The sequence below is a fragment of the Trachurus trachurus genome (assembly GCF_905171665.1).
Source record: "Trachurus trachurus genome assembly, chromosome: 19".
Classification (NCBI taxonomy): Eukaryota; Metazoa; Chordata; class Actinopteri; order Carangiformes; family Carangidae; genus Trachurus; species Trachurus trachurus.
In genome coordinates, this window is record NC_139913.1 from 9,303,979 (window position 1) to 9,428,204 (window position 124,226).

General features: G+C 41.2%; 8 protein-coding genes and 1 long non-coding RNA gene across 16 annotated transcripts; 5 read left to right on the forward strand and 4 right to left on the reverse strand.

Annotated features, from left to right (window-relative positions):
- Positions 1 to 320: 320 nt before the first annotated feature.
- LOC311002367 lies at positions 321 to 1,261 on the reverse strand. The gene is made up of 3 exons (XR_014596240.1): positions 1,204 to 1,261; positions 921 to 1,049; positions 321 to 828 (listed from the first exon to the last, which is right to left on the reverse strand). It is a non-coding gene; the product is annotated as an uncharacterized lncRNA (long non-coding RNA).
- Positions 1,262 to 4,863: 3,602 nt separating this feature from the next.
- On the reverse strand, positions 4,864 to 15,384 carry sncgb (synuclein, gamma b (breast cancer-specific protein 1); the record flags this gene model as incomplete). The annotated part of the gene is made up of 6 exons (XM_083994848.1): positions 4,864 to 4,944; positions 6,851 to 6,892; positions 8,269 to 8,286; positions 9,163 to 9,290; positions 11,301 to 11,338; positions 15,260 to 15,384. 6 exons carry the CDS (start codon positions 15,382 to 15,384, stop codon positions 4,864 to 4,866), a joined length of 432 nt encoding a protein of 143 aa, XP_083850974.1.
- Positions 15,385 to 19,094: 3,710 nt separating this feature from the next.
- On the reverse strand, positions 19,095 to 33,572 carry ldb3b (LIM domain binding 3b). Of its 8 annotated transcripts, none has more exons than XM_083994930.1 (9): positions 33,291 to 33,572; positions 29,570 to 29,721; positions 29,044 to 29,119; positions 24,980 to 25,002; positions 23,529 to 23,708; positions 22,098 to 22,121; positions 20,810 to 20,976; positions 20,607 to 20,643; positions 19,095 to 19,234 (listed from the first exon to the last, which is right to left on the reverse strand). In XM_083994930.1, the coding sequence occupies exons 1-9, from the start codon at positions 33,384 to 33,386 to the stop codon at positions 19,138 to 19,140; spliced, it is 852 nt and encodes a 283-aa protein (XP_083851056.1). In that variant the 5' UTR covers positions 33,387 to 33,572; the 3' UTR covers positions 19,095 to 19,137. The 8 variants fall into 8 exon arrangements, with proteins under 8 accessions (XP_083851056.1, XP_083851055.1, XP_083851054.1 ...); XM_083994929.1 differs by having other exon boundaries at positions 20,810 to 20,979; XM_083994928.1 differs by having other exon boundaries at positions 23,529 to 23,726.
- A 5,621-nt stretch (positions 33,573 to 39,193) lies between these two features.
- Positions 39,194 to 64,097, reverse strand: LOC311002351 (melanopsin-A-like; the record flags this gene model as incomplete). Its single annotated transcript, XM_083993702.1, has 11 exons — positions 39,194 to 39,394; positions 41,583 to 41,654; positions 45,382 to 45,573; positions 45,714 to 45,885; positions 48,296 to 48,403; positions 49,486 to 49,647; positions 51,049 to 51,220; positions 53,339 to 53,542; positions 57,609 to 57,742; positions 58,018 to 58,154; positions 63,975 to 64,097. 11 exons carry the CDS (start codon positions 64,095 to 64,097, stop codon positions 39,194 to 39,196), a joined length of 1,677 nt encoding a protein of 558 aa, XP_083849828.1.
- Positions 64,098 to 74,424: 10,327 nt separating this feature from the next.
- LOC311003164 (GTPase IMAP family member 9-like) lies at positions 74,425 to 77,923 on the forward strand (the record flags this gene model as incomplete). Its single annotated transcript, XM_083994849.1, has 3 exons — positions 74,425 to 74,449; positions 74,545 to 75,231; positions 77,904 to 77,923. The coding sequence occupies 3 exons, from the start codon at positions 74,425 to 74,427 to the stop codon at positions 77,921 to 77,923; spliced, it is 732 nt and encodes a 243-aa protein (XP_083850975.1).
- Positions 77,924 to 86,645: 8,722 nt separating this feature from the next.
- On the forward strand, positions 86,646 to 89,179 carry LOC311003165 (GTPase IMAP family member 7-like; the record flags this gene model as incomplete). The annotated part of the gene is made up of 5 exons (XM_083994850.1): positions 86,646 to 86,670; positions 86,779 to 87,456; positions 88,066 to 88,818; positions 88,919 to 89,029; positions 89,121 to 89,179. The coding sequence occupies 5 exons, from the start codon at positions 86,646 to 86,648 to the stop codon at positions 89,177 to 89,179; spliced, it is 1,626 nt and encodes a 541-aa protein (XP_083850976.1).
- A 2,406-nt stretch (positions 89,180 to 91,585) lies between these two features.
- Positions 91,586 to 94,047, forward strand: LOC311003166 (GTPase IMAP family member 8-like; the record flags this gene model as incomplete). The annotated part of the gene is made up of 5 exons (XM_083994851.1): positions 91,586 to 91,610; positions 91,700 to 92,386; positions 92,768 to 93,520; positions 93,632 to 93,799; positions 93,884 to 94,047. The coding sequence occupies 5 exons, from the start codon at positions 91,586 to 91,588 to the stop codon at positions 94,045 to 94,047; spliced, it is 1,797 nt and encodes a 598-aa protein (XP_083850977.1).
- A 1,795-nt stretch (positions 94,048 to 95,842) lies between these two features.
- LOC311003167 (GTPase IMAP family member 8-like) lies at positions 95,843 to 103,920 on the forward strand (the record flags this gene model as incomplete). Its single annotated transcript, XM_083994852.1, has 9 exons — positions 95,843 to 95,867; positions 95,982 to 96,665; positions 97,596 to 98,285; positions 98,593 to 98,796; positions 98,908 to 99,069; positions 101,563 to 102,249; positions 102,636 to 103,388; positions 103,500 to 103,667; positions 103,757 to 103,920. 9 exons carry the CDS (start codon positions 95,843 to 95,845, stop codon positions 103,918 to 103,920), a joined length of 3,537 nt encoding a protein of 1,178 aa, XP_083850978.1.
- A 1,437-nt stretch (positions 103,921 to 105,357) lies between these two features.
- On the forward strand, positions 105,358 to 116,050 carry LOC311003169 (GTPase IMAP family member 8-like; the record flags this gene model as incomplete). Its single annotated transcript, XM_083994854.1, has 5 exons — positions 105,358 to 105,382; positions 110,149 to 110,835; positions 112,362 to 113,102; positions 113,845 to 114,057; positions 116,013 to 116,050. The coding sequence occupies 5 exons, from the start codon at positions 105,358 to 105,360 to the stop codon at positions 116,048 to 116,050; spliced, it is 1,704 nt and encodes a 567-aa protein (XP_083850980.1).
- Positions 116,051 to 124,226: the final 8,176 nt, after the last annotated feature.

Sequence of the window (124,226 nt, forward strand, 5' to 3'; positions counted from 1 at the left end):
ATTCCTGACATACAATGATCAGAAAAGCTTTGATTCAAAATTACTGTCTATTTAACTTAAGAAACACACAACACAGGCTTTACCCCCCCCCCCCCCCCCCCCCCCCCTTTTGTGTATTATTTGGGCTTTTTCACCTTTAATGGAAAGCACAGTTGAAAGAGGGACAGGAAATGGGGAGGCAAAAGGGGGGGGGGGGGGGGGGGGGGTGACATGCAGGAAAGGGCTGCTCGATGCAGGATTTGAACAGGGGCTGCGAGGACTGTGGCCTTAACACACGGGGTGGCTGCTCTACCAACTGAGATAAACACCGCCCCTCGACTTTCATTTTTGTTACATTTCTTTACGGGAGGGACCTTTTGTCTTTTTGTCCCTAGCCTTATCAGGCCGTTGCTCTGTATCAGATTCATCAGATTCTGTTAGGGTCAGTTGTTCTGCTCCTGCTGTTATAGCTTCCAACTGGCAACCTGTTTTGTTTTTTGAACGCACCATGGCGCAAAGTTCTCCAAACTCTTTCGAAAACTCAGCTAGCTTGTCTTCTGAACCCTCTACCACAATTTTTCCATTTGAGTATAAGGCTACATAGCCTCTGGAACCAGAGAGTCTAAGATTGATGACAGAAAATTGATCTTCTTCAGTCTCCGCATATTTTTCCATTATTGCTTCTTTCCATTCCTCAGGTTTAGATTTAGTGTACAGAATGAGGTTGGATTTCTTTGTAAACTTTTCCAAATAGAGTTTATCGGGGTGACTCTCCAGTTGGTCATCTTTATATTTTTTCTTTTTTGTAGGTCCATAACCAGCAGGGTATTTCAGTTCTTCAGCATGAATCTATGGAAAAACCACAACTACAATTTATTGTACTTGAATGCTAGTTGATAAAATAAATAAATACTGCAACATATCCAGAAGTTGCTGCTTACCTTCTTTTCTCGTTCTTTTCCTTCCTCCTCTTCCTCTTTCATTTCTTCTTTCTTATCGTCTTCTTGTTTCTCTTTCTTTTCTTGTGGTTTTGCTTTCTTTGCGTCCATACTCTGGTTTTATAGATGCTTCTTAAAAGCACAAGAAAAACCTCAGGTCAGGATTATAATAGCTGTAAACAGAACAAAGATTAGCCTAACATGAACATGTCAAGTCTAATCTCCTATTTTTTATCGTGAGTTAACTCTGTTTTTAGTATTGTATCGTAAATAGATGAATTCTTACCAAATCTGTGGCAATTCAGGCAATGTGCAAAGTCCGTGTCGGCCGATGTGAATCGTCTGTCCAAGGCAGAAGACTGCTAAAATGTCTGCTGTAGTTTCTTTCTAATACCCCTTTCCCACTGGCCAAAAAACCCGTTTAAACCCGCTAACAATCGGCTTTTGGTGGCAGTGGGAAAGGCGCACCGAGCCGCGTTGACCCGCGTCGACGCGGGTCAAACGACTCGGCAAGCGACGCGGGTTAAAATCGCCTTTAATCGGCTCGGCTCCGAACGGCTTGCAGTGGGAACGCCAGACCCGCGTCAACCCGCTAATTTACGTGATGACACTGAACGTTACGTGACGCTACGTCATCGCGCCGGTCGCGTCTCATATCACGTACCAAAACAAAGCTCTGCTCCGCTCTGCTCTCATCCGAGACTGGGATCAAAACATCAGAGAACACTGACCAAAAACGATAGAAAAAAAGAAAAGAAAAGAAGCGACAGTCTGTTTAACTGACGTGTTGTGCCGCGGACGTCCGTCATCCGGCCGCAGCAGACTCTCTGTCCTCCGCGGTCCTGGTGCTCCAGGTCAGCCAGCCAGAGAGTCTGCCTCGGCGGACGGACACTCCGCGGCGGGCGGCTGTGGCATGACTGTGTGTGTCTCTTGCACCGCGGATGAGAGCGGGGCGACTGGTTTATGCTCTGTCTGATCCCTCAGCGGGGGGTCAGACTCGGCTCATTTTGGTCAATGGGAAAGGGGCCAAATGCCGATTGTTAGCGGGTCGACCCGCGTTTAAAAAACCCGCGTCGACCCGCTAATTTTAGTGGGAAAACGGCTTTATGTTGCAGGAAAGCTTAGAGAGGAAGTTTGACAAACAGGGCGGACCCATCCCCATCGTGCCAACCGCTGACTTCCTAGTCTTGCTCGCTTGCCAGACCCTCCTCCAGAGATGACTTCCAGACCCAAGTTGCTGTGAGTAACATCCACTGACTCACAGATCAATGCTCATCATGAAAGTATTCATACAGTAGAATTTTATGCGTATCAAGTCTGCACTCGTACACACTCAGGAAAAGGCAAGACACTCACACCCTGAAATCCAACACTGTTTTCTACCACATTAATTAAAGGGATATTTCGGATCTTTTGACATGAAGCTGTACTGTATGACATCCTTAATAGCAGTTACTGTACGTGCATCAACAGCCATTTTAGCATTTAAAAGCCAGACTGGATATGTGTTGCAGATATCTGTAATTCAGTTTTGCAGAGTCAAAAAGAACATTTCAATATTTCAGATATCCACGACTACGTTCTTCCTAGGACAAATGACGTCACTTTTGCCATTCATGTGTATGGGGTTTGTCATTACAGATATCCATTACGTGAATTACGGATATCTGTAACTGAATTACGACTAGTCCTAATTCCAGTTCAAGATATCTTTGATTCACCTCAATTTAAGATATCTGCACGTCCCTTTTCAGATATCTTAAATTAAGTTAAGACTAGTCAAAATGACGTTGTAGATATCTGTAATTCACATAGTGGATATCTGCAACTGAATTGTAGATATCTGTAATGACAAACCCCATACACATGAATGGCAAAAGTGACGTCATTTGTCCTAGGAAGGATGTAATTGCGGATATCTGAAATGTTCTTTTTGACGAGGCAAAACTGAATTACAGATATCCTGAATGAAAAATCCAACTATTACTACTACTACTACTACTACTACTAATTATGACAAGTCAGAAAGATGATGTTGATATCTACAATGTTAATTCTGTATAGTCAAACTTAGCTTTTAAATGTTAAATCCACTTGCCATAGTAATCTTCCCAGCACTGCTGTATAGGTGCATGTGGAGATTTTACTGTATTATGCAGATGAGCTTTCAACAGTGCGACAATAATATTCTGGTTTATCAAAACCATGTATTTTCAGTCAGGCGAAGTTCACATGACAACAAAGGTACTCAAATAAGTTCTTGACACTGGAGCTGGATTTCAACAAAACCTTTTTAATTTCACTGGTACTGTTTATAAAATCAGCGAGTCTGCTTTGATGCCAACTTAAACATGGTGTGTGATCTGTGTTTGTGTATTTGAGGTGGGGTGTGTCTGTGTGTGTTGTTTTGAGTGTGCGGTGTTGTGCCTATGTGTGTGTATGTGTGTGAGATAGAGAGCGTGTGTTTGCACAAGTGTCATGTAGTGTATGGTCTGTGTGTGTGTGTATGTGTATGTGAATGTCAGATTGCTTGATAAGGCAACATGCAGTCATCAGTTTCCATTGGCCTCAAAGTAAAAACACACAAACCTGCTCCAGACACAAACACACACACACACACTTTGCTGGCTGAACCCTATGTTAACACACACACATATGATATATACACACACACATACGGTGCATACAGACACACACACTGACGCCGGGCAGACGAGCACTGAGAGGTGTCTTGACATTGAGTGACAGGAGGAGGAGGGAATCGTCTGATTGGTCGAGACAGCTGGCGAGCGGGAGCTTCAGAGCAGCCGGGGTTCAGACTAAATTGGTGTGAAATAAAAACTCTACCCTATAAACAACTACACATCCCAGAATTCAAGCTGTACACAGAACTACACATAAAGCTGATCTACGATGAAACCCAAAACTTTGTTCTCTCTTAGTGGACGGATTCTCACTGAACGATTGTTTCTTGGTCGGAGACTTGGGTCAGAGAATTAATACTCTAATTATTTAAGTTTGACTGGCTGGCGGACGTATTCCTGTCCCTCGATGGCCACACAAACCAGCTTCACCAAGACCAAATATCAAGTTTATCACTGTGAGCTGCTCATTTCCCTTCTTAAGCTCTTTTCAACCCCTTAAATCCGAATTTCCCCCTTTAATTTCCCCTTAAGTAGCTTAAAAATTCAACTTGCTTACTTATTCAAACATTAAATTACTGATGCTATTCAATGTTTACTCTGAGGGGGTAAGCCAAGAGAGTATTAGAAATATATATATAAAGATTGTGTGAATGGAAACTTTGGGATCTCCACTCAAATTTGTAATAAATATCTGTAGTTTCAGGATTTGCAATAACCATCCGTAAGGATGACATTGCAGAAACCTGTCATTACAATGTAACTCAGTATAACTCTGCATCATAAATACACTTAATGTCAATCAGTGTAATATAACAACCATATTTGCACCTATAAAGGTTGATTTGCATGTTTTAAGTTTGAAGAAGTTTGCTCTAACACGCTGGTTAATTCACATTATTTTGGGCTCAATTGTGAATTATAAGAGATATAAATCAGGGATTTCCACTTTGGCAAATCAAATCTGGTTGTTATGTTCTTCCTACACGTTTTAACTTTGCTTTTTTTTTGGCCACAAATGTTTAACATCACAGATAAGATTTGATACGAAATCACAACTGCTCTTGTTTTCATGCATCACGTCTGAGAACAATGAGAACTTGTGTATTGCTTCTCGGTTTATGACACTGTTATTAACCCTGTTTTTCTAAATGCCGTGGCGAAAAACACACACACACACACACACTAAGCCATACAAAGCTACACAGGGCGGCTGCTACTCTACATAGTTTTCAACACGGGACAAGTCATTCTACACGTCTGTTCATGCAGTCTACTGTGGCTCTAACTAACTACTGCACACGTCACAGAATGAGATCTGCCATCGATGCACGATTCCCTGCACAGGCCTCTGGAGATTTATTTTTACGTTTGTACGCCAGCAGCTACACATGCACACACCTATAAGCAAACATGGACACACAGGCACACAAACAGCAGCTCACACACCCTCTCACACCCTGCCCCACACAACACGCCCACGTCCACAGTGACTTATTGTTGTGGAGGCTTCTTTTTTTTTTTAAGCAAAAATCTCACTTCTTGCAGTTATCATTCGTTTGCCCCAGTGTGTGCGTCTGTGCTGGCGTTTACAGTTATGTACTGTATGTGTGTGTTTCATGCATGTGCCTAATGGAGGTGTGTCTCTTTTTGTTTGTGTGTATGTGTGTGTTTGTGCGTGAGGTTTCCTTATCGGTTGGTAGGCATAGGGGGGCAGTAACAACATCAGGGTCATATCAGGACGACACTAACACACGGGTGAGGTGGGGGGGGCGGTGGAGGAGAGAAGCTACAGGCTGCAGAAAATCAGAGAGGGGAGGACAAAGAGGGGGTGTAGACTGTGACAGAGGGCTGCTGGGGCTGGGAGGTGGGAGGTGGGGGTGTGGGGTGGGCGGGGTGGGGGGTAACAGGGGAGAGAGGCAGAGGAGGGGGTGTTTTATAGGGGGCTGAGGTGCGGCATCCGGAAGAGTCTGTTTTAGTTGATTTTGGTTCCGTAAAGTCACAAAAAAATATGTTGAACATCTGGAGTCTGCGAGGCGAGGGGAGCTTGGGGGGGGGGTCGGGGGCTGCTGGAGAGGACGGCAGGGGGTAGGAGGGTGGTCCTGAAGACGACTAATACCCCTGCAAAGAAGGAAAAGATAGAGAGATCTGTCAGGGGCGGACAAAGTATTTAGATTCTTCTTTTTATTATCATTAGATTAATATGCATATAAGTAGCTTACTGGCTCCTTATTAGTAATTATTAAGCACGTATTAACATCTTATTCTACATAGACTTTTATTCTACATCTATTACACCATGAATTAATATTTTTCCTGTTATTAACTCCTAATTATCGCTTATTCATTGTAAATTAATGCATTATACTAATTCAGAATGATACTACTGCCCCTGTACAAGGCCCCAATAACCCACTGGTTATTCACATCATTATTCAGGGACAATTAATTTACAATGAATAAGCGATAATTAGGAGTTAATATCAGGAAAAATCTTAATTCATGGTGTAATAGAGGTAGAATAAGTCTATGTAGAATAAGGTGTTAATACGTGCTTAATAATTACTAATAAAGAGCTAGTAAGCTACTTATATGCATATTAATAAGCACCTAGTTAATGGTGAATATGTGTTCCATTACTTTTTACTTTTCTCTCTGTGCTGATTCATCCAGGGTTTGACACTAGAAAGCTGTTTTCACACTCATCTGCTGGGGAGCAGACAGTTTCTCTGTGCTCATGTTAAAGCACTGAACAGGAACAGTGCAAGCAGGATTTTTGTGAAGCCAATTATAACATAACCAGTAGGCAACTTACATAAGCGTGATATGCAAATGTGAGACTTCCAGTGCAGATAAACTGAGCGCGGACACGTCCAACACATTTACATATTCATAGAGCGTGTATTTTTCAATGAAGGAGAAAGAGTAAAAAAAAAAAAGAAAATCTGAATATTAATCCTTACTTCTTGAAAGAAAAATCATATCAAACACAAACTGTAATTGGGAAATTCTTCAGTCATGTCATTTATGCGGCAGTTGACTGCATTTACATTGTGAGTTCATTATCAATCAGCGAAATAATCAGTAAGTTTATGAAGGAATAAACAGAAGGAAGTCTTCTGAAGAAGAAACACAGATAAAATACCTGAGTCCTATAGGATCACACTCACATGTAGGCGCAGTAACATTCCTAAACACTAAAATGTCATTTATAATTCGATGTGCGTGAGCAGCTGCCTCTAAATAATCCTGCTTGGTTTTAATCCCAGCAGCTCTGACTCGTTCGCTCACCTCTCCTCCTTCGCCTCCCTGCTCCATTCCTCCATATTCTCCCTGTGCGAGGAAACAGGAGTGCATTAGAAACAGAAGAGGAGAAAAGAGGTGGAGAAGATGACTTTTCTGAGGAAGATGAAAGGATGAGGTTATGAGAGGGCGGGCGGAGGGGCCATAAGCACCAACGGCCACCTACGACGGTATCTTAGCTTTCGTTTGCTCTCCACTTCTGATAAAATAAAGCAGTTAAGACTACAAGAGGCCATGCTGCACGGCTCACTGAGTTTCTCTTATTATCATGCTTAAGACGCTTCCCCGGGGGGCTCAGTTAGTTGATTAGAGTTTTTACAGCATATAAGGGTGAAATAAAAACCTCCAGCTGCCGGGCTCCTGGTGCGCAGGCCTCGTTCAGCCTGAGCAGTGCATGAGGCTCTTTTGCTGCATGCCATGAATACTGAATATATTCTCATTCTGGAGATGTGCACTGGAGCTTGTGTGTCACTTATCGCTACATGGTTAGAAATGAGAATTTTTTTAGTATTTATTATTGCCTAAACCACAAGAATGAGCGAGCGCCTGGGTAGGTCAGAAGTAAAAGCTTGTTTTTATGCTTTTATCCTTTTTATTTTATCCACTAAACATATTTTTAATCCAATTCAACACTGCAGAAATCTGCCTATTTTAACTTATGAAGCATCACAGCAGCTTCTGTTTCTCCTTTCCCCTCCTGATGCTCACTCAGTCCTTTGTGGGCTATTAGCTACTATACACCGCATCGCCAGTTTATCGAGTAAACCTGTGCAATGTCATGTAATCCAGTGCAAGACTCCTGCAGTAAATCGCACCTCCCAAACTATGATGACACTCCACAGAAAGCCAGATTTAAAGGAGATATATGCCGCCCCTTTTTCCATAAATTAAAATAGTTCCCAGGTGTCTTAAAGACATGTCTGTGACATGCTTCGATCAAAATACCTCAAGGATCAAACATCACAGCTCTTATTATCAGCTTAAAACAGCCCTGTTCAGAACGGCTGGTTTCAGTGCCTGTCCCTTTAAATGCAAATGAGCCACTGCTCTACCCGTTGCAGTACTCATAGGGGTGGTATTACATCGTTGAATGAACAGCTTGTAAAACCACATGGATTTCAACCTCAGGAGCCTGAAAATTACAGATTTTTTTTGTCAATTCTCACATTTTCGGGGCCGGAAGGCAAGAAAAACACCCAAATATATGTTAAAGAGCCTTCAAGATGTGATATTTCCATAATATGTCCCCTTTAATGCAGGTTTGTTGCATGTGATCGCACAGGTGTACCTAATAAACTGATAACAATGTGCACTAAGCATGCAGGGTATCTCCTCTTTGTTTCTCCTTCACCCTTCCCCACCCCAGGTTGACCTATGACCCCCACACTGCTCTGTCCCATAGGCACCTCGTATACTGGCTCCTCCTATCAGGAAAAACACAGATGAGACACAAAACAGCGTAAAACAAGGAAAAGTGAGAAGAACAGCAACACGGAGCGACAACACAACACAGAAGCATCACCACAATATTTCAACAAAGGAAGCACACAGACACAGAGAGACGTGCATGAAAGACACAAATGTTAGATGTTCTCTCATCTAACATTTGATAACAGAGTTCAGATTATAAAAGCAGAAGCCATAATTTTAAATACATTTGACAAACCACCATATCACGACAATAAAACATCAATTATCTTGATTATCCAGATGAAGTCCTGGCAAAAATTGAACACAGCAGCTCATAAAATACAAATACACCTAACCCATTTTTTTTGGTTCTGCTTATGTTGGTCATTTAAATCAATTATTTTCATCTAATCATTTAAATTCAATCTAAATTATGTTTAATATCAATTAATATCATTGTGCACTGAATATATTTGTGTTTTCTACTATTCATTAGATGGAAAAAATGCTATTTCAACATGTCACTTTTTATATTTTTATATTTTTATTTTATATTAAACAATGAATTAACTGTAATATATAGTAGTCTATATATAATTAGTAGAAAACTGGTCATCTTTGATCTATTAAGAATAAATAAAGTAGAAAAATGGGATTGTGTGTCAGCATTGACATCTAGTGGCTGATCTCAAACCAGCTGTATTCAACAATTTAGACTTTTCTTAAATCCCTAAAACAGGATCTCTTTATCTTTTTGTTTTTCATTTTGTATATGTGTGTGTCTGTGTGTGTGTGTGTGTGTGTGTGTGTGTGTGTGTGTGTGTGTGTTTGCCCTGCCTGGAGGATCCATTATAATGACCCAGTGTTGTCATGGTTACTAACTAACTGACCTGGTTGATCAACCCGGTCGACGCGGCCACGTTCTCGACGCCCTCGACGCCCGCCTGTGACACCTCGTTGGCTCCGGCAGCCGCTGTGTCTCCCACGATGTTGGCCTGGTCCACGGTCCTGTTGGCCACTAGGGGGCAGAACGGAGGAGGGTTAGTGCCAAGGGGGCAGTTGTCGGTCTGAGAAGTGAAGCTCACTTCCGCGTTAAAAAAACTGCATTCCCCTCGGATGCCACTGGGGGCTGGTGCCAGAAAGCAGCATGTCTCCATAGACCCCCATGTTAAAGCAGAAGTAAGCGATCCGGTCGTTCTTGTCAGCTGATGGAGTTAGTAGCCCCCGCCCTCGTCATGGATCTCTTGGTCCTCGTCCCCAAGGGGGTGGATCGGACTACACGCAGGCGTAGCTCACAGTCGGCCATATGAGGACGGGCAACTGTCTCTGACTCTGGCTGCAGTTACAGTGCAGTAGATAGGTGATCCAGTCATCTGCACTAAAAAAACGATTCATAACTCTGTGAAAAATTAATCAGTATGTAGCTATTACTTTAACTATTGGCATAATGTCACTATAATGTTACTTTTACAAAAAAAAAAAACATTATTAAAATTATCCGTGATTCTAAATATGCTGCATCATAACTGCATAAACGTTCATAAAAATCAAACCGTTTTGAAATCGGACAAAAACTGAGCAAGTTATGGTCATTATAGCAGAACATGCACCATAGGCTCAATGCTCTGAGGGAGAGAGTTGCCCGTCCCAAGATGGCCGCTGTACTGGCTACGCTTTGTCATTGGGAAACAGCTGCGGATGAGTCATCTAGTCTTCTTATATATATCTATGCTCGTCCCTACGTCACCACATTCACGCGCATCTCTTGGCTGCACACACAGCCCTTCATGCCGTTCTCTCTCCTCATTGGATAAAGCTTGTAGGATACAAGGAAGTGTACAAGAAGTTTTCTCCGCGGCTTACTGCAGAGCAGAGTGACTGACAGACCCGTGTTTCGGACCAAACACTCTATAGAAGTGATCGCTGTCGGAAGATATAACTATTTAAGACTTATATTAACACAAATATTCCGCTTACTTCTGCTTTAAAATCGCAGATTTTACATCCTCAATAAACATGATCAAAGCCTGGTACCATTGCGTTTTTTGGTCTCAACCGATAGTTTCTACCCCCGCACACACTCTGAGGGGGGTGAATTTTTTTTTTTAAAACTCTACCGTTTTACTATTATTAGGTTTAAAATTCTGGCCAATTAGGGCACGGAAACGTTGATGACAGGTCCGGAGACAGCTGCTTCGAGGCCAGTGGGCGGGTTCTCGGCCGGCCAATCCAACATGGCGCTGTTCAGGCCGCCCTATTTGAGTCACAAAAACGACTCGCCAAAACCAATGGGTGACGTCACGGATGCTACGTCCATATTTTTCTCTAGTCTATGGTTAGTGCACATAAACACACACACACACACACACACACACACACACACACACACACTGAGGGTCTGTTGGTCCAAAGAGGGACCTCGGTGCTTGGTGGGTTAGTTTGTGACCATCATGGTGAAAACAACAAACAGTGGTGTGGTGCGAACAGGAAATACAAAATGTCTTGGAAAAGCCACAAGCTTTGAATCATATAAGACTAAAAAAAGACAAATATAATATATCATAAAACAAAAATACATACATGAATACATGGGCTATAATTCTCATATTCTTCCTTCTTGGTGCAAACTCTCATTACTGCCCCCCTGAGGCTGGAGGTCAGACTCACACAGGTAATTACATTTAATGAGGGCTGCAGTTCTAATAGGTGTTAAATTACAGTAATAGCCCAAAGAGCCACATGGGGCAACAAAGAGCCACCACACCTGAACACAACCTTCTGCTAATGATCAATTTAAGCTTTGTAGCAGAAGCTTTATGTTTTAATTAGAGGAAAAGCCTCAGTAGTGATGATTAACTGGTTGTTTGATGACGTCCACAGACTGTGGATTTAAACTCTGGTTTAGGAAACTACATCTCAACCTGTGAGATGTAGAAAAAAACATCTGTACTTCCTCTCTAATGTTTGCACTGGGTGGTTCACTGTTTGAGACACAAATGAAGCAACATACTTGCACATTTTTTCTTACCTGTGTTTACTGATGACACAACTCCCTCCTTTGTCTTACTGCCTGTGGATCAGAGAGAGTAAAATGTCACAATCACATTCACATACAGTACAATGACTTATTGTTTTATTATTGCCCCTCTTTTGATTGATTTACATTTTTTGTTAATATTGTGTATATTGAGTTATATTCATTAGTAAACGAAACTGTGGCCATTATGACTAAATGATGATGTCATTTATTTTATAATATAATACATTTAACACTGAATATCCCTTCTACATCATTAGATTGAAATGGTGTGATGTTGCTTACTGTGTCAACTGTTTTCACCTCTTTATTTTACATTTACTTTCAACACATTTTTATGTTATTACCGAAACTGAGACTACAAAGAGACATTTCATTTCTTCTCCTCTGTTTGCTCTAGGCTCTGACACAACCCTCTCATCTATCACTCTGTCTAAAAATACACAAAACCCACTTCCACTCAGTGTGGCTGATGCTCTTCTCTTCTGTTTGAGTAACAATAAAAAGACTTGGTCTAGAAAATTGTTGAATTTTCTATTATTTTTTTCTCCCTTTCCAGCCTTTAGAGCCCAGTTAAGATGTTCCTTGAAGCTGAGTCGACGTGACAACCTTGTATTATTATTGGGAATATCTCTGTGTGTGTGTGTGTTTCCCTCTCTGCTCACCAGCCTTGAGCTCACTATACTATGATCCCGAGCAGATTAAAGCGTTATTATATAATCTGCCAGAGAGAGGGGCAGCGGGAGAGAAATATCTGCTCTGAAAGATGAAAGGGAATAATGACAGGAAGCTAGAAACTAAGGGGGAAGGGAAGGAGGAATATAGGATAAATCAGAAGTGTTACACACGCGAATACACACACGAATACACTAACACACACAGTTCTCTCTTTGTAGTTTTTGTGCACATGCAGATGCTGCCATTTACTGTATCCTGCATCCACCCGTCCTCTCTCTGTCTCCTGCTTCCCTCCATCTCTCTGCACGCTCCCTGTGGTACATGAGCCACGTGCCTGAGTACTGAGCAGTACTGCAGCACAGCCCAACACACACACACACTCTCTCTCACACACACACACACACACACACACACACACACACACACTGCAATGACACAGCTTCTTTCTCGCAGTCAACAGAGGGAGCCCTGTGAGCATGTGCATGTAAAAGCCTGTGGCGATCTGTCTGTCGCCATCATCATACAGAATAAACTATCAACTATGAACTTCATGTCCCTTTGTTGTTGTTTTTTCTCATGCAAATGATCAAATATGTATAAAAAAAAAAATCAGCTGCAGCAGAGTGTGATGCACTGGACACCGCAGAGCGAACAACAAGAACAAGAAAGCAATTGATGGAATAATCCTGATAATAAATGATAATCCTGATCAAAAGCTTGCTGCAATAAATGAAGATGGCACGGATTAAAGTGTGTGAAGGCTTTTTCCTATAATGAAATAATGCATCAAATGTGGCTTTAGTTGGAGGATGCGTCCTGATGAGATGAAAGCTGTGGATGTCTCATGTTTAATGAAAAATCTTATCAGCCTCGATTTTGTTTTATGTCTCTGCAGCAACGTGAAATTGATGTGCTATATGCACAGGGACAGATAAAAAAAAAAGGGGGGAAGCTGTGACAAGATGATGAATGCAACAAATTAAATGAATAAAAACTGAAAAGCAAATAACATGAAAAAAGAAATAACTGCTGATAGATCTTTTCTACTGATACTGTAGCATCTCTTTGGCAAAATGACTATATATTTGAATTTCAGTGCAGAAGATTTAACACCTAGAGCCTTTTTTTCTGTAAATTACTGATGATTTCTTAAATGAATTAAATTAAAATTAGATTTTCTGGGAGTTTTATAGGTCTAAGGTTCAGTTTCCATTAAAACAAAAAGATAAATCCATAAATCCATATAAAACTATGGATTAAAATAAGAGAATCATGTTCTAAAAAAAGCCAACGCTCATGTTTGGAGCTATTTTGTGGCAGCTTGAGCTCAGAGGTTTTTTTCTTTTCTTTTTTTCTTTAATGACGTCCTGCTGTCGGTCCACGTCTGTCCTGTGCATGCGTGCATCCATGTCGTCCGTGTGTGTGTGTGTGTGTGTGTAGCGTTCAGACCTTGATACTGTCACATGCTGACGTTTGCACTCTGCTGCAGGCGGATACAGTGGTTTTATCGGAGCCATCGACCCTCCTCACTTCACCGATCACATCCCCTTTTCTGCTCCCCTACTCCTATGATCTACCTCCACCCATCCATCCATCCCTCCATCCCCTCATTCACCCCCCCTCTCCCTCTTTCTCTCTCTTCTCTTCCCTCCATCCTCTCCTCCTCTTCCTCCTCCTCTCCTCCTTCTACCTGAGCCCAGTCACCGTCCTGAGCTCACTGGGACATCCAGGTTTCATTTTTCTACTGAGTCTCATTCGCTCCCCCCTCCTCCACCTCCTCCCCTATCATCCTCTACTCCCCCACCCCCCTCACCCTCACCCACAGACACACCACCACCACCACCACCACCACCACCACCACCCCCATCACGACATGTCACCTGTCTCTCTCTCTCTCTTTCCGTCCCTCCATCTGTTCAACCCGGAGCCACGAGACCAGAGGCTCAAAGCCTTTTCTGACATAACACCCCTCCCTTACTCTCTCTCTCTCTCTCTCGCCATCTTTTCTCTCTCTGTCTTTTCCCTTGCATCTCTCCATCCTATCCTTCCATCTTTTCTTGGGATGGGTGGGTGGGTTGAGGTGGGAGGTGGTGGTATTTGGGGAGTAGGAGGAGGAGGAGGAGGAGGAGGAGGAAGAAGGGGACTGGGGGATTTGTTGTAAGAGCTGTGAGGCAGGAAGCTGGTTAGTCATCAAAGCAGCAGGAAAATCCAGTGGACACGGGAAGGGGGGGTGAGGGTGAGGGTGGGGTGGGGGGTGGGGGGGCAGTTGCTGCAGTGCTCAAGTGATCCTTTTCCCTGTCTAACGCCCCCCCCCCCCCCACCCCCCCTCCCTCCCTACACCCCACCTCCCTCCATCGCTTGTTCCAGCTCGTGTCATTGACACTTTTTTCTGTCCATCCTCATCATCCTCATGAGGCTGTTGCCGTGTGACAGTCGGTCAAAGTGCTGAGGAGACAGAGACTGCAGACGACAAACCACGACAGCGTACAACACGTCCACTCCGCTGACTCCTCACCCACCCACCCACCTCCTTACTTTTACAACCCCTCCCCTCCCCTCCTCCCTCCCCTCCCTCCCCTCCCTGCCCCTTCAGACGGCCTAAAAAGCCTAACACTGGGGGTAACCTTGAGATGTGACGCAGTTGCTGCTCAAGCTAATGCAAAAAAGTGCAGCGAACTACAGCAGCAGCTGCACGGCATCCGAGCATCTGATGCATCTTTAAAAAGTATAAATTCACATTTTTTTGTCATTAAATATATCAAAATTTTCATCTTTTATTGTGAATTTATTCATTTCTTTTTGAACACACACTGAATGTACCTCTGAAGTACGTATGGCAGCCTGATGGTGAATGTAGGTCAACTATATCATGAAAATTTAAAAAGGCAGATAAGCAGAGTCCCCGGGGACTTTGTTGCTGTATTTAGTTCATCACTGGATGTCCCTGACTCTCTTCCAGACCCCCACCCTCTGCCCTGCACCAGTCCTGCAGCAGTATCCTGCCAGCCCTCACGCCATCCCCTCCTTTCTTTCTTTTTCCCTTCTTCTTCTCCTTCTCCCCCCTTCCTCCTCCTCCTCCTCCTCCCTCTGTTCTGCTCCCCCCTTCTCCAAAAAATGTCCCAGACATGGACACCCAAGGGACCCCACCTCAAACAGCGCAAATACACGTGATGCAACCACCAGACACACACCTCAGAATAAATGCATCTCCCCCCCCACAAGACAAGACTTACCAACTCTTTCACCACCAGAGAGACGTGTGTGTGTGTTACATACCTACATACATCACCCCCTCCTTGGTCTTGGCTGCTGCCTCCTCCATGCCGGCTTTGGTCTTCTCCGCGGCGGCCACCACTCCCTCCTTGGCCATGGAGAACCCCTTCATCAGTACATCCATCTTTAGGCGACGAGACGGCTGGGCTCCCCTGCTCCAAACGGGCCTGGCTGGCTGGCTGGCTGGCTGGTGCTTACAGTGAGTGTGCAGAGGAGATGATGTGAGATGTCAGAGCGAGCGTGTGTCCGTGTGAGTATGCGTGTGTAGTGTAGTGTGTGTAAATGTGTGTGTGTGTGTGTGTGTGTATGGATGTATGTGTGTCAGTGTTGGTGTGTGTGTGTGTGCGCCGGTGGCTCCTCCTCCCTTCGGTGCTACAACAGAGGGGCTGAGAGAGGACCGCACAGCAGGGCTACAGCACGCAGACTGAGAGAGAGTGAGAGAGAGAGAGAGAGGCAGGCAGAGAGGCAGAGAGGCAGAGAGGCAGGGAGGGAGGGAACGAAGGACCGGTACGCACGAGATGGAGAGAAGAAGAGGAGGAGAGAACGGCCGGATGCTGCAGCATTTTCAAGTCGTGCTGCAACCCCGCCCCTCAGCCATCCCTCCACTCTCATCCATCTCTCTCCTGATGATTCTCACTCACTCACGCTCAGCGCAGCCTCCGGTTTGCTGTTTGCATATTTTTTTGATTGGCACGTTGCTCTGGACACACCTTTCTGGATGCTGAGCTTGTGAGAACTGTTACATAACCTGCAGAGCTTCAGCAGAGGAAAGTGATGAGGATTTTTCTTCTTCTTTCACATCATTTCAGGGCTAATCTGTAACTGCATCACAGAGGAAAATGTGATTCATTCATATCTTAATAACCATGTATTTACCCAGTATATCAGTGGCCTGCTGTTTGTTTTATTCCATTCATATAGTTGCTTCTTTTTTTTTCACAGGTAATATCAGTAACAGGTCACTCACACTGGATTAATGCAGAAAAAAATGAGAATTTCTCACTGTGTGAGAAGAGGAAATGCTTTGTCATCTCCACCTGAATGAGTCACAACTGCTACCCCCTCCTCTTCCTCTTCCTCCTCCTCGTCCCGTTTCTGCCAAACATGCCGACTCAGCAGCATGACAATTCTGTGGATACTTTTAATATGTCCACAGCTCCATTCAATCAAAAGGGAGCGTGCAGACCGACATAATCATAGACATAAAAAATCAGCAGCTGCATATATTGTATGTATATATACACACACACACATATATACTGTATATATAAATCTATATATAACCATAATTGATTAAATAAATGTGAGATGCAGAGATTTATCTGGAACACAGTGATGGATGAAATGCTGTGTTACTGTTGCACAGAGCAGGACGTCTTGTCTTTTGGGTGTCTGGATGTTCAGAGTCATACTGCCCTCTGGTGATCACAGGAAATTTAACATCATGACGCAGCATTATAACTGCGCTGTGCAATATGAGCTGAAAAAAATTCTCACTGGAAGAGTTTTTATGAAGGTTTTTTGAAGACAGGTTATCAATCTTCATCAGGAAACTGCAAGTCATGAGTGCCTTCTGTTTAAACTGCAAAGGTGCAAAGGTATTGAATGTCTTTCATTTCATTCTGTTTCAATTATGTTTTTGTCAGTGCATCCAGTGAAGTGTGTAGGTGTCAGGTATCAACAGGAGATAAATATTGAGGCAGTGAAGTTGTACTAACGTCTCAAATCCTCATTTTTTATGACCTAAAGCTGCACTAATCCCTGTTTTCTATTGTACAAACAATTGGTGGGATCACAGTGTGCAGTGTGACAGGGGTTAGTGGTGTAGAGACAAGCCCACAGAGAATTATCACTCCACTCTACTGCTCCCTTTATTTTTTTCAAAAGCATTTTTAGCATCCTTCAGTTCATTCATTTAGTTTTTACATCACTGATTTGGTCTTGCAGCTTTCATGAGCATCGCGTCCAGCTGCAGGAGCACACAGCTGTTTTCAGCCAAAAACCATAAGGACTCCAGAGGTGGTGGAGACCAAAAACAGAGCTAAAAGGAAAGTGAATATCGCTGAAGACATAACAAATCAAATTGAATGTTTCCCTGTTTTTGCCTCATGTGTAGCCTACAATCTAATATTTAATTTTAGATGACATGACTGTGGTGGATTTCAGTCACTCCCTGTTCTCACATATTGGTTGTGATCATATTGCTGCTTATGTCTGATTGTAAACAGTTTGTGAAACCCGATTTCCCTGATAATGAAAGGTGTCCCTCAAGGTTTAATTGTAGGTACCATCACGTTCACAGTTTATATCGTTGCGTTATAGTTCACTGACCTGGAAAAGGGTTAAATTCAGCAGGAGCTTTGTCCCCTCTGCTATAACAGAGCTAAACAGATCAGTGAGTCACTAAATGTGTGTTTTGTTTATTGTTATATGTAGCCTAGGTGATGTTTTCATAATGTGTGTATGTGTATGTTGTATCTTGAGGATGTTTGTTTGTACAGGTTGGTGAAAACAAGTTTCATGCAAAGAACAAATAAATCTGAATCTGAATATCGTCATATTGTATTTTTTGCCTTTGTTATATAACAGGAACATCCGTTTCTATGCAGACGACACAATTTCATATTGTTGGGCTGATTCTGTTGATCCAGGGTTGAAAGAGTTTCTCTTCATACTTTAGTATCTGGATCAACTTCAGTTCAAGTTCATGTTGACTACCCTATAACCCTATTCATTACAGGTGATATACTTACAATATTATTACTATACTTGTAGACATGAATGTTTATGCTTATCAAACGTCCTCGTCAAAACAGACTCATTGTGAAAAACCTACAGCCCACTTCAAACGTTAATGTCTTGATAACATTTTGACGATTTTATTTTTGATTATGTCCCTGAGAAAATAAATAATTTGATTGATTATGATGAAATAAACCTTTAAAGATTAAATGTTCAATCCTTTGCTTCGTGTGTGCTGTGTCATATTTTCGTTGAACAGGAACAATAAAGCAGCAACAATAATAATATCCAGCTCCTGCCACAACAACTGTGTCACTGTCCGTGGTGCCACCAGCTAATATACAATCATATCATGCTGTCAAAAGCTATTAGATGTTCCTAATGATAGACAATCTGATTTGCAAAGTCAAAACAGCCCATCTGGTTTCCCAGTGGCACTGGCAGTGACAGGAAATGCGACTCAGTTATTGAGGAATGTGTCTATCACTCATGACACTGCATCACGCCTCCAGGTTTGATTCTCCCGAGATAGACATATGTGGGTTTGCAACAGTTCACTCAGCTCTATAGTTTTAACAAAACATTTATTCACAATGATATCAGTACATATTTGAGTGCCTTCTTACAAACATGCTGATGGAGTTAAAATCCCTACGTTTTGTGTATGCGGTTTATGTACGGGGGAGGAGGGTAAGGGGCGGGGGGGGGAACATAAAAGAAACATCAGTTCTGCATTTTCACTTGAATACTTATTATTTTTTGTACAATTTCCCTTCCACGTAAGAGAGACAGAACCCGGACAAACAGGAAACAAAGAAAGAAAGAAAAACCCAAATGCGACATCAGGTTTTTAGCAGTGGACAGATACATTTGACAGGTAATACTGAGCTTATGAACACAGAGCATCCTCACACTAACAGTTAGTATCTCACCTTCTACTAATCTAGAGTCTACAACACTGTCTCACATCGCTGAGGAGTTCCTCCTTTTTTTTCCTCCCTCCATAATTTATCCCCACTTCCTGTTAACTCCTGTGCTTTTTGTCCATGTCCTCCTTTTAATGTCGTCCTCCTCCTCCTCTCTGTCTCTCTCTTTCTTTCTCTCTCTCGCTCTCTCTCTTCCCTCCTGTTCCTCTTTACTCCTGGATGTTGAGGATCTGTGCCGACAGTCCGTGGTGCCAATTCTTCAGCTTGGCAAAGCGAGGCCCTTTCACCTCTGACTCAAACTTCTCTCTGATGGTGCAGAAGGAAGGACACGGCTCTTACATCAGGTAATTAATTAATCCCATTTGTAAGAGAATAGCTCAGCAATTTTGTTTGTGTCGCTACACTTATTTGCTTTTGTGCTGAACAACTCAATAAGAAGATTGATACCACTCTCATGTCATGTCTGTGAACGGCTCACTTTGGCTTCGTCTCAAGGAAACGAAATAAACCAACAACCAAGACATGTTAATTAGGAATGCCTGAGTAATTGAGCCTGTTTGGTTCTCAGGTATTTGCATTTGAGTCACAGCGGGAGGCATCAGTTTCTCTAAAAAATAATTAACTGGGGATGTTTGAGGAACTCGTGGAAGATGGAAAACAATTATCCAAAATACCACAATGACTCTAATGTAATGCTAATATTTGAGAGGCGTGAACTGAGGCCCATTTGTTTCTATTCCATGTACTAAATTAATTAATTTAAAACGATAAACATTTGGGGGAATGGGAAACATTGTGCATGAGGTTCATCATCAAGGATGCAATTACAAACACATGCTGAAGCTTAATGAGCATTTGTGGATCTGTTGGTTTGAAACAAGGAACAAACATTGGTTTAATAATCTGATGTTTTGTCGATCAATCACTCCACTTTTTTACTTTATGGACTTAATTGCTTTAAAGTCACCTGATGCTCTTGTCATAATCACTACAGCTACTAACGGTCTTTATCACTTGGACTCGACTCTCTTAGATCACTAGATGTCACTTAAAGGGACAACAAGGAGTTTCTATTTGGTTATAAAAAAGTCTCACGTTAATGTGGATGAATCTACGCTACCCACACTTGTTAATGGGCCCATTTTCGATAAATATATCGTTTTGTGTCTATCGTTATTTTGTTATTATTAGTGGTGGCGGAAATGCTGGTCGAGCCGACCAGCGTTTCTTTACTTTCAGTTTCGTGGCGAGTCATGAGAATAACGCAGCCGAATCGCCGTTTATGGTCGGAACTACGACGGTATGTGATCGTCTTCGAACCTCTGACTTTAATTCTTGATGAATGAAAACATGAGTCTGTCTTGCGCCGGTCAAAGAATTTCACGGTGCGCGCGGAGGCTCATAAATGTAGTGTGAAAACGCTTCGCTTTTCCAAAACTCCTCGTTGTCCCTTTAACAATAAAACGTAACAATGGATCGTGAGACGCTGCCTCCACAAATGACTTTTGATCAATGTATAAACTTGAGTGGTATCAATTTTTTCATCTCACAAAGAGCAAATGAACATATATCCCAAAATGCTGCAACAAGAAAAAATGTTCAATTATGGAAAAAAACAAAGGTGCATGCAGAGCTGAGCTGCTGCTGCCTGAGGAGTCTGCAACAAACCCCTCCTTACCTCGACCTCTGCAGGGCTTCCTCATCTGGGTCTTGCACTGTATGAGGAGGGAGACACTTGTTAAGGACTCACTAATGAGATGATAACGGAGTGTGAGCAAGAAGTGAGGCTTGGCAGAGATGAGCATCAAGAAGGTCAAGAGAGAAAGTAGGGAAAGCCAAATGAGACAGCCAAAAAAAAGAGAGTAGTCATTGTGTACTGACTGTATTCGGTGCCAGTGATGTGGGCCAGAGTCCTGAAGCTCTTGGACTGCAGGTTGGCAGCGCGACGAGCCCACTCAGACATGTCCTGGTTTCCTCCTGGCCTGATCACTGCCTGGTACACGGGGGATGCACAGTCGACCACAGGGTCCTTGACGGGCAGTACGCTGCTGCTGAAGGGAGAGGAGGTCTGAGTGAAGGAGGACTGTCCACAACCACAGAGGCTGAACCACTCTTGTCTTAAGGGCTACTGTATGTTTGGTGTTTATATATGTTATGTGTCTCAAATTAAAAAGTTAATAACATACAGCGTGGGTTAAGAAATATAAATATAAATCATTACCACTAAACTTAACAATCGCAGGTCAAATCAACTTTTAAAAAATGCATTTTCTTTCCGAGTGGGTTAAAAACAATGGAAAAATGGTGGGAAATGATAAGAAATACATAGTTCTGCACTAACATCTCACCAGTTTGACCTCTGGCCACACATCACCTCATCATTTCTGATGAACATGATTAGGTGTGGTCACTAATAGTGCAACTTTCATGTGTTGTTAAGTTGCAACCAAACACGTTGACTTTAAATATATCATCATGTTTCCAATCAGACAATGTGAATACTGGTGAGAGTGTTGCAGTCCGTGTAACCTACCACTAGGGGGCACCAGTGTCAGTTAGAAAACATAGAAAACTTCCCTTAGTCTGTTCAGTTACTGATTTTGCACCTACTGTACAGTAGACAGAGTGAGTTTACACAGCAACATAACTGTAATAGTGTTGTTGTTTTCTTTCAGCATTAATGAGTGTTAGAGAAGTCGGTCAGTACAAGTCGGACAGTAGTTGTTTGAAAACCTGTGATTTGATACTCAGAACATTCCCATGCCATGAAATCCCATCAGGTTCCTCGGGCTTCGACGCTATAGTCTGCTTTTCCTTTTCAATGAGGACTCCAAAAAAAGAGAGGACCCAAACACAACTTGCACTCTCACACTCTGACCAAAGTACTTCCAAGTACTTCTACACACAAGACTGCATGACGGGTCCATGGCGGCCTTGTGGTTAGTTAGTTTATTCGCCAAACACCTCGGTTTTGATACACGTCAGGAACAAATGTAAAGACATAAAAATAGCAGATAAATAGATGCTGTGGATCTTGTATATTAGTTGATGTGACATTTGGAGCGATGCACAAGCTGTTACCAAATCATGAGACGGAGGAAGGAGACACATGAATGAGGCGAGGCGAGGCGAGGCGAGGATGGAAAAGGAGCGCCGCTGCTGTACTTACGCCAAGGGGGAGCCCGCCTCCTCACTGCATGGGGTCGCAACCAGGAAGGGAAGATGGGGAGGGATGGGTGGAGGACAGCACAGGTGTGGTTGGTTGATTGGTTGTGGATGGAATGAGCAGAGGAAAGTGGGTGAAAGGCAGGGAGGAGTACAGTACGTGGCACGAACACAGACAACAAGGAAAAGCCCGGCCATACGTAGCTACACGTCGTACTAGTCGTAGCAGCCTAAAGTCTATACGTTTAAAAAGCTGCTTTCCAATTGGGCTTTTCAAGCAAAATGTATCTTAAAGGGTTGGTTCACCCAAATAATATATAAAAAAGTGGTCATAGCCATATTTGTTTGTTATTTTGCAAAGGTTGTGTGTCCATCTGCAAGATTTCTACACCCTTGAGTTGTGATGTTAGAAGGGCTTCCGGTTCAGGAAGTATCCTGGCTTCTCATGGATAATCAATATTCATATTAAATTTAACCTTCTGATTCGTTTCTGAGATGTTTCCTGTAAGTTTGTAGCCTGACAAGCCAGACTATATCACTAAAATGTATAGTCTGGCAACGACCGGTAGACCTCGGCTCAATCCAGGGGGCAGGATGAAGGCTGTCTTTCAAACTGCCTCTGCACCAATAGGGTAGCGCTAGCTAATCAGGTAGCTAATCAGAGCAAAGAGCAGGATGACGTTAGCCTGACAAGCCAATTAAAATGTATGTCGTCGTCGCGTTAAGCCCGCCCAACGACTCTCTAAACAGATAGAGCGCTGTGATTGGTGAACACAAACGGTGTTCGAGACTCAAAAAGTTCCTATGGCTCGTTTCTAGACCCACCTACGGAGCAAATATTTTTGCTGCCGCTAGGGTGCGTCTAGATTTCTAGGCTAGTAAGTTTGGTGATAGTCTCCAAAAACATACAATACCCACGGGCCCAACTGATTCACCAAACGATAGATCGTGGACCTAAAAATGAATTGATTTATGAACTATGGACAAACTCGACAGCACCCCAAAACAGAGTATAGTTTGGTGTTTGATTATTGGCTTTTTGTGCTCAACATTTTTGTAGTTGGACTTTTTGTTTGAGTACAATGTAATTTAAAAACCCAAATGGGGGTGAAGACAATTTTAAAAAAGACTCTTTCTTTGGTAGAAAGATGTCCCAGAGTGACCAGGATGCTGTTGAGAAAGGTGCACCAAGGTCATCTGAACTATCCAATCTCATTAAATCGAAAGTGGAGAAATCTTAGAGATGGACAAAACCTGGACATGAAGGTTTTTTTTTGTTGTTGTTGTAATTCAGGTGAACCGACACTTCAGTTTCTTGGCGTGTGGGCTGGTTTGATCAGTGTGATGTGTTGTCAGGTGCGTGAGTGGAGAGAGCACGTACGAGTCCAGAGAGATGGGGGGGGAAAGAAGGGTCAGTTTGGTCATGTGACCTCACCTGTCGTGTCCCTTGGCCTGCGACTGGCCTGCGATGGCGTCCATGATGGCATCCTGTGAGTACATGCTGATTGGTGTGTTGTACTGGGCGTGAACGATGGTGGCCTTTCCACCCGGACCCCTCACCTCGATGGGCTTGTGGGTGGACAGGGCTGAGTCTTTCAGAGCAATGGGGTTGAAGCTGGGGGTGTATTCCACACTGTCAGTGTCAGAGGTCAATGGGACGCAGGGGGTTGGGGGGTGGGGGGGTTTGGGGGGTTTCAGGTGCACGGGTGAAGAGGAGGGGGTTAACAGACGTGGGGAGGAGGAGGAAGAGGAGAGGGTTAACAGACGGGAGGAGGGGGTTGGAAGAGGAGGAGGAGGAGAAGAGGGGAATTTGAGAGGAGAGAAATGACAGAGAAAGCACCAAAGTGAAGGGAGGAAAGTGGGTCAGCATGCAGAGATGCAACCGACAGACAGGGGGAGCTGTTGTACCGCGCAATATTCACTCTGAATTCACTTCTCACAGCAAATACTCGACAACAAACTATACTTCAAAATATGCCCCAGTTTCATACTACCAACATTTATTTTGTTTGTTTGCATTTCTCTCAGGTTGAATGATGCTCTTATTGGAAAACTCCAATGACAAAATTCAATGTATTCAAAGTTTTTCCTTTAAGGATGTAAATTCATTTCCAAGACCATGAAAATAATACAAAACTGTCAGTAACAGTGATAATTGCGCTCTGGGAAATGTATTTTGATTTATGACAAAAACTGACTTTATATAATGTGTACACTACTTAGCATTAGTATGTAGTGTGGAACTGGGACAGAGGCTTAAACAATCAATTAGGTTCTGTCACTAACGACAAAATAGAAACTTTTACTGGAGGGAAACATCAATATACTGTAAATCTGACACACCAGTCCAAAAGAAAACCAAACATGCTAATTTAACACAACAACAACCACCAGACTGAACCGACAAGACTGATTATTATCTGATAATACACAATGACACAAACACACAGCGCAGATGGTCCTTCGCTGACACACAAACACACTAACTGCTCATGCATTCACAAAATGAATATGAAAGTGAAACAGATGAAAAATATTGATAAGAGTTTGGAAAATAAATATTTCTAAACACATATAATCAAGCGTAATCTTGAAGAGCTTATCTTTATGATTTCATAAAGTATATTTAGTAAAACCCTTATTGATAAAGCTGAAGGAAAAGTAGAAAGTCTCAGAGTTTACTCAAGTAAAGTCAAGACAGCTTGAGTTTTACTTTTTCACTTCAGCTGCTGTTAATGATCTGACACAGAGGACCTGCTGTTACAGACACACTGAAGCTTCACACACATGAACTTCACTTCACTTCACAGCAGAATCACCAGCTAAAAACGAAACCCCTTCACTACGTCATGCACAATAAAAACTCGGGAACACGATGGTACTGACTTTGCAGCTGTGTTTGCGATAACCTGAAACACACCAGAGAAGGACAGACAGAGAGGGAGAGAATGTAATGAATCACCGGTGATATTTTGGTGACAACAATGGCACCATGTGCGTTTGCTGGGAAACTCTCCAAATAATCAGCGCTATCCTGTAATCCCATGTAGCTACAGGTAAGAATAGAAATGGCCATATTTCCCAGCTCTCCCCCCACTCTGCATCATCAGGAGTGACTGACAAGGGCAGAAGTGCCTCGATCACATGACACAGGACAGGGGGGGTCGGGGAGGTCTGCAGAGACACATTTAGCACTGAACAGACACAAATACACACAACTACACAAACACAACACAAACCACCTGATCCACTTATGTCAGAAGTGCAGCAGCTATGAATACAGGCGGAGTAGGAGAAGCTGCCATGACTGCACTGTAATGTACAAGGTGTTATACGACGGAATAAATCACAAGTGAGCAAGCTGTTCCAGCACGTTCGCATCCAGACTTTATCAAACTGAATAACTTCCATCGCTGCCACTGCAGTAATGACAGCGATGTTTGAGAGTGCGTCACAATAAATCAAGCTGCTGGATTCAAATCAATAGTGAGCTAAAGTGAAACTGGAACTTCCATAAGGGAAGGAAACCTCAGTGTACCTAGGAAACTTAACACCTTTTCTCAATTACACTATCTTTCAAATGTGAAATGTTTCACTTTTTATGTTAATCTGACATCTGAATGAAGCCCCAGAGTGCTTAGTATTAAATAAATCGGTAACCCTTTAATTTACAGGCTGCTAATTACGTGATAATGTCAAGAAATAACAAGTAATGACAAGTAATTTTGTCATAATGTCTAGAAATAGCCTAGAAATAACAGTCAATTTCATAGTAATGTTGAGAAATATAGCCATACTGTAGACATAACATTGATAACAATTGATTGCTAATAGCACAGGAATAACAGTCAATTGTAAGGACTTGGTGGTGGAGAAAAATTGTATGTGCATGTGTAACCTTTTGCCTTTATGGAAAACATGAAATTACTATGAAATTGACCGTTATTTCTAGGCTATTTCTTGACATTAATTACTTGTTATTTCTTGGCTATTTCTTGACATTATCATGTAATTAGCGGCCTGTCAATTAAAGGATTATAAAAACCTCCCTAAAAATACTCCTCAAAAACATTTGTACTAGTTTTAGTTTGGAGGTGGGAATTGGAAACTGGTTAATCCTTGAATATTGAAATTTAAGTCCAGGAACAGGCCTTTTTTTTTTTTTTTTTTTTTTTTTCAGATGAGAGGTTGCACCATCGACTTACAGGAGCCAAATAAAAGGACCATCATGGATCTAGTGTCACGGTCTTTGGCTCTTCATACAGTACATGGATCGGATGCATTCAGGGTACAGTAGGTGAAGTGGAACGTGCTCGCAGCAGCAGCAGCACCTCACACGTGAGACTTCTCCCTACAGACGAGGATTTGTGTGTGTGTGTGTGTGTGTGTTTGTGTGTGTGTATTGGGACGGGGGGTCTTATCTCAGGTTTGGAAAAGAGGCATTCAGGGGATTCAGGATGATGGTGTGTAATCGGAGCAGAACATTCCATGACCATGTACAACAGCTGCTCTCTCCGGTGTGTGTGTGTGTGTGTGTGTGTGTGAGCCAGAGGAATCAAGAGTCCCCATATACCCAGTGAGGTGGGGCTGTTGGCATGGTACTTGCCGTCATCGTCCCGCGGCCTGAGTCTGGAGCACGTTTCCTGACACCTGACTGACTTTCCCTCTCGGCCTCTTTTACTGTAAAGCAGCAGCAGCAGCAGCAGCAGCTCGAGGCTCGAGGCTCCAGAGGGGAAACGCATTAGTGGAGCGACTGATACCTGGATGTTATATGTCAGAGGCCGGGCCACATTACGCCCTTAATTAACCTCTGCATGTATTGCATTGCATTGCATGACTTCACCTCCATCCTCTTTCCCAACAACAACTTGAAGGATTTAATATATGTAGCCTAACATTCAGAAGATTATTGTTATAAATGAAACCGACCGGTGGACATTTACTGAACTGCAGTTATCTCTCGCTCCGTAGATAGCCATAGCCATCAGCTAGCATCCAAAACAGCAACATGACATACATGAGAGTGAACGTGACAGAGCGGCATTGTGTTGATAGATGAGGTAACTACAGCTGCACTATTCTGGTTGGATTATAAACTATATTTTAGACTATTTTTGACTCTCTAGAGCTAACGCAGCGCTAAAACAAAGCGTCGGGACAGTTCTGGCCATGTAAGACCCTAGTTTTCACTCAACAATGGTCACGTTTCTGTTTGGCTAGATGGGATTAGTTACTTACTTTTTAATTTTTTGTATCTTCATGTTGCAATAGCAGACTCAATTTCTATGCTAACATAGTGTTGCACAATGTTGATGCAATGTACAGACGAAAGCATTGAGGTACCGCCACAGTCTCGTTAATTAATGGGAAACACTGATACTGTAATGCATTTTAGCAAAAACATGGGAAAGAATATCACTGGTTGCACATGTATATTTACAATTCGTTTCTGCTCCTCTTAGTTTTATGACAGTAAACTTAATCTAAATGCAATTACAAAATGTTTAAACATATTAGTTTTTAAGTTGGGAATTTTAGTTTCTAGTGGCCTAAAACTATCCATACTGTTGCCTCATTAAATGTTCACCTCCCTGTGACCTCAACAGTAAATTCAACTCACCAAAAAAAAGAAAAGAAAAGCCTCACAAGTAAGTCTCTGCTTCCCCAGGCAAGACAGGAATAAGTACTCTGCATTCCCCTCAGCAGCTGAGGACAGGGTGGGGGTTTGTTTGCTCGAAGATAAAAAAAAAAAAAAAAAAAAAGAAAAAAAGAGGGAAATCAGGAGCTGAGACAGCAAAATATTTCTTTTCTGCAAAATCATGTCCCCGATTTCATTTTTCATTCACCATACGTGTCTGTACCATTCACAAGAACGGAGGAAACCAAAAGCTCATTCATATCGTGGTCTAACCTCCGGCCGCTTGGATCTCAGTCGAATTTGACAGCATCTGAGAACCTGAGGCTGAATCCACACGACCTTTAGTTCAGTCTCTCAGATCTGCCTGTAATAAAGATCGTCAAATGACCCTGTAGTCTGATCTCCTGCTATTCTGTTACCTGGATTCACTCCAGGTATGTTTGTGTGTACGCTCCCAAAATAGTGCCACGTGTGACAGGAATGAATGCTGGGATTGCGCTGGAAAGTTCTGAGTATATTTTCTCATCAGGGTCCTGTTAATGTGAGGTTAAACAAAGGTGCGACTCCATTACTCCAGAGTGAATGTTACTTTTTCCTGGGTGTGTTGTTGGTTTTAAGGTAGATCCCTGTAAGTCATCTCCACCGGGTGTTACATAACTGCGGGTTAATAAATATCCTTTCGGTAAACCTACCCCAGCGGTGAAACTCCCCCGGCAGCTGCCGCCCCGTCTCCTAACTTGCCCTGCATCAGCATCATTTCTTTGAGAGTTTCGGGAGAGTAGAGGCCGATGGGGGAATTGTACTGCCCCCGCTGACCTGGTGGAGACAGGGCAGCTGCTGCAGGAGAGCCAGGAGCCTTGACCGGGGTCGAGAAGAGCTCTGGATCTTTTTTAAGCACTTCAGAGGGCGATTTATCCTGGAAAATTTATAGGACACTCACATTTGCATTTTAATTTATCTCCAAAAATAGATTTCTTGCTTTTATAACTTTCTAAAAGGAGGCGCAGAGAGTATAGAGAGTGAAATGAGACTGAATGGAGACGCTTGTGTTGCCCTTATTTCCCTGTCATGTGGTCTGTGTTTGTGTGTTTGGTGACCTCTGACTCCCCTGCAAGTTGCACTGTGGATATTTCACACTAGAGGGCAGCAGGACACTGTCTGATGGACGAGACGATGTTTCTCATAAAAACACACAGGACAAGAATACAGCACAGGAGCGACAGACGAAATGTAGGACAAATATGCAGAAGTCCACGTTATGTTTGCACGGATAAGTGGTGGTTTAGTTTTAGTGTTGACTGGGTGTTTGTACCTTCTGGTGGGGGATGACGGGCATGGGTGAGTCCATTCTTGGAGTTGCTGTGGGAACTGGTGCAGGGCGTCTTGATCTGTAGATTAAAACAGCAAAGTATTAAAGCCTGTGAATTTAATTACATTCATCTGTTCAAGGGGGTAAAACAATACATCTGTCTTCGGTTCATGTACCAGATTTTGTGACACTGGAATGAGTTTTATTTGCATATTTACACACTATTTTCTGCAGTAATGTTGTGTATTCTCTTGAATTAAGTCAATTCATTTTGTGGACAAACACGCATGAGATGCTAATTATTATTCAGTGCAGAGTATTTATATGTGGGTTAAAAGTGAAGCACCATCTGTGGATATTTTAAGTCGTTGACCTCTTCCAAAAACATCCACACTGATTTATCCCACTTCCTTTTTACGCTCTGACATTCACATTATCCAGAACCGGGACCTTGACTGTTCTCGTTGCAGCTTCTACTGCAGTTTGTGTGTCAGTGTGTTGTTTTTCTTCAAGTGTGCAGGTTGTTTACTTCTGCATGGTGAGGACCAGTTTGCTGGTCACAGACTTGATCTTGTTCTGGGCCTCCAGGTGCGTCATCCCCTCAGTGCTCGCCCCGTCGATGGCTGAGATGATGTCTCCCTGGGTCAGGCTGCCGCCCGCCGCCTTGCTGGCCGGGGTTATCTATGGAGGAGAGGGGCAGGTCAACGGAGGAGGTCACACACGGACAAGTGACACAGATTCCTCATGAAACACATACACAAGCCGGGCTGACAAAGATATGCACTTAACACCATCACAGAAATATGCCAAAGGAGTGAGTAAATACTTATAGAGGTATAGTGGGTGATGCATATCAGTTAAATCTAAATTAAACTGTTTCATATTAAGCCTCATATAACGCCACACGTTGAACGGCGCCGCAGCTTCGGCTAATATGTGATTTCCTCTGTGATGCAACACCTCGCTCCGTGTGTAGCTGCCGTTTCAGCTGTGACTGCAGCAGCTCAGTAAATGAGGCTTAGAAGGTAGAGAGCAAAATAAACTAATCCATCTGATCTGCCTCCGAAGAGCCGCAGATTAAAGTTTCTTTTTTTTGGGGGGGGGGGGGGGGGGGGGGGGACCATATACTAATCAGTTTCCACAGCAGCAAATAAAAGTCTTTATCTCAGAGATGGATGCAGAGAAAAGCAGCAGGAGTTTGTCTAAAAGAGCCATAACATGAGTTTTTATATCTTATTTGGGCCGAGAGGGAAAATGTTAAGGATCCATTAGTGCAGTGATGATAGAGATATAAAGTTAAACCATCTTAAAAACTTCTCCGCTGTATTTCATCAGTGCAGTTTTGACCTTCAGCTGACGACTTACTCCACTGGCTGAGCTACAGATCCAGACTTCAGTGGTTGAACTCCACACACAGGAGGTTTTAACTGAGCCCGGGGGCCTGAGGGGCCATACAGTATTGGGTCTAGGCTTACAGTCAACTCGTTAGAGTTAAAAATAAGCGGCGCTGTTGATGCCTGCGGCTTCACTGTGATTGACCCAGCTGAGCCCCCGCTGCCGTCCCCCCCAAACACACACACTTCACACCACACCCCTCCCACACACCTGCTGCTGACATTCATTCAGGACTTCCTAGATTTTATCCTCTTTTCTGTTTACATTAATTATAGTGCTCCTCTCCACCTGTCACATTCCCCCTTTATTTATTTTTTCCTACTCCTGTCAGTGTTGCACATTTTTTCGTTTCCTTTTTGCACATGGATCTTTCTCTAGTGTGTGTGTGTGTGTGTTTAGAAAGCAGAGTTACAGCAGCAAAGCAAAGTGATATCAGGCAGAGAAAAATGATTTCTGCACGGCCGCCGCTGTGTAAATCAAACACACATGTAGACACACGACACCACCCGGCCCCCGCTCTGCCATGCATGTTTTCAAACGCACCAAATACTTCAAATGTGCCAGATGACAAACAGAGGATAGAGACTAAAGCAGAGAGAGAGCAACTGCTTTGTTTTTGTGTTTTATAGTGTGTCAAAGTGCATTAGATCAGCCCATAAAAAGACACAAAGTTTTCACAAAGTTTTCCCCACGTGCACAAGCTCACGACAGCAGCCAATCAGAAAGCAGGGAGCTGTTTTCATTCATTTAGAAATATCTCACCCTCATGGGAGCTTGTAAATAGACTGAAGTGACACATATTGAGAGAGTTATGATTAGAGATGCTACTGCATTTGAGCAGCTTTTTTCATCATTCACCATTTAATATGTGATTTGGCACATATTTCATGAGTGGGACTAACAAGATGTGAGGAATCCACTGTCTTGGTGCCTCTTTCCTTTCTTAGTTCTTGGCAAAAGTAGGCTGTCATCCAAACCGCGGCTGAGTTACGTCAAACTGTAACAGCACCCCGAGGTGTCACGTCAAGCTGCCGCGGTGTTTTATGTTAACCTGCCAGAGGCCGACATGGCCGCAGGATGAACACAAATCCAGTGACACAATGTCACAGCAGAAGACTGGGATCAAACCTCTCCCCCTATAGTCGCCTAAGACTGGGATCAGAGGATGACACATGAGCAGCTGCTTGTGGAGTTTGTGGATCAATGAGACTGAGCAGCATCAGGAGGTGCAGAGTTCAGATCCAGGTAAACATCATCTCTCCCTCCTTTTCCTCCTCTCTCATCCCGCCCTAAATCCATCTGCACCCTGCATCATCCCTCACACCATGGCGGCGGGCATCCACCACCACGCTCCACGAAAGCTGAAACTGACCATAAGCGATGAATAAAGCTTACTGAAGGTAACACAAGCCGCCATTAGCTTCCTCGCTCACCTCTCTCCATCCATCCACATCTCCTCTCCCAATGCTATTTAAAGGAAACGCTGTAAATACTCAGGCTATCCTGCCAGAGAGAGAGAGAGGGAGAGGGAGACAGGGAGAGAGAAAGACAGGTCCTGTCTATCTGCTGCAGAGTCAGAACTAAACTAACTAAACTTCCCCCATGTTTTCTTACGCTTACTTTTTTAAAATCTAAACTTTGATGGTTTTAAGTCACTTATAAGAAAATGGAGCACTAATTGTTTGTCTGCTGCTGTTTGTGAAAATAGAAATGAGTCTCAAATTTTAGTTTTCAGAGAGTTGAGGGTTAAAAAGTCTGAATATTGTCAATAAAAATGTGTAATTTTGAGTTTGTGATTGAAAAAAAAATCCCACTTTAGTCACTTAGAAAGATCATTAGATTTAAAAGCTTAACTTTGAGGGAGTAGAGGAGATATAAACTTGTATTTAAAGTGCTCAAAGTCTTGATTTTACTTGTGCCCCCCGCCTCCCCCAGGTGTGAATTCATGGAAACTGACAGCAGTAAAAAAGAAAAGTGAACTAAAGCAGCAGCGCCTCCGCTCCAGTGAAAGTATTCCTGTCCCTCCACCGCTGCTCTATTCTGGAAATCTCTCTTGAGATTACATCTGAGCCTCGCTGCCATCATCATCATGTACAGCAACATTACATAACTAGCCACTGCACTGCCACTGCTCACACACACACACATACACATACATACACGAACAAATCACACCTGCGCACACGCGTATCGCACGCATATGCACATGCATAGACGCAAGGTTGACGAAGCTGAGAACTGGCAACGTGTCACAGGTGAAAAGGTGAGTTACAGTTGAAGCGGCGCTGAAAGAAATCACAGTTTTACATCATCGAGGACATATTCAGATGTTTGAATGACTGAGGGAGGTTCATTGATAAACCTGAGAGTCATTTAAAAGTTGAAAGAGTGAAGAGACGTAACCTAGACGTCCAAAAAAACCCCACAAACTTCTTTGAGACGTCTACATCTGTTCACCTGTAAATCACCAAAATGAAGCTTTATTCATATCCACAAGCAGGATAATGTGTGAGTGTACTGATGTTTCTGTGTTTACATTATTGTGCATGTGTGTGTTTTACTGTCTTTGTGTAGATCAGTGTGACAAAGTCAGACAGTTTCAGTTTTCAACTCACTGGTGCATTATTTTGCCATGTGTCATCATCACAACACTGTGACCCTGTGGTTCATTGTTTCCTCACAGCAGATTATCACTGTGCTGTGTCCTGTCAGTGTCACACACCACTTGTTGCTTTTGTGTGCTCTCTCTTTTAAAAAAAAGAAAAGAAATATATATATATATATATATATATATATATGTGTGTGTTGCTTTGTCACGACCAGTCTGACTCGGTGAGGGGTGACTCTGTCCTTACCCTGGAGATGGTGAGTGGCATGTTGAAGTCCTTTCCTCCCTGTAGTCTGAAGCCCCATGGAGCCGGGCCATTCAGAGTCACTGTGTACGTACTCATCTTCGGTTAAACGTCAACACTCCTCCTGCTAACAAAAACTCCTGCTGGCTCTGTGCTTTCTCTCCCCCTTGCTCGGCGTGCCCCTTGTTCTCCGGTCGTCCCCTGCTATCCTTTTTGTCCCAGTCGTACGTACGCCTCCTCCGTCCGTCAGCCCTTGCTTCAAACCAGCTCCCAGCTCTCAGGACAAACACCCTGGGGTGGTGGTGGGTGGTGGGTGGTGGAGGGTGGGTGGGTCAGGTGCTGTGGAACCTCTGTGACACACACACACAGACACACACAGAGAGGCATGCACATGTGCACACAAATACACACATGTGTGCAGGGAGACACACACAGAGAGACAGGGAGAGAGACAGAAAAGCACAGAGCCAAGCTGAGACACGGCTGAATCACACACGTCCTCCAGCTCGGACTGACATTAACAAAAAGACTTCTCTGGACAAACCTCAAATCACAAAGTGCAAACTTTTTTTAAAAACAAAAAAATCAACATTTAACTCAATATCAAGATGGAGAAGAGTTTCATGCCTGCAGGGTTGCTGAGGGTGAGGGACAGACAGCCTAAGAATAGCCGAGGCGAGCAGAGACGCAGGGGCCCTGGCCCTTATAAGGCCTGTAACACGAGGCCCCAGAATGCTTCGCTGCAGACTCACATCGCCAATATAGACCTCTCTTACTGCCACACATTCTCCCTCTCTCTCTCTCTATCCCTCTCTCTCTCACACACACACACACTGCTAACACCCTATTATCCCTTATCACTCTCAGCGCACTGATGTCATTCACTTTTCAGTCTCGCAGTCCCCCGCTCTGCTCGGGAAAGGAAACGACAAATTACCCAGCGCTGATTCCCTAGAAACACTCCCACCAGGCTGATGGAGCCACCAGGCTTTGTGTTTGTGTGTGTCTGTGTGTGTGTGTGTGTGTGTGTGTGTGTGTGTGTGTGTGTGTGTGTGTGTGTGTGTGTGTGTGTGTGTGTGTGTGTGTGTGTGTGTGTGTGTGTGTGTGTGTGTTTGTTTGTCTGTGTGTGACTCAGAGCAATTCAATTAGCAGCCAATCACAGCTGTTAGGGTTAAACAAACACAAATTCAGACACTGGTCAATATAGCATGGTGACTTGTTGCATTTAGTGAAATAATATTTTTCAGGTGCACATTGATGCAGCAACACACTGTGCCACAGGCTCATGAACGTTTTCTCTTTATTATTGTTTTTGTTTCCGTGGGCTGCCTGTGAATGTGCTCATGTGTCTTTTTTCCCCTCTTCTGTACTGTATAATTAGGGCTGTGCAGTGGAGCTTATAACTTTCTCAGGAGTGGTAAATTAATCAGAACCACACACTCACATGATAAAGCACACACTCATGTGAGCATTTACAGTTCACACTCTGTGCAAATTACCTTTGTGGCAATGGTGTGACAGAGATCAAGCATGATTACACACCAGAGAGGTCACCGATGAACCTTTGTTTCATTGCCTCTTCACACCTATGCACACACACACACACACACACACACACACACACACACACACACACACACACACACACACACACACACACACACACACACACACACACACACACACACACACACACAGATACCGTACACACACATACACACATGCATACACGCTCGAATACACACGCTCTCTTGTGTACCACTGCTAATGTGCTGTGCGCTCACACAGGAGACTCAAAGTGCTGCAGAGACGGAGCACTTCACATCAAAAGCAAGTTGTTTTCCAAAATAAAAGCCTACTTTACTTGGAAGGAAAAAAAACTGACTCTGGCATCAAAGGAAAAACCAGCCAACCTGCTTTTTGCCATCACTATTCCTTTTTCCTATCCCTATTTTATATTTACAACTACAGTATCTCTCATCAGGGATTTGTTTTTGTCACTTTTTTTTAAAATAAAATCATTCTTTTCCTGTAACAGCTGGACAGTTTTTCTGCACCTCTGGAAAAATATGATGCTTTCTACCATTTGAAAGCTGCAATTACACAGCTATTATGGCATTTCACATCTTTATTTTACATGTAATTTTCATTTATTTATTTAGCCTATATGTGAATCTGTGTATGTTTACTTTTTTGGATTGTATGTCAGCTGTACGTTAACTCAATAATAGTGCAGTACTTAGGGTTGTGCTGATACTACATGATAGTTACATATTAGATTAGAGAACATTGTTAGCTCCATTCATGCATCAGTAATGGTGATTTAATAATGTATCTATCGTCTGATTGCTGCTTCTTTTTGCTTGAAATTGTGAATACTTCCACAGCCTGTTTAGTGATTTACCGATTGAAAATGCGAACCAGACATTAATCAATGAAAATGTCACATCACCTCCCACCTGCTCACCTCACACCCCAGGTATGTAAACAAATCGAGTACCGGCTCTGGCCTCTGCAGGGCGCCATAGTTCTGCAGGGGGAGGCCTGAAACAGCCTCCAGGTTAATTGTCTGTCATATGTATCTGCTCTGAGGCATGTGAGACAGATGAGTCACGTATGACTTACACTGTTATCTGACAGCAACACGTTCAGGCTGTTATCTGCTGCGATGCATGGACCTCCTCTTCCGTTCAGGATTTATGAAAACATCTTTCAGCGCTCTCGACACTGATGGGCAGCTGATGCATTATAGGAGCTGCAGTAATCACTGTCATCATTATGCTGCTGCACATGAATGTATAATATGTATGTGAATGAATATTACACATGTGAGTGTGGAGAGATGGCGTTTGGTTTTTCATCGGATTGATGTGAAAACCTCTTAAGTAGAGCAGCTGAAATGATGAATCATCCAGTTGATTGACAAGAATGTAATTGCCTTAAATTCATCAAATGGATTACGTTTTTTTTTTTTAAAGCAAATTCCAACTTGTGAAACCTAATATGTTGGTTTTCTGACGAGAAACTGGATCCATTTTGTTTTTGGAGGGCTAAAATAAACAATCTGAGGACTGGAACGAACTGGACGAAACATTTTTTGCTGTAAACCAACAGTTTTATAGGAGCTAAATCATTAATAAATAAACCACGAGTGAATTTCTTGTGTTTACACCTTAGAGAAAATAATCGATGAAAGCGTCGCAGCGGAGACAGATAACCCGCAATTGTTATGTCGTACTCAGCAACATTTTTTTTTATTTATAAAAATAAATAAAAACAACACAAAACATTTTGTACAAAGAAAACAAAACTCAACATAAAACCATCACTTCAATAAAACCATCACTTCATTAGAGCAAAAATGTAAATGTTCATAAATCCCCATTCATGTGAATGGTAAAGTATATTTATATATAATATTCATTTTTGTTTTGTAATAATGCCAAAAAAATAATAATTATATCCATGACATTTTTTAACATGTAATTTCTATTTGTACATTCATTGATGGAAACGGGTGGACCATTGTTGCCTCTTTAAATAATATCTGAATGTTTCATTTAAGTGTTCATGATTCAACAAACACAAAAATGACAGTGCGTAACGAGAACAGTTATTACAATCATAGTCAATGATGCAGCAAATTTGTAGGAATCTCAAAGGGAACTGCAATGCACAGAGGTGGAGGGAAAAACATACCAAACAGAAGAAGACGGTGAAACAGCTGGTGAGGTGTTTCTGTACATCTGTCTACGATAACAACCCTGAAACCACACGTCTATGAAAACAGTGAAGTCTCCAACATCTGCTGTAACAGTTGATATCACAGAAAAGAAATGGCATCAAGAGGAGGAATGCTGAATTACAGTACTGAGTCCAGTTCTTACACACACACACACACACACACACACACACACACACACACACACACACACACACACACACACACACACACACACACACACACACACACACACACACACACACACACACACACACACACACACACACACACTGGGTGATGCTGTGACAGTTTCATGACCTGATCTGTCCGATCTGTGTCGGGGGCCGGGGTCGCCTCGTGTCACCGCGCTGGAAAAATCATTACCAAAGAGCCAGAGGGAGGGCAAATTGGCTGAACGCTCTCCTGTTACTGTTTAATCTACATGTCAGTTTGTCTGATTATTAGGTTTCTGAGGTAAATCAGCTCATTTTAAAGCAGCATTAAGTTTTTTTTTTCTTTTTTTCTTTTTTTTTACCACTAGAGGGCAGAAAACTGGTAAAAGCAGAATATTTGTCCGAGCTCACGTTCAGTATCTCAGTGTTTCCTACGTTGGCCCTAAGAGCTCAACGTTCTCCCTGTAACAAGTCATTTAAAGGAGAATTTCGGTCATTTTCTAAGTAACGCTCTACAGCTCTAGGTCCCCCATACAGTAGGAAAAAATCAGAGAAAAATATGTGCAGACGGGACCTACAGTAGCTCTCCTCCTGCTAGCTGCGCTATATTGCAATTAAACAGCGAAGTAATGGGGGCAGTTCTTCTAACCGCGACTTTGGCCTCTATATAGGCTAATGCTCAAAATATCACTACAAATGCTGTAGTGAGTGTGCATAAATCCGTTAATATGAGAGAGCAGTGTTAACGTGTGTTTTTATCACTGTTTACTCGCTAGCTTCCAGGGTAGACCTTACTAGTTGACTGTCGAGCTCAGGACTGTTTCCATATCAACAAAGAAAAATGCAAGGAAAACATGGATTTAGGAGGAAAAAAATGATTTTTTTATGGGAAAAAAAAGCAGTTGTATTCGTCTTGATGCTTTTTTCCACATCCAAAATCATTTTTAGGGACCTAGAGCTGTAGAGCATATATGAAAATGACTGGAATTCTCCTTTAACCATCACAATTACTCCGAAGCCGTTTAATTTTGGTAAAAATCTTGCGTAGTTCCTCTTTGAGACAACATATGCAAAAAAAAAACACGCAAATTCAGGAAACTACATCGTCAATTTGACAGCACAGCGCTGCAGAAACAGAAGTGTTTCCAAGGACATAAAAAGTGACGGACCTAGCCGGGGTTTGCTTTTGTTCATTGCTTCTTGACTTTAGAGGTTATGGAAACATCTACTTGTTTGTGTTTTGTTTATTTTTAGGCTACCAGATATTATTTTTACAAATACGAACTGAAAGCTTAGCTCTGGTTTTCACCCTGGTCCGTCACTTTATTCGTGTACACATACTGTAAGTGGTTTTCTAAATTTACAGCACATTTGTTTTCTTAAGTTGCAGAGCATTGAGTCAGGGCCACTGTAGTTTCCTTTATCTTAATTTAAACATATTTATGGTGGTTCTGGTCCAGGGTCTCAAATTTAGCATTTATATATTTTTCTCTAAACATGCACCACCCGAGAAATAATATGAGAATCCATCTGAACTTTTGACAGATTTCCAAGCAGTGAAACATTTTTAAAATATTAAATGCAAAAACACACCAAAAGGTGGGTTGTCTGAATAAATCTGACATTGCTGTGACAATACTAACCATCTGACGTGTAATGTATAACTCCACCGTCACTTTAACTCACCCACCATCAAACTCAAGCTTCTGCTTCTCTCTGAGTTTCTAAATATTTTTGCTTACTTTATCATCACTTACTTGTTTACTTTCACATTGTGCAGCAGGACTCATGAGGGGAGAAGCTCTTGGTGCATGTGCATGAGCGCCACCTACTGGACCGGAGTGTGGAGCGTTAGATTGGCAGGAATAAAGAAAACAATTTTATTTTTTAACTTATTTTAAAGTAGCTCTGTTTCTGTCATTATCAATGAAGGGAAATACTGAAACACTCTCTCACGCACTCACACGCACACGAACAATTACACAGTCATTGCACTTTTGACCGGCTCTTCATTGTAAAGCTGTCGTCTCCAGCCTGGATACGTCAAGGGGCTCCTTGGCAACGGAGCTGTAAGTTTTGGTCAATTTGTGGTTGCCATGAAAACCTGGGGGACTGTGCAGTATAGACGGGCTGGATATGGAGGTGACAATGACCGATGATGTCGTTTTACACACAGTCCTTGGCTCCGACTCCTCCATCACGTTATCCAGCTGTGTAGGCAGAAGACGAGAGAGAGAGAGAGAGAGATGTTCAGGTATTGTAACTGAGACCTGACGGGTGAGTTGGTGGTCGGATGTTTGTGGGAGAGAAAAATGTGGAGAGTGGGCGGGCGGGCGGGCGGCGAAGGGCGAGAACAAAGTTTCATCAACTGTTGCTCTGAGTTGGATCAATACGGCTCTCCTCCACTTAACCCACCCAGCACAAGACATGAACTACTCACAGCTGATCAAAGGCATTGATTGGTTGGATTGATGAATGACTTTTCCATAGTGCCCTTGATGGAGTGCTACTGTATCACTCCGTCGACCCTCACAAGATGAATAGCTCTGCACTATACTGTAGGGCAAAGTACTCCGGCTGATTTCTTCAAATTCAATTCTGTTTTGTAACAACTTGAGTCTTATTTTTTTTTTAAATACATTTGGCCTTTTTTTGGGGGGAAAGTAAAGCAATATATGAAAAAAATATTGATATTTGATCAATATGAAGCGAAAAGCAGCTGATAAATTCAGCTTTGATTAGCTGGAAACTGGGGGATGCAGCTAGCCTATACTAGCCTGAGCAATAACTTTAGATATAATAACTTTAGTCAGAAATAACAGCCAAAACTACGTGAATGAGGCTCAAGTTGTAATATTGGTCAATAATATTAGTAATTATACTTTAGGATTGACTTAATTTTACAGATATAAATATACAGAATTGCAACAATCTCAGGTTAAATCTTCATTTTGCATCATTTCACATCAAACTATTGGGAAATTATGTCATTTGTACAATAATTAATAACATTTATTTAATAGTATATATAAATTCCAAAAGTCTATTTTTTCAACGATTCTTATTCCAATTTTCTTTTCATGTCTGTGGAGCAGTGAGTCAGACTGTGGCCTGTTGTTAATGTGGCCCAGTCGGGCTGTTGTTAAAGCTTTTGACTTGCAGAAAGGAAGTCAATCACTTCCCACTTTTTGTATCGACTGCGCAGCGGAGGAATCCAAAACAGCAAACACAGTCACTTGGTTGCACAAACATGAGGATTGGATGTGAGGAGGAGGAGGATGACGATGACAGGTCGATGCTGCTATAAGATTTTGATTTTCCACAAGGTTTGATTAATACTGATGTCAGAGGAGCAGGAAATGAGTGAAACCGGACAAGACTGGGCTGGATGAGGTGGGGAGGGGGGGCTCACTACAGTGATATGCCAACCATTTCGCATTGCTTTACAGTTCCTTTTAAAACAGCTTGTTCAGTATTTCTTTTTCCCAGTGAGCTATTTTAATCTATATCACTGAGCAATGCAGAATGGGCGACAAACACATTTAAACAGTTTGAAAACACAAGTCACACCTGAGCAAGACAAATGGAAAATAATAAATTAAAGGATAAAGATGGTGCAGATTCCTCTCTTTGTAATTGGCGACAAATCCCTTGAAAAGATTAAATTTCATCCCAAAGACAAGAATCATGAGTGATCGCAGCCACCTGGTTGGTTTGAATGGACACAACTCCTTCACATTTACATCTGATTGTGAGAAAAATACTTCTATGTTGGGTCTGTATAGCTTTTGCCCAGAAACCTTCAAAGGCTGCACTGTATTTTATTCTTAAATAATAACATGACGCAGGTTATTCAATTACAGCAAGGGCCAAGGGTCAGAATAACAGAACTTGTGTTAATCGCGTTAACTTTTTACAGCTCGAGTTAGAGCATGAACTTCACTAAGCTGCTCACGAGGAAGATAATCTTGCTTTAACAAGATCCTGTTTCGCAGATTATTACCTTTTAACAACACACATTTCTTATTATAATACATTTCTTTATCTCTCATATCAATCTATTTGATATTAACAAAAAAATTACAAATTACAAACACTCATTGTATTATTTGTTATATTCCTGTACTGTTTCCTATTATTACACAAAACCAATTAATAAAAACAAGAGTCAAATGGTTCATAATATAACAACAAACTGACTTGTTTCATGACTATACCTGCCTGGACCATCTGTCCAGTCATTTCACTAGCTTGTGTTCGTTATTAGGAAAATTTTGCTGTTTTTTTTTCATGGGATTTGTCAGTTTCTTTGTAAAAAAAAACAAACCACAACAACAACAAAAACAGATGCCACATCTATTGAACAGAGTGAGAGGTGGAGGATCTCATGACTCTTACAGTAGCAGGCAGACGACTGATCGGCTGCAGGCTGATGTCCGACATGGAGATGTCTTCAGGCTCTGTCAGAGTCTGAACAGTACGCAAATAAATAAATATATTTCAGTGACATTTAGAGTCAGTCATCTACAAAACTCTTGAGGTCAAACTACTGTAGTACTAAATACAGAGGGACTTCGATTTCAGATAAAAGAGTATCTCATTGGAAAATAATTTTTCTTTCCATTGTTTCAGAGATATTTGGTTTTTCTTTTCAGTCATATGAAAATATGTGTCTGTTATGAAGCTGGAGCCAAGAGAAGAAAGAAAGCAAATGAGCATATTTTCCAAACTGTCAAAGTTATTAGATATATAATATAGATATCTATGAAACACAAAACTTGTAGCAAAAAGTCCAAACGGCCAAAATATGAAAATATAGTGAACTGAAAGAGAAACTAATCAAAGTAGATCACACGCTTCAGTAAAAGAACAATCTTGTGTCATGAATGTGATGAGCACCAAGATGTAAACTGTGATTAGAAATGAGGTTATATAGAATATGTGCTTATACGTAGTATACAACATATATCCTGTGGTCTGTGCAGAGTTGGAGGCAGATGGAGGTCAGCGACTTCCTCGTGAATCTGTCGTCTTCCTCTGCAAGCGAACAGTACAGTGTATGTCTACACATGGGGTCAATGCCACACGAGCCGTGGATTAAGTCTGAAACTCCCAGATTACTGGATTAGTTTTTGGACCCTCTGTAATGGAGTCCTCAATGAACCTGACCTGTGTGGTTAATACGCCTGTAGTACTGTATGTGTGTGTTTGCATAATGTGCGTATAGAGAAATAAGATGATTACAGAGAGAGACGGAAATGCTCCATACTGGATGTCCCACATAGCATGACACTTTGAAGTCACTGGAGCGGATTCGTATAAAAAGTGTCAGGTTTTACGAAACTCCAACATGTGGTTATATTAAAATGCTAATAATTAGGCTGCAAGCAATTTAAAAGAACCTCACAGAGTGTTTATCAGTTCCTTTTCCTTTGATCCTTCATTATTTTTTTACGTTTAACATTAATTTGGAAGTAAGGAGGTCACGATTATAGATTAATTGATCGTGGCGTTTAATACCGTGGTATATTGAGAAAACAAGTAATTGTGACATCCCTATTTGGAAGCGAAGACAAAGGTAAACTGATGAAACATCAGTGCTCATCCTGAACTAATGCTGATGTGGTTGGTTGACTATTGTTTATCCGTCCTCTTAAAGACAGTTGCTGGACCATGAGTGGGTCAATGGTCCACCTTGTTAACGAATGATGTCATGAGAGTTACAGGAGTCGATGTAAATGGATCTGAGACTGCACCTAAAGGGAAATTGTAAACAGACCTCGATGCTGAGGAGACAAAACATGAGAATCAGCTTCTCAGGTCGAGGCCACACGAGTTAAGGCATGGACAGGTCTTAAACTGCCTGCGAAGAGACGTCAAGAGTGGAAACTAAGTGGGTTAAAAGTGGTTAATGTGGTTGCTCCATATCCATTAGAAAAAGAATGTAAACATCTGTATCGTAGGTATGTAACTGAATCCAGCAGTGGTGATATTGGGATGTTTAACTATGAATGAAAACCTTCAGCTGACCGTCAGTATCCCTCTGTGTTGATTCAGCTCCTTGTGTTAGCGATTACTTTGTCTCCCCTGTGTCCACATCTGTGCAGTCAGCCCCCCCGCCCCCGCCGCCGCCACCGCCGCGTTGCACGATATCCTTTTACAGGCAGTTTAAGACACATTGACACCTCGACTCATGCGACTCTAACGACTCTCACATGACAACCAGGTGGAGCGACGACCCTCCCGTGACCTCCACTGCTCTCCAGGTGTGAACAGCACCACAGAGGTTAAGCGCTGAGGCGTGTGCGCCGGAAAAAAAAACTCCTTCAGAGGTGGTTTGGAAAAAAAAAACTACACCCCCCCCCACAGAGGTCACACAGCCACTTCACTTATGGATCTATCAGCTGTGCAAAAGGAAAGAAAGGAGCCAACTGAAGGATCAACTTTTGTTTCACTTCCAAAACGGTGTGTTATAAAACCCTGATGGCCGATCTCATGTCATGTCATATCCTCAGGAAATTGTGAGTATTGAGTCTTGTGTTGAGTTGTACATTCTCCCTCTTTTTTCTGAAGGCAGAGAAAGTGTTGTCTTTTAATAAGACTAGATATATTGTGTATTAAAATGTTTTTCTCTCTTGGTTATAGTTATTTGTAGCAGTTATTAAATATGTTGATTTGTGACTGTTCTGATACTTAAGTTATGATGCTATATTGTATTGAACGTCTATTTGTTTAACTAATTTTATGGATTTCTTGTTTTCACGATCATCTTATGTGTTACTCATTTGTGTTTTTTCTAACCCCTCCCATGGGTGGACCCCCCCCCCAAAAAAAAAAAAACTATAGGCTATGAGAAGCACCTGAATGTAATTGTTCAAATCACTGACCTGCAAAGAGCCAGTCGCTCGAAACATTGTCTATTTTAATATGTAGCCCTTGAATAAATATATTTCCTATTTTGTGTTGTTGCGAGTTCTCTTTTTTGTCTTATTGCAGTGTTTTTCAACCTTGGGTCGCCTGGAATTCAAATGGGGTCGACAGAAATGTCTAGTAATTGATTTTAAAAAAAGACTGATAAAAATATTTTTTCTTTAAACTAGTTATTATTCTTTTTAAAAACACCACAGGCAATCTTAAACAACTGTATTCTATACTTTCGCTTTCTTAAATATAAATCGAGTTCAAATAAAATCCGAGTTGGCGCATCTTGATTGACGCAGGTCGCCAGAAATTTGTGATGTCAAAATGGGGTCAGGAGCCAAAAAAGATTGGGAACCACTGCCTTATTGGGTCTTAAAATCCATGTTTGTTTATTACGCAGAATGTCCCATATATGTTATACGAGAGATGAAAATTACTACACTGGCTACTACTTGCAGCGATAGCATCAAAAACATACACAGTGGCTGCAGCAGCCAATATCCTCCCATGGTCTGAACCCAGGGGTACTGAGAGTTATGATGGCTTATGTCAACTCCAGTCAAACATTTATTAGATGTTGTGTGCACCCGAAACGTCTACAGTACATGCAGACCCTTTTAGTTACAGATAACCGATGCTATTCCAGTGTAGGGGATGTTAGTGTCTAGAAATCTTGTTTTAGAAAGTCAGTCAGAGCTACTGTTTGTCTGCAGGAAGTTTCATTTTTAGTGTTTTTTAAACATTAAAAAAAAAAATACTGAAACATCAGAGAAGATGGCATGGGAAATACTGGAACCACAGAGTTAAAACTATTCTGGACAATCAGTGTTTTTTAGAGGGGATCTCTGCAGCATGAGCTCATCAGATTACACACCGAGGAATCCTGTTCATAACCTTGAGGAGCGTGGATTTTAACAGGGTTACAACCAACATGACCTTACAGAGTTACGCTGCCATGAAATACCGAACGTAAACATGACGTCTATTGACTTTAACAAGACTCCATAACAGCGTGACCTCACTTCTCATATTTAGGAGGACAGGATATAGATTGACCTTGACGTAATGACAAAACAGAAGCAAAACCTCCCATCTTAAACCTCATGAAACTAACGTGAGAAAATTTAAACAAAGCTCAAACTGATGACACTTTTCTGACACTAAAAGCTTTAGAGTTAGAAATGTACTGACTCTCTGACTGCAGAAATATTCAGTTTAAAACAGACTAGTGTATATTAAGAGTATATATTTAAGCATGCGAGGCCTCCGTACTCACAGTGATCTGCGAGAGGTGACATATGGCCGGGTCAGTGGGGTTGTGGGCGGCAGTCCTCTCAAACTCTCCCGTGTTGTAACCTCTCACCTTTAACCTCTGGCTGGCACACCGCACCTGTTTTACATCACTAGACAACTGACGAGAGACAGGCGTCCGAGACGAGCAGTCCTCCTCTGTGTCTGAGAAACGGGCCTGAGACGACACGCAGAGACACACAATCTCAGACACACGACCAGACTAAAACTGGCAACCTGTAATTCAAAAAGCATTTGCCATAGGAAGTTTTTCTTTTAAGACTGAGACATACCATATTAGATATGAAGTACACTCACTGATTCGCTCTCGGACTGGGAGGAGGTTCGGGCCTTGCCGGGGCCTTTGCTCTCTGATTGGCTGGTGAGGGTCGACCGACGGGTGGACTGGAAGCTGCTGCTGCTGAAACGGTCTCTGCCAGTGATGCACAGCAATGCACCGAGGTAGGGGATGTACCTGCTGAGGGCTGCCCTGAGGAGAGAGAGACATATAAATCCCATAATCATTTTAATACATGACAGTGAAGCGTGGATGAAATTTCCCACTTTTAATTCTCCAAGTCAAAACAGAGCAGTAAAAATCTGTATAAGCAAATTAAAGTCAGTGACCTCAGCTCCGACATGATTTAGTCCCATCATCCAGCTGGTTGTGAGGCTCCTTTTAAGTTGGATTAAAGATGTGAATTAAAGGGATAGTTCAACATTTTTGGCAAATTCGCCTTATCGCCATAATCCCTGTATTCATAGAAGTAGGTTCATTATCTTTAATTATTGGTGCATGTTGTTTTGAGATCTGCGGGGCAGAGACGTGAGCGGCTGTAAGACAGTCAGACTCCCACCCTGAAATGTTATCTCTGAAACTATAGAAGGTTTTCCCCAGACTGAATGTCACCATTCTACTGTATGTATATTCTGCATTTTGATTATCTGTAAATGAATTAACCACCTAGGTTCCAACCTCACCATTTGGGGACTGTCTCTTATGACTCTAAAGTGTAACACCTTCTGTCTACCCTGACTTCCCCTTGAAATATTGTAGATCTGATGGTCTTAGTGCGAGAAGTGAAAAGGTCTAGGTGGCTCATTGTCATGTGAAAAGACCCCCTGATGGTCAAAAGATCCCCAGACAGGAATGGCATTCAATTGATATGTGAATTAGAAGTGTCTCTTTTCTGGGTTGATTGAGTATCATGTTCTTATACCTCTGAATACTTCAACCCAGGCAGCAGGGGTATTCTTCCATGTTAAGAAGGTCACTGAGTGTTTAGTAATCTATACCATCCCTGAACTAAGACTGATGCCAGATTTCTGAATTTCTGAAGAATTTCATTCTTAAAGGGTTTACATCTGAAATGATTGATTAACTTTTAATTCTCACCAATATTTAAGAGTTTGTTATTTTTAAATGGAGTCAGATTAAATGAATATTTACTTTACTTTATTTTGAAAACCTCATCTTAACACCGGAAACTCAAGATACATATTGGGGAGATATTGTTATATGTCTCTAGATATTTCCTCCCCTACACTGCTCAGCGCACCCAATGGACGTGAATGGTACTTTCCCTTTTCCCTCATCAAATACACAATCCAACCACTCCAAAACACTCTCGTGGTTGTGACCTGCACATTCACCATGCTATGAAATAATAATGAGTTGTTTTTGAGGCAAATGCATTACTGAGACTACTGGGGGCTGCTGGGCGGAGTGATTTCAAAAGCACAAGTAGTTCTGGGTATTTGCTTTATGTGTCGTAATGTTACATAATTATACATGATTATTTCATAACAGTGCAAATGTGCAGGTGTGAACCTACTTCTATGACCATAGGGATTATGGCAATAGACTATTAAACTATCCGTTTACAGTAAGGGGCAGCATACGTATGTAGCTGCTATATACAATATCACTAATTTGCCTCAAGATTGCAAACATAAATGAAGAATATAGATTCAGGAGATCAATGAGCAACTTCCAGTTGTCCCCAAAACATGCAACCTCCTCACGCAACATAGTTAACATCAAAATCTAAGTACACACAGGGGCTATGGCAGCTATAGAGAAGCCTAGAGAGCCTACACATTCATCCTAAAAGCTTCTGACACTGTTAGAGATTGTTGAGATTTAGCAAACTGAACATCTACATAATCTGCTTCTATTCAGGAATACACGTGTAGTAAAGGACAGCTTAGCTAACTGGGAAAGAAAGAACATCAATATCATCTCTGTATGAGAAACATAATTAATGACTTTGTGTTTGATCTGGCCTGATGTAGCCTGATCACGTATTAGATCCATCTAGTGCTGCAGCGCTGCTGTCAATGCTGTCAAATGCAACACTGAACTACGACGAGACATTAATCCCCCTCCCTGAGTCCGGAATAAATCCATCTTAACAGAACGCCGCCTCAGCACAACGTCCACATAACCTAGATCAACCAGAGTAACGTAAAAGTTCACCAGTGACTGTGTGTGGATCTAAATAATCTCCACCCTCAGATGGAGAGACTGAGCCATGGCTGTCCAGACCGATGCAGCAAACCTGGCAGCAGTACCAAGAAGTTGACAGACTCTCAAACAAAAATACTATTCGCTGTCAACTCTGGGTAAAAGCTGGCATTGCCATGGAAACAGCAATATAGCATATATGAGAAAGCATGAAAGAGCCTGAGGGTAAAAAAGAGCCACACACGATACCTGGCTTATTCAAAATCATTTTGTTCATACTGTTTCGGTGTGTATTTTTTTGAATCTTTTAATGATCTGTTTGCAATGTTTTTGTTAAGTTTATTTATTCATAATCATATTTTAAATCATAGTTTGGTGCATATCTATCTATCTGCTTTGGCAATAATAGTCGGTGTAATTCAGCATCACATACCTGTATTTTGGATGTGTAATAGCGTAGATGATGGGGTTGTGGATAGCAGATGCTTTTGCGATCACGGCAGGAACAGAGTTCATATAGGGAGTCAACAGGTCAGCATACCTGAGAGAGAAGAGAGAGAGGGAGGGAGGGAGGGAGGGAGGGAGGGAGGGAGGGAGGGAGGGAGAGAGGGAAGACAAATGAGCGAAGGAAATGAGACACATTCATGTGCCCGGTATGGGATAAGCAGACGCTCAGTCACACCCACATTCATGTTTAAAGATGCCATAAAACGTGCACTTGAACTATCAGAGATACAGCATCTCTAAATGATGACAGTGCAGCGGACAAAGGAGGAGCCCATCAATAACGTTATTACAAATGCACAGACAAAGCCACCCCCTAACATTATCACTATGACGACCATACACGGTCATAGAAACCTTGAGGTTAATAAAAGTCGTTTTGGATGACTTTGAAACACTAAAAGGTTGTTTTGCTGATTAAGAAATAACAAAAACCAAACAATGATGCCAATATCCTGATAGATTACCAATGAAATAAAGGAGAGCTGTGGGTTCAGGACTATGAATGAATGACCACTTTTCATATACATGAAGTCATGTGAGCTTTTATTTAAATAAACACATTAATTTGTGTTCTAAAATGTTTAAGTCGTTACACGCAGAAATAAGAGAGAAACGAATGAGAGAATATACTTGTTGTTATCTCAAGGAAATTTAAATCGAATGCAACTGGACTTGGTTATTTTTCTAGGAAGACGTTTCACCTCTCATCCAAGAGGCTTCATCAGTTCATGTACGCATCTGACCAGGCTAGGACTAGTGAGTCAGATGCGTACATGAACTGATGAAGCCTCTTGGATGAGAGGTGAAACGTCTTCCTAGACAAATAACCAAGTCCAGTTGCATTCGATTTAAATTTCCTTGAGATAACTATGACCTGGACAAATAAGAATATTCACAGGCCTACTTGTTGTTATCTACTGCTTAGAGGAAACATTAAAATCATGAGGTGAATGACCTTAGGTAAGGGAAACTAAAATAGCATAACCACAACCACAAAGTTATCAGCACTCCCCAGAAAATCAGTTTTCTGTTCTCATGACTAAGTAACCTGTAATAGTGCACACACACACACACACACACACACACACACACACACACACGTACACACACACCTACCCAGCGAATGCAGTGAGGGCTGCACAGGAGTATGGAGCCCAGGAGATGACAAAGAGCAGGATGACGATGAGCGCAATCTTGGCCATCTTCCATTCGCTCTTCATCTTGTGGAACCTCTTTGCAGAGTCTCTGTGTCCCTCACAGCTGATCTTTGTTATGGCTCTGTCAAACACAAACACACACAGTTTTATCAAGAAAGCTCAGAAGACACACAACAGGACTGAAAGTATTGTGCTGTTAGAAGGACCGTTGGCGTTTGGATCTTGGTCTTGAAAAAACCAAGCACAGGGGATCAATCTGTTTGTCAAATCATTCTTGAATAAAACATTGTGTAGTAAACTCAAGATAGAGAGAGAAAGGATTAGGTCTACTATGGGCAATGGTTAGAGGGGAACCCTCTGTCAAGAGCTATGTCGATTATTGGCGACATAGATTTCCCATCAGCGATGTGGGATAGTGGATTGAGTTCGAAGGCAGCAAAAGGACTGAGTACGACGAATCAGCTATTTCAATGCCGGTGAAACTAAATCCTCCACTCAACTGCAAAAATCAGTTTACACTACCCCCCAGTGATGTGGGCTGATTCCTTCAAATACAGCACCATATAAAAGCCATAGAGAGTGGGAATACGTATCAAACGGTATCTTATTATAGTAATAGAGAAAAACGCTTGCCAAATAAAAACCATATCTTCTGCCTCTCCAGATTGCTAGCAGCTGATAAGAGAGAAAATACGGGAGCTAGAATTAAATACAATTATTGAGGACAGGACTTGGGAGGATATCTGTACGAGTTGCCACAAAGGTATCAACCATCATCTATGGGAAGAGTTTGATTGGAAGATTAAAAAAAAATGAGATTTTTCAGGGCTCCAATGACAGTAAAGGTTCAGTATCTTCACTACGTTTGGAAAATGACTGGAGACTTCCGGGATTGTCCAGCACCGCAGGGATGTTTGGCAAGATATAAAAGAGGAATTGCAAAAAAAACAAGAAAATTGCCATCTCAATGGATCCGTGAGTTGTTTTCGCTTGGAGAACCAGTGGGTAAAGATTACTGGGTGGCGTGCTTCTACTAATAGCTGAAAAATCATGGTACGGTAAACTGGAGTCAACACAATGACAGGAAACTGTAAATAAAGATGGGAATATTTTTCTTCAAAGATGGATTTTAAATGGAAATTTCCATTTCAATCGTTTTTCTCAAGAGGGTGTTTATTGTCTGTTTCGTTTCATTTAATGAAATTTGACAGCAATGTTATTCAACATAGACATGTATTGTATTTGTGTTTGCTCACACACACACAGAAACACGATTTCATCATCACCTCCATTGCCAGTGACTCCTGCACAGACGATGTTAGTGTCCAGGCTGAACAAGACATCAGGGGCGATCAATAGGAAATCCCAGACGCATCATTAATCAACGAGCCATCAGCATCAACACGTGTGTGTGGGAGTGTGTGTTATGTTGTGTTGTGTTGCAGCACACATAACAGGAGCCTGACTAAACATAAACAGTGTGTGGTGTGTCTGTGTGTGTGTTTTTTTTGCGAGTACTGACCGCGTGGTGTGTCGGATGGCTCTGAAGATGCAGCAGTAGCAGAAGATGATGATGGAGAGAGGGATGAAGAAGACGAAGGTGAAGAGCAGCATGGTGTAGGAGCGGACGGAGGGGGTAAAGGTCATGTAGTCCCAGGAGCAAGACGTCATCAGACCCTCGGGGACGTAGGCACCTGCAGGAGAGCACGTACACACACACACACACACACACACACACACACACACACACACACACACACACACACACACACACTTTAGCGCCATGAGATCTGACGGTTACTATTTTCATGTCAGTTGCTGAATCGTGCAACGTTCAAGCTACTTCACCATCTGAAAGACCTTGAACTGCTTTCATCTGTAATATGGGCAATGACAGTTGTCCTCCAAGTGTGCAGCCGCCTTACGATTATCTGTAGGCGGAGCTGAATTTCAAATGAGAGCGGTATCAATCTTCTTGTCATGACCCACAGAATCAAAGCAAGTTGAAGAGCACAAATACATAGTAATTTAGACATTAAAGCCACAACTTTGTGTCACTTTGGTAGCACTTGAAAAGTGGTAGGAGTCATCTTCAGTTGCTTGTTTGACTTGAAGTGTATTATTCAAATGTATGCAGTATCCGCTTACATGCAATACCACCTGTCAAACATGGCCTTTAATATATTACTATGGGACCTAAGTGGCCCAAGTGCAAAATCCATCAGAGAAACTGGGTGGAGCTGCCTCTGTTGTGGAGATTATCACTCACAGTGTTTGATATTCACACCACAGGGTTCTCCTATATGGGAGCGCATCCTTCATCTTCACATACAAAATACACTATTATGTCTTGATAGTGACAATACACACATACTGATTTATACATATCAGGAGCAGTAGGAGCAGGCTTTAAAAAAACAAAACAATATTTCTCCTTTTTCCAGACACGGAAGGAAGCCATATGTCACTTTTATTACGTGTTGTGTTAGGTTGTTGTGATGGTGGAGGCCCCCAAACTCAAGAGAGTTTGTAGTGGGAAACAGCCACCACAGCAGAGCGGATGCAGGGGGGGGAAGAGCAACAAGAGGGGGTAGCAGTAGAGGTGTATACTGTATATGTACAGTATGTGTACAGTAATGTGCAACATGCCTGAATGTGACAAACTTCTAAATTTAGGATTTCATTTCTCCGTTCATTAGTGAAAGTGAAGTAAAAGAAGGAAAACATTCAAGCATCTTGTATTATTTTTTATGCACTGTTTGTATTTATATAGGTATAGTACTCCATTTGGCCTACTAAGATTGTAGAGCACATTTATAGACAGGGTTGGTTTCTATATTTGGTTTAATTAATAACTGGTAATGCAGTCTGTGAAGGTTTTCAGTCATCTGGGTCAATGTAACCCTTAAGTGCCAAAATCTAAAGTCTTTAACAGCCAAAAGAAGTCAACTTTCCATTGATTGTAGCACTTAACGAATTGCTACTGGAGTTCCCCAGGGCTCTGTAAATGGTCCTCTATTGCTCTGTCACCACACATTACATTACACACCAAGCATGTCCAAACACAAGGGTCGGTGTGGCTGCAGGTTTTCTTTCCAACCAAGCAGCAGCACACCAAACTTGACTCATTTAATCAACTGATCTCAGTCTTCAGACAGTCGATTGGTCAACCTGTGTGCTTTTGATTGGTTGGAACAAAAACCTGCAGCCACACGGCCGTCTGTGGAATAGTTTGGACATTCCTGCATTACACAAAGACACAACACACTGACACTGATTTTTATACACACACTTCCTTACAAATGTGTATACAAATGTCTCCTATGTTTAAGTGCAAATGTAATTTCTCTTCCCACACCGCAGAGACTGAATGACAGTGTTTTGTTGTACTGGTTAATAAATCGCACCCAGACAAGAGTGTTTCCGAATGAAGAGTTCCTGTTACTGAATTTCAATAGCAGCGTTTATTCCCACTTGGGGGCACATACAATGAATGAGCCTTGAGTTGTTTGTAGCAGAACAAGACTTGTGACCTTTTCAAAAGCTGCTGGGCTGTTGTTATGTCAGCTACATGTAAGCAAGAGGTGATCTCAGCTCTGATAAATGATTTTGTAATAACTGTATTTGGCATGTTGACAAAATAGCAAAGCAATATCTATTGGAGATAATAGCGCAGGTTTCAGCAGGAATTTGAGATGCTGACATAAATAAAAACAGTGTGAGAGCACTGAGGCACGGAGCTCAACAAAATCCCATAGAGAAATCAGACTGATCAATAAAGACTCCGGGTCTCTGAGTGTAGTTGTACTCACTCCAGCCAAAGAATGGGGGTAGGCTCCAGCCCATTGAGTAGACCCAGGCAACGGCCACAATGCTCAGGGCTTTCTTGCGAGACATCGCTCCCAAGGAGGCCAGAGGTCGTGTTATCACCACGTACCGGTCCACAGCAATCACCATCAGCGTCATCATGCTGCAGATACCAAACAGCGCTCCACAGAAAGCATACAACTCACAACCTGTTGAGAGATGGAGAAAAAAATTGAATGCATCCCACAGGATAAACACACTTTCGTACAAAAGTCCCTGCAGCTGTTGAAGAATAGCTGAAACTACTGCAGCTGTTTGTGCATCTAAACAACTCAGTGCTGCAGCTTGTTCACTTCTTATGAATGTTTTTCTAGTGCCAAATTAGAAAACTGTTGTGTTTTTTTTTGCATGTCACATTAGCATGAGTTTCCGTGATACATTTGCACCCTGATTTATCATCATCATCAAAACTGTTTGCATGGCTTGTCCATATGTTGTGAATCCACCATCAGCACAATATTACCTGCTCCCAAGCTCCACCGGTCTTGTAAGACTTTACTTTTTTTCCCATGGTAGACACATTATAAAATAACAAAGATGATTAAGTTTTCCAACTATTTTGTTTCACGGTGTGATTTTTTTTTCTTTTGTCTTACATATCATATGTTTTATCCAAGCCCATTTCTTACAGACCAACTTGCTTTCCATTTAGTCATTGTTCACAGCTAATTCAGTCCTCGGAGAGATAACAGCCAATGCTGCTTTAAGACTTGTTCGGCATCTCCCAAATTTAATTTCTTTTCAGTCACTTCAAAAATCAGTCTCTATTATATGTTTTGCTCCGGCACAGTAATTTCATATTTGATTGGAACAAAGGCCGTTTGAATTGAATTATGTAGGAAAGGAGACGCGTATGGGGGAAAGAGGTAGAGGAAGGGGAAAAATGCAGAGCTTTAAAAATCAATGGAGGGTGGAAGGCAGGAAAAGGGAGAGTGTAAAGGCAGAGGCAGGGAGAAGGCGAAATGGGTGAGGTGGAGGGAATGGAAAAAGACAGAATAATTAAGAGGAGGGAATTGGATGAGAAAGGAAGAGAAGATGAGGTCGAGAACAGCAGAAAGGGACCCAAGGTGAAGGATGAGTTGGGATGTCAGGTGAAAGGAGGTGGCACCAACATGAAAGATTGATGGAGAGGTAGGCTACAGTAGATTGGAGAAGAATGTGTGGAGGAAGGAAGACGGATAGGAAAAGTGTAGAATCCACAAACAGCATGCTTAAATATTTAATACATGTTGAACATACAGTAATGAAACTATTACTCTGTACGGTTTCATTCAGAGGCTGCCAATACTTCTAACATGTCTCCATTCGTTCCATAATCTGAGCTGCTGTTCTCCATGGAGTCTATTATTATGTTAAATCTATCTATAATGCATGGAGAGCTCTGATAAACCCATTCATGCACAGTTGCAGGTATGTGTGAGCCTACAAAGACACACCATAGCTACACACTGACCAAATACAAACTATCAATCTTCACTTTATCAGTTGTTGTCCCACAGGCGCAGAGCTTGTGATGACTATCGGCTATAATGTGGTCACTGCGCCAAGTCGTCACATCCAGACACAAGACAAAATCTGAAGTGTGTCGCCTTGGTGAAGAAACTCAAACAAATACCACTCAGGCAATTAAATATGTATCAGAGTGCCTGCATGCCGGTCGTCCTGACTGTCTCTGCGTGTTTGACAGCCCCTTTTTAAGTTACCGAAACTAATGAAGTCCAGATTGGCTCCCAAGTAACAGCAGATGTTCTCTGGAGAAGAACAATATTTTAAAGTCCTGGGGCACTTTGTGGTAATAGCAAAGTTCATTGCATTGTGGTCAAGCCAAGATAATGAGTACATGTAAAACATCTCAGAAAGGTTGTTTAGTAAGATTCCAAAATGAATTGTTGGGAGCAAATGGTTGACATTTTTGTGTCTGCACATTAAAATCCATTCCAGTTCTGGTTAAAGTGGAAAAGTTGTTGAATAAGTTGTTGTTTAGGCTACCCACTAGTTATAGCTTTAGTATACGTGCAGTTAGCGCGCTAACGTGTAAAGATTGAGTCGGCAACCAAGGGAACGCCCATAAAAACGTAATTTCCGGTAACAGCCGTGGGGGAAAACAAACCATTCTCCCCATCCGCTATAATGGGAAAGCGCGGCATTTTAAACCTTTGTCCAACGCTTGTCCGCTGTCATGTCTTAGTTTGAATCACTTGTATCTGCTGACAAAGAGCTATATATATTAAAAAAATTCTGTACGATCGGGGTCGATTGTTGTCCATATATTTTAAAATACTGTGTCAATGATCCGTGCTTTCCCATTGTACAGGGAGAATAGTTTGTTTCCCCCACGGCTCTTACCAGAAGTTACGTTTTTATGGGTGTTCCCTTGATTGTCGACTCAATCTATTTCAACAACATGTAACACTATGTTAGCCTCTGAATATTCATGCAACACAATAACATCCATGGAGCTGCTGTAGGTTTGTTGTCGGGGGGAGGTGGTGGTGACAAGAGAAGAGGCCATTTTTTGACTGCACTGATTTGCTATTGAAAAGTGAGAGGATGGGGTCTAGCTGGATTTGTGTGCTGACATCAGCAGAAGATTTTTTTTTTTTAGAGCTTGTGATGGGGTGGGTGGGGCATGGGGGCTGTGGAAGTGGAAGTGGGAGAGCAGTGTGTTTTGTGTCTGTTGTATATTTGTTATGTTTTGTGGGTTTTTCTGTGTTGGACCCCCTTGAAAACGAGATGCTGCATCTCAAGGCTATCCGAAATAAATTGAACTGAAATTGAAATGTAGAAGAAAATACATGCTTTTAATGAGCAAAGTGATTACTTTTATTGCTGAACTTGCCACATTTCAACAGCTCTCAACGCTAATGCTAGCAATGCAGCAATAGCTAAACTTACAAATAGCTCATTTATAAACATTTTGAATGCTTGCTGGCTTCTTAAAAAGGATGGATTTTGAGTAATTTAAAGACAGAAGGCGTACTCTTATGAGTTAGCCTGGGCAAACTTAACGGGCATTAACTTTGTTTACATTCTCAAAGGGACTTTTTCACTTCTCCCACGGCCCCCACTTCCTGAACTACTATAGCTTTGGTGATGTGGTACAACAAATTAAGCCAGGAATGCTCTTGTTGCCTTTTTTTAATGGGGTCATAAGTGTTGGACAAGGGTATTAAAACAATCCTGCTGATGGCACTACAAAGCGGAAAAAGCAGAAGATCAACAAAGTCAGCAGACATGATCCTCTGGGAAAATGGATGTTTTGCAGCAAACTGTTCAACTTACAGACTTATAGATCATCCTGCTGAACAGTGGCTTCCCTGCTGCTAAGAAAAACCCCATCGTTAAAAAGTGCATGTGGAGTTTTGACATCTATCAATTCTTGTATAAACACAAATAAAAGGCAAGGCTCAGCTGGCTTTCACTTTGTGATTTTCCATTTAAATCATTTATCTGTTGACCTCTCTGGTTGTATCTTTTGAAAAGGATAAGCAGACAACAAAATTAAGGGTCTTTTAGGTGTTACAAGGGGGATGGTGTTGGTGTTGGTGTTGGTGTTGGTGTTGGTGTTGGTGTTGGTGTTGGTTAGGGTCCTTTCGCAATAACCACCAGCGAGAGTTGAGCTGCAGATCTGACAGCGATTGGCTGTCTTCATTTAGGTCAGGACAACTCCTGGAGGAAAACAGCGCTCCGACTATCAGTGTTTGATCAGTGGAGTGAGGATTCTCTTTTACCACCTCTCTATCTTGGCTCCCAATAGGTTGCACACTGATCTATAATCCACAGCACAGTATGACCCCACCCCCCTCAAATACACCCATGTAAGACACATTATCAACATGTACTCTCACATGCTCTTTATGATCAATGATACATAGATTGTGCAGAGTAAGCCTTAGGTGCTGCTTCCTCTGCTGTGGCAGAGAGGGATGACAGAGGGAAGCAGGTCCGTGTGTGTGTGTGTGTGTGTGTGTGTGTGTGTGTGTGTAGAATCTCAATCGAACTATAGGTCACATTCAAAAGGGTATGGAAACAATACAGGTCCCTGCAGAATTCAGCGGCGTCCAATAAATGTTAACAACATTTGTGTGCACATGCATTTACATAAATGTGGACAACCTACTGTATCACAAGTTGTGTTGTATTTAGGCTCTTGGTGTATTACATTCTTTATTTAAAAGTTCATGTGTTTGTGTAATGAAGTTAAAAATGTGTCACCTTTCTTTCCGAAGATCCATCTCTTGTGCATGCTGGTGATGAAGAAGATGGGTGTCTGAGTGAGACACATGAGGATGTCTGTGACTGCCAGGTTAATGATGAAAATGTTGGACGGCGTCCGCAAGCTTCGGCTCCTGCGCACACAGAAACAAACAGCTGTTTAAATATTGTCAGTTAATTAATGGTTTAACTGAAATTATGAATTAAAGGGTAGGCACTCATAAGCTGGATAGCTTCAGCCTAAACCTACACGATCTATGTAATATGAACTAAGGAATGTATTATTGAAGGTCGATTGATTGTGATTGATGCTTGACTGTAAATACTCACGTGTCGTTATCACAGTTTCATTCATAAAAGTGGTGCTGAACAAGGACATTTATAAGCCTAAGAGCAAAAAACATGGTACCTGCAGAAGGCATATATGACCAGGAAGTTTCCCAGTATGCCTGTGATCCCCACAACCAGGATGACAACACCAATGGTGTAGTGAGCGTGGTCTGGGACGTCGACCGTTGGAAATGGGTGGCTGGTAACTATTGAGCCCTATAGCAGCAGGAAAAACAAGTCAATCAATAAAAATCACAAATCAAGGACTCATGATATAAGTCATTAATGGGAATCCAAATCTAAACAGTCCAGTCCTTTTTTTTTCACTGCAGGTCCAATAATCATTGCTGTCAAGGAAAATTTGCTGGCTTAGAGCCTGAATGTCACTGCAATAAAAATGGAAATTGAAAATAGGCAACAGCCGATACATTATTTCTATCTCAGCACTCATGATGAGCCCACGGTTTTAATTTAATTGATTATTAAAATGATACATCGATTAATAATTCTTCCACCCACTACCGCTCATGGGAAATTGAAAAACTGTATATCTTCTCTTTCAAAATTTCAGGACTTGAACGTTCAGTTTTTATTTTCAAATTGTTGCGATAGCCTTTTTTTTTTTCTTGTTATGCATGTCGTTAATCAGTGGCTCATGATAGTCTCTGCCTGTTCGCCTTTTAGACTAATTGTCCATTTTTCTTTTTAATCGTTGAAATGTTCCTTTAAAGAAAAGGCAAACATCAGATCGATTGTGTATTTCAGCCCTCGTGTCTTCTGACATTTAAAGCAATGAAATTCAAGATGTGTATATTCTTTGGTGGATGCACATTCAAATGTTGTACTTAGACTAAAGCCTTGAATGCATGGGAAAAAATCCATTTAGTCTGGAGCCCAATCTGAAAGAACTCAATGGACAACAAGTATGTCCTCTCAAAATAATAATGAGATAACAATTCAAGCAATAATAATAATAATAATAATAATAATAATAGGGTAATAATTGCTTTGAACTTGTACATTTTTTAATGATGTGATGACATTAAGCAACCTAGAGTACAACACTACCCACTCTAAACAGTTCATCTTGTTCCCAGAGCTGAGAGAAGATGAAAGCATCTATCTGTGTGCTTTATGCTCCAGTAACTATTTTCTTTTTTGAAGGTCATCAAGAGATCAACGACCACCATCGACCGCCGACAGCAGAAAAGAAACTCTCCAAGGCCTCTGGCAGAGCTTATGTGGGCTTATAGTATCTGTAGCTGCCTGGCAGGACCTGAAAAGTCTTTTATTCAGAATACAGTGCAACAAGTAAAATGACTATTCATCAGCAGAGATTGAACCATACATCCAAGGTTGAAGATGTATTTCTTTTCATCACTCAGTGTGAAAGAGACAATACCTCAAGAGAAACATGCTTTGGTAGGAACAAACACTTTACAATCTCTCAGCATCAACAGTGCATGATTAAATACTTATTAATACCTCAGTGTTGCTTAAGATATAAAAATATTTGTAGTGATTCATTGTAATTGGAAACTTTTCAATTGTTATCTATCTATTGTATTACATCGATCACAGAAATGTAAATTGAGAAGTTAAATATTTCCACTGATAATAAAATATGTGAAGTGAAAGGCTGCGCAAAATAGAAATATTTTTTAGCAACTCATTATAAAATGTATGCTATAGAGTTTTTGACCACTAATACAGTAGTGCTATAGATCAATGCTTATATAAAGGTTTTTCTGTAGTAAGCTCCTGTGTGATCACCCAAGTTGCACTATATTGTGTTGCTGGTTGTATGCTCCACCGCTCATCAACATAATAATGAATATCAACAACACAAGTTTTAAATATATTTTTTAAAATCACCTTTACAAATGTTTTATGATGAAGGAAATGTCCTTGATGTGTTTGTTTGACCTCAAGGCTTCACAATAAAGCTAAAAAAGACGAGGTTTTTTTCTTTGTGAACACCTAAAAGCAGACCTTTTGTCAAGGAGACGTTTTTCCCTTGACACCATCATTCGGTGTGTGAGAAGCTGCTGCACCTCAGAGTGAACCGCTCCTCTCGAGAATTCATTTCAGGAGCCCTGACACACTCCACTGCATTAACACTTCCCTTTTGTCTCTTACTGTGTGTCTTTCAAGCATGTGCACACCCACTCGCTCACTACTGTATTTGCACCGAGCTAAATCTTCCAGTGCTGCCTTAGTGTTTCACTAGATGACACGCACACAAACACACACACACACACATGCTCTTTCATTAATCCTGGCCTCCACTGGCCTCCTAAGCGCGCGCGTGTATGTGTGTGTTTGTTCGACATCTGTTTCAGCAGGCCTACTTTCCCTGAAGGGTGACAAGCTCCTGTTACTGAACGGAGAACATTTGAATAGTACAGTGAAAAGTGATGGAGTGGTTATGTAAGCAAATGAGGGGAAAAGGTCATGGGGATGTGTTACTGAAAGTGGGGACAAGTGCAGTAAGGTGGTATGCAGATGTGGCGTGTACGTGTGTGTGCGTGGAATGTAAACACACTCAGATCCAGTCTAACCCCGTCACTCGTGATGTGGCGGTGTCACACTCAAGGTCTTCCTCCCTCCCTGCTTTATTTCTTCCCCCGGTTGCATTTCTCCTTTTTTTTTTTCATGTCCCTGCCACTCTCCCGGCTGGATGTATTTTTCATCTCTGCTATCACTGCTCTTTCCCAATCTCCGTTAATTCCTCCCTTCATGTTTCCTCCTTCTCCCGATCACTCCTCCCTTTCCTCAATCGCCGCCTGTCTCCCAGCATGAGCAGCTCGGGGGCCAGATAAATGGCGATCACACAGGGAAGGTTGAAAGGAGAGGGACACAGAGTAGGATGGCATGGCTACATTTGTTTGTGATTTAAAGACTAAAATAGTGATGGCATTTCTGTTTTTTTTTTCCTGTTTTTTTTTTTGTCTTCGTCAGAGCCGAGCAACTAATATAAATGTAAATGGTCTGGTGGCCGTCTAATGCACAGCATTTCAGAACCGGCAAAGGCAAACAAACTGAGAGAGGCATAGATAAAGATTATAGACAGAAGAGAAAATGAGAGACGGAGCCGAGACGAAGAGGAAGAGAATTAAACATCCACTGATGGAATTAAATCCTAATTTAAAAAAACACACGCATCCTGGCACATAAGCATAGCTGTGCACGTTTGTGTGTTTGAATGCCTGCAAACACACATGCTGGCATTGTAAAGACTCGTCATGTTTATAGGCACCATATGTGTACTGCACATACACACTATAGATGGATTAACGTGTAAAACAGAAAATTACATCAGTACATTATAGCCTATAGTAATCTAATAAATACAGCCAAGGGGGCCCTTTAAATGAAAAGCTCCTGTGGTGAAGGCATTATCGAACTCCTAATCAGTGTAATGGTTCATTTACAGTAGAGAGGTGTATTTCATTAGAAATGAGAAACAATTATCTGATTCTGCAGCCGCTCATGTTTCATTTTGCCTCAGAGAGCCACGGACTCAGTGTGACTGTGTGATTGAGCATTAAAAGTGAAGAGCTTCGCTTGCATATAGAAAAGGCAGTAGATGATAATTCAGCACTGCACTCTGTGTTTCTCACAGGTCTGTTACATCACATCAGGATTATATATTGACATAGATTTTGTTGTCATTACTACACAAGTACTAAGTATTGGGTTGGGCCACACCTATCCTTAAACTCAGGCTTCATTTGGCATCAACCACACATGAAGACTGTATTGCATTTGCAACACAAAATATTTCCACAGAAGACCAATCAGGGATCAGTTGATTTATTCACTCCGGTCCCTCAGATAGCTTTTTTCCATCCACCCTGAGTTGGGTCGGACCAAACACAACTCTATATCTAAAAACTGGGCGTGTTTGGTACCATAAGTTACAGAGATAAGACATTTGTGCTGTTATATCTGCTGTCACAACACTATCAAACAAACTGCATCACGCAAGAACAAAAAACTAGATTTATACCATTGTTGGAAAGATGCATGTGTTTCCCTTTTAAAGGTTTTAAAGGTGTTCTGGTTGGCCGTATCTGATTGTTTCTACAGATATTTTTTAGTCTGCGACGCTGAAGTTCCAGACACATTCACAAATGTCAACTGGTCTGATGATGCCAAGCCAAGTTTCTTCTACACTGGTGGCACAAGAAACAAAAACAACACCAGTCCAGCTCCAGAAAAAGACTGGATTTTGTAGGCAGGCGATTCCTTGGACAAGCTGCTTGTTAAGATACAATCCAGAGTTTACAACTGAGAAAGGGAAGCACGTGTAGAAAAAAGAGGAGAAGACTAATTTAGTTACAAAATTGAGTTTTTATCGAATACGTTTTACTATCTTTTTAAATTAAAATGCTTAAATAACTTTGTTTTTACAATGTTACATCACTGAACCAATCAAAAACTGATCCTCTAGAGACCTGACTATTGATGAACAATGCACTCACTGCACATCTGATTATCTGCCCACTGAATCCGCCACATGTCACAAACAAGTTGTTGATCTGCCTAACACTGAGTGGGCAAATAAATCATTATCCGCGACTCCTTTGTTCATCAGCAAACACTCTAATCAACCACAAGGCAGTCAAAAGACAAGGACACACAAACATTATCACTGCTCACACAATGGTAATTCAGGTCTGAGGACTTTCTGACAAAAACTGATGTGCACAAACACAATCACATCAGCTGTCACGGACACCCACAAGGATTCACAAATTGGAGCCATATTTATTCTATGATTAACCAGAGCTTGTAGATCAGATGGATGATTGAAAGTGAAGCAGTATGAAGCAGTGGTGAAGGGAAACAAGAGTTCTGGAGCCAACGACAGAAAATCTGGAGAGCTGCTAAATAAAAACCACACTTCTTCTGGAGTAGGAGATCCCATCTGTCTCAGCAGAAGCTGCCCTCGGGCACCGCTCCAGTATCAGCTTTCCCTGCGCTTCCACCATGAAGTCCAGACCAGAAAAGCTGCAGAGAACTGAAGCCTGCAGGTCTGAAACATCAAAGTCAGGATCCAAACTGAACCATTCACACTTGCTGAACTACATTTGCCATAGTGGTGCACCCCATGCGTTTCTGTGTATGTCCTCCAAACAGCTGTTACATACTCTCTCAAATCACACTCGAGGTCCGTCTGGGCTCCTGGGGGCAAACTCAAAGGCAGCAGTATTTTCTTTTTATACGTTATAGTTTTACGCAAAAGTCCATGGATGTGGATACACATCTGTATAATAGGATTTCCCTAAAGGCTATGCATAAACTAATCCCACGCTCAGACAGAGAGGGAGGAAATCATTCTAGCCTCACATCTGGGACTTTACAGAAGTATAAATACAAACACAAAACTGTGACAAACATCTAAGCTCAAACCTTGGTGCAACAGGCTCAAAAATCAATACTGAGCACACAGAAGTCCCCTGACTGACTGAGTGAAAATGAAGTCCTTAGACTCACCACAAATTTAGAAATGCTTTGACAAAAATACAGACCTGATTTTTTTTTTTTTTTTTTTGACAAACGGTGGCACTGACATGATGCGCAGTCTGTTACAGGCGCTTCACCCATAACAGAAACTGAACAAACAGCGGAGTTTCATTCAGGTCCGATGCTGAATGAGCGGAGCGCAGATGCGCAGGGGGAGGTGATGATGTGACTCATTCATTCACAGAGTTAACACCTCGCTCGTTCACACCTCCCTCGTACTGTATACCTCACGTTTTATGAATGATCTGGTGAAGGCAACTAAAGAAATTAAAGAAAACCTAATGTCTTTTTCGCCTGTTTTACCAGATGGCGAGTTGGTCTCTCTGGCTGCTCTGGATCGCGGTTACGCATCGCTGCGGCGCACACCAAGTCACAGCAAAAAGGGATGTTCCTTGAAGCTGCCACAATTAATCAAACTATACAATAACCTTTCCAGAAAAATAAAAGAGGAAAAATGAAGAAGAAAAAGAAGAGGAGGAGGAAGCGTTGGAGCTTGGCACTTACAGTTGTGGCGACTGGCGCCAGCTCCATGAGCCGGTGCGGACTGATGGAGCTGATGTTCCAGGGCGCCCGGGCGGTCGGGTCCAGCGTGGGGATGCCCGGTCCGATCATCAGCCTGGAGTCCATTCCCACTCCACTGGTGATTTATGAGAGGATTTTTGAGCGCACGAAAGACGTGTGTCAGAGTGGAAATGAGGTGGTCTGACTTAAGAGTCCAAGTGGGCAGTAGTCATCGCCGCGCTGCTCTCATACCCCACTGACAGGACCACTGGTGGAGCAGCAGCTGTGGAGGGGTGGCAAAGAAGTGCGCGCTCTCTCTCTCCCTCTCTCTCTCTCTCTTCCTCTGTTTGTATGCGTGTCTCTTGTCCAATCCCTGCTCCGGGGATGCCTCTGAGTGTGTCAGTAGGTCTGGTGCGTGTGTGCACTGGTAGAAATGTCAGTTGTTCTGTTTGTTTGTTTATTTAACTTTAAAGGGGGAGCAGTGTTTCTTCACATGTCAAAGCCTCTTTTCATTTTTATTTCCCCCACGCTCCCTTTCTCTTTCTCCTCTGCTGACTGTTAAGTGGGGAACACTAACAACACCATCAAGCAAAGAGGGATCAACACAACAAGGATTCACCCTTCAGTCTGAATCACACAGGGACTTGCATGTCTAGTGTTATCTATTTACAGGCTTTTTTTTCTCCATTGTCTTCTGGGACTTCAGCGGAGAATCCCATTTTCATCTTGCGAAAATCTTGCTTGTGCATTTGCATAATAACAGATAAAATCTATTTGCAGGGAAGAAGAAATGGAATGTGTTTTATTTGTTCGGAGAGAGGCATTTGATTTCTGAGTGCTGCTCTGTAAGTAATAAAGACGGACAGGAGAAATTGATTGATAATGGAAGGATTAAAAGTATTCATTTCTGAGGTTAAATTGGTCACATCATAACTTTAGTGTGCAGTGTTTTGCTCCAAAGGAAACAAAGGGGCACATGAGGACATAAGAATGTGAATAATAAGAGATATTAACATAAATTATGCAAACTTAAAGTGAAAATTTAGCATTTTTCTACTCACGATCCTGTCCATTCTGAGTAGGTGGTCATGGTAGAGGTACAGGTTGGTACAGTATACCAATCAGTTGGGTAAGCAGACAGCTTGCACAAAAAAAAAACCCTAAGCAGTTTGCAAAGCCAGCCAATTAATTAGGTTAATTCTCTGTTTACTTTCAGCCATCAGACTCAGAGTCGTGCCAGAATTGTGTTTCTCTTCAATAGTCAGAAAAGGCTCAATTATTTGTACTGCTGTATACATAAATTGATTCACATTTTCAATATCTGAGTTTTCTTGCCACTTGGAGCATCATAAGTAACATGTGAACACAAATGTCCCACTGACACAGCGGAAATGTTATCAAATGTCTTATAACTACATATCCAAGAGGTACAGATAAAACACTGATATAAATTTGGAGCCACCTGTTTATGGTAAATCCAGAGTATGCCCCTTTCAGTTCTGGGTCTTAAGATGCTAAATGTGCAATTTGGTGGTGGGCCTTTTGACGTCAGACAGTTACCTGCTGCAGATAAAAACAACAGCCAACAGCAAAGACGTGGTTTGGAAAAAACAAACAATGCGCTTAAGTGCTTCGCCTACTGGTTTAAAGCCTATTGCAATGTTGAGTACAATCTAAAACACAAAGATATTTCACTAATTAAAATCAAACCCCCCTACCGCCTTGCATTTGTGTGCAGCTTCTGTTCCTGAGTTTCCGCCATGAATAATGGGCAACATTGTTTTTACAGAATATTTTGATGTCTCAGTGAATGAATTCTTGAATTATGGCCAAAAGCATGTTTTCGTGAGGTCACACAGATCTTGTCTTTAACCTTTGACCACCAAATTACAGTTCATCTTGGAGTCCATGTGGCCATTTGTGCCAAATTTGAGGAAAATTGCCTTGAGACATTTCTGACACAATGTCATGTTCATGACGGACTGGATGCTCGGACAATCTGCCAGCAAATTTCTCGCTATATAACTGTCGTAAAAGAAAGTCCACATTTGAGTGAATCTGTGGCTGTAAAGCTTCACGCTATAATGTTTGTTTAGAGCCGTGTGCCCAAATCACAGCTACAGCCACTGATAGAGATCAAAGATGAACTATATTTGTGCATAATGACACCACTGTCTCCGTCTCATGATTCCTACAGCGTGTTAGCTGACTTACTACAGAGGAAGGGAGGGCGAGATCTGTACTAGGGACATGTTTTGTATGTGGCTATAACTGCTCCCTGGTGAACAATAAAGCATCCCTTTCATCTCTACAGATCCAGGATGACATTTAGCTGAGAGCTCTCTACCCTGTGGACCAACACAACAGCAGACGCTGATAGAATAATGGTGGTTTGTCAACAGAAGAAGAACGATGCTGAGGAATTTAAGCATGACCATCCAGCAGTTTTTTCTTCTTCTGGAGGATAATGAAAGGTCTCATAATGCCTAACTCATTTATGATGCTATACTGTAGCATCCTTCTTGACCTTACCTCCTCTTGTTCTCCTTACTCCATCAGTTTGGCTTTTGCGCACCAAGGCAAACTAACCCTTGACCTCATAACCTATTTTACTGTTTATGTAACACCCTTTCTGTAGCCTTCGGTTTTCAACACTATGTTCCTAATGCTCCCTAATGCCCTTTAATGCTACATGCTACAGCAAAACCGCCTCTTCGACTCCCTTAAACCCAATCAGGTTAACCCACCGCAGGAATGCTGGGTGCTGATATGAGGAAATTCTAGGAGACAGTGGCTTTAATCCGGTGGGAATTTAGTTTTTCGTTGTTTTTTTTTGTTCTGTAGAAAGATGTGATTGGTTACAGGAAAGGTGAGTCACGGAGTCTTGTGTGCAAAGACTATCTACAGATCCTTCCAGGCTTAGTCCCCGGGCACTTCAGGGCTTTCTGCTTTCCTGGCTCTCTCATAACACCTAACTACTAGACAAAATCTCCACCACTTATCCCCACACCCTCCCCCCATCCCACACACACACACACACACACGTTTAAATGTTTAACCTCCATCCTCTTCCCTGCTCACTGAACTCTCCAACAAACAAACACATCCTTCCTGCATGGATGCTGTGTATTCAGATTTCAATGCGTTTTCATGTGTGTGTGTGTGTGTGTGTGTGTGTGTGTGTGCGTGTGTGCGTGTGTGCGTGTGTGTGTGTGTGTGTGTGTGTGTGTGTGTGTGTGTGTGCGTGTGTGTGTGCGTGTGTGTGTGTGTGTTTGAAAGCAACACGGCCCTCTGGCCGCTTCAAGACCCAACTGGTCCTGTGATGGGAATTCTGGCTGATATTAAGAGGATCAGCAATTGGGTCTGGCTTTACACAACAGTAGCATTACACAAACAACACAAGTACTACTGAGGCCAAAACAATACCAGTCTGTGTGGCGTGACCCACCCGCCACCCCACACCCCACACACTCACACTTCCTTCCTACATCTTACTGATTCCTGTTCAGGTTAAATAAGGTTGTTTTTCATCCCAGGGTCCTACGTCATCCACGCAGCAGCTCAGAGTTGAGAATAATAATTATTAGTTTCAAATCCAGTGACCCAATTTTCAGGTCAGGGGAGTTGATATATCCAGGATATTGCAGACATGTTTGTTGTTGTACGTGCCAATAAATAATCTGTCAACAGCCAAATCAGTCTATTAAGCACCAGTCGGGAAAAGTAAAGTGTAACAGAGTAAAGTGCACACAAACAGAAATAGTGCAAATATTTAAACTATTGCAGAACACACAATAAATATTCTGGGTTGTGCTAAATATCTGGCTAAGGTGAACACTGGAGCCTGGACACATTTGCCTGCAACAAGGCCTCACAAATGTGTTCTCTAATTGAGTATGATGAAGGTTTCGTGCCAAAGTGTTTGGTGAATTGCTCATCTGATTCTGTCCAAGAGTCATCAGATGGGGAAGGGAGGGTTTCATGGCAATGCAGAGGAGGACCACAGGGGGCAATTACAGTAGCTACAACTGTCTGGCATAATGGAGACAAAAAATCTGGTTAATGAAGTCAAGTGATGGTCTTCTTCTAGATATGTTGTTGGAGCTTTAGTGTTATGTGGAGAGCATCACAGACCTTGGCCCTCATTTATCAAATTGGGTGTACACCAAAAACTATCACTCTATTAATGTCCAGGTATTTAATGGTGCCGCCCTCTCCCTGTTGAACGTGGTTGTAAAGTCCCTCTTCTTGGCCGTCTTCCGTGTCTCCATGTCATAAAAGGGGCAGGACGAGGCCTCTAAAGCAGGAATATATCGGGGCGTGACATTAAATTACGATTGTTTTCAGCTGCCAGATTTATCAACACCACGCCGGTTCTACACAGAAATCTGCAGCGTACACACTGATATTTACACCACAATCTACACCAGATTCTATGCAAGTTTGATGAACCTTTGACCTTTGAATCAAAGATCATATTTTTTCCCATGAAATTAAAATTCCACCATCTGGTTGACACACCTTTACTGCTCAGCAGGAGGTGCCGGGGGAAGTTCATCAACTGACATCAAATTGAAAGGTACCTGAGAATAAGCATCAATCAAATCTACTATCCTAACCCAATTTCCCCTGTGCATCTTCAGCTTTAACAATGAGTGCATCCAGGCAATTCATAAGCTGCTTAAAGGCCAAGACATGACGCATGTCTCTCGTTTTATCCCTATTTTCCAAGAAGTAACAAGAATAGAGTCCTTTCTCCCAGTTCTGTATAGGATCTATTAAATTGCTCCCTTGAGCAAAAGTTTCAGTCCTCAAATGAAAAGGACTGAATGCTCTTTTTCTTTTCTTTTACACTTGTGGGGTCAAGGATCGCAAACTGGGGGCAGCTTGTTTTGTGGGCAGCAGTTAATGTGTTAATATTTTTTTATGTGACAGCTGAGGTTAGTGTCATTTCAGATAACAGATGTAACTGACATTTAGAAAATCTGTATCAGTGTGGGGGACATCAGGCCAGGCTGTGGGACTAGTATCACAGATTTTCCTAGAAACGACATGTGGGGTCAGTACATTGACATATTCACTCTGCAATTTCAAATAGGATGTACTTAGCAACCAGGCTAACGGACTAGACAGATAGAGAGAGAGATACAAACTGAAAAATAACAGATGTAGGCAACTGAATTTCCTTGCAGAATGAGACTTGTACAGTTGTCCTTGTGAGTTTGCCTCAGTTAGCTAACATTATTAAGAAAAAAGGACCAGTCTATGGCCATGCTGGCTCCGTTGTGTTATATAATATATTAATATAATCAGAATGACAATACAAAAGACTGTAGCAGGAAGGCTATACCGTTTACCATATTTATTCTCATAGTTTGGTGAAGCAATAATTTGCTAACCATTGCCTATAATCATTTGGTTAGCTCTGTTAAATGGTCTCATTATAGCATACACAATTTCCCCATGCTGTCTGTACTTATATGCTGTAAGGTACAAAGTGGAGGGAGGCAGCTGCATAAGCTGTGACATTTCTGGAGCACACATTACATGGTCTAGGTAAATATTTCCCCTACTGGAGTCATATAAAAACACCTGTGACAGGAGAGATGTTATAAAGGCACACGAGGCACACATAAAATATACAATCATGTTTCCTCAATAGCCAAACAAACTGAAAACAGGGATAGCTCCTGTTTCATTGTGAAAACAATAGCAACTTCCCCTCCAGGTTCCAGGAAATACAAAGGAATTTCCCAAAGGGGGGTTACTATTGGTTTTGTGCTGCTAAATGCAATTTGTATACTAATCAATTGCACCTAATTGTCCAAAATTGTAAAGTGGCAACATATAGCCATTAGAAAAAGAGGCTATGAGCAAAGACAATACAGATTGAAACATCCACATTTAATTAACTCTGAGCCAAGAATTAGATTATGGGATAATTAAATGAACTTTCATTTCACACATTTAAATGTGTAAATGCCCAAACAGTAACCTTGAGCAGAAAGTGGTTGGGAATTAAATGAAAATTAACTGTCCATCATGAGAGTAAAATATTTGGTTAATATCTGTTTGAGAAGTTGTGATTTGTTTCAAATACTGTCCATTCATAAATATTTAAAAATATAGAATTTATATTCAAACGTGAAAGGTAAATCAACCAGATGTTGTGGGCACAGAAGAAAGCAACATAATAGATTTGAATTTTGGACCATCAGGAAAGAAACATTATTGAATATAAAAGAATAATCGATACTTCCTATAGATAGGATCTGAGCCACACAACCTCCTCTTCACCATGAAGACATGGAAAGAAGACAGACAACACAAACCTAGACAAAACTAAACCACATAATTCCCATGTCCAGGAGAAGTAAACAAACACAGCAAGAGTGAGTAACGTGGAGGAGGCTGTGACTCCTGGAGGATGAAGATCACAACCCAGAACATCTGGAATGAGGCACCGACTGCCAGGGAACCCGGACAGAAGTCCCAGGGCGTCCAACTGTCCAATACAGAGAGGCTCAGTGAAAAGAGATGAGGGAGGGAGCAGAAAATAGGGGAAGAGAGAGAGAGAGAGATAGGCACACAGCCTGCAGGCTCATGTGCTTGAGGAAATAAACAGGCAGAGGATTAGAGAGCTGCCGTGGTTATCAGAAAGTTAACAGTAATTTCATTGGCAGGTCCACATTCACGACTGTCGCCTGCATGCGTACCAGGTTTGTGGTTTCATGGAGACTGAAACTGTGGGAGAACAGTAACAGGTATAGAATAAAAAATGATAAGCCACTGAGAAAGATAAAGGTGATTTTGGTTTCCTGTGCACACGACAACGAGCTCACACAGATGTGATTATATGATTTTGGGTGTGTTGTTGGCGACTTCAACACTACAAGAGGTAGGAAGGACATTCGATTCCAAAGGTCCAAAACCAGTGGCGTCCCTAGGCTAAAACATTCGGGGCTAAAGCCTCGGATGTTTTTTAATTAGCCCCGAATATTAATTTTCAAAAAAAAAAAAAAATCTTTTTTAAGATCACATCCTCAAACTACGGTTATCTTATGTTGATGCTTCGATAAAACAGTGTTTTTGGACAGGTTTGAGTAACAATTAATAATATTTTTAAAAAGCCACTACTTTGGCTTTGGCACACAAGTGGTTAACACCTCCAGGTCGCACTTGACGTCATTCACCCAAAACAGCGGCGCATTTAACTTGACAACAAATACCTGACAGCAGGCAGGTTTGACAACAGCAAGCTGCAGCTGTCTTTTGGTAGCTAGTAGCAGCTAAAGTGTATCAAGATGCCACAAAAAAGATTTCCATGTTTTCCCCCAAAGGTGGTCAGCAATCAAAAAGGTAATGGGAATAGAAATTATGTAATAATGTATAATTTCGAAAAGAGTGTTGCAGCTGGAACTACAAGAGGGTAGTAGCCAACGTTAGCTAGCTAGCAGCTAGTTGATATTGCTCTGGTTGATATTACATGAGAAAAAAAGCAATCTGTAATTATTGGCATCTGTAAATGCAATTGTAGGGTGTGAGAATTGTGTACCTAGAAATAACTAAGTTTGGGCTTCTTCTAGAGGGGAAAGTTGCTGAAGTTAATGTGCTATAACATCGAACCATCTTGTTTATTTTCTTTTTCATGCATGATAGCAGCTAGTTAGCAGACAGGGATCCCGCACAGCCTGCCTCTTTTACTGTAGCTGCTAATGTGTTAAATGGAAACACAATGTGTTGTTACGTAGCTAGCTAATGTCAGTACATAGAACTAAATTCAAAATGGGTCATTCATTTGATGATCTGTGGATTGCATCGTTTTCACCTTTTTCACCAATGATGGAGAATGTCTCTATGCCTAAAAATTTCGGCGCGCGCGCATATATTGCATGTGTCACTCTTCCGGGCTAAGCCCCGGATGTGTCAAAATCCTAGAGACGCCCCTGTCCAAAACCACACTACCTATAAATCCAGCAGGATTGCTTGCCAAGCACTAAGTCACTAAGGTCAAACCTGACTTCAAACCTTGACTACTGTAGATATTCCTGAAGTAGCAGCACCTGTTTCAAAACGATAACGCCATCAGGGCAGCCCCAGGAAAAAGATCATCAATAAAACCAAACCCCTGCTCACTACAGTGACTAGCCAGTGGCCAGATAAGCCTCCTCATTACCAGTGTTGTGCATGAATGCACTAAATGAGAACTCTTTATTGAGTTGTGGACCTGTATGCCACAGGACTACAAACAGGGCAGGACCTCTGCACCACCTTGTGACAATGCAACGGTAGTGCTCATACTATCAGCACTGTCTGAAATGACTGTCACATCTGTGGTAACATTGGGCAACAGTAGCTGTTGTGTATGTGACAGACAAGTTCCTTTAGCTTTTGCATTATAAGGTAGAGAGCCTGACATTATGATGTCCTTTGGCCCATTTATCAAAAGTTCAAATATGCTCAAAAATACTAAATAGGGGTAGTCTACTTAAAGCCCTAACCCTAAATGACTCCTTGTCCTGATTACATAAAACATATACTGTGTTGGCCAACATTTAACCCTCTGAGTGGTTTGCTGTTTAAGTTATGAGAACAGTGATCTGATTAAGTATTGTACAATTTATACTAATGGGTAATTGGCCATCTCTAACCAGCATTAGGGAGGATTTTCATAGAGCAAGCACTGTAGATTTCTAATGTTCCAAGTAAGCAAGGCAGCACTCCAGGGAGCTGGATTAACATGAATAATTATTAGGACAGATGAAAGTGAATTATAGGGCTTTCTGGTCATGCTGGCAAGAACTCTGCGACCCCTCTCTGGCATACTGGTGCGATATGTAACAGCTATTACAAAACATTTCCAGTGTATTCTGCTCACACCACGTTGATCAAGACAATATGATAATTAAACTGTCGTTGGTCGTCGTATGTGTGAGTGTGTTGCTATTAACACGGTTATGTAAAGGAGCTGGCAGAGGCAGCAGGTACAGCCTAACACAAGGAAGCTGCTTTGGGACCTGGAAATGATCCAGACCAACCAGTTCAACAACATACCAGCACCAACGGACTCTCTGGAAAACTACAGGTGACGTAGACAGAATCATTTGTTCTCCTCCTCGTCCAAACAAACTTGTCTCAGATTAGAATTTGCTTCATTTATGACCACTGTTGTGAGAAAATATGCAACAATGTGACAATGATATACTATTATTCAGATGACACCAAAAATAACCAAAAGCAAAAATGATCATCAAATGAAAATATATGATTGATGATTGATACAGATTTATGCAATATAAATCTACCCAGTCACACAAGCCACACATTGCTGATGTGGTTGTAAATTCTGAAATTACTATCAATGCAAACAGGTGAAATATCAAGTTGTTGGAAAAATATGTCTGATTGCAGGACATAAACAAACAGCAAAATGGATTGTATGAGAACAACAAGTGTAATATTCAGGCACACATTCAACTTGACAAGTTCCTGAATCACCTGATGTGTTGGTCTTGTCACTGGATGATGAAGGCGTGAGTTGACAAAATAAACATTGACACAGTGTGAGTGCTAAAGTACAGAAGGTGCTGAGCTCACTCAGTCAACAGGACATAGAGAGGATTAAAACTTATTAGTAGATTTCCCTTTTCAGAAAACATGGAGAAAGCTACAACTGCCAAAGGTGAGTCGATAAAAAAAAAATAATACACACACACACACACACACACACACACACAGGTATATATAGTATATAAAATATACATATATACACAGTATATATATATATAGAGAGAGAGAGACTACTGTATGTAAATTAAATGGTTCTAAGAAAAGTGTAATTCATCCAAATGTACCAAAGATTATTGAATGGAGTGCAGTAAATTGTAAATAATTTTTCATGTTACAAACACATGGTTTTAACATTAGACTTCCTCTCCTTATATGATTTATTCTATCTTCCGAAAGGAATTCAGGATCTTTATACAGCAGTACATTGTACTGTATGTAGTGAAACAACAATGCCTAATTCTCATTAAACCTATTCATACTAAAGGAAGAAAGTCAACAAACACACAACATGGAGTGCACAAACTGGTGTCTATACTATAAATTAACTCAACCACACAAGTCACATATTACTGATGTAGTTGTAAACTGTGATGAATGTCAGTGAAAGGTTTTGTTGTGTGAAGAAAAAAGCAGCAAATGAGTTTCATGAAACCAACAGCTATGATTTACAGGGACAGCATGGAACAAGGAAATCAAGATAACTAGTTTTATCAGGCATCTAATGTTTGAAAATATGCTGTTGGTCCTGTTAATGGTAGGAGGGAGTTACAGCAATAAAAATATGTGGAAGTGTCAGAGCTACAAGCAGTGTTGAGCTCAAACAATTGACAACAAGACATAGAGAGAATGAAAACTTATTAGCAAATTTCCAGCTTCTGAAAACATGGAGAAAGCCACATCCGCCAAAGGTTAGTCGACAAAAAAAACAAACTGTGATTCATCACCAGGATGTAAGTATGTTTGCCATTATGTTAATGTTTCTGTCTCACTGTCTTTCTGTCAGAGCTGAATGGAGTGATTGTAGGATCAAGGGGCTCAAATAAACATCTGGTAGGAAACATAATTCTGGGAAGAAACGTGTTTGATGCCAAAGATGCAACATTTGACTGTGAGAGAGGAGACGGAGAAGTATGTGAGCGCAGAGTCACGTTGGTCCAAACCCCAGGGTGGCTACCAGGATATCAACCCTGTGATACAGCAGAACTTTTCAAGACAGAGACTATTCTCAGCGTCACTCTGTGTCCACCTGGACTGCACGGTTTCCTCCTGGTGATTAATGCTGAGCTACCATTTCAAGATGTCTACAAGAAGGCAACAAAGCAATACATGGAGCATTGTTTTGGTGAGAGGGTGTGGGATCACACTGTGGTGGTCTTCAGCCACAGAGGTGACCTCAACCATGAAGACTTTGAGGATTTTATCAGAAAAGGGGGGGAACCACTCAAGTTACTTCTGGAGGCCTGTGGTAAAAGGTATCAAATCTTTTGTGTTGACGGCAATGACAACAGCAAGAATATCAGACAGTTGTTTGAGAAGATTGACAACATGGTGGCAAAAAACAGCTGTTATGAAATCGAGACCACACGGATACAAAGTGTTCAGGAGAGGAGGAAGGAAGTGGACAAACAAGCTGAGGAGCTGCGTCTGCAGACGCAACAACAAAGGCAAAAGCTCAGAAGTCTGCTGAGTGGTGAGTTGAGTTTGCTTGCTGTTAGAAACATTTGTTAATGGTTACAGGCTATCCTTGATGTTTAGGTATTAGCCATACTAATTGTATTGGCATTAGTAGCTCAACTTGTTGATGTTTTACTGTGGGCAGTGATCTACTGTTCAGATGAATTGCTTAAAGTTATAAATAAAGAACTTGAACACGTCAGTAGAAGTAAAACATTATAGATTCTAGAGCAGCGGTACTCAATAGGCGCCCCCCTATTTGTGGCCCCCGAACTGTTACTTCTTCAGTATGTGTTTTGGTTGGATCAACACTTGTATATCGGGACTTGTCTCCATGCCAACGATACACAGACAGCCTGTTACTGGGTCGCCCTGCGAGCGCATTTTAAAGGGACAACGAGGAGTTTCTATTTGGTTATAAAAAAAGTCTCACGTTAAAGTGGATGAATCTACGCTACCCATACTTGTTAATGGCTCCATTTTCGATAAATATATCGTTTTGTCTCTATCGTTATTTTGTTATTTTAATTAGTGGCGGAAACGCTGGGCGAGCCGACCAGGGTTTCTTTACTTTCGGTTTTGCGGATGCTGCCCGGCGGGTCATGAGCATAACGCCATCGAATCGCCGTTTATGGTCGGAACTACGGCGGTATATTAGGCTAGTGACAAACTGTCAAAAAGGGCTTTAGTTTTTGAGATACCCCTACCGGAGGTAGAACAAAACCTAACAATGTTTTTCCTCATCTCCAAGGTCTCCCATATATGAAATGGATTCTTAGGTTAAAATATTTTACTGCAAACATTGTTAAATTGATACATATTGTCATACACCCTAAACTTAAAAAAGAACAAAAATACAGCCTGGCCGTATGGGAGTTAAGACACATAAACTCATGTAGATTAATAACACAAGCTCTGACAGCTTTGAAACTTGACATAATTGTGGCCAGGAAGTTCCTTTACCTATTAGAAAAAAACTGGATGTGAATATCTTGATGTGTGTAACATATAGAGACCTATAAACACTTGCCTTAAATAAGCGGACATGCAAAAAAAGAATATCTATGCAGAATATTCTCATTTACTTTGTACTTGCTCAGCCAGGGATTTTCATAGAAACACATATGATGGCTTGTTTGAAAGATGGAGTTGTGCAGAATCCAGTGATACCAAATATGTGAATATAGCATGCATAGTCAGCATAATACATCACCAAATGTATGAGCTGTCCCAAATGAAAGAAAGTGAAACATTAACATAATCAAGTCTCCACAGCCCATTATCAATGGTGACAAGAATGTTGACCAGTTCAGTCTTACTGCAACCTAAGTAAGTAACTTTGGGTAAGTGCTACTCTTTTTTATAATACATTAAATAATAGCATATTTCATGATGACACCTCATATAGTTCATATGGAAACAAATATCCAGTAGAATCAGTTTAAATTGAAATAGAACACCTTAAATATATACTGTATACACCCACTTGAATTTATTTTTGGTCAAGTCATTACTGCATAATGGAAAATAATAGTGTTAGTGTTGTGTATTTCCCTAATAACACACAGGACGCAGTGACTCTTACTGCACATGGCACCTTTACTCAGCTCGTGCAAAACCGGAACTTCACATACATATCCCAGCATTCCTTGGTACACTGATAACAACGGCACAACGGTCACACAGAATACAAAACTCAAAATCTGATACATCACCCCCCCCCCCCCTTTTAAATGAAAGTACACTTTTGTTACACCATGACTTAAAATATCAGTGCCTACAAACTCATACAAATGTCTCTAAGTTAATTTAACAAACTCCCTTGTCTTGCTTTTTTTTTTTTTTTTTTTTAATTCTGTACCTTTTTAAGACAGGCATAATGTAACAAAGCTATACTGAACTGAAAACAGTAGTTACATTATTATTATATTGACCAACTTAGTCCAAGTGTCAACCTGCTTGTAAAGAACAATCAATCTGCACATCGCGCTCAGGCAGCTTCCTTTCTCTGGCTGAGTGGCGCAGCATTGGAGATGCTGCTGGCACCTCTGCACTGTCCATATGCAGAAGATCAGCACCGGCTGACACGTTGTCTTGGAGCACACTTGACTGGGTGGAAGTGTCAGTATTAGAGGTTGTACAGTCAGTATCCAAAATGAGTCCATCAGTTGTGACACAGGATCTCAACTGATCCCCATGTCTCCTGTATGTTATGTCTGTGTCTGTCTCTTGCACTTTGTAGGACACTGGTCCTGTTTGGTGCTCTATCACTCCAGGAATCCACTTCTCTCCACTCCCTGCCGTATTTTGCAAAGAGAAAGATCTGCTCACTGGCCGCTGGTCATGATAGAACTTCTGCATGTACTGCTTTCTGCGAACTGTGACTGCAGTGTCAGAATGCATCAGGTCCAGGCGAGTTTGCATGTCTGTTTAGGACCAAGTCCGCAGGCGACTGACCAGTGGTGCAGTTTGGGGTACAGCAATACTGCATCAGAAACACAGAGATCTTGTCTTCAACGTCGAGTGTAGTCTGAGAAAGCTTCTTAATTCCACTCTTAAATGTCTGCACATATCGCTCTGCGAGACCATTAGAAGCAGGATGGCCTGGGGCGCTTGTAGAGTGCAGAATTCCATTCTGATGCATGAAGTTCTTGAACTCTGCAGACGTGAACTGCGTTCCGTTGTCAGTTACAACATGCTCCGGATGACCATACGTATGCTGCGAACAGTCTCCTTGGTCTTGTGATGAGGTGCTGGGCATTCTGAATACTTCTAGCCACTTGGAGTAGGCATCTACGACAATCATGAAGGTGTGACCTACAGTAAGAAGGGGCCTGCAAAGTCCATGTGTAATCTTGTCCAGCTCTGGCCAGGAAACTCCCAAGGATGTAAAGGCACCTGCCGAGGCATCCGTTGTTCCATCTGGCAAGATTCACAGGCTTTGCAGACCTGCTCTACATCCGTGTCAATCTTAGGCCACCATACATATTTGCGTACCAGAGCTTTTCACAATTCCTTGATGACCAGAATGCAACTCTTTCAACACAACTTTTCTGAGCTTCTCAGACAAAACCACCCTGGTGCACCAGAGTACACATCCACGTTCAGCTGACAGTTCATATCTGCGTGTGTGGAAGGGTTTCAGACTATTGTCCACATCATCAGGCCAACCATTCGTAATGTATTTCAGAACCTTGGCTAGCACACTGTCTGTGCATGTGGCACGTGCAACTTGATCAGCATACACTGGCACTTGCATCAAATGTTCAGTTCATAGAACATGCATGAATGTTCTGCGCTATGGCTTCAGTCCCTACATCGCTTGTGTCAGGTAAAGGAACCCTTGACAGTCCGTGTGCATTGCTGTGTTTTTCTGAAGCACAGTACTCAATGCAATAGTCATAAGCAGAGAGGATGATTGCCCATCTTTGAATCCAGGCAGCAGCCATGGTGGGCAGGCTTTTGTGTTCTCCAAAAAGAGTCAGCAAAAGCTTATGATCAGTGACAAGCTTGAATTTCCTTCCCCATAAATATTGATGGAACTTTTTGACTCCAAAAATCAATGCCAGTCCTTCTATTTCAATCTGAGAATATTTGTTCTCAGCAGGGGATAGCGTCCGTGACGCCTAAGCAATGGGACGGGTTTCTCCTGTTGGCCTCTCATGCTGAATGACAGCTCTTATACCATAAGCTGAGGAGTCAGAAGCCAGAGTGAGGGGTAGGTTAGAATCATAGTGCAGGAAAATCTTGTCACTTGTTAGCAACTTCTTGCACTCCTCAAAAGCCTGCTCTGGTTTCTTCCACACCCATGCCCCGTCATACTTTAACAGCCTATGGAGTGGAGCTAGTACAGTGCTTTGGTTATTCATAAATAGTCATATTAATTCACTAACCCCAAAAATGCTCTCAGTTCTTTCACACAGGATGGTGCTGGTGCGTCCTTGATTGCTTTTATCTTGTCTGAAGATGGATGAATGCCCTGGCTGTTCAAAACATGTCCTAAGTATTCAATCTGCATTTACCAAACTCACATTTGGTTTTCTTGACTCTCAAGCCTCTCTCTTGGAGTCTCTGTAGCACCTTTTGCAGCTTTTTCAGATGATCTTGTTCAGTTTTTCCTGTAACTAACAAATCATCCCAATAGACAACAACATCCAGATCTTTCATTAGATTTTCCATAATCCTTTGGAAAATGGAAGGTGCTGAACCAACACCAAAAGCCAGTCTATTGTACACAAATAACCCTCTATGTGTATTGATGGCCAGTAGTTTCTTTGTCTCATCCTCTTGAAGGACCTGCTGATATGGTGAGGCAAGATCGATCTTTGAAAACACAGTCCTGCCATCAGCTCCTCAATTCGGGGCAAGGGATAGGTCTCTGTGGTGGCAGCCTGATTTACTGTTAATTTATAATCGGCACACAGCCAAATTATGTTGTCTCTTTTCACTACAGGCACCACTGGATAGTGCACCACTGGCGCAGCCCACTCACCGTACCAGCCTTCTCGAGTCGATCTAATTCAGCATCCACTCTTGACTTCATGGCAAATGGCAATGGGCGGCTCTTACAAAATTTAGGGTCAACATCAGAGTTATTTTCCATTATGCAGTAATGACTTGACTAAAAATAAATTCAAGTGGGCCTATTTTTGAGGTGTTCTATTTCAATTTAAACTGATTCTACTGGATATTTGTTTCCATATGAACTATATGAGGTGTCATCATGAAATATGCTATTATTTAATGTATTATAAAAAAAGAGTAGCACTTACCCAAAGTTACTTACTTAGGTTGCAGTAAGACTGAACTGGTCAACATTCTTGTCACCATTGATAATGGGCTGTGGAGACTTGATTATGTTAAAGGGATAGTTCAACATTTTGGCAAATTGGCCCATTGCCATAATCGCTATAGTCATAGCAGTAGGTTCATTACCTTTAATTGTAGGTGTAAGCTATTTTCAGTACGGCGGAGCGCAGCAGCTGGCTGCTCAGAGCTACGCTATGGAGGCTAATGGAATTTCTTGGTTTCCCTCATTAAACTTATCAAATTCAACATCCCAAAACTCCACAGCGCTTTTGTAGACAAGTTGTGACCTGCACAACCACCACGCTATGAGATAATGACGGAACGATACGAAACGGAGCCGTTTTCGAGGTAAATACAGGGTAAATACGGGGACTGCTTGCTGAAAAACTGTCCCTGAACGCAACGCGCATCAGCGGTTTTGTATGAATTTACCTCGAAAACGGCTCCGTTTCGTATCGTTCCGTCATTATCTCATAGTGTGGTGGTTGTGCAGCTCACAACTTGTCTACAAAAGCGCTGTGGAGTTTTGGGATTTTGTATTTGATGAGTTTGATGAGGGAAACCAAGAAATTCCCTTAGCCTCCATAGCGTAGCTCTGAGCAGCCTGCTGCTGCGCTCCGCTGTACTAAAAATAGCTTACACCTACAATTAAAGGTAACGAACCTACTGCTATGACTATAGCAATTATGGCAATGGGCCAATTTGCCAAAATGTTGAACTATCCCTTTAATGTTTCACTTTCTTTCATTTGGGACACCTCATACATTTGGTGATGTATTATGCTGACTATGCATGCTATATTCACATATTTGGTATCACTGGATTCTGCACAACTCCATCTTTCAAACAAGCCATCATATGTGTTTCTATGACAATCCCTGGCCGAGCAACTACAAAGTAAATGAGAATATTCTGCATAGATATTCTTTTTTTGCATGTCCGCTTATTTAAGGCAAGTGTTTATAGGTCTCTATATGTTACACACATCAAGATATTCACATCCAGTTTTTTCTAATAGGTAAAGGAACTTCCTGGCCACAATTATGTCAAGTTTCAAAGCTGTCAGAGCTTGTGTTATTAATCTACATGAGTTTATGTGTCTTAACTCCCATACGGCCAGGCTGTATTTTTGTTCTTTTTTAAGTTTGGGGTGTATGACAATATGTATCAATTTAACAATGTTTGCAGTAAAATATTTTAACCTAAGAATCCATTTCATACATGGGAGACCTTGGAGATGAGGAAAAACATTGTTAGGTTTTGTTCTACCTCCGGTAGGGGTATCTCAATTTTTGGGGGCCATTGTCACTGGACTATATGTGATCGTCTTCGAACCTCCGACTTTCATTGTTGATGAATGAAAACATTCTTGGCAAGATGTCCGTCTTGCGCCGGTCCAAGAATTTCGGGAGCGTGCTTATGTTCCCACAGCCCTATGTTCCCTCAGCCCTATGTTCCCTCTGAACTCTCTCTACCTATCTGGACTCTACCTATCTGGCCTGTCTAGCCTCTACCTGGTCTTTTTACTAAACTTAACCAACTCCTTTCTTCATTGCCTAAACCCAACTAATGGTGGGACCAAAGGCTGAGGGAACATAGGGCCTAATTTTCAGTGACAACAAAAGTTAGAAATGAGGGAACATAGGGCTGTGGGAACATAGGCATGACCCCGTCCCTTTAAGTTTCACTTTCGTTTTTGAAGTGGTTCGCATATTGTCACTTTGCCAGCTGTGAGCCTATTGCGTACAAATGAACACTTGCAACAGTGTGTCCGCCTGGCCATCACACACCATTTGAGCCAAAGTTCCAAAGACTGGCAAAAGACACAAGTAGGGATGCATTTTGAATTTTTTCCTGGCCGATAACGCTCGTTAACCGATTAGATTACTACGCTGTCGCCGCAGGTGTGTGTTTAACGGCAAAAAAAAAAAAAAAAAGCTCAAATTTTTTTTCTATTTTTTGCTGTTAAATACACACGTGCGCTGTGACAGCTGATGAGTGCCACATCCACTGTGCTCTGTCTCAGCTGATCGCGCTCATATCCTCCATATGAGCGCACAGAAACGTTCGTAACAGCAACGGAAAAAGTCGCTAGATTTGTTGCTAGTCGCTTTTGACAAAAAAAAGTCTCCAAGAGGGTTTGGAAAGTCACCAGATTTAGCGAGAAAGTCGCCAAGTTGGCAACACTGTGTAGCCGACAGCCGTACAGCACACTACACACACGCTCTTGTCCCCAGAGCAGCATTCAAGGAGACCGATTACTCAGACAAAACCAAGATCACACAGTTTATAAAAACCATTATGTTTTGATTGTAGTTTAAAACAGGTTTACATATCAGAGGACTACCATATTCACACACAGGGTACCTAAGAGTGTCTATTATCATAATCTGTAAAAAAACAAAAAAAAAACGGTTTTGACGAGTTAACTTGTCAATGGTCCTGAACGTTCGGCACGCTGTGACGAGTTTACTCGTCAATGGTCGCGAAAGAGTTAAATGACAAAAGCCAAGATGTAATGATTAAGAAATGTCCTTATTAATACAGTTATTACATTTGTCAAATCTGTTTTCATACAGAGCTTAATCCCCACCTGAGGATCTTGATAGTTGGGTGGGTGTTATCTGGGAAGAGTGCTGTCGGAAACACCATCTTAGGACGTGAAGTGTTTGAGTCTGAAGAGAGGACGATGGAAGTCTTAAAGCAAAGTGGTAAGGTTGCAGGAAGAGAGGTCGTGGTGGTGGACACTCCTGGATGGTGGAAGTACTTCCCAGCATTGCTCACTACTCAGAGTGTGAAGTCTGAGATAGTAAAAGGAGTGTCTCAGTGCTCTCCATCACCAAATGTCGTTCTGCTAGTGGTGCCAACTGACACAGCATTTACAGATGAACAAAAAAAAGTCATGGTAGACAACATGAAGACACTTGGACACAGAGTTTGGAGGCATGTTATTGTGCTGTTTACATATGGAGATGCTTTAGGGAACAAAACTATTGAGCAACATATTGAAAGTGAAGGAATACATCTCCGTTGGCTGATTGAGAAATGTGGAAGGAGGTATCATGTCATTGACAACACCAAGACTGATGGTGACCAGGTAACAGAGCTACTGGAGAAGATGGAGGAGATGGTGGCAGGAAACTATTTTCTGTACCTCAGTCACACAGATGATCTACAACTTGAGGAAGAGGAAAGTGAGAAACCCACTGAGATCAAATATGAGAGCACAGCCAAGGAGATCATAAAACAGCTCAATATCGGATGGGATTGCAAGCAGCGGGAAGATGACGGCCTGTTAAAAGGAAATGACAGTATGAGAATACGTCCACTCTGTAAGTATCGTGAGGCATTGACGGAACAGTGAAAAGCTACAATACGTTCCTGCCGTGACTGAATTTGTTTCATCCTTTTGTATAACTAACTGTTTATTGTGTTTTTTTTTACCAGTTAGTGAAGATGAACAGAGGCTCAAAGATTTTGAAGGAGAGGAAGAAGACAAATCAGAAAGCAAGAATGATGTAGGATCTGGCTTTCTGGACACGATGAATGGACTGATGGAGAGAGAGTGGATCAGACGAGAAGCATCGTTCTACAATTTCTTTGCAGGTGAATTAATTCAATAACTCAAGTGATTGCAAGTAGTGTATTATATTATTTTTCAGTCTTGTATTGTTTTAATATTTGTTTTCTGCCCCAGACCAGACAGCTATCTCTGAACCAGATCATCATCAGCTGCAAGTATCACGACAAAAAGTACGATTATGGTTGGGATGCTTAACAGTTTCAGGCTACGAGTCATCCTCTGTCACCAGCCGGGAACCAGAGGAAGACTATGAACAAGGACTTCAGTAGTTTAATATAAAAACCATATGTTTGTAATACAGTATGAAAGATAATAAGGCATTTACTGCACTTCAATCAATATTTGGTACATACAGTACAAAGCTTTCATCAGGATGATTTCCACTTTTCTTATGAAATTTGTTTAATTCAGGGTACTTTTCTTATTGTCCTTTGGAGCAGACTGTTGTTATCTGGCCAGTATCTGAAACAACCCTTAATATAGGGCCTCAGGACACAACTGTTTATTTGATTTGAATGTAAAAACATACAACACTTACTGGATCGTATATTAATATTTTATTACCAATAGGGCTGTTCGATTAATCGATTTAAAATCGTAATCGCGATTATTTGCCTAGGACGATGTTAAAAACGTGAAATCCTAAAAATCGATTTTTTACTCTAACTAGGGTAATTACGGTAAGCCCCCGTTCATGAATCTGCGCTGCGCTGAATTACCGTAATGACTGCCGCCTCCTTCCACCCATCACGCTCTCCCACTGCTCTCCCCACACACTGTAAACAAGCATGTTGGCATTCTGCTATGACCAGCGAGGGTTTCATTGCCGAAAAGACCAACAGCCCTTTTCCACTACACAGTTACAGGTCTGCTCGGTTCGGCTCGGCTCGGCTCGGCCGTCATATCACAGCGGTACTGTGATATGTCAAGGATTTTCTAAGTTACAGCTGAGTTCTTCAGCGGGGGCGGGGTCGTCATATAACAGCGGCTACAGCCGTGTCGTCTCGATTACGGGCCGCATGGTTTTCCACACAGCAGACACTTAACTCAGGTGACAGAATAACAACAGTTTGTCGGTGTGTTTTTACTGTAAAATGAGCGGTATTGATTCTCGTGACGGACGCATGGTCGGACGTCGCGCTTGCGACTCTTCCGGTGATAACGCTCTGGCCAATCAGTGGAAGGCAGTCAGTTGACGTCACGTTTTTAGATAGATAGATAGATAGATAGATAGATAGATAGATAGATAGATAGATAGATAGATAGATAGATAGATAGATAGATAGATAGATAGATAGATAGATAGATAGATAGATAGACAGATAGACAGACAGACAGACAGACAGACAGACAGACAGACAGACAGACAGACAGACAGACAGACAGACAGACAGACAGACAGATGTGCTTTATATATTGCATATTATTTTGAAAAACTGTTTTGTATTGTGAAACAGTTTTGAATAAGATAGATAGATAGATAGATCTAGATAGATAGATAGATCTAGATAGATAGATAGATAGATAGATAGATAGATAGATAGATAGATAGATAGATAGATAGATAGATAGATAGATAGATAGATAGATAGATAGATAGATAGTTTTTTTTATTAGACTCTAGGTCCATTTAAAAAGACACAAACAGCACACAAAATAGTTTGTCATTTAACAAAAAAATCGTAATCGTAATCGAAAATCGATTTTTGAGAGAAGAAAATCGAGATTTTAGTTTTGGGCAAAATCGAACAGCCCTAATTACCAATATACTTAACTGTTGTTGACTCCAGTCGGTGAATAAATATGGTCTGGGTGGAAATGTAAGTATATTTGTATAGAAGACATAGTTTAAACTCGTGGACCTGCGCTGTGCAGTGTGAAGGGCAAATACCACCACTGGCAGACTGAATACTGTACCTGTCATACTGCACATTGTTTTTACTGTAGATAACAGCTTGTTATATTTCTCAGAATTTTGTGATATTTGCAAACTCCGATACCATTACGGCTACAGGCAAGAACTATTTTGATTTATACTGTAAATTATAAAACTGATCCATATTAAAGCTTTTACACAAATATCATTGCAAATAATAAAGTCCAACTTTGAAATGCTGTTATACAGTACATAACACTAATAAAGCTGAATCAAATTGATCAAAGGTTGAGAATTGTTTTTCTGTTTATGTGTTCAGTATGACGTGATGACAAGGCTGAGAAGTGAGACCTGTTCCTAGGAACTCAAGAATTGTATGCCATATTGAAATAATGATGTCTTCTCTAATCCATATTCTCACACAAATATCATTGCAAATAATAAATCCAAACTTTGAAATGCTGTTATGATACTAATAAAGCTGGATCAAATTGACCAAAGATGGAGAATTGTTTTCCTGTTCTTTTTCAAACTTCAATAAAAGCTTACAGCACAACAACAGGTGAGTGGTGGTGAGCTGGCTGCAGCCTTGGCAGAGTTACACTGATTACTGGAGAAAAGAGGAGGAGTACATGCAGAGGCTGCAGATAAGCACGCAAAAACAAAACAATCTGGTTCGTAACTATGACGGTGGAAGAAGAGAAAACTTCTTGAGACTGGATGCAGTTGCAGGGTTAAATAGGTGATTGACTGATAGCAGACCATCATGCTTGATAGTGTCTCAAGTGTAGAGAGAATAGTAAAACACAAACTGATGTCAACATACTACAGATGCAAAGTATGAATTCATCCAACCACACAAGTCCCATGTTGCTGATGTAGTTGTAAACTATGAAACTCAATATGAACAATGTCAATGAAGGTTTCATGAAACCAACAGCTGTGTACAGGGCCAGCATGGAACAAGGAAATCAAGATAACTAGTTTTATCAGGTAGCTAATGTTTGAAAATATGCTGTTGGTCCTGTTAATGGTAGGAGGGAGTTGTAGCAATGAAAATATGTGGAAGTGTCAGAGCTACATTCACTGTTGAGCTCACACAATCGACAACAAGACATAGAGAGAGTGGAAACTTATTAGCAGATTTCCAGCTTCAGAAAACATGGAGAAAGCTACAACTGCCAAAGGTGAGTCGATTTAAAAAAAAAAAAAAAAACTCTGATTCATCAGCAGGATGTGAGTATGTTTTCATGTTTCATGATGTTAATGTTTCTGTCTCACTGTCTTTCTGTCAGAGCTGAATGCAGTGATTGTGGGATCAAAGGGCTCATATAAACATCTGGTTGGAAACATAACTCTGGGAAGAGACGCGTTTGATGCAATAGATGCAACATTCGACAATGAGAAAGGAGAAGGAGAAGTATGTGAGCGCAGAGTCACGTTGATCCAAACCCCCGGGTGGCTGCCAGGATATCAACCCTGTGATACACCAGAACTTTTCAAGACAGAGACTATTCTCAGCGTCACTCTGTGTCCACCTGGACTGCACGCTTTCCTCCTGGTGATTAATGCTGAGCTACCATTCAATGAGAAGACGACAAAGCAACACATGGAGCATTGTTTTGGTGAGAGGGTGTGGGATCACACTGTGGTGGTCTTCAGCCACAAAGGTGATTTAGACCATGAAGACATTGAGGATTACATCAGAAAAGAGGGGGAACCACTCCAGTCCCTTCTGGAGGCCTGTGGTAACAGGTATCATGTTCTTCGTGTTGACGGCAATGACAACAGCAAGAATATCAGACAGCTGTTTGAGAAGATTGACAACATGGTGGCAAAAAACAGCCGTTATGAACTCGAGACCACATGGATACAAAGTGTTCAGGAGAGGAGAAAGGAAGTGGACAAAAAAGCTGAGGAGCTGCATCTGCAGGCAAAACAACAAAGGCAAGAGCTCAGAAGTCTGCTGAGTGGTGAGTTGAATTTGTTTTATACATGTTTGTTGAGGTAAATGATTGGGTCTTATTTCTGTCATTTTGGGTATGATTAGATTAGTGATATTAGATTAGAATCTGGTTTACCACCAGAGCGGACATACAATGTAGGGACACAGACATTGTAACATGAAAGCTACTGAGACATGATTCAAAGCTACTAGGAAATGATTAAAGCCTAAAAGTGATAATATGAAACAAAATAAAAGACATTAATTGATAAATACCAGTGGGAAAATACCCCAGCAAATCTGTACAAACAGTAATAGGCCACATCTAACAATGTCCTTTGAAATATCTGATCACTGCAGGGACCAAGGACCTTCTTAGCCCCTTACTGGATACATACACCAGATCATAAATTTAGAGGTCACCCAAAGTCTGGGAACTCAATGGCAAATGCACAGTCACCACTGGTTTTAATGTGAATAGATAATTATATAGGTATCAGTGATGCTGCAATCTACTTAATAGCCTTAAAGTTATTCATAAGGTCTTCAAGATTTAATCTCAAGTCAAACTGCATGGCCTTTTGCACAGAATTTTTTGATAAATATTTTGATCTTTAACAACTGTTTTCATACACAGAGCCAAAACACCACCTGAGGATCTTGATAGTTGGGTGGGTGATTTCCGGGAAGAGTGCCATTGGTGACAGGATTTTAAATCGTGAAGTTTTTCACTCTGGTGGGAGAACGGAAAAAGTTTCAAAGCAAAGTGGCGAGGTGGCTGCAAGAGAGGTTGTGGTCGTAGACACACCTGGATGGTGGAAGTTCTTGCCAGCAACATCAACCCCTTCAGATTTGAAGACTGAGATTTTAGCAGGAGTGTCTCTGTGCTCACCATCACCAAATGTCATTCTGCTGGTGGTGCCAGCAGACACGTCATTTACAGAGGAACAAAAAAGAATCACAGTGGACAACATGAAGTTATTTGGACAAAGAGTGTGGAGACATGTTATTGTGCTGTTTACATATGGAGATTTTTTGGGGAGCAAAACTATTGAGCAACACATTGAAAGTGAAGGGAAGCCTCTCAAATGGCTGATTGAGAAATGTGGAAAGAGGTATCATGTCATTGACAACACGAGCAAAGATGATGGCCAGGTTATAGAGCTGTTGGAGAAGATGGAGGAGATGGTGGCAGGAAACTGTTGTTTGTACCTCAGTGAAACAAATGATCCAGAAACTGAGGAAGACAAAAGTGCTGAACCAACTGGTATCAAAGTTGAGAGCACATTCATGGAGATCATAAATGAGTTCATCATCAAATGGGATCCCAAGAACAGGGAGGAACCCCGTGTGTTAAAACGAAAGAACAGTATGGAAGAAAAACTAACCTGTAAGCATCATGAAACACTGACAGAACAATTTTTCAGTATGCTCTGAAATTTGTCTCATCCTTATGTACAACTAATTCCATTATGCATTTATTTAATCAGTTAGTAAAGATGAAAAGAGCCTCAAAGAATTCAACAAGATCAAGAGATTGCTGGAGAGAGAATGGATCAGACGGACAGCATCATTGGTGAAGTTCTACAGGATCCTTGCAGGTGAATTAATTGAATAACTCAACTAATTACAAGTGAATTTAGTCTTGTTGAGTCTTGTATTGTTTTAACATTTTTCATATTTTTGCCATAGACCAAACAGCCACCTCTGAACCAGATCATCAGCTGTGCGAATACATAGAAAAGGTTTGATCATGGCAGCAAACCTGTTCAACTTCAGGCTATGGGTCAGCATCGGCCAACAGCTGTAAGGCAGAGGAAGACAATGAACAAGGAGAAGAAGAGTTCAAGGTTAAAACCATTTACTTGTAACATGGAGGATGTGAAGGCATTTTATGAACTAAAAGACACTTCAAGAAGCAGGCCTTAACACTAAGGCCTTGGGTCATGTTTACTTTGATAGTCAAAAGAATAAGCACACGTCTATGGTTTTAAGTATTAGTTCATATAACTATATTTTACGAAGCTTTTGTCAAGCCCCGATAGTGAATAAATATAGACCCCTCCATGGCCTTCGTCAATGTGACATCACAACATTAGCTGGAGGCAAGCTTGAGGCGAACACTGTCACTGTTACTTGCGAAAATGTCGTCTTGCTGTATTTTTGGGTGCCAAAACCCCAAAAACACGAAGTTGAAGTCTTATCTCATATCAGCCACTGCCAGTCAGAGAAATCGTAGACGACTTTGGCTGAGCGTGATTATACAAAAGAATCGGACTGAAAGTATCATCACCAACGCTCGTGTTTGCAGCACACACTTCATATCAGTTAAGATTAATGTGTAATGCATCATCAGTTTCAGCCTGGATAACTTTATGGATTAGACTAAATTGTGACTGAAATAACGCTGAGTTAATCATTATTTAGGGGATTCATGAAACATGTTAACACTAATGTTAATGCCAAGCGCTAGCTAATTCAACGTTAGTTGTAGTAGAGATGTAGTTATAGACGTGTAACGATTTTTATGTCTTTCTTCTGTGAAGATGTCTAGTCATTGTACGGTGGGCAGGGCAGTCCTGTCAAATCGTCCATCCAGTGAGTTAGAGTATAGGGGTTGATGAATGTCATCCCATTATACAGAGTCAACTTTTTAAAATAACACTCATGGTCGATCTTTTTTTTTTTAAATAAAGACATCAGCAGTTTGGTCACTTTGTCACTGAATGATTTTGTGATTTGCAAACTCTGAACAATTACTGCTATAGGGAGAAACCATTTTGATGCATAAATGAGAATCTATATGACATTTTATTATTTTCAAATTTAGAGGGATTGTTTTAGAACTTCAATTTGTTCTTGAGCTGAAATGTGATCTGGTCTAGTATCAGTGAAAATATTTAAAATAAGATGATTGAGCAATTTATCTTTAATTCACTGAAACTACTTGTGATTACCGAGACTCTGTTAATTAAGCTTCTATAAGTGATATCTAATATATGAAAACTGTGTTTTTCAAATGGGGGGGGGGGGGGGGGGGGGTGGACTACGAGTGCTCGTGGTGGAAACAAAGGAGTAACTCCAGGTGTTGCGGGGTGCTCTTGAAGTTGAAATTTTTTTTTATATTATTTCTTTTTGTTATTGTTTTTTCTTTTAATTGATAGGGACTATGAGAACTCACATGAAAATTGGGACAAGAGTGAGGGAATGTTATGTAGCAGAGAGTTTTATCATATACATTGTTGTACTGTACATTAATCATGATGCTTTCTCTGATCCATATTAAAGCTCTCACACAAGTATCATAGCAAATTATAAAGTCCAATTTTGAAATGCCTTTACAGTACTAATAAAGCTGGATCAAATTGATCAAAGGTGGAGAATTGTTTTCCTCTTCTTTTTCAAACTTCAATAAAAGCTTACAGCACAACAACAGGTGAGTGGTGGTGAGCTGGCTGCAGCCTTGGCAGAGTTACTCTGATTACTGGAGAAAAGAGGAGGAGTAAATGCAGAGGCTGCAGATAAGCACGCAAAAACAAAACAATCTGGTTCGTAACTATGACTGAATGAGATGGAAGAAGAGAAAAAGTCCAGAGACCAGATGTAGTTGCAGGGTTAAGGTGAACAGGTGATTGATTGACGGCAGACCATCATGGATGATAATGCCTCAAGTGTAAAGAGAGAGAAAAAAACAAAAAAACAAAATACACCCATTCATACCAAAGGCAAAAAATTAACACACTCCCACAATGTGGAGTAAAAAAACTGACGTCTACATACTGTGCATACAAAGTATGAATTCACCAAACCACACAAGTCACATAATGCTGATGTTGTTGTAAACTATAAAACTGAATATGAGCAGCTACAAATGTCAATGGAAGATTCCATTGGATGAAGCAAAAAATCAACAAATTACTTTCATGAAACCAACAGCTGTGATTTACACAGCCAGCATGGCACAAGGAAATCAAAATGAAAAGTTTAATCAGGCATCTGATGTTTTGAAAATATGCTGTTGGTCCTGTTAATTAAAGGAGGGAGTTGCAGCAATAAAAATATGTGGAAGTGTGAGAGCTATATTCAGTGTTGAGCTCACACAATCGACAACAAGACATAGAGAGAATGAAAACTTATTAGCCCCCTCTTTAGAAAACATGGAGAAAGCTACAACTGCCAAAGGTGAGCATATAAAGAAACTGTGATTCATCAGCAGGTGTAAGTATATTATCCTGCATGTTAATGTCTCTGTCTCACTGTCTTTCTGTCAGAGCTGAATGCAGTGATTGTGGGATCAAAGGACTTAAACAAACATCTGTTTGGAAACATCGTCTTGGGAAGAAATGCATTTGCTGCATTAGATGCATCATTCGACTGTGAGAGAGGAGAAGGAGAAGTATGTGAGCGCAGAGTCACATTGGTCTTAACCCCGGGGTGGCTGCGAGGATATCAACCCTGTGATACACCAGAACTTCTCAAGACAGAGACTATTCTCAGCGTCACTCTGTGTCCACCTGGACTGCACTGTTTCCTCCTGGTGATTAATGCTGAGCTACCATTCAAAGATGTCTACAAGAAGGCAACAAAGAAACACATGGAGCACTGTTTTGGTGAGAGGGTGTGGGATCACACTGTGGTGGTCTTTAGCCACAGAGGTGATCTCAACCATGAAGACTTTGAGGATTACATCAGAAAAGAGGGGGAACCACTGCAGTCACTTCTGGAGGCCTGTGGTAACAGGTATCACTTATTTTGTGTTGGCAGCAATGACAACAGCAAAAACGTCAGGCAGCTGTTTGAGAAGATTGACAACATGGTGGCAGAAAACAGCTGTTATGAAGTCGAGACCGCACGGATACAAAGTGTTCAGGAGAGGAGGAAAGAAGTGGACAAACAAGCCGAGGAGCTGCGTCTGCAGTCACAGCAAAAAAGGGAAAAGCTCAGAAGTCTGCTGAGTGGTGAGTTGAATTTGTGATTTGTTTTATACATGTTTGTTGAGGAAAATTTGGGATCTTGTTTCTGTTGTTTTGCCTATTACATTATTGCCACATTTAATGCCTCATTAAAAAGGAGCTACATATACAGTAGACATTTAAATGTAAAAGTTCATTCAATGCTAATCCAGTTAACTGTCAATGGCTAATTCTTTTACCCGTAGCAAAGCAAGCAAGAGCAATTTGTAAAGCACATAAAATCAGACAAAAGAAATTAAACACATTAACATAAGTTAAAACACCAGATATAGAATAATGGTTAAAAGCATAAATACCATAAAATCAAGTTTTAAGAACAGACAAATGCCTTCTAAAATGGTCATATTTGTAACCGTTTTTGTACAGAACTAAAACCTCACCTAAAGGTCTTGATGGTTGGGTGGGTGTTTTCTGGGAAGAGCGCCGCTGGAAACACCATCTTAGGACGTGAAGTGTTTCAGTCTGGTGAGAGAACGATGAAGGTTTCAAAGCAGAGTGGCGAGGTGGCTGGAAGAGAGGTTGTAGTCGTGGACACTCGTGGATGGTGGAAGTTCTTCCCAGCATCATTTAACCCTGCAGTGGTGAAGACTGAGATATTAAAAGGAGTGTCTCTGTGCTCACCATTACCAAATGTCGTTCTGCTGGTGGTGCCAGCAGATTCTGCATTTACAGATGAACAAAGAAAGGTCACAGAGGACAACATGAAGATACTTGGACAGATAGTGTGGAGACATGTAATTGTGCTGTTTACATCCGTTGACACTTTAGGGAACAAAACTATTGAGCAACACATTGAAAGTGAAGGAACTCCTCTCCGTTGGCTGATTGAGAAATGTGGAAGGAGGTATCATGTCATTGACAACACCAAGACTGCTGGTGACCAGGTAACAGAGCTGCTGGAGAAGATGGAGGAGATGGTGGCAGAAAAATATTTTCTCTACCCAAGTCACACAGATGATGAAGAACCTCAGGAAGAGAAAAGTGACGAACCAACTGAAATCAAAGACGAGAGCACAGCCAAGAAGATCATGGAACAGTTCAACATCGAATGGGATTACAAGAATTGGGAAGATCACCATCTGTTAAAAGGAAATGACAGCATGGAAATACGGCCAATCTGTAAGCACCATGAGACAAAACAAAAATAGTAAAAAGCTACAGCTTCCAGTATGTTTTTGTTTCATCCTCATGTATAACTAACGTGATTATTGTATTTTTTTTTACCACTAGTTGGTGAAGAAGAACAGAGGCTCAAGGATTTTGAAGGAGAGGAAGAAGACAAAACAGAGGCTGCAGATGATGCAGGATCTGGCTCTCTGACCATGATAAAGGGATTGCTGGAGAGAGAGTGGATCAGACGAGAAGCGGCAATGGAACAGTTCTACAGGTTCTTTGCAGGTGAATTGATTGAATATAAAGGAAGTGTTAGTAACTTCTGTCTTGATCAGTTTTGTTGTTTACAACTTTTATTTTATGTCCCAGACAACGCAGCCATTTCTGAACCAGATCCTCATCAGTTGCGAGAATCAAGAGATAAAGTACGACTATGGCAACAAACCAACACAGCTTCAGGCTACGGGACAGCCTCCTACACCTCCAGTAAAGCAGAGGAAGACAATGGGGGACAAGAAGTAAAAAACACCTGATTGTAATGTGAAACCTAAGTCATTTACTGCATTTTATTCAATCATGCAGCGATTTCTGTTATGAAATGAAATAATTTAATTCCAGACAAAAATGCATAGTAGAGGGAAATAGTTCTGCACTGATTATCTATTGCCTATTACAGTAGGACATGCAGAAGTTATCATTTTATATTCATATATAAGTTTAGATATTAACAAAATATTGGAATAGTGTTAGTGAAAATATACACTGTATTACTGATAGAGCATGAAAGTGATTAACTTTATATGACAGCATTTTATCCATATCCCTCACCTCACTCAACCAGTTTATCCTTTTACTGTTTAAAACATTTTTATGATGTTGAACAAAGGAACTGAGCACATGAAGGCGGCATGCAGGTATTTTTCTTATCGTCCTTTAGTGCAGACTATTGTTATCTAGCCAGTATCTGTGGTGGTGCCACCTGATTCTTCTTTTGCTTAAGTGAGGGCATTGGGCTATTAGGCTACAGGGACACTTCAAGAGACACAGGCCTTAATAATAGGGCCTCAGGTCACAACTGTTTGTTTGATTTGAATGTAAAAAGAAGAAACACAAGTGGATGTTTTTGCATCCATAGTATGTTGAACGTGTAACAGTACAGCATTGAATTATATTTTATTACCAATACTGTTTTATAATATTTTTTTGTTGACCCCATATGGTGAATAAATGTGGTCTGGGCGGAAATGTATACAGTATATTTGTACAGTTACACTTGTGGACCTGCCCAGTGCAGTGTGAAGGGAAAACAGCACATTGACTGCACATTTATCTTCCATGTGTTGTGAAGACTTGGGAAGGGAGATTTACTCTATGTTCCTAAGTACTCAGGAATTGTATGTCATTGTGCTGTATTGAAATAATGATGTATTACAGCTCTTACACAAATACCATAGCAAATAACAAAGTCTGTCTTTGAAATGCTGTTATTACATTAATAAAGCTGGATCAAATTTATCAAAGGTGGAGGATTGTTTTTCTGTTCTTTTTCAAATTGAAATAAAAGCTTAAAGCACAACAACAGGTGAGTGGTGGTGAGCTGGCTGCAGCCTTGGCAGAGTTACACTGATTACTGGAGAAAAGAGGAGGAGTAAATGCAGAGGCTGCAGATAAGCACGCAAAAACAAAACAATCCGGTTCGTAACTACATATAACTGTGACTGAGATGGAAGAAGAGAAAAAGTCCAGAGACCGGATGCAGTTGCAGGGTTAAGGTGAACAGGTAAATGATTGACGGCAGACCATCATGGATGATAGATAATGCCTCAAGTGTATAGAGACAGAGAGAAGAAACAAAACCAAAATACACCCATTCATACTGTACCAAAGGCAGAAAGTTAACACACTCCCACGACGTGGAGTGAAAAAACTGACATCTACTGTACATACTGCGCATACAAAGTATGAATTCACCCAACCACACAAGTCACATATTGCTGATGTAGTTGTAAACTATACAACGGAATATGAGCAGCTACAAATGTCAATGGAAGATTTCATTGGATAAAGCAAACAAGCAGCAACTGAGTTTCATGAAACCAACAGCTGTGTTTACAGGGCCAGCACGGAACAAGGAAATCAAGATGACAAGTTTAAGAAGGGATCTGATGTCTTGAAAATATGCTGTTGGTCCTGTTAATGGTAGGAGGGATTTGTAGCAATGAAAATATGTGGAAGTGTCAGAGATACATTCAGTGTTGAGCTCACACAATCGACAACAAGACACAGAGAGAATGAAAACTTATTAGCAGATTTCCCTCTTCAGGAAACATGGAGAAAGCTACAACTGCCAAAGGTAAGTCACTACTGTATGAAAAAAACAATAATAATAAAAAACTGCGATTCATCAGCAGGGTGTGAGTATGTTTTCATTGATGCTAATGTTTCTGTCTCACTGTCTTTCCGTCAGAGCTGAATGCAGTGATTGTGGGATCACAGGGTTCACATAAAAATCTGGTTGGAAACATAATTTTGGGAAGAAACGTATACACAAAAGATGCAACATTTGATTGTGAGAGAGGAGAGGGAGAAGTATGTGAGCGCAGAGTCACATTGATCCAAACTCCGGGGTGGCTGCGAGGATATCAACCCTGTGATACACCAGAACTTCTCAAGACAGAGACTATTCTCAGCGTCACTCTGTGTCCACCTGGACTGCACGCTTTCCTCCTGGTGATTAATGCTGAGCTACCATTCAAAGATGTCTACAAGAAGGCAACAAAGCAATACATGGAGCATTTTTTTGGTGAGAGGGTGTGGGATCACACTGTGGTGGTCTTCAGCCACAGAGGTGACCTCAACCATGAAGACTTTGAGGATTACATCAGTGAAGAGGGGGAACCACTGCAGTCACTTCTGGAGGCCTGTAGTAACAGGTATCATGTCCTTTGTGTTGACGACAATGACAACAGCGGAAATGTCAGGCAGCTGTTTGAGAAGATTGACAACATGGTGGCAGAAAACAGCTGTTATGAAATCGAGACCACACGGATACAAAGTGTTCAGCAGAGGAGGAAAGAAGTGGACAAAAAGGCAGAGGAGCTGCGTCTGCAGACGCAACAAAAAAGGGAAGAGCTCAGAAGTCTGCTGAGTGGTGAGTTGAATTTGCTTGAAATGTTTTTTAATGGAAAATCCTTAGACTTTGGGTATTGGTCTAACACATTAGGGTGGATAACTTGTCAATCTTTTACTGTGGATTATGATCTACTGTTCAGATGAACTGCACAGAATGCATCAGTAAAAAGGAGCTACAGATAGATATTCAAATGTAAAAGCTTATTCACTTCTGATCAGTTTGTTGTCAACCCTTAAAAAGTTAGTCCTTTAACTGTAGCTAAGCAAGCAAAAGTCATTTTTATAGAACATAAAATCAAATGAAAGAACTTAAACATATCAACAAAAGTTAAAACACTAGATTAACACCAGATATAGAACAATGTAAAATGCCATACAGCAGACATGTGGTCAAAAGACGTACAGCTGTGACCTGTCACAGTCTCACGGTGCAACTCATTAAAATAAAGTAATAAACTTCAAAACAAACAACCTCAAAGCTCTCTGTCTTCAGACTTCCCAGATGATCAAACAGGGGAGAACATGAAGCTGTCTTGTGTGATTGGTTACTTAGTTAAATATCAATCTCTACAGTAGGCTGATTTGTTAGTGCTTTGTTATGTTGTTATGATAATTAATACATGCTGAGTAACAAGAATGTAAGTTTAACAAATCCTACAGGAAACACAAATTTATGTTTAATGAATCAATTATTGTGTTGGCCATAATATAGACTAGGGATTTATTGTATCTGCTGAACACTGATGATAAGGAGCTTAAAAAATAACCGGATATTATATCGCAAAAATTTTGCAATATTGGTAAAAAAAAAAAAAAAAAAGAAGAAGTTACAATTAGGTTAATTTCTCAAATAGTTAAATGTGACTACCTGTGTAACTTTCTTTAAAAACCTTGAAGTAACCAAATGTCCCCTAAAATTATCATATTTGTCACCACTGTTTTAAAACAGGGCCAAAACCCCTCCTGAGGATCTTGATAGTCGGGTGGGTGTTTTCTGGGAAGACTGCGGCCGGAAACACCATCTTGGGACGTGAAGTGTTTCAGTTTGGTGAGAGAACGATGAAAGTTTCAAAGCAGAGTGGCCAGGTGGCTGGAAGAGAGGTTGTAGTTGTGGACACTCCTGGATGGTGGAAGTTCTTCCCAGCATCATTTAACCCTGCAGAGGTGAAGACTGAGATATTAAAAGGAGTGTCTCTGTGCTCACCATCACCAAATGTCATTCTGCTGGCTGTGCCACTTGACACATCATTTACAGATGAACAAAGAAAGGTCACAGAGGACAACATGAGGATACTTGGACACAGAGTGTGGCGACATGTTATTGTGCTGTTTACATCCGGAGACACTTTAGGGAACAAAACTATTGAGCAACACATTGAAAGTGAAGGAACTCCTCTCCGTTGGCTGATTGAGAAATGTGGAAGGAGGTATCATGTCATTGACAACACCAAGACTGATGATGACCAGGTAACAGAGCTGCTGGAGAAGATGGAGGAGATGGTGGCAGGAAACAATTTTCTGTACCTCAGTCACACAGTTGTGCCAGAACCTACGGAAGAGAAAAGTGATGAACCAACTGAAATTAAAGATGAGAGTACAGCCAAGAAGATCATGGAACAGCTCGACACAAGATGGGATCGTAAGAACTGGGAGGAAGCCCATTTGTTGAAAGTGAAAGGCAGTATGGATTTATCAGTACACTGTAAGCATCATGACACATTAACATAACAGTAAAAAGCTATACTTTACAGTATTTTCCTGCACTGTCGTAATTTTGTTTCATTCGTTGTGTAATTAACACAATCTTTGTATTTTTTAACCAGTTAGTGACAATGAACAGCATCATGAGACAAAAAAAAAAAAAGTAAAAAGCTACTTTCCAGTATGTTCCTGTTTCATCCTCATGTATAACTAACGTGATTATTGTATTCTTTTTTTACCACCAGTTGGTGAAGAAGAACAGAGGCTCAAAGATTTCGAAGGAGAGGAAGAAGACAAAACAGAGACTGCAGATGATGCAGAATCTGGCTCTCTGAACATGATGAAGAGCTCAGCCAAGATGAGCATGGAACAGTTCAACAACGAATTCAATAATTTGGACGATCTCCGTCTGTTAAAAGGAAAAGACAGCATGAAATTGCGGCCAAACTGTAAGCATCATGAGACAAAACAAAAACAGTAAAAAGCTACACTTTCCAGTATGATCCTGTTTTATCCTATATAACAACTAATGTGATTATTGTTTTTTTTTTAACCACCAGTTGGTGAAGAAGAACAGAGGCTCAAGGATTTTGAAGGAGAGGAAGAAACAGAGACTGCAGATGATGCAGGATCTGGCTCTCTGACCATGATAAAGGGATTGCTGGAGAGAGAGTGGATCAGACGAGAAGCGGCAATGGAACAGTTCTACAGGTTCTTTGCAGGTGAATTGATTGAATATTAATAAAGTGTGAGTAACTTCTGTCTTAAACAGTTTTGTTGTTTACAGCTTTTATTTTATGTCACAGACAACGCAGCCATTTCCGAACCAGATCGTCATCAGTTGCGAGAATCAAGAGATAAAGTACGACTATGGCAGCAAACAAATGAAGAGTCAGGCTACGGGTCAGGCTACGGGTCAGCCTCCTCCAGTTCACCTCCAGTAAAGAAGAGGAAGACAATGGGGGGCAAGAATTAAAGAAACATCTGATTGTAATGTGAAACATAAGTCATTTAGCCTACCGCACTTTATTCAATCATGCAGGTGAATGCGATGGTTTGCATTTTTGTTATGAAATGAAATCATTTAATTACAGACAAAAACGCATAGTAGAGGGAAACTGTTCTGCACTGATAATTTATTGCCTATTAGGACATGCAGAAGCTATCAATTTATATTCATATGTAAGTTTAGATATTAACAAAATATTGGAATAGTGTTAGTGAAAATATACACTGTATTACTGATAGAGAATGAAAGTGATTAACTTTATATGACAGCATTTTATCCATATCCCTCACCTCACTCAACCAGTTTATCCTTTTACTGTTTAAAACATTTTTAAGATGTTGAACAAAGGAACTGAGCACATGAAGGCGCATGCAGGTATTTTAGTTATCATCCTTTAGTGCAGACTATTGTTATCTAGCCAGTATCTGTGGTGGTGCCACCTGATTCTTCTTTTGCTTACTGTAAGTGAGGCCATTTTATGGACTATTAGACTACAGGGACACTTCAAGACACAGGCCTCAGGTCACAACTGTTTGTTTGATTTGAATATAAAAAAAAAAGAAGAAACACAACTGGATGTTTTTTAAGTGTAACATAGTACAGCATAGAATTATATTTTATTACCAATACTTTTTTATAATATTTTTTGTTGATGGTCTGTGTGAAAATGTATGTATATTTGTACAGTTACACTTGTGGAACTGCCCAGTGCAGTGTGAAGGGAAAACACTGCACATTTATCTTTCATGTGTTGTGAAGACTTGGGAAGGGAGATTTACTCTATGTTCCTAGGTACTGAGGAATTCTATGTCATTGTGTTATATTGAAATAATGATGTATTAAAGCTCTACACAAATATCATAGCAAATAATAAAGTCTGTCTTTGAAATGCTGTTATTACATTAAAGCAGAAGTAAGTGGAATATTTGTGTTAATATAAGTCTTAAATAGTTATATCTTCCGACAGCAATCACGTACATACACGTACGAGTGTTTGGTCCGAAACACGGGTCTGTCAGTCACTCTGCTCTGCTGTAAGCCGAGGAGAAAACTTCTTGTATACTTCCTTGTATCCTACAACCTTTATTCAATGAGGAGAGAGAACGGCATGAAGGGCTGTGTGTGCAGCCAAGGGATGCGCGTGAATGTGGTGACGTAGGGACGAGGACCAATAGATCCATGACGAGGGCGGGGGCTGCTACAGTAACTCCATCGGCTGACAAGAATTTACCCAAAACGACCGGATCGCTTACTTCTGCTTTAATAAAGCTCGATCAAATTGATCAAAGGTGGAGGATTGTTTTCCTCTTCTTTTTCAAACTTCAATAAAAGCTGACAGCACAACAACAGGTGAGTGGTGGTGAGCTGGCTGCAGCCTTGGCAGAGTTACTCTGATTACTGGAGAAAAGAGGAGGAGTAAATGCAGAGGCTGCAGATAAGCACGCAAAAACAAAACAATCCGGTTCGTAACTACAGTATGACTGTGACTGAGATGGAAGAAGAGAAAAAGTCCAGAGACCGGATGCAGTTTCAGGGTTAAGGTGAACAGGTGATTGATTGACGGCAGACCATCGTGGATGATAGATAATGCCTCAAGTGTATAGAGACAGAGAGAAGAAAGAAAACCAAAATACACCCATTCATACTGTACCAAAGGCAGAAAGTTAACACACTCCCACGACGTGGAGTGAAAAAACTGACATCTACTGTACATACTGCGCATACAAAGTATGAATTCACCCAACCACACAAGTCACATATTGCTGATGTAGTTGTAAACTATACAACGGAATATGAGCAGCTACAAATGTCAATGGAAGATTTCATTGGATAAAGCAAACAAGCAGCAACTGAGTTTCATGAAACCAACAGCTGTGTTTACAGGGCCAGCATGGAACAAGGAAATCAAGATGACAAGTTTAAGAAGGGATCTGATGTCTTGAAAATATGCTGTTGGTCCTGTTAATGGTAGGAGGGATTTGCAGCAATAATGTGGAAGTGTCAGAGCTACATTCACTGTTGAGCTCAAACAATCGACAACAAGTCACAGAGAGAATGAAAACTTATTAGCAGATTTCCCTCTTCAGAAAACATGGAGAAAGCTACAACTGCAAAAGGTGAGCATATAAAGAAACTGTGATTCATCAGCAGGTGTGAGTATATTTTCCTGCATGTTAATGTCTCTGTCTCACTGTCTTTCTGTCAGAGCTGAATGCAGTGATTGTGGGATCAAAGGACTTAAATAAACATCTGTTTGGAAACATTGTCTTGGGAAGAAATGCATTTTCTGCATTAGATGCAACATTTGACTGTGAGAGAGGAGAGGGAGAAGTATGTGAGCGGAAAGTCACATTGATCCAAACTCCGGGGTGGCTGCGAGGATATCAACCCTGTGATACACCAGAACTTCTCAAGACAGAGACTATTCTCAGCGTCACTCTGTGTCCACCTGGACTGCACGCTTTCCTCCTGGTGATTAATGCTGAGCTACCATTCAAAGATGTCTACAAGAAGGCAACAAAGAAACACATGGAGCACTGTTTTGGTGAGAGGGTGTGGGATCACACTGTGGTGGTCTTTAGCCACAGAGGTGACCTCAACCATGAAGATTTTGAGGATTACATCAGAAAAGAGGGGGAACCACTGCAGTCACTTCTGGAGGCCTGTGGTAACAGGTATCACTTATTTTGTGTTGACAGCAATGACAACAGCAAAAACGTCAGGCAGCTGTTTGAGAAGATTGACAACATGGTGGCAGAAAACAGCTGTTATGAAGTTGAGACCGCACGGATACAAAGTGTTCAGGAGAGGAGGAAAGAAGTGGACAAACAAGCGGAGGAACTGCGTCTGCAGTCACAGCAAAAAAGGGAAAAGCTCAGAAGTCTGCTGAGTGGTGAGTTGAATTTGTGATTTGTTTTATACATGTTTGTTGAGGAAAATTTGGGATCTTGTTTCTGTTGTTTTGCCTATGATTACATTATTGCCACATTTAATGCCTCATTAAAAAGGAGCTACATATAGACATTTAAATGTAAAAGTTCATTCAATGCTAATCCAGTTAACTGTCAATGGCTAATAAGTTTGTCTTTTACTCGTAGCAAAGCAAGCAAGAGTAATTTGTAAAGCACATAAAATCAGACAAAAGAAATTAAACACATTAACATAAGTTAAAACACCAGATATAGAATAATGGTTAAAAGCATAAATACCATAAAATCAAGTTTTAAGAACAGACAAATGCCTTCTAAAATGATCATATTTGTAACCGTTTTTGTACAGAACTAAAACCTCACCTAAAGGTCTTGATGGTTGGGTGGGTGTTTTCTGGGAAGAGCGCCGCTGGAAACACCATCTTAGGACGTGAAGTGTTTCAGTCTGGTGAGAGAACGATGAATGTTTCAAAGCAGAGTGGCGAGGTGGCTGGAAGGGAGGTTGTAGTCGTGGACACTCGTGGATGGTGGAAGTTCTTCCCAGCATCATTTAACCCTGCAGTGGTGAAGACTGAGATATTAAAAGGAGTGTCTCTGTGCTCACCATTACCAAATGTCGTTCTGCTGGTGGTGCCAGCAGATTCTGCATTTACAGATGAACAAAGAAAGGTCACAGAGGACAACATGAAGATACTTGGACAGATAGTGTGGAGACATGTTATTGTGCTGTTTACATCCGGAGACACTTTAGGGAACAAAACTATTGAGCAACACATTGAAAGTGAAGGAACTCCTCTCCGTTGGCTGATTGAGAAATGTGGAAGGAGGTATCATGTCATTGACAACACCAAGACTGCTGGTGACCAGGTAACAGAGCTGCTGGAGAAGATGGAGGAGATGGTGGCAGAAAAATATTTCCTCTACCCAAGTCACACCGATGATCAAGAACCTCAGGAAGAGAAAAGTGATGAACCAACTGAAATCAAAGATGAGAGCACAGCCAAGAAGATCATGGAACAGTTCAACATCGAATGGGATTACAAGAATTGGGAAGATCACCGTCTGTTAAAAGGAAATGACAGCATGGAAATACGGCCAATCTGTAAGCATCATGAGACAAAACAAAAATAGTAAAAAGCTACACCTTCCAGTATGTTCCTGTTTCATCCTCATGTATAGGCTAACTAATGTGTTTATTGTATTTTTTAACCAGTTGGTGAAGAAGAACAGAGGCTCAAGGATTTTGAAGGAGAGGAAGAAGACAAAACAGAGGCTGCAGATGATGCAGGATCTGGCTCTCTGACCATGATAAAGGGATTGCTGGAGAGAGAGTGGATCAGACGAGAAGCAGCAATGGAACAGTTCTACAGGTTCTTTGCAGGTGAATTCATTGAATATAAAGTAGCCTACGTGTGAGTAACTTCTGTCTTGATCAGTTTTGTTGTTTACAGCTTTTATTTTATGCTACAGACAACGCAGCCATTTCTGAACCAGATCCTCATCAGTTGCGAGAATCAAGAGATAAAGTACGACTATGGCAACAAACCAACACAGCTTCAGGCTACGGGACAGCCTCCTACACCTCCAGTAAAGCAGAGGAAGACAATGGGGGACAAGAAGTAAAAAACGCCTGATTGTAATGTGAAACATAATTAATTTAGCCTACTGTATTTTATTCAATGATGCAGGGCTTTCAACAGGATGGTTTACATTTCTGTTATGAAATGAAATCATTTAATGCACAGTAGCGGGAAACTGTTCTGCACTGATGATTTATTGCCTATTGGGACATGCAGAAGCTATCATACAGTATATTCATATTTTCAATACTAGCAAAATATTAGAATAGTGTTAGTGAAAATATACACTGTATTACTGATATGACTACGTTGAACAAAGGAACTGAGCACATGATGGCGGCATGCAGGTATTTTTCTTATCGTCCTTTAGTGCAGACTATTGTTATCTAGCCAGTATCTGTGGTGGTGCCACCCGATTCTTCTTTTGCTTACTGTAAGTGAAGGCATTTTATGGACTATTAGGCTACATGGACATTTCAAGACACAGGCCTTAATAATAAGGCCTCAGGTCACAACTGTTTGTTTGATTTGAATGTAAAAAGAAGAAACACAAATAGATCTAACATAGTGGATTGTAAAACTATATTTTATCAATACTGTTTTAATAAACTTTTTATGACTCCAGATGGTGAATAAATATTGTCTGGGTGGAATATATTTGTACAGTTACACTTGTGGACCTGCCCAGTGCGGTGTGAAGGGAAAATTGCACCACTGACTGACTGCACATTTATCTTTCATTCCTTGAAACCAGCTTTTTACTCACTGGTTACAGAGATTTCTTACACAATAACATTGTAATTTCTATGCTTATCTATTATTTCCTCTGACGTTTTTTTGCGTTAAATTAAGAGGGACAATGAGAGACTGACAGGAACGAAACTGATATAGAAATCAGTTTCCATCCAAATTCAAAATATTTGTCTTACACAAATATCATAGCAAATAATAAAGTCTGTCTTGGGTGGAAGAAGAGAAAACGTCTAGAGACTGGATGCAGTTGCAGGGTTAGGGTGAACAGGTGACCGATTGATTGATAGCAGACCATCATGCGCAATAGACAATGTCTCAAGTGTAGAGAGAGAGAACAGCAAAACACAAACTGATGAAAACATACTACGGATGCAAAGTATGAATTCATCCAACCACACAAGTCCCATATTGCTGATGTAGTTGTAAACTATGAAACTCAATATGAACAGCTTCAAATGTCAACAAAGGTTTCATGGGATGAAGCAAACAAGCTGCAAAAGAGTTTAATGAAACCAGCAGCTGTGGTCTACAGGGACGGCATGGAACAAGGAAATCAAGATGGTAAGTTTTATCTGATATCTTGAAAATATGCTGTTGGTCCTGTTAATGGTAGGAGGGAGTTGGAGCAATGAAAATATGTGGAAGAGTGAGAGCTACATTCAGTGTTGAGCTCACACAATCAACAACAAGACAGAGAGAGAATCAAAACGTATTAGCAGATTTCCCTCTTCAGAAAACATGAAGAAAGCTACAACTGCCAAAGGTGAGTCGATACAAAAACTGTGATTCATCAGCAGTATGCCAGTATATTTTCCTTCATGTTAATGTCTCTGTCTCACTGTCTTTCTGTCAGAGCTGAATGCAGTGATTGTGGGATCAAAGGACTCGCATAAACATCTTGTCCAAAACATCATCCTGGGAAGAAATTATTTCAATGCATTAGATGCAGACTTTGACTGTGAGAGAGCAGAGGGAGAAGTATGTGAGCACAAGGTCACAATAGTTCAAACCACGGGGTGGTGGAGAGGATATGAACTCTGTGATACAGCAGAACTTTTCAAGACAGAGACTATTCTCAGCGTCACTCTGTGTCCACCTGGACTACACGGTTTCCTCCTGGTGATTAATGCTGAGCTACCATTCAAAGATGTCCACAAGAAGGCAACAAAGAAACACATGGAGCACTGTTTTGGTGAGAAGGTGTGGGATCACACTGTGGTGGTCTTCAGCCACAGAGGTGACCTAGACCATGAGACCATTGAGGATTACATCAGAAAAGATGGGGAACCACTACAGTCACTTCTGGAGGCCTGTAGTAACAGGTATCACGTCCTTTGTGTTGACGGCAAAGACAATAGCAAAAACGTCAGGCAGCTGTTTGAGAAGATTGACAACATGGTGGCAGAAAACAGCTGTTATGAAATTGAGACTACACGGATACAAAGTGTTCAGGAGAGGAGGAAAGAAGTGGACAAAAGAGCTGAGGAGCTGCGTCTGCAGTCACAACAAAAAAGGCAAAAGCTCAGAAGTCTGCTGAGTGGTGAGTTAAGTTTGTTTTATATGTTTGTAAAAAAGGAGAATTCTTGAGTCCTATGTCTGTTGTAACATTGTAGCAGTATTAAGGGTGAGTAATCTGAGATGGCTCCATATCTCAGTTTGCAAATGCAAATATTCTGGCTGTAATTGTTGTCCCTTAGATCAGTATTTCAAAATTACATGATTCGATACTCTGTAGTGACATACAGTATTGGGTGATTTTATGATTACTTGCCATACTTTTTTTTTTTAGCTCCCTTAATATCGATGTCAGTGATATTGCTGCAACTATTCATAAGACTTAAATGTCTATATAAGGTCTTAATGATTTAATCTCAAAAGTTCATTTTCAAGTTTTCAGAGCTTTCAGTTATATCTCAGATTTTACTCACAGCCTTTTGCACTGGATATTTTGTAGCAAAGTCAGATTTTAAAGACTGTTTTCATTTACAGAGCCAAAACCCCACCTGAGGATCTTGATAGTCGGGTGGGTGTTGTCTGGGAAGAGTGGCGCTGGTGACAGGATTTTAAACCATGAAGCTTTTCACTCTGGTGAGAGAACGGTAAAAGTTTCAAAGCAAAGTGGCCAGGTGGCAGGAAGAGAGGTTGTGGTGGTGGACACTCCTGGATGGTGGAAGTTCTTCCCAGCAGCATTAACCCCATCAGATGTTATGACTGAGATTTTAGCAGGAGTGCCTCAGTGCTCTCCATCACCTAATGTCATTCTGCTGGTGGTACCAATTAGTACATCATTTACAGAGGAACAAAAGAGAATCACAGTGGACAACATGAAGATATTTGGACACACAGTGTGGAGACATGTTATTGTCCTTTTTACATTTGGAGACACTTTGGGGAGCAAAACCCCTGAGCAACACATTGAGAGTGAAGGGAAACCTCTCCGATGGCTGATTGAGAAATGTGGGAAGAGGTATCATGTCATTGACAACACACGCAAGGATGATGACCAGGTTATAGAGCTGCTGGAGAAAATGGACGAGATGGTGGCAGGAAACTCCTGTTTTAACATCAGTGAAAGAGATAATCCACAACTTGAGGAAGAGAAATATGAGGATCCAACTGAAATCATAGATGAGAGTAAAGTCAAGGAGATCCTAAATCAGTTCAACATCAAATGGGATTACAAGAACAGGGAGGAACCCTGTCTGTTCAAAGGAGACAGCAGTATGGAAGCAATAATAACCTGTAAGCATAATGAGACATTGCCTGAACAATTTTACAGCATATTCTTAAATTTGATCCATATGTCTAACGTGATTATTTAATTTTTCAACCAGTTAGTGAAGATGAACAGAGGCTTAAAGATTTCGAGGGAGAGGAAGAACACAAACCAGAAAGTGCAAATGATGCAGGATCTGACTTTTTGGAAAAGATCAACAGATTGATGGAGAGAGAGTGGCTCAGACGAGAAGCATCATTGGTGCACTTGTACAAGCTCCTTGCAGGTAAATTAATGTAATAATTTAAGTCATTGCATGTAATTTAGTCTTGTTCAGCCTTGTGTTGTTTTAACATTTATTTTCTGCTCCAGACCGAACAGCCATCTCTGAACCAGATCATCATCAGCTGCGAGAATCAAGAGAAAAAGTACGATTATGGCAGCAAACCTGTGCAACTTCAGGCTACCAATCAGCCTCCGTCACCAGCCGGGAAACAGAAGAGGACAATGGGCAAGAAGCAGTTTAATGTAAATATGTAACATGGAAGTTAATAAGTCATTTACTGCACATAATTAAATTATATCTGTACGAACAATTACCTAATGAGAATGATTTATAATTTTCTTAAGAAAATGAGGAGGTTCCTCTCTCAAGTAGCCTACATGTGTTTAGGTGTAATATAGTGGATCATATAATATTACTGTATTTTATTATCATTACTGTTTTAATAATAAACTTTTGTTGACTATAGGGTGAATAAATATTATCTTGAAATGTATGTAATGTATTGTACAGTTAAAACTTGTGGACCTGGCCTATGGAGTGTAAAGGACAAATACCATGACTGACTGACTGAATGAATACATACTATACTGCACAACAGTTTGGTATGTGACACTTTGTCCCTGAATGATTTTGTGATATTTATAAACTCTGATACAATTACTGTGATGAGGAGGAACTTTTTTAATTTTTTTTTAATTTTTATTAACATTTTTATTTAATCTTGAAATGTATGTATATTTCGAATGAGATTTATAAATGAGAGAATCTGAGAAAGAGAGAGAGAGAGATGCAGGATGCAGATTTTATTACTTTCAATTTAAAGCAGAAGTAAGCTGAATATTTGTGTTAATATAAGTCTTAAATAGTTATATCTTCCGACGGCAATCACTTACATAGAGTGTTTGGTCCGAAACACGGGTCTGTCAGTCACTCTGCTCTGCTGTAAGCCGAGGAGAAAACGTCTTGTATACTTCCTTGTATCCTACAACCTTTATCCAATGAGGAGAGAGAACGGCATGAAGGGCTGTGTGTGCAGCCAAGGGATGCGCGTGAATGTGGTGACGTAGGGACGAGGACCAATAGATCCATGACGAGGGCGGGGGCTGCTAAATAACGAAGTTAGCCAAAACGACCGGATCGCTTACTTCTGCTTTAAGAAATATTGTTTTAGAACTCAAAACAATTTTTCTTAAAGCTTAAATTTGATTTGCCAAAGTATCAGTGACAATATTTGAAACAAGATGATTGGCACTATATCTGTCATTCACTGGAACCAGCTTGGTTACTGAGACTGTTAATTAAGTTTCTATGGTTGATATCTTATGTAATAAAACTGTATTTTGTATTCTTTTTGTTATTGTTTTTGGGCAGGTTTTGCATTTAATTGATACGAACCATGAGAGACTGACAGGAAAGTTGGGAAGAGAGTGAGGGAATGGCATGTACTGTAGAAAAGAGTTTTATCATATCTACACATTGTTGTACTGTATACTGAAATTATGATGTTTTCACTGAATCTTATCAAAGCTACATTGCAAATAAGACAGTCCAACTTTGAAATGCTGTTATAATATTAATAAAGCCGGATCAAATTGATCAAAGGTGGAGAAATGTTTTCTGGCTTCTTTTTTTCAAACTTAAATAAAGCTCACAGCACAACAACAGGTGAGTGGTGGTGAGCTGGCTGCAGCCTTGGCAGAGTTACACTAATTACTGGAGAAAAGAGGAGGAGTAAATGCAGAGGCTGCAGATGAGCATGCAAAAACAAAACAATCCGGTATACCTATAACTATGACTGTGACTGAGATGGAAAAATACAGAGACTGGATGCAGTTGCAGTGGGAGCCACATAGAAGTTCCCATCCCAGCTGGCTGCCATTCAGCTGTAGGTGAACAGGTGATGATTGATGGTCGACCATCATGCATGATAAGCACTGTCTCAAGAGAGAACAGCAAAAATAAAACACACTCATTCATAGCAAAGGCGGAAATTAATACACACTCAACAGGGAACATAAACTGATGTCTACACACTGTGTAAAGTATGAATTCACTTACGCCACAAGTCACATATTGCTGATGTCGTTGTAAACTATGAAACTGAATATGAACAGCTACAAATGGCAATGGAAGATTTCATTGGATGAAGCAAACAAGCAGCAAGTGACTTTCATGAGCCAGCTGTGATTTACAGGGACAGCATGGAACAAGGAAATCAAAATAACAAGTTTCATCAGGCAACTTATGTCTTGAAAATATGCTGTTGGTCTTGTTACAGTAATTGCAGCAGGGTGTTGCAGCAATGAAAATGTGTGAAAGTGTCAGAGCTGCATTCAGTGTTGAGCTCACACAATCGACAACAAGACGAGAGAATGAAAACTTATTAGCACATTTCCCTCTTCAGGAAACATGGAAAAAGCTACAACTGCCAAAGGTGAGTCGATCAAGAAATTTTGATTCATCAGCAGGATGTGAATATTTTCTTTCATGTTAATGTTTCAATTCTGTCTCACTGTCTTTCTGTCAGAGCTGAATGCAGTGATTGTGGGATCAAAAGGCTCACATAAACATCTCGTTGGAAACATAATTCTGGGAAAAAACGTGTTTGATGCAATAGATGCAACATTCGACTGTGAGAAAGGAGAAGGAGAAGTATGTGAGCGCAGAGTCACGTTGGTCCAAACCCCAGGGTGGGCACGACTATTTCAACCCTGTGATACACCAGATCTTCTCAAGACAGAGACTATTCTCAGCGTCACTCTGTGTCCACCTGGACTGCACGCTTTCCTCCTGGTGATTAATGCTGAGCTACCATTCAAAGATAGCCACAAGAAGGCAACAAAGCAATACATGGAGCATTTCTTTGGTGAGAGCGTGTGGGATCACACTGTGGTGGTCTTCAGCCACAGAGGTGACCTAGACCACAAAGCCTTTGAACATTACATCAGCGAAGAAGGTGAACCGCTGCAGTCACTTCTGGAGGCCTGTGGTAACAGGTATCATGTTCTTCATGTTGACGACAATGACAACAGCAAGAATGTCAGGCAGCTGTTTGAGAAGATTGACAACATGGTGGCAGAAAACAGCTGTTATGAAATCGAGACCACACGGATACAAAGTGTTCAGCAGAGGAGAAAAGAAGTGGACAAAAAAGCAGAGGAGCTGCGTCTGCAGACGCAACAAAAAAGGCAAAAGCTCAGAAATCTCCTCAGTGGTGAGTTTAATTTGTTTGATTTCATAAATATTAAAAAGAAATATATCTGTAGTAGTATCTGTGTAATGTTTTATCCATTAGTTGTAATATCAGTGTAGTGGGTATTGCTATGGCAATAAACAGCAGGTGTCAGAAAATCAGCTTTTTGGAAACCCGAAACGAAACAAACAAACAGTAGCCTAAATTGTATGAAACAAAACAAAACTAGCAGCTGTGACTAGATTGAAAGCTCAGAAAAAAGAAAACTTTTAAAGATCAAATCACCTATTGGCTGTATTTTAAAAGTGTCCTTACAGTAGCTAGCATTATAGCTGTTAGCTGGTGCTAGCTAACATTTTGTTAGACAATGCTATCAGGCTAGCATTACTATTAGGGCAAATTAAAATAAAATCATTTGCTATAATTTGTTGCTCATCTTTGTTTTGTTTTTTTGTTTTCTATGTCCACTTACTCACATAGGTATATCTGAGCAGTTCTCTGCTCCCTCTTACCTGGTGCTGCTCCTTCTTTTCCTATGACCTCAAACTATTCTATGTGTAAATAAAATAAAGAACACATTGCAGTTACTCACCATCACTCACGAGTCCCAGGCAGCCATTGATACTCGTCTCTTGACCTCCCGTTCGGTAGTTGTGATCCCAGGCATTAATAATCCCCTTGTCGCCACGTTAAATATATGTGATGCCTTGATCCTTTCGCCGTCCCGTTCCGTCGTTGTGGTCGCTGGTCGCTGACGGTCGCCATTTTTAAAAAATCCCGCGCTGCTGTCTGGCGTATCCTAGCAACGCTGGCAGCACTTCCGTATCCTCTTGAGACAGCCTGACGCAGCCTGAGCCTGACAGGCAAATCCTAATATTTCTCTAGTCACTCCTCCTATTAATAACAACAGTGTAGAATCTAGACAGACCATCAGATATTTGGAAAAAAAAAAAAAAGCCCAGATCAAATCACCTCTAGATTTTTTATTTAGTTGTAATTTAAATATTAAACTCCTACCTTTTCTCTGCAGTGTTGTTGCACTACAGCTGTTAGTGTTAGCTAACATTTTGTTAATGCTATCAGGCCAAATTAAAACAAAATCATTTGCTATCATTTATTGCAAGTATTTAATTATTTCTTAAAAGTAGGCCTACCCTACAGAAAAAGTGTGTCCCATAGGCCTATCAATTTAAAGGGATAGTTCAGCTTTTTTGAAGTGGGGTCCTAATGGCCATTAAGTAGGCTATAGGCTATAATAGGCTATCTGCAGTATCTGCGCGATGCTCCGGTGTTTCTCAGTGGGGGGAGCAGAGACCTCTCTACTGCAGATAATGGCCATACCTCATACAACCCCACTTCAAAAAAGCTGAACTAGCCTACCTTTAATGTGCAATTACAGGACAGTTTTGTAATTTACGTGACATTCTGGATTTTATGAACACACCATTATTTTTGACCTTTTGTTTTTGTTATTGATTTTAAAAGAAAACCAACAACTCATACACAAGCTAACTGCTATTTATATGATCTGACTTTTTCATACACAGAGCCAAAACCCCACCTGAGAATCTTGATGGTCGGCTGGGTGTTTTCTGGGAAGAGCGCCACCGGAAACAGCATCTTAGGACGTGAAGCCTTTCAGTCTGGTGAGAGGACGGTGAAAGTCTTAAAGCAAAGCGGTAAGGTTGCAGGAAGAGAGGTCGTGGTGGTGGACACTCCTGGATGGTGGAAGTTCTTCCCAGCATCATTTTGCCCTTCGGATTTGAGGAGCCAGATTTTAGCAGGAGTGTCTCTGTGCTCTCCATCACCAAACGTCATTCTTCTGGTGATGGCACTTGAGACATCATTTACAGACGATCAAAAAAAGGTCATAGAGGACAACATGAAGATGTTTGGACACAGAGTGTGGAGACATGTTATCTTGTTGTTTACAAGCTGGGACACTTTGGGGAACAAAACTATTGAGCAACACATTGAAAGTGAAGGAACGCCTCTCTGTTGGCTGATTGAGAAATGTGGCAAAAGGTACCATGTCATTGACAACACCAAGACTGATGATGACCAGGTAACAGAGCTGCTGGAGAAGATGGATGAGATGGTGGCAGGAAACAGCTGTTTTTACCTCCCTGAAACAGAAGAACCAGTAACTGAGGGAGAGGACAGTGAGGAACTGACTGACATCAGAGATGATAGCACAGCCAAGGAGATCATAGAACAACTAAACCTCGAATGGGATCGAAATCTCTGGAGAAAAAAAGATGACGACAGTATGGATGCTGCAATTTTCTGTAAGCATGCAGGGACATAAAAAGACAATAATTTTAGGTCTAAAAGAATGAATCTGAATGCTATGCAGTACAGTAGTTCTGTCTGCTCGCACATGGCCACAGCAGCGTATAATGGGAGCAGACAGATCTTAGGTTGTTTAGGCTATTTACATCCTACAAAAACGCAATTTCTTTCACAGACATGGTCAGATGGCTATTCAATAATACACCAAGGGGTTTGTTTACTTCAAGAAAGCGGACATGTTCGTAAATATAGCTGTAATACAAAATATTGCAAAATCTTGCATGAGAGTCAAGTTGACGCTGTCAGTATGTTTACAGGCAGCGCTCCCGTTTGTTTCATCAACAAAGTAATATCTACTTGAGGCACAACGTTTTTGTTACAGTAAGGGCAAATTTGGTTTATTCCCACAAAAACAAATGGGAGCGCTCCTGTTTGTTTTTGTTTGAATAAACTAACTTGACTGGAAACTGTAAATAAAAGATGAATGCAACATACTTGAGGACTATTTGGACAAATAATTGTTTACGACATGCCTTGAATTGGGACATACACACTCAATAGTTGGTGGGGACATGGGCCAAAAATCAGGCCTAAAATCATCTAGTGTGTATTGAGTATCAGGTCTAGCTTGATGCAGCCCTTTATCTTGGCAACAGCATTAATCTGATTAAAACAAACAAATTCTAGCTAGTTTTATCAAATACAATTAACATGATTATTGTTGTATTTTCTACCCAGTTAGTGAAGCCAGGGAGAGGCTCAAGGATTTTGAAGGAGAAGTAGAAGAGATGAAGGACCATCATGACGACTCAGACGATGAGTTCAACATCTTTGAAGAAGCTGAAGACGATTCGGGGTCTGGTGCTCTGAGCAGGATGAAGGCATTGCTGGAGAGAGAGTGGAGCAGACGAGAGGTGTCAATGGAATATTTCTACCGGATTGTCCTTGCAGGTGAAAGGGAAAAAAAATCAATTTGTGAATAACTCAAGTTTCATTTGGTTTTGTATAGTTTAACATTTTATTTTCTTCCATAGGCCAAACAGAGGAAAGTTCTCTTCAGCTGCAGAAATCAAGAGGTAAAATACTATCGTGCCTAGAAGCCAAGAACAAGAGAAGTCCTGCAAACACCCCTCCTCTCAGGCCTCGTGATAATTATCCTGCTGTGAAGTGAAAGCAAATAACGAGCTGAGACAGAGACACGTCTTAATACCATGTTCTGAGTTTAGTACTATTTTGTTATGAAATTGCCATTGGATGTTCATTGATGGATATTTTAGAGCTAAAACTCCAGGACTCTTACTGTGCATGCTGCTGGTACACCATTTAATGGTGCAGCTTCAGAGAGACAATGGCGGCAAAGATGATCTGAAATACCAAACTGCATAGTTTTCCTCTGCACTCAACAGTTTGTGACTCAGTCCAAGAATGAGCCGTGGGATTGAGAGACAAACTCTGATGCAACCACTCGTGCAAAGGAAGAAATATTGGGATTTTGTCATGAGAATCTTTCTCAGAGAAATATAATATTGAAGGTGCAGATTTTATTATTTGAAATGTATGCTTTAGCATTACATTTCTTAGTCCAAAATGTTTGTGAAAAATGTTTTAAGATTTTGAGTGAATCTGTTCTGTAGATGATTCAGTATGATACGGCGTGAGGATGTGTACAGTACGATGTGATAGGCCGAATGCTCAGAAGTGAGATTTACCCCAAGAGATTCTTTCAGGAAATGCAGCTGCAGGAGCTCAGGATTTTTCTACAGATTGTTAGGTTGTATTTACAGAAAGAAAGAAAGAAAGAAAGAAAGAAAGAAAGAAAGAAAGAAAGAAAGAAAGAAAGAAAGAAAGAGAAGAAAGAAAGAAAGAAAGAAAGAATGCCTGCATGTTAAGTCCAACTTTATCATGATTATACTAATAAAGCTGGATCATTAAAATAGCAACTTGCATATCACTGCATGGTGCAACCTCCTCACAACTAAGGGTGCTTTCAAGCTGAACCACTTTGATGTAAATAAACTGCTGCTTCCATCAATTAGTTTTGGTTCTTTTAGTCTGGTGTAAAACTGTGAATCTAAGTCAAACTAAATAATCAGACAGACGCAGCACAAAGATGTGATTCTTGGTCTATTGCCAACAACAAGGACTACAGTACTACTAAATCCATCATCTGGCCACAAACTGTTAAGGCAACTGCAGGTCATGCAGCACGTTGCTGCGTATAATGTGTTTATCTCCTCCTGAAACTGCACAGACTACATGTATTTACAATGCTAGTCAATACTGAAACAATGAAGAATGACAACTATATAGAAACATGACCAAATAGAAGCTCCTCTCACCAAACTATTACAGTAGAACATATTGTAATGTTATTCACTGTTGCCCATAAAGTTGGAATATATAATAAAATATTTTTATTACCTCTTCTCATGAAATGATTGTGATTTATTCTTGATAGATAAAGTGTATATCTTCTCAAAACTTTATTGACCAATCTCTTCCAAACATATCGATTCGTAAATTATTCAGGTTTTCATAAAGCACAAAGAGAAATACAGGTTGTTGCAGGTTGCACGCATCTCCTGCTGCTGTTTGTCTCAACAGTGCATCAGTCTGATGTCAATCAATCTAACATTCAGCTAGTTACCCGACCACATTTCTGCAACCAGGGACAAACTGAATGCAGTAAGATCCAAACACTAACATGGTGGTGAGATGCACAGATCAGTCACTCCTGATTCATAGGTCAGAGCCAGTTAGTCACATGTGGAGTCACCGAACTGCAGCAGGTGAATAGATCCACCTCAGTTTCCTCCAGGCAGATATTATAATGATACCACTCTATGCCTTTTTACTGAAATTGACCTTTTTGTGATTTTCCTTTACTACTTTATTGATATCCTCAGGTCATCGCTACAAAAGATGTCCGTACAACCCCATCTAACTGCTTTGATGAATTACAATGGGTCAGAAATAGCAGAGATGTGTAGTCGTTTCGTCAGATGAAGAGCTGTGAATGTGTACTTGAATCCTAGCGAGGTCCCCGAGCTCATCAGCAGGACCAGCAGAGGGGATTAGGAGTGCCATGGATTACCAGCAGAACGGCGAGAGGGGATCTCTCTGTTTTATCAGAATGAACATTAATCCAGAGCTAAACCCTCTAAAATGTCTGTATTCACAAGGACACGGACATCGATATGTAAATACATAACACGCTCTCTGTTTGATATCATTTAACATATCAATAGGTCCTTTTACATTCTGGGCTCTTGTGCACAGACAGACACATAAAAGACCAACAGGTGGGTTTGAATATAAAAGACAGGAAGGAAGAAGAGGTGGCAGAATTGTAAGAAAGGAGAGGTACAGTAACTAAGAGGAAAAAGAAGCAGACAGAGGTGATAATTGTATTCACAGATAATGACCTCTGTGTTCTAATAAACAGTCAGGATGTAGCACTCGTCCTCTGACGTGTTGCTCATTAACACGGTCTGAAGTGTTAAGGGTTTTTTTTCTTCGGTTTTCATTTGTTTTTCATCTGCACAGTGCACACAGTCACTTCTTCAGAACAACTGACCCCGGGCCGGCGCTCAAACTGGAAGAAACATAAACGCTGTCTGCTCCTCTCTGGTATATCAGCAAATCACTGCAAATAAAAATAACACGGGAGGAAAAGCGGAAAATTCACAAGAAAAACAAAAAGTCTTCACGGTTGTCTGAGGCTGATGCTGCAGCACTGAGAAAAGCAAACTGCGACAAAAAGAAATGAAAGCAGAAGAAATCATAACGTACCCAAAGCATATGACATTAACATCCACTGACGCTTCGGCTCCACTGAAGAAGCAGGAAAAAAAAAAAACATCAGATCCGTGTGGACCAGTGAGGAGACTACGGTGGCCCTGAGGGCTCAAAGCACTGCAATTTAAGAAAACGCATGCAAAACGTGCCACAAATACAGGAATGAATTTAATCAATTTGACAACACATGAACTACACAACATACACAAGTGAAGACTATGCTAAGCTTTATTTTAAAACATTACTGACAGGTTGCCATCCTCAAGCACTTCACAAGGCTTTAAATAAGAGTTGCAGCATTTACATTGTGTTTTTTTTTCCCGAGTTTGTACTGTGTTTATGTCTTTATGCATGTGTTTTCTCAAGTTGCAGTGTGTTGATCTATCTGGGCCACCGTAGGAAACTTTAACACTCCTCAAATGAATATGTGCGACACGGATAGGAATGAGCTGAAATTTGGGTGACTGCTCATGAAAAAGGTCAAAAAAGTTTAAACCAATACTTATGCTCTGTTACATGGCAGCAGCAGTGGAATCACGGGTAAGTTTGCAACTGGTTTTTCTATTCATTTGTCTGAAAGCAGTAATTTGGACCCCACTGTGCATGCGTTTCTACAAAAGCTTTAATAAAGTGCAGTCTGAAGAGGGTTTTCTTTCTTTCTTGTGGCCCTTGACTGCACATAGCGAGACTTTTTAAATTGCTTTTTTTTCCAAGGCACACTACACTGCTCTCTCCTCTGATGCATCTGTGCAAGACGAGAGTTTCAACCTGATGCTTCACATAATGGTATAAAGACAAGAAGAAACCTGCAGCTCCATCTATGTTTTATGGATTAATTCAAGCCAGAGCTTTCACCCGAACAAATTCATGTAGTATGTTAGCTGGGCTGGGCTCAGTGCTGTGTAATCACTGTTGACTTTTTCATTATTTAACCAGACCAGGATCTTTTTCTAACCTTAACCAAGCTACAATACAAGTGTCTGGACACAATGCGAACATTTGGCTACAATGGACAATAATTATTGTTGTTGTAAGCCAACATATTTGTCTAATATGCAATTAATTTGTGATTAACTGGTGATTAACTATGAACACTCATGATTAGATATTCATTTGATTGACAGCCCTCATTAAAAGCCTTTGTTATTATGTTTAGCACTTCATCTAGGTGGTATTACACCAAAAGCAGGAAAATTAGCAGTGTATTTCAAGGGGACATTGTTCCCTTTTGTTACAAATCATAACACCAATCAGTATAACCTGTGGTTTTCATCGATACACTCACTCCCCACATTCCTTGAGGTCTGAACGATGTGTTGTGTTTTGTTTAATTCCCACGAGTCAGAGGAGGATTCAACCAGCATGGATGATAAAGACAAAGAAAGAAAGTCTTTGTAGCTCAATCAGATACCAAGTGTTTCCCCTTCCTGGGAAGTCAGTGCGTCTCCTTCCTCGGGTCACAACCAAAACTTGTGACCACACACTGAGGCAAGTTGAATCTGTGATACAAAATAAAAACCCAACAGCAGACTGGCTCTCTGAGAAGAACACAAGACATAAACAAGTCAGGCATTGGGGTAAAAGGAGGAAGAAGAGTGGTTTAAAGCAGAGTCCAAGTCCAGTTCATTGAGGTTTGAGCCAAACAACTGAAAGTAGACAACAAACTGAGAACAGACGCACTGGCAGTAATTTGATTTAATCCAATTATCATGAGATTGTGAGTTAATTCTCCTGAAATCTTGGGATAGCATGTTAATCTGTCATTTTGTGAAACTCATAATGAGATAATTATCCGCTGCTTTGGAGAAAATTACTTTGGTATCTCATGATACAATGATGATGAGCAAGCTGGAGCCATCTGAGAGAAGTTTAAGTAAAAGCTGCTCCACTGTGACCGCAGCTGAAACCGAAAATCTGCTCCGAAACAGCACTTGGCTCGAGTCTCCTCTCTCTCGTTCCCAGAGACGGTGGCGAGGAAATCACGACCATATTTGTTGACATCATAAAATACGGTAGTACAATATGTTTTTAAATAAAGGAATAATGGAGCAGCAGTCAGAACATTATGATTTTCTTGTTCATAACAATTTTACATTCTGAAAAGGAAATGAATACAGAGGCTGTTTCATCCCACTTATTTATATTCTGTTGTTACTTTTACTATTGCTTTCCATCTGTTGTTCATATGTGATCATATGTATGGTGTTTTTTGTTTTTGTTTGCTTACTGTTGCCCTGTTATCTTCTCGCACTTTGTGACGCCATGCTGAGAAAAGTGCTCTAGAAATAAAGAATTGCCTTATTATAAAGAATTATTATTTATTTTTATCTATATTTTTCCTTGTGACTTACTAAACTGCATGAAGTTTTCTTCTGTTATTTATGAAGAAATTCAATTATAGAGCTATTGCATTTATTAGTTTTGTGTTGGTTGTTTTCACGATTGCAGGGGTGAGCATGATCGGTAATAGAATAACAATACAACCTCATTTTGCAATTTGTTTTTATTCTGTAGCTTGAATATTATCATAGTAAGGATAATAACCGTGCCAGTATTATTAAATGAAAAAGAAATACTGGTTTTATGTCAGTTTACATTTTCATGTTGTGGTGTCACTTTGATGTCTCACTGCTGGGAGAATCTGTGGCTTGTGAAAAATAGCTTTTTTTTTATTTTCAGCATCTTTGGAGAACTATCTGTGATCAAGTGGTGAGGAGGTGGACACACATCGACATGTCACAGATACAGGAAGTATAATCCAGAATGAAACCACCTCGTTTTTCTCCTGTCAACTGTGTATAATTACCTCACATAGCAAATGGCAATTTAAGAAAACACCGGCAAAACAGGCACTGCTAAAAAAAACTAAACAAATCACAACACGACAGAAGTGTCTCCAGGGGATACTAAAAACTGCAGCATTTAATTACCAGGTGCATCTCAGTGGGTTTGTCACTTTTTCCTCTCAAAGTTGTTATTTCACCTTAACTCGAGAGTGAGAGTGAAAGAGACAGGAAAGTCAGGGAGAGAGCGAGAGAGGATGATATGATGCAAAGGACCGCAGGTGAACCTGAACCTGAGCGGCTGCAGTTATGGGATGACGTCTTCATGTTACCCTGATAAGGAGTAACTGTGAGTGCAACACCAAGAGATTGGTGGCAACTTTCCAGCAGTGAGGAACATCTAGCATAGAAAAAAGGTATTAACCTTGTAAATATGTAGTTTTCATGTGGCGGTGGTGGAAGTGATGTGGTAGCCGTGAGGTCAGGGTGTGGACTCGCTACCTTTTAGCGTCGAACATCGATCAGGCTGCTCATCGGTTGGTTTACCTCATCTCCACGTGACACCGCAAGAAACTCTCGCTTTTCATTTCAGCGCCAACGTCACCGTTGGCCTCCAAAGGTCAGTGCATCTGCACATGGAGCCTGTTTTTCACGTGTGATGTTCTCAGCTAAAAGACACAAAGACAAGATCTGTTGGTTTTCATATAAACATTAAAACTGCAGCAGCACACAATGACACCTTTGACTATAGTTTAAATGTCTACGCTGAGTCATAAAATGGAAAAGACATGAGAAAAGTATCGCATTAGTTTGCATGGTAGTGAAGGAGAATGTGGAGACTACATGATTATAGTTGACTCATTGCCGAAACCTGAGCATTGTGGGAAGGAGAGCAGTTTTCCTTTCAATATCTACAAACTGAAATTTATAATGAAATGAAATTAAACACTCCAATGATGAAAGGGAAAACACAGGTGACAGCAGATTGGGGTAAGTGATGCAGCCCAAGGCCAAAGCTACATTTACACACATTTTAATAAGTCATTGCTGCGGTATGTTGTAAGTATATGATTGATTTGCTCCATTGGAAACATTCATTCATATGCAAAGGGAGGAGTGATGTAATGTTACAATGAATCCCAGAAGAGATTCCAGAGGAGAAGAGAAGAAGCCTTTGACTTTGCAGAGGGGGGAAGAAGGAAAAAAACCCAATAAACACGTCAGGCTTGAAGATAAAATCAGTAATAAGGGAGGAAATGGAAAGCCGGGTTGTTTAAAGAGCATGCAGCGTGCAAGGGAGTGATTGTAAGAAAATGACAGTAGTGGAGATGATTACCTGCTCATCAAGACATTTCCGACACTGACGGGGAGAGCGGATGATGTAGCTTTGTGTTCGCTACGTGAGCGTGTACTCAGAGGACGGCGGTGAATGAAACAGAGGACATCACTTAATCGCCAACACAACGGTGCCTGTGGTGTGTCTTCATTCGATACAATTGCCACAGACACACACATACAAAAAAAGCATCTGCCTGGCCTGCCCTGTGCACTATTCACATAAAAAGGCAAACAGATTAGATTAAAATGGCATACAACAGATTAAAATGGCACAGCGGGGGGAAGCGATTTCATGCAGCTGGTAGATGAGATGAACGAGGGCATGTCACAAAACTGACAAACAGCAAGTTGGGACTCTTTCTGTCGCTATGAGTCTGTGTCTGTGTGTATGAAAAGAGGAGATTAGGTGAGACTGAGTGAATGAGGGAGGGAAAAACATTAATCATCAGGTTTTGTGAGGGAGGGCGGGGGTAAAAGTGTGTTTGTGTGTGTGTGTGGGAGGAGGAAAATGAGAACAGAGGAGGAAAAAATTTAGTTTAAAAAGAACAACACCAAAAAAAAAAATAGACAACATACAAAGAGGCCATGTGAGATAAGCCTCAGTGCCCCTGACTGACCCCGTCAAGTGAACAGGTTTAGTTCAGAAAACGCAGACACTGCACCGTGCAAAGGAAAGGAAGCCTTTGTAGCCGAGGGAGGAGGCGGACAGCACGGCCACATCCCAACAGTATTTTTGGATGCTTCTATTGTTCTTTACCAAAACATCTGACAAATTAAACAAAGGGCATAAATGAGATCTGATGAGGATTTCACCACCTGCTCGTATAGTGTATACACAACAAGCACACACAATGTTTACATAGTGCTGTGCTGCCAGGTGTGATTACATTGAAACATTTACATCATTCCTCTAAACTATATATTATGCACTATTCATCCAACAGACGATAAGACGCCAGAGTGAAAAAAGTCAATGGCACGTTCGAGAAAATCCATCTCCACCTCTAAAACCCATTAGCACGTCGCACTTTGTATAATCTGCACACAAACTTTCAACAAACGTGTTAATTGGTGAACTTCAAGCTTGTTAAAATAAACCGGCCAGCTGTTGACTGTGTGCGACAGACAGATGTTCTCATCTACAGTAAGTCCTCGTGTGGAATTATTCCTGGAGATTGAATTGTTCCAGCTCCACTTTTCAGAGGAACGTGGCATCATGTACAGTACTGTAAAGTCCCCGAGAGCTGATCAGATATTAAACTCGACAGTGACAATTCAGCAAAAAAAGAAAACGCCAAAGATAACATGTGGCTTCGCTAGAGAGACCGACACGGAGAAGATGGTGAGATATCAGAGTGGTTCATCTGCACCAGAGATCAGGTAGGATTTCATGTTTGAATCTGGTTCACGCAGACGTCCTCGTGTAAACAAGGCGACTAAATCCATGTTACACAGGCCCAGAACATGTGTAATGTACACATTGCACACACACACACACACACACACACAATCTGGATGGTGTCCTGCTGCTCATCCAATTACGGCAGTGCCATGGGGGGATTGGGATGAGGACGATTTAACTGGTCAGCGATGATGAATGAGAGATGGAAGCATTAAGGAGGAGAGATCAATCTCTCTCAAAGAACAGGAAATGCCAACCGAGTGATGAGGACACTACCAAGATAGAAAAATTAAACTTCTGGGCTCTCGGAGTTTGGCCTACATAACATCCACGTTGGAGAGTCCAGCTGTTCTCCGCTGGTTGGTTTAAACTGGGATATTTAACGTGCATGAGCCAGAACTGGTCCAGATGTGGAGGTATATGGGTCAGAAAAACAAGCATGTGGTCCAGATATAGTCCAGAATTATTCCGCTATCTGGGAAAATTACTGCAAATTGTTGTAAATTATTGCAGAAACCTGAAACTCGGACGTACATAACAACTTAACGAACCGAGGAGAAGCTCTAACTTCTTCCGATATCATATAAAAACACTCGGTCGCGGGCCGGGCGTCTGCACACAGTATTCATCTCACTCTGGACACAATTTGCATCTCTTGTCATTAAAATTCAGTGCAAGTGCGAGTTAATAGAAAAATCAATTATATCCAAGCAGCAGCAGCAGGAGTGAAGCCATTCACGGCAGGAAGGACGGCGTTGGACGTGAGGAGCAAAGTTTAACTAAATGAACTGTGACCTTGAGGGAGCGGCGGCGGAGTAAGTGAGCACACATGGAGCAGATTATTATGAGAATGTAGAGTATGCACGGTGTTGATCGCTGGGATCCATAGGCTCTGACCTCCTCGCTCCTTACAAGGAGACAAACTGTTCTGCAGAGCAAAGGGTGAGCAGCTTCTCCTCAGTCTGCAGGTGGAGGTGGAGGTGGAGGACAGGAGCTCGCTGCACCCGTCTGCCATTCACTAAAACAGTAAATCGGACTCTGCAGTCGCCGTGCGCTCTCGTCCGACCACTTTTTTGCTCATTTTGTCTGACATTAAAAACCTAATCATTTTCAGGTAACATTTCAAATCGATTGTTGCAGTGTTTTATTATTAATAATGTGTCCTCTGGCTGGTGCTGCTGCCACATGAGCGACATGGAACAGTTAAGCCACCAGATCTGTAGGGATGAAGTGGAGAGATATGAAGCGCTGGAGGAGGAGGAGGAGGAGGAAGAAGAAGAAGAAGAGGAGACGGCGAGGATGATTGAAAGGCAGAGCATGAAAGGGAAGATGGAGACGAATCGGGGAGGATCACAAAATTTCCAGAAAAGAGTCGGAGAGGATGAGACTGAGAGATGAGACGATTTGATAGAGGCAGAGATGTGTGTGACAAACGAGAGAGAGAAAGAGGGATTCCTGGAAAACGGCGACGAAAAAAAGCCGTAGAAATAAAAGGTGAGATATCAATCAGCAGCGTCGTCACCTCTGACACCACAGTGTTTTCAATTATGTCAATAGAAAACAGCCAGGGCACAGCGAGGGAGGAGGGTGGCGGCGGCTCGACATGATGAAACAAGAGAGGTGAGTGGGAAAACAAGGTGGATAAGAGGCAGAGGCAGAGAGACGGATCAATTATGCCAGTAGAGAGTGGATGGCCTTGGCATGAAGCATTACTGTGACAGATTAAGGGTTAATGTCCAACTGGGGGCCCTTTATAGAAGAGTGTAGTACTACTACCATCACACACACACACACACACA

Excerpts from the sequence above, each read along its gene's own strand:
- ldb3b (XM_083994927.1), bottom strand. The coding sequence starts at position 33,386 with ATGAGTACGTACACAGTGACTCTGAATGGCCCGGCTCCATGGGGCTTC. Across the intron at positions 20,644-20,809 it reads CATCACTGGCACCGAATACA|TGCAAGACCCAGATGAGGAA; the intron begins GTCAGTACACAA and ends CTCCTCATACAG. Across the intron at positions 19,235-20,606 it reads GAAGCCCTGCAGAGGTCGAG|AGAGAAGTTTGAGTCAGAGG; the intron begins GTAAGGAGGGGT and ends CTGCACCATCAG.